At 37.1% G+C, this 121,896-nt stretch overlaps 1 protein-coding gene and 1 long non-coding RNA gene across 2 annotated transcripts; one reads left to right on the top strand and one right to left on the bottom strand.

Annotated features, from left to right (window-relative positions):
• The first annotated feature begins 5,342 nt into the window (after positions 1–5,342).
• On the top strand, positions 5,343–63,062 carry LOC149806638 (uncharacterized). Its single transcript, XM_089955962.1, has 15 exons — positions 5,343–5,418; positions 5,569–5,618; positions 10,786–10,920; positions 22,907–23,008; positions 23,853–23,986; positions 28,067–28,199; positions 28,840–28,952; positions 29,213–29,374; positions 40,735–40,809; positions 41,340–41,464; positions 44,816–44,917; positions 49,731–49,808; positions 50,273–50,321; positions 51,065–51,241; positions 62,647–63,062. Exons 3-15 carry the CDS (start codon positions 10,794–10,796, stop codon positions 62,791–62,793), a joined length of 1,524 nt encoding a protein of 507 aa, XP_089812088.1. The 5' UTR covers positions 5,343–5,418; positions 5,569–5,618; positions 10,786–10,793; the 3' UTR covers positions 62,794–63,062.
• Positions 63,063–82,118: 19,056 nt separating this feature from the next.
• On the bottom strand, positions 82,119–85,934 carry LOC149806637 (uncharacterized). Its single transcript, XR_016424847.1, has 3 exons — positions 85,030–85,934; positions 84,255–84,394; positions 82,119–82,462 (listed from the first exon to the last, which is right to left on the bottom strand). It is a non-coding gene; the product is annotated as an uncharacterized LOC149806637 (long non-coding RNA).
• Positions 85,935–121,896: the final 35,962 nt, after the last annotated feature.

Genomic DNA, 121,896 nt, shown 5'->3' with positions numbered 1-121,896 from the left:
TCCGTCTGTGTATTCGTCACACCTTATGTTTTGGTAGTGTTACTTGTGTCCGTCTGTGTATCCATAACATCTTATGTTTGGATAGTGTTACCCATGTCCATCTGTGTATCCATCACACCTTATGTTTAGGTAGTGTTACTTATGTATGTGTATCCATAACACCTTATGTTTGGATAGTGTTACCCATGTCTGTCTGTGTATCCATCACACCTTATGTTTGGATAGTGTTACCCATATCCATCTGTGTATTCATCACACCTTATGTTTGGATAGTGTTACCCATGTCTGTCTGTGTATCCATAACACCTTATGTTTGGATAGTGTTACCCATGTCTGTCAGTGTATCCATCACACCTTATGTTTGGATAGTGTTACCCATGTCTGTCTGTATCCATCACACCTTATGTTTGGATAGTGTTACCCATGTCCGTCTGTGTATTCATCACACCTTATGTTTGGATAGTGTTACCCATGTCTGTCTGTGTATCCATCACACCTTATGTTTGGATAGTTTTACCCATGTCTGTCTGTTTATCCATCACATCTTATGTTTGGATAGTGTTACCTATGTCTGTCTGTGTATCCATAACACCTTAAGTTTGGCAAGTGTTACCCATGTCTGTCTGTGTATCCATAACACCTTATGTTTGGATAGTGTTACCTATGTCTGTCTGTTTATCCATAACACCTTATGTTTGGATAGTGTTACCCATGTCTGTCTGTGTATCCATAACACCTTATGTTTGGATAGTGTTACCCATGTCTGTCTGTTTATCCATAACACCTTATGTTTGGATAGTGTTACCCATGTCTGTCTGTGTATCCATAACACCTTAAGTTTGGATAGTGTTACCTATGTCTGTCTGTTTATCCATCACATCTTATGTTTGGATAGTGTTACCCATGTCTGTCTGTGTATCCATCACACCTTATGTTTGGATAGTGTTATTCATGTCTGTCATTGTATCCATCACACCCTATGTTTGGCTCAGAGTTCAGGCCCTTTGGTGAGACCACTTTTTTATGAACATATTTCTACTCTTCATTAAAACATGGTGGCCAAGTGACCTAAGGTGCATACCTTTACAGATCATTCACACATCTCACCTTTGTCCACATGAGTTTGAATCAAGGCAAACTTCACAAGTTCCAGTGTTTTTTTTTTATCACTTCTAATTAGACATTGTGCGATTGCAAACTACAAGCAAGATTTACTTAACTCTGAAGTTGAAGAGCAAATTGCTCACGATTCCTCCAATTCTACTACAACAGAGTTGCATGTGGTGTTGCAGCAATCAGAAATCGACTTGCTTTCAATTTTACTTGTCAACATCCATAAAATTTGGTTTGCTTTGTCCTCTTGGTATGTTTATTTCAGCAACTACAGTAAATGACGACTTACTGTCAATAAGCAGTGCCTGGTGGAGTCTTAATTTCATAGGACTGGCAGGTGACAGACATTCATTCCCATGGGTTATTCATTGTTATATCAGTACCATGTTTAAACATTACCAGTTTAACTCCTGACTATAATGGGAAGATTTCATGACAATTGGTACAAAAATAGAGATTTTCCTTTATATATTTAGGAAATTGTTCCATTTCTTTAATCAATAGATCTAGCTCTCATCAAAATAAAACTATCATGCAAATTATATAAAGAAAATCTAAATTTATCAAAAGATGTGAATGCAAGAAAACTAATTAGTAATTGTGATTTATTCAAATATTGAAAATGGATGGCAAGTGATTGGTAGTCACTGCTATTAGTATGAGAGAGAATGTGTATTCAAGTAACCTTTCATTCAGTTTATTGGTCAACAACTTCCCTTTCATGTAAACTGTACACTTTTCCCCACTCTAATGGCATTGTTTTATCCTTTCATGTAAACTGTGCACTTTTCCCCACTCTAATGGCATTGTTTTATCCTTTCATGTAAACTGTGCACTTTTCCCCACTAATAGCATTGTTTTATCCTTTCATGTAAACTGTGCACTTTTCCCCACTCTGATGGCATTGTTTTATCCTTTCATGTAAACTGTGCACCTTTCCCCACTCTGATGACATTGTTTTATCCTTTCATGTAAACTGTGCACCTTTCCCCACTTTAATGGCATTGTTTTATCCTTAATTCTGAATGTAATGAAATACAAGCAACTCCAAAATTAACCAGTATCCTTTTTTGAGGTATTATCCAAGACAGATGGACTACAATACATTGGCAACAATCACAGAATCAAGACAATCCCAACTATACTGTTATGACTCTGTCTTAAAATAAGTAACAGAAAGAAAGTGAAGCCATCAATTTAAGTAAAACCAACAATCTATTTCCCTACAATACAAAATGAAAATCCAAAAGACACTATTGCTAATTAAATCCCAAATAATCCTAAATGACCTATAAAAAGTCCAAAACTATACAATGATCTGAATGAATTAAATAGTTTTGAATGGCCTGATGTACCACAATGATGCAATCCAGAATGTCTTTGAATGAGTTCACAATAATTTCAACTGTGTTCGTCCAGTCAATGAGCACTTGGTAATTCCAATGAACAATTAAATAAACAATTTCTCTCAAATTACAAGACCACTATAGAGAACTCAAAAAGACTGGTCTTAAAATAAATGAATTATTTGTTTATCAAGTTTGTATTAATACACATTTTCACCTGACTAAACATGAGCCAGTCTAATGGAAATTCCAATCAAATTGTAAATTAAAATGTTTGTAGAACATTCTAAACTCAAAAGCTATGTCAACATGTTATTTACAACTTACAGTCATGAGCAAATGTTAGATATGCAAACATGTTATTTAAAAATGACAATTTTCTTACATTACATTAACCCATTAACTTAATTTACAATCAACAATCATGGACAAAATTGAAGCACACAATATAGATATACATAATAATATTATAACTTTAAATAAAAATTCTTCTGGTTCAATGTTTCATGATGGTATCTTTAAATTTCATTGACGTATTGTGTAATAATATTAGTATTTTCTTGTGATTGTCTACATGCCATTCTGTCCTCTTTAACAAACTTAGTTTTGTTCCGAGTTGAATGAGAATCACTCCAAGTTTGTGTGCCTCCAGTGCAGTAAAGTATCACATACATTATTACCTTATGGTGTTCAGGTTTCATTTTACTGAACTGTTTCTAAAATATTAAATACAGCTTTAAATGTTGTGGTATATCTTTGTTTCATTTTTTTCTTATTCCTATAATAAATAGCATAATTATTATTATATAGAATAAAAAGATGATTCGGTAAGTTATAAAAACAAAAACAAAAAAAATGTACCCTTGTTCATGTGGCACTCTATGTCTTTGCAAGCTCAGGTACCCTGTGCCACATGACCTCTGGTCCAATATGTATTAAGAGTTGGTTAATAATTTATACATGCAAGATGAATTTATGTATGCTATATAGCAACTTAATTCCATTTTGTCATGCAAAATGCTATGATACAACTGAGTCAGCCATGACTTGTTTGGACCATTTCGGTATAGGCTATGTTTGTTTTGTGCGTTTAATGCCATTTTTCAGCACATGATACTATGCTATGCATGGTGGCCATTATATTTGGTGAAGGAAGAACCAGAAAGATCCACCGACCCACAGGAAGCTACTGGCAAGCTTTCTCACATATCCACATTGGTGACATTGATTATAATAGTTATTGTTAGACAACCAGATATAATTCTTATTCCTTCTGGCCTGCCAAGATCCAGGACAGTTTTAATCCTACTCTTTGGCTTCTTTATCATTATACAAATATTTCATTAGCTTCCCAGAAACTATATGACTCCATAGCAACATGTTTGAATATATGACTTCCACAGCAACATGATTGAATATGTAGTTCAGTCCCTATACAATATCAGATCTTGTATATTCAATTTGAGCACACTAGTACAATCTGTAATACACATACATACCATATAAAGTATCAACAAAACTTAAATGGTTTAGCTGTGTGCTGGGCTCCCAACAATTAATCTTCAAAACTCCGGTGCTTTGGTGTGCTGTGATGGAGGTTCTTGGAACAATGATCAGATGCCCAGCTGTGTCTCAAGCCTTCAAACGGAATTGCTTGTTCCTGCTATTGTGTACTTTATGGCAAATATTTACATCATACAATTGCAACAATTAATTTGTTTCCAGCATCAATAGTGTATGGATTTCTCAATCAGAAACTATGACTATATGCATTACATCACACCAATAATAATGGAATTATTTGTTTTGTCTGCCAGTTTATCAAGTAAGTTTTGTTCTTGCCATGATTTCAAAGAATTTAGTTTTGCAAAGAAACTTCCTAGACTAAAAAGGTGAGAGAATTCACGAAAGCATGTTGACCTCATTAGTCATGTGAGAGGTGTCACATGACTGAGGGAATTCGGAATAGGTTAGATTTTACGTGAATGAGAGGGGTGACCGGGTTCGATACTATTTGTAACTAAGCAAACTATAATGAATGCAGATACAAGTATGTTTTTTAAAATAAAATAGCGTTCTATATCTAACATTTCATTAGAACACAAGAATCCTTGTGCTAAATTTTTTTCAAAAATGAAGGTATATCAACTTCATATTTGTATGGAATTTCTGTATTTGAAAAACTATATAAAATTCTGTAAATAATCAATTAATTGATCAAATGTAGCCCCTCTTTACTCAAGATCGTATAGGAAACCAATTTTTGAAATATAATACTCAAATAGTTATGCATGAATTCAAAACAAAAATCAACATTTTGAATGTTAGTCCATACATACCAAGCTATCAATGGTTTATAACTTTTAAAAATAATTCTTAAAGAAAATGAAGTTTGCAGAGCAAAACCCATTCTAATGCCAATTTGTAAAAATCATCATTAAGAATCAAAATCCTAACAATATTATTATATAGATACAGTTCCTAATATTACTACATTTTCATAATTACTTATATAAACTGCTAACAACTAGAACAATAAGTGACACTCCGTGTTTTACAATTTCACACACACAAAAGTGAATTGCAATTTTTGAAAATTTGGCAAATATAAAATTGAAACAATGGCCACACTGCTTTCTGACACATAATTATTTTGCTGACAAAAAGAATTTAAACTCCACTATAAAGAATGTGGTAAAACCTATATAGAACTTATACAGAAAGAGATAAGTTCATACCAAATACCGAAGGCTCTGGATTACAAATACAGTTATGGATATCTGCTTCCCGAAAGCCGATTATTTTGTTATTTGTCCGGAACTTAAAATAGGAGTCGGGGAAGGGGCGACCAACGTAACAGACACATTCCTAAGTCTACCGGTAGGAAAATTGCACGCAGTCACTTCCCCAACGTTAACGAGACATTCAGCTAATATATAAATTCTACTTAATGAGAAATGTAAGCAAATTCAATCGAAACAAAACTGTTGTGCCGTTAACCGACAATGATCAATTTAGGTTGACATTGAAATTTAAATAGCATCCAATACAAGTTCCAATATTGACCTGTTTTTGATGCTTGTGTTTCTTTTTCTACCAAAACCCTCAGATGCGCAAACTGCGAACATGTCTATGAGGGGTATAGCAGGATAGCTAGAGGTAAATATAAATAGGGCAAACTTGGTTCTTTCCCTTGTTTACTTAATCTTTTGTTGTTGTTGTTGTTGATTTACAACCTGATTTGATTGCTTGTTCCAACATTGTTATTGTCATTATCGGGAACCAGTCCAGAAAGTTTCCAACGCGGAATCTGTGAAATTTAATGCAGGCTGCAGACAGTTTTAACTTCGTAACACTGTTGAAAACTAACAAGTGCAATTAAAAGCTAACCGGTATACAGATCAACTAAGCATACACGTAACTTTACTTTCTGTGTATTGTTGTTAGAGATCTCTGATTCATACTTGCATAGTGTTCTGTTCGTTGTAATATTTATACGGTAGGGGTGGGGGACCTTAGAATTTATATGGTGTGCTGATCTTTCTTGCATTTACGCGGGGGTGGGTGGGGGTGCGGACCGCAGTATTTTGTTTTGATATCGATTTCTTAAAGTATTTTTTCTGTTCTTATCTTTCATTTCTCGTGTGTTTAGTGCTAATAAAATCGCACACAATATTTTATAATTTCCCGATAATGTACCGACCATTTAATTAATTGACTTTGTCGGGGGCCAGGGGAGTTTGGATTTGTTTTTTCTTCTCTAACCAAGATAATTTGTTTGCTTTCTTTGTTTTTACATTCCAAACATCATATCAATAGTATTTTTTCTTTTTCCAAGGTATTAGAGTGCTGTACTTGTTATGGTTAAATGAAACACCCCTAAAATTAAATTGTTGGTCTCAAAATGTGTAATACTTCCTAACTTAGTATAGATAAAGTCTCTCTTGCTGTTTAACTAGAAATACATACAGGAGGCCAACTAAATATTTTACATGAACTCAAAGAAGGAGAAACAAGTTTAGAGTCAGCCTGGCTATGTGCTTCACTTGTACATTCGATCACATCATATCATAAAGAGTTCTTGGACTAAATATTTACCATATATTTACCATCACAGACCTCTCCTGAGTACATATTTTGGCCAGCTGTCACTGCATCAATTTGCCATATTCATATATATTACCAGGGGTCAAGCTAGACTTGAATTTTAGGGAGAAGTGACTTCTCCTTTTGGACATAAAACAGGGAGAAGTAGGAGCAAAGCAATGCACACACAATATATATATATATATATATATATATATATATATATATATATATATATATATATATATATATAATGTCCCAGGATGCATATTTGCATTTGACATTGTTCTATCTACATTAAAAACAGGGGGCCCTGAGTGGCCAAGTGGCCTAAAGCACTCACCGTTACGGATCACTGCCATCTCACCTCTGTCTGCGTGGGTTCGAGTCTCGGGGCTCTTCCAATGTGGGTATGTGAGAAAGCTTGCTGGTAGCTTCTAGTGGGTTGGTGGTTCTTTCCAGAGTTTTCCTGGGTTCTTCCTCCACCATTAATACTGGCCGCCATGTATAGCCTATCTTGTGCTGAAAAATGGCGTTAAACACTACAACAACAACAACATTATAAACACTTGGTGCATGTCTAAAAACTATCAAAATCATATGCAATGTATTTTGGCGTTATGACTTAAAAAGAGAACAGACGCTAAACATTGTAATGAATTTTAACTGTGTAGCTAGATTACAGTATTGTAATTGAAAGTTTGTACAAATGCTTAATCAAGAATTTTTCTTTTTACTTTATGAAAGTTTACTATAAAATGTCAGTTGAAAAGATTTCCAAACTTGTTTGAAACAACCCCTGCACTATGTACATGAAAGCAAATGCACACATCTTTCCGATCATACTCTTCATCCTAATTCCTTTGTTGCCGATAAAACTTGACCATAACTGTTCATAGACAACACACTGAAGAATTAAATCAGTATAAGAATGAACTAAATCCTTTTTTTTCTCAACTTGATCGACACAGCTAACATGCAAGCATGTCTATTTTTAGAAAGAGTGTTTTTTCTTAATGTAACCACTCGATAGCTTCGTTACAATGCTCCATTGATAGGATTGCAAATATAACTTTTCATTATTTGTCTACGTACTTGGTGTTACGTTAGGCATTGGTTAAACAGTATTTGCTTTGCTGTTTCTGTTTCTTCGTATTTTCACAACAATGAGTGAATCTCAGCATACAACGTTGACCTTACAACATCTCTCAAATTCCACAACATGGCATTGTGCTGTATGTTTCTGACCTACATAATTGCATTTTAAAGCTAAATCTTCAAAAACATAATATTTAGACTCTGCTTTCTATGAATTGTATATTTTCCTGAACATATTTGCCCAATGGTTTACAAAAAAAGATATAAAATGGTATTTCCCAGATTCAGCAATGTCTGCCATTATATCCTCATGACAGGTTCACTTACGGCTCCAAACTGATTTTAATTAGGAAGAAAATAATATAAACGCGGCAGTTGAAATATTCTTGTTACCGGTTCTATTCTTAAAACACAAATTGCCATTTACATAAGTTTAAGTTTTGAAACACAAGTTTGTATGTTTTTATCATAAGGGATAACTTGTGGAAATTGGGCAGTAATAGTTGCTAACTTACTTGAGGGAAAAGGCTAATGGTCAATCAGCTATCAAAACGCATGCCTGTGGATGTGCAAGAGCTTGTCGGTGCAGTTGATATCAACACCAAGTACTTGATGGCTTGAAGCCTACATTGTGCCTTGAGGTATAGGGGGTTTCACGGTTACAACAGAGTTAATGATCGTAGCGCCTAAAATTAGCTCCAGTGCGCATGCCCACATAAATTTTCCAGTTCCGGATAGTTCACCGTTCTACACTTGGTTAGCAAAACATAAAGTCAGCAAAGGAAGGAATCTTAGCTGTACTACAGATCATTATGGTTAAACCAATCAATAAATTATAATATGTCAAACATCTTTTGTTCATACTTGGAGAATAATTATAGACATTAAATCAGATAATTAGATTATGTGTCCATACTTACATTATATCAGATAATTAAATAATATTTACTTTCCATACTTAAATGATAATAAATAATTAAATTAAATACACTGTCCATACCTGATAATATAAATTCATTATCCATAATTTCAGATACATTTGTAGGAACATTTTAATCTGCTCTCCGATTTTAAACATTTATTGCACATTTTTGGTTATATAACCTTAACGAAAACAATCTCAACAATTTGCATTTTTCATATGTTGATATATCCTTCTTTCTCAGTTATTTTCGCAAGGCTAATAGTTCGCTTATAATATGAGTTAAGAAAGTTATAACACAAGTTTGATAAGAAAATTATAACATGAATTTGATACGTCAGCTGATTTGTAATGCTGAATATTTTAAACCAGAAATTTTTTTTTAAAAAGATGAACATAGTATTTTAATGTATTCAGAGGAACTTAACAAAGCAATAATTACATTAGCTATCATAACGATAAATGAGTGTAATTAATGCAGACGGAATATTTATCCATATTTGGGTGTAAATATCGTACAGTATTCAGATTAAATAACATGCCCAATGACGTTTTTTTGTTGTTGTTTCATTTTCATTTTGACTTCTGAAACATCAAATATCAGATGGTACATACAATAACTTTCAGCATGATTTTTTTTTGCTGATGCTGACACGTAATAACTCTCAAATTTGCTGGGGTCTTTAGACAATATTTCTGATTGCCACCAGCAAATTCATCTAGAACAGCCTTCTTAAAATTAGTTTAATTCTGTTTAACTTTCCTTGCATCAAATATGTAAGTTTTAAAGATCCAATTATTTCACAGATTCCATCATATTACTTTGGTTCACCTTTTAAATCAATATTGATCCACATGACGTCACTCTTTCTAACTTAGCATCATTTTATACTCATTTTTAACCAGAAGTATGTTTATGTAATATACGTGTGCGAACACACATTCATTCAAGGATATACATACCCATGCACCAGATGAAAGAAGACAGACATACAGACAGACAAACAGATGGGTGAGAGCCACAAATGTCCTATCATGCATAGTGTGTCTAACATCAATATTTCTCCAAATTGTATACTCTAAAATTTCCAACCGTTAAAGGAAATAAAATTAAAATAATCATCAAGGAGACTCGTACGTGCGCCTGTCTGTTCAAGTGTGGTTGACATTTGTGCATTTTGAAAAAACTCAAGTTATTTTATGAAAAATATAATGAACTTTAATAGAAAAGCAACCATCTAAATCAATAATAAAAAAACCTTAAGAAGTTAGAATTTTTTTCTCGTCGTTCAACCTCCATTAACTGCTATGATTGAATCTGTACAAAAAAAACATTTTCATTATTCTTCAAGCAAGATAAATTGCAAGAACTTTTTACGCAGCGATACACTTTCGCACAATCAGATAATACAAACTAGAGCATAAGGTAGTAATGGAAAGATGATGAAGTTCTGAAATGGGCAGATAATATTTATTTGAAAGCTGGGAGCAGCGCAAGTTAGTGAGAAAAAAATAAAAGATGTAAAAATAATTGATCAAATATTGATAGAATTTCTTTTTAAGATAGTGAGATATCAATCCTGCTTGCATAATGTGAGCGGTCTGTCACATTTTCTTGATCTACATATGCCATCTTAGTTGATTGAACTATCCAGAAGTGAGTTGCACTGATATGCCCTTTGGTGTTTTCAAGGGGAGATACTAACCATGAAACCCCTATAACATAACACTGGAACTAATCTGGCCAAGGTGAGGGGGCATCTCAAAACAGATGGCCATTCAATGTTCCTCTAAGAAATGACAAGGTGAAGTCGTTTTCAAACAGAAGAAGGTGAAGTTTACATTTTTAGGTGACTTAATTGCCCACTTCGCCTGGTAGCATGACCCCTGTATTACTTATTACTCCATTATACAGATGCAACAAAAATCCCAGTGCGAAACAGTAAACTGGCTTAAAACAAAACAATTAAAATATGACAGAATAATTGTGAGAACCATAAGACTATTCTGGATATTATAAATGATTGCTAATACAAGATTATTTAGCATTTTCTTATTTCTTTCTTATTTTTTGCTGTTGTTTTCAAAATTGTACATACTAATATAAATGAAAGAGTCAACTGAGTTGCAAATTAATATGTTAATGTGTAGGAATAACATATATTGGAATTGTATGCATCGTAAGATAAAAAAAACCCAAAAAACTTTCATTTGTTTCAGACCAGGATATGTTTGTAGTGTTTCTGATAACAGTCCTGGTGACATGTGTTTGTTGTCATCGTGTTGGGTTGGTTACAACTTTAGAGGGCTACCATTGTGGGAATATTTCCATCCCGGACAATGGAACAATGTTAGGTGAGTAGATGGAATGTTTTTTTTCTTCTAACTATTTTTATTTTTACATTTTAATAAGATTTCTATTTTCATTTGCAATGTGCAATTTCTCTTTTCTTTTGCAATAATGCACATTTTATATTTCATTGGTAACAGCAAATGGAATTAGGCATGTTTCTTCATCCAATCTGCAAAGATGAACTACCTATAATAACAAATAAAAATGGTTATTTTTTAGCAGTTGTTTTGCTAAGAAAATAAAATAGGTAGATGCATTCATGAAGTACAATTCATTAGAGAAACTAAACCAATATAGCCAAGAGCCACATACAGATCATTTCACCGTGACATCAAAATCAATATCTGACATTACTACTCTCAATAACCTCCACTCTGTTCTTCCACTAACCAAATAACTTGGATCTATACTCTACATAGTATGCAACTGCCTCCTTCCTCCTGGTCAGGTGGAAGAACTGGAGTGTTAATCCCCACAAGAAGTGCTTGAAGGGGAAGACAACCTTGATCAGAATCATGAAAGAGTTTTGAGAGGAGTAATGGAATAAGATGTGGAGAGGATCAAGGAGGTGTGGCTGGAGAAAAGAGGCTCAAGGAACAGGTGAGGCAATTCATGCTTCTCAACCAGAATTGGATCAATATCCAGAACAAATGCAACAGATCGGGCCATCCAGACTGGATCCCGGAGGAGAAGAAGCAAGATTGGGGGAAGGAGACCAACGAGTTTAAAGATCGTGGTCTTCACCAAGACAAATTGGATGAAATGATGCATGCTCTGTGCTGCCCGATCCAATAGGTGCAGTGGCCTGGCACTACTCGATGTGTAATGGCAGTAGAACACAACTGATGCACTACTTGATGTGTAATGGCAGTAGAACACAACTGATGCACTACTTGATGTGTAATGGCAGTAGAACACAACTGATGCACTACTTGATGTGTAATGGCAGTAGAACACAACTCTTTTCAGAGCTGCATGGATCTCTGGAAAATATAAAAATTAATCATGTTTGCCAAAAATGTGCTTGTGTATATTTTTGTATATGTTTGTGTATATTTTTGTCTTTCCCCATAAAGACTTAAACTCACAACCCCTTACCCCTTCTCTTGTGATAGTATGTTAGAGAGGGTACAGTAGTGTGTTTATTACACTTCCTACCTTGTGTGTGATCACATGTGTGCGTGTATCTGTAAATAAAGGGTGTGTGTATAAACATTCATACCCTTTTCATTAGATTGAAATAAAAAAGCAGGTGCTGAAGTGTAGAGGGAGTGGGGTATTTGGATAATAATCAACAAGCAGTTGCTGGTTTATAGGTTATGCGTTTAGATTGTAATAATAAATGAATGGGTGCTGGATAGTATATGTGGTGTGTCTGGATGTAATAAAAAAAATGCCGGTGCTAGATAGTAGGGTGTGTGCTTGGATTGCAATAAAGAAGCTGGTGGTGGATTGTAGGGCACAGTGCAACCCTGCTATAACACAGTAGTTGGGAGCCATAGAACCCAATCGTGTTATAGACCTAACCGTGTTATAAGGAACCAGGTCAGTTAGCTGTAGAAAATGATGCATGTATCCCCCCAAAAATGTAGGGTGGTTGGTAATAAATGCGGGCTGTAAAATATGTGCTTCATTGGCACAGTTACCATCTTTAATCGATGCATATTAAATGAGAAATACACCTGTAGAAAAAACAGAGAAGACATATGTAATAGTTTATTTAGAGAACCACGAATTGGTATATATACGTGAATACTGTTGATTTATACATGTCTAATGTACATCATGAATAGAGTATCAACACCACATACTCACCCACAAATCTCATTGAATCCACAATACAGGTGATTCCATCGAAAATATGCACACACACAGATTTAAAATATTCAATAATTTTGTCACAAGTCATATTGGTCTGAATTCAGTGGGGAAAAAAATAGCACAATCACGTACCAAATGACGAAGCACATTACTTTTCAGCACGTCCCAAGTTGGTAACAGTTAGTTTGCATTTTAAGCTGCTGTTGGTAGCGTTCATAAGCATAAACTTTTTCCCTGCAAAAAGGAAACTCACGGCACAGTTAATGTGTTCCAGTCACATTGGAAAATGCAAAAATCCATCAGATTCCATTACTTTTATTTAAATTTGGTACTGACTTCCTTTGAAGGAAAGTTCTTTGTTTTTATTGAAGATTGTAGTTTCTTTGATGAAGGGTGCATGCGTTATTGAAGTCACCACTAAAGGACAGCTTTGGAGAACCAAACAAATGCCCATTTCTTATTGTGGCGGCAACATCAAATAATTGTATTGCATGATTGAGACTGATTTTTTTTCTCCATTTGCTGAGTACGTTTTCATAACAATCAGTGCTTCAAAGGTAATCTGTTTTCTTTGAAATTTCAGCAAACTATTTTATCTGGGTACTTTTTTAAAAAGGAATTGACTCATTTGAACATGAATTTATTACCAGGATGACAACGTTGTGGAATCAAACTTTTTTCCAATGATAAGGCATTGTCATTTTGCCATTGATGGACAATTCATTTTTTAGCTACAGAAAAGATATAATGACAATGTTCACAAAGCCATCTTTATATTTTTTCATCAAATTCTGGAGTACTCATGATCAGAACGAGTCACTAAACTTTCTAAGGTATTATGTATATTTAATTTGCACTGTTTTTTGTTTGTATTTTTAAAAAATTATTTCATTATATGCTATTGATAATGTAACGTTGTATGTTGGACTTGACCTTGTCACAGTCAAGTTCATTTTCTACTTGACCTGACTCATTGATTTATTTTTAATTCTGTAAACACTTATACATAGCTAAAATATTCTCAATATTTGTAGGTATGATATTACAGTCATTATTATGTTATGTATATGTAATTTAATTATTTGTTTGTTAGTTCTAAATTTTTTAAAATTCCATTACATGCTATTATAAGGTAACTTTGTCTACTGGATTTGATTTTTTTTATATAGAAATTCAGTTCAGTTCTGTTTGACCTGACTGTTATAATATAGAAACATTGTGTCTAATGCTGACCTAGTTCCTGACCTTGATTCAGAACCAGTAAGGGTTCTGGTAAACAATTTTTGTATTTTTTTGTATATTATTCTTTCCCAGAGTAAGAAACATTGATTTCAGTTAAGGCCATACTGGGAGTACATGATGTTAGACATGTAAAAAGCTTGTTCAGGAAGGATGACCATATGACTCTTATATGGGAATCTGTTTTGCATCTTAAATTAGTGTATAACTGTTTTCTAAATAGAATTTGGGCATTCAGGCTCTAAACCATTGACACTTAAAGATGTTTTGTTGTGACCAGTTTAAGTTGAAATTTTATTTTTTGGGATATAAGTGATTTTTTTCCCTGGAAATATATAAGTGCTCATACAGAATTTGTGGACAAAAATATTCATTGAAATTTATTCGGAATACAAAACTGGATTTTTTGTGTGTGATTCAACAAGGAACTGTTGACACAACAGCACTTTGAAGCTTGTAACAGATGTCATCACCTTCTATTTTGGATTTCATCTGGGCTTGAACTCAGATTTATTTAGGACTTTTTAATAAAAGGACTTCAATTTTTTAATTCTTGGATTAATTTTGGATTTGATTTGTAAAAACTGTAAGTTCTTTTTCTCATTTTTACCTTATTTTTCTCAGGAAATAAATTATTTGCAAAATTTTACAAAGCTTGTTGTTTTCACTCTTTTCTGTTATGTTTTGTAAGAGCCTACACACGTAACAATTAATAGAAGTCAACATATTTGTTTGGGTCTGGGTTTAGGTTATTGGAATTGCCCTGTAAATATACCTGATATATTCTACATTCTATATTATAATTTTAGCAGCAGACCTAGTTGTAAATAAGATTTTATTTTGTAAACATTAGGAAGCTTCTTGAAGGTTATCGTATATTCCAATAGGTGATTTTTTTAATATAGAAAATGCTAATTGTGACCAGGGGTCAAGTAGAGGACTGTATATTCTTGTTTTTCTAGAAATTATTCATTTTGTGCTATAAGATCTTAGCAGAATCAATTGCATCATTGTTGTGTCAAGTAATTTATTTATTCAAAATATTTAATTAAAGCGATTCTTCTCTGGAAATGCAATGTGCTCAAAAATAATATTCTTGGAAATAGAGACTTGAATTTGTAGTGAAATTTCAAATAATGATATATTCTTGGATTATATTATTGTGATCCAACAAAAGACTGTTGGCATGTAATCACAGCATGGGCCACCACGGACACATCAACACTTCCAGCATTGGATTTAATTTTGATTTCCACTAAATTTTATTCAGAACTTTAATCTTTAGGACTTGTGTCTGCAATTCTAGAATTATTTGGGATTTAATTTGCAATACCTTACGTTTTTTTTTTTTACATTTTCATTTTGTATTCTTAGGAAATAAATTATTTGTTGTTTTTGCAAAGCTTGTTGCTTCTCACTTTTTTCTATTACCTATTTTTAGACAGTAGGGTCATAATAAAGGGAAATCAAAGACTGCATTGATGAAGAAAACACACAATATTGTCCACACATTATGGAATATGAGCATTGTAATCTCACATTATTGAATTTTCAATACAGTATTTCTTTTCATAAAGTCAATGATGCCATCCTCGAGATGATGCAGTCCTTATCAATCGTTCACACTACTGTGATTGTTGGGAAAGTAGACTAGCAAGTCATTTCTGGACAATGACTGTCATCCGTGTTGATGACAAAGGCTTAAACATCTTTAGGTTTTCCATTGGGACATTCATCATTAGCACACACCACAGCATTCAAAGAAAGTGTATAAACTGTGAGTCAGCAGGCAATGAAGTTCCCAGCTTTCCATTTCTGCTTTTTGTCTTTTCCTAATTCTGAATCAAAAACATCATCACCTATTTAAATAGGTTCTGTCTAAATAGGATCTATTCTCTCAAACTTTTCTTTTCCAGAGTATTGTCAAACTTTGCATACAAGACGACGTTAACTGTGTCTACGAGAGCCAACATGATGTTCTGCTTTGTTAATGTGGAAATGTCCTATATCACTGCCTTGGTCTGAAGTCAGATCCCTACAAAATATGTCCTCCTGCATAATGATCTTACAAAATGATGTTGTTGGTACCTAAATGTCATGTGGCATCAAATATAGTCAAGTAAGTCATTTTTTGGTGTAAAGATTGGGTCAAAAAGTCTGGTACACAACGTTTGGCAGTCTCAAGTGACTTCTATCATAGACATGTTGAAATTTTGGAACTCAAAAGAATTTTATCAATGGCTTCATTAAAGGCTGCAATATGGACAATGTCAGTGAACAAACGTTTTGGTAGCTGTCCTTGGTATTCATGTTCTTCTCTCATGGATCGTAGTCCAGAGGCAATGGTGAAGTTTTTCACTACCACTATTTATAGAGAATACTTGGCTGTTTTTCATGCACTTAAGGTAAGACTTCCACATGTTGCACATAGTCTGGCTTCTTCAATGATGGTCTTGTACTCCTTAGCATTGACCATCAAACGGAACACTGGGCTATGCTAATTTAGTCTCAGATGTACGTCCACCCCATTTAACAAATAAATGTCTTGCCACTACATGTCCAGATTCAAACAATCCATCATTTCTAAACTGCATCTTTGTTTGATTTTCTTTTGACAGTCATTCAATCCAAATTGTGTGAATAGTTACGTTCTGTCAACTCTCTTTTCATTGAAGACATTCAGTGTTTCATGTTTCCATACAACAGAAACGTGTGTTCTTGGATTCTTTTACTGTACATTAAGAGATTTTTCCAGGTAAGCTAGGTAACGGTAATTATCAATACTGATTTAAATTAGTTTGTTATTGAAGTACAAATCCACTTTGCTGAACAACAAATGCATGAAATTGTTGATGGGAGCTACTCTGGCATCACCCCTTGAATTGCTAATGTCCACTTTGAGAATTTTGACATTCAGGTACAAGTGACTCATTCATATCCATGTGATTTTTTCCTTTGATTTATAATTTAATTGGGGCTGAGGTATTTAAAGACAACACAGGATGGAATTCTACCAGTTGGTATTCTTGCATCATCATTATCATTAGTGACATGACGAACGGATCACTTTCTGACCTGGAACTTTTTGCAATGCTTCATTTTTTTACTTTAGTTTTTCAGTTACCAGTGTAAAACATCAAAATTCTCTGACTGCTCCTGTTCATTTATTCTTATTTTTGTTATGAACGTGTTAGTATTTATTATATATGAAGGTGTTTTTTTTACCTCTCTTTCTGTCTCATCCTTACTGTGGCTTAATGGAGGAAATAATGCATTAGTTGGAAGTGTGAAGCAAATTTTTAGGGATGTCTTGGCATCCCAGATGTTATTTTCTAGTTTGAAGCAACACATTTTCTCCTGCACTCATGAAGGCTTTTGTCTTTACTTTGTCAATAAGGCTATTTTGAAGAAAACTGTTCTCATTACGACAAAGCTGCATCTTTTAAAACATGTAAACATCGAGTCACAACCAATTTTAAGATGGATGCTACCATACAAAAAAGCTGATTTTAACATATCTCCTAAATCATATCCTCGTTGTGTAGCAATGCCTTGGTATACAGGATTCGTCTTGGTGTACAATTCACTGGATACTTGTTTTCAAAAATGATATTTCACCGTGACTTTTCCTTTCGAGAATAGAATAATTTGTGCAAACTATATTTGTATAATATTATAGACAGTACCAAACTACAATTTACCCACAGAAAGATAATGAGTATGTACAAATTCTTGATGAACATGATACTTGTTCCAGAATCCACTTTAGAAGGAATTATTCTTGGTAACAGAGCAGCTTTGCTTTCCACCACATTGTAATTGACCACTTTTGAGTATACAAACAGTATTCAAGATGGTAGAGGAGCTAGAGTAGTGTATCAGCTTAGAATAGTAAATAAACCATAACAAAACAGTCCAGCAAAACACACCAAGACTACCCGAAAACAAACCAAGACTGTCTCAAAACAATCTCACTTACCCATAACACATACAATAAAAAACCTTTTATGAGAGACCGCCCCTTCTACCTAGAAAACAAGACAGATGGTCTCTCATAGCAGATTGTACAAAAAGACCAGTTTCCAAGGTCCAGTTTCAAAACTTGTTTGAAAAGTGATTTATTTAATTTTCTGTTTTCTTATTGTTTCTGCCTAATTTAGATTTTTGTATAATTTGATCGAATGATGACAAGAATTTAGCAATCGTGAGTTGCTGTAACACTACCTCTCCCTTTTGACTCGATTATTTTTTGTTTGTGCATTATTGCATTGGACATTTTATATCAGTCCACCAGTAAATATGTTTTAACTTTGCTTTGAAATTGTAAATACCTAGCTCATTAAAATGTACTCCCAGTATGACAACACAACGAACGAACAATACGGTTCGATTCAACGCTCACAATTAGGCTACTGAACCTATTTACATAATGGCATCACTGCATGTACATTCAAGGTTTCATTACTTGCTGAATCAAGTACATTCCTTGGAGTTGAATCATGGGCACCATTGCACTAAACTTTAATGATATCTCCAAAATACAATAATAAAGTTTCAGAAATAATGCTTCGAAAATTATGTAATACTCTAAAAGCTGAGGTGTGGTTTATTTTGATGTAAGCAACCTTATACCATGCCTGTCAACTTTCATGCCAGGAGGAAAAAAATTCCCAATTTTTGGGGTCGCTCCATGCCTACCTCCCAATTTCATATCTTCTGATTTTTGCGGAGAACTCTAAATTATAACATTATGTCTTTGATTTTCATTTCTTCTAAACAAGATAAGTCCTACATGTTCTTTTGTATCACCTGTGAATTATATTTGTGACACTTCACTAAATGGAATGTTAAGTTTACCTCTACAATAATACAAAAATAAAAAAATAAACCAGAACAAAAAAGTAAACCAAAACAGTATAATCATCCACAATTAATTTCAATCCCAAGAATGATCAATACAATTGCTTTAACTCCATATGCTATAAGTGCCATTTTCATGAAAGAAACTTACACGAATGAACACCTGGCATTTTTATACCGTATATACCAATGTTAATCACCATCGTTAAATTAAAAGAAGGAAAATACATACCACACAGAAAATGTGTCCTCAAAAAAACTAATTCAGAATACATGTTTTATAATAAACAATACCAAACACTTTAGAGTTGACAATAAGGGAATAAGGTCAGATATACAATGAGAGGAAAATAGTTGCTGCATGTAAGGTACCATGAGGCTGGTGATTTTGGTACCTTTAGTTCAACAAAATTGGGAATCTTTTGCTGGTGCTTGCGTAACACACAATAGTGTATGTAGATCATGGTTTCTTTGAATTACGATGTAGGGGCAATCATTTTCACAAAATAGTTGCATGGATAAAGATTAGTTTTTAATTAGTCGCACTGGCTTTCTTGCTTGTTTACTTAAGACTAATCTTTAGCTATTGTGCAGTTTGATCACAGCTGACCAGAATATGAAAATAGGGCACGTCCTGGGGGAAAATAGGGCATGTCATAGGGAGAAACGGCGAGTCTTTTTTCACGCATATTGGACCAGGAATATCGATCAATATTTAGTGAAAACAAGGCTTAAAAATGCCACGAAAAGCCTCCCGATTTTAGGTCCCAATCTCTATTTTTTAAAATTCAATCAACCTACTTGGCTTTTGAAATGTTCATAGGTGTGCCTTACATCCCGTTTTACAGAACTACGGTAATCATGCTAATATTATGGAATAAAAGGCAGCTAAACATCAATGTATTGATATAGTTACCAGTCAAAATTCCCTCTTATCACAAGCCAGTTTCAGGGTTTTAATAATTAACTGGCCTGTGCTGCTGTCGCAAAACAAAAGACAAATTCACAGACTATCATCATAGGAGATGCCGAAACATCAAGCTTTCCATTGTGTGGAAAGTTAGGATGTTTGTTCAGCTAAAACACAAAACTAAAATTGATTGATGTTGATCTTAGTTGATATATATGAGAATTATAGTCTTTATTATTACCACATGTAAGTTATGATGGTTATTTGCCTGGTACAATTAAACGTGCGTACCTTTTTAAAAATATTACCTCACTTTGTACGATCGCTTATATCCATGAAAATGAGTAACTCGTGAGCGCATGGTTCATCATAAATGAAACACCTATTAAGGACTAGCTGAAATGTTATCTGGAAGAATGCAATTTGGTCGAAACAATGAATAAAGCAAAATCTGCATCTGATATGTTTGGGAAAAAGTAAGGATTTAAGTGACACTATGCACGCGTTGCACTGTGTAAGTACTGTACATTATAGTTCAGCATGGTCTCCATGGTAAACTCAACTGGCCCGTGAATTATGAAGTCTGTATGTACCTTTATTTAATTTTTTGTTGGAGAAATCAGAAAATATTCACATGCAAAATAATAACAAAATCAATCATAGTACTTTATAACAGTTTAATAATTGTTGGGTCACTTTTTTACATGCATATGTCTTAGGACATGGAAAAAATTATTGTTTCGGGTCCCAAGATTTACAGCCATTAAAGTAGTCAACAAAAAGACCTAACAACTGTAAAGTTTAAATATTGGCTCGTGGATAAACTGACCCCCCTTCTTCCAGGCCTTTATTTTTTCCTGAATTGTTTGGCTTATACTCGAGTATATATGGTAACCGAGTCATTATCAGTGATTGATTGTACTATAGTATACATTGATCTGTGGTAACATTTTACGGATTTACAATGCAATTATTGTCTATTGCGAAACTGTTTATTGTCTCTGATAATGTCTTTGGTGACGCTGACTTCTCGGTTCTGGTAATTTTATAAAATCCTTCTCCGTGTTTTCCATTACTAATATTAATAAAATTTTTGCTTATTGTCTATGAAATGTCTCAGAATTAGTTTAGTTGTTTCATCTTAAAATTTCTGGTGAAACAATTGATGACATTGCAATAACTGCCCATACCGTTGTGATTTTTCTGTTTCTGACATATTGGTTCAATACATCAACGGTTGTAATTCTTTATCTCAGTGAAATTAGGATTATAAGTCAAATGAGGTATCAGTATTTTGTACTAACGATGGAGTTCCATCCATTGTTTGTATGGAACTCAAGAGAATTTTTGTCTTTCCATAGGTACTAAGGTGTGATGACATTCCACTAAAAGGTGCTCTTTGTATCTTCTTCCATCACATCTCATGACTCCTCCTAACACTTTTAACTTCAGTCCTATCAGCATAGAAATAAATTTCAATGCTCACTGAACTAACATTTTATTCCATTGACTAATGGGTATTTTCTTTTTCACATTTGCTGAAGAATAATCCAATGTTTTCCTAATAGCTGTTTCTGTATCTTTTCAACATGCTGAAACAACATTCACACACAGTTTTTGAATGATAACTTTCACATTACATGGATTTGATCAGCGCTGATAAAACATCCCAATGTTTACCTAGATGAGGAGGGAGTCCCTTTCTTTGCCCTTTCTTGGAAGTAGGTTGTCTCTTGGGATGACAAGGATGTTAGTGGTGTGCACTTCTTGTAGACATCTTTTGTCTCAGGATCAAAACCACTGAAGTGAATCTTATCACACACTTCTTTTTTATATTGCAATTCATCTTTACGGACTGTCAGAACATGGTATCTACTTCACTATAAGCACCATTTGATGATGAGCGATGAGGTGTTTTGTCATGCTGAATAACGTTAAGAAGAAAATAAGTATTAAGGTGATATGTAAATGATGCGACTTACTTGTTGGTACTAATGGCGAAACAAATTAGTCCGATACATTCAGATAATCAGGAGTGGTTAGGTTTTAAATCTATGAATAGATATGCGTTCAGTATTTGAGTGGCTCCATCTGAGGCATAATTCAGTCAAGGTGTTCCTAAATGTTTGGCTTAAACTTGCACTTGAGATTTTTCTCTTGGAGTTTTATCACATTATGGACATTGTGGCTGCCCCAAAAAACAAAAAATGTAAATATTTAAATATATGCCGAATTGAATAAAATATGACAGAAGCTTAATTTTTGGATTAAAATGGTGAGTACTTGTGTTTGGATCTTACATATGTAAATTAAAGCTTCGCACATATCTCCACTTAGACCACTGTCTTGTAAGGTGAATTGAACTCTGGAGCAAGACACACTAGAGCAAATGCTGATAAACTTCATACTTTGTTAAAACTGTATACTTCACTGGTTCTCTGTTGATTTTCCCATTTAGTCTCATGGTAATCTATAGGAGTGGCATGGTATAAAGAATATACCTGCTTGGGCTCCCAGCAAATATAGTAATCAAATACACCAAAATATAACTGACAAACTTGACACAAATCATTTAAAATTGATTAATCAAAGAAAAGAGCCATATCAATTAGATTTATTCTCATTACTAAATGCACATACATTAGAAACTCTCCTTTTGACTTGTACTGAAATAAGACTATTAATACTGGATCACTGTCACCAGAGGCATAGCTATGATATTTTGCGCCCGGGGACGAACTTTAAAATTGGCGCCCCAGCCCCCTCCCCGTTTAATCACATTTTTGAATATTACCCTTGTTTACTTATTATAATGTAACATTGTAAGCCTCATTTTGGCGCCCCTGTACCTTGGCGCCCGGGGACATATGTACCCCCCTGCCCCCCCCCCCAGCTACGCCTCTGACTGTCACCAGTTGATAATAAAATAAAACAATACTCTGAAATCATGTTAGTACCAAATTAAGAACACCACCACTTTTCATCAGTCTAAATGATGGTGGTTTTACTTGGTTTTTGAAAAGAGATTGTGAAAGTTACTTTGGAGAATGGAAATTGAAAAGAGTACAATTGGCTCAAAGCAATCTAGGAGAAAAAAATTGATTTCTTAAATGCATATGTTCGCTTTATGTACATGAGCTATTTTTCTTCTTTCCCAGATCACTACCACTGTGCACAGTGCTTCTTTCCTCAGAATTGTCAGACGAACAACTCCTGTGCAGTTGGAACAGAGGGGTATACCTGTGAAAAATGTGTATCTGGTAAGTAATACATGATAAGTAAAAACTGACATCAGAACACGTACTGTGGTTTTGTCTTGTCTTTTGAGATTTTAGAGCACTTGCAGCTTAAAGGAACAATAGATGTGAATCTTAATAAATGTCATATTCTTGCAATGTTTTGCCTAGTAAGAACAAAGAAGGAATGTATACTTGGGAACTTTGCCCTAATATTTGTGTAGTTTTCAACCTTTTATCCATTTAACATATTTGTGCTGCATAAATTTCTTTAATTCATTGTGTATTTCATCATAAAAATGCAAACATATATTTTCGTGTTCTCTGAAAATCAGTCTGTCAAAATGTTATATCCAAGTGCTTTCAGCAGATATGGATTGTGTAAGCCAGATGTTATATTCAGAAAGACTCGATTGAGAAAGGAAAAATGGTTTAACAAACATTATGAAGGTGTGTCATTTTATTTAGTGAAAAGTGGATTCATTGATGCCTAGTGTCTAAATATAGTGGTCTCCATAGATCAGGTCTCACTTACACAAAGACTACTCTTAAAGTTAAGTCTACACTTAAGATATTTGATTGGTCAGCTTTAAGTCAGACTTAAATTGTTGCCAATCATATTGCTGGATTCTGAACTTAAATTTAACACGTAAGTTATGCTGGTGAATCCAGGCCGGGTCACTTGTCATCTACACTTTCTGTCAAATCCTCTGCCAAGCAATTTTTATTTTTCAGATCACTGGATTTTAAACTTAAATTTAAAATTAAATTTAAGTATGCTAATGAAATCCAGGCCTGGTTACTTATCATCAGAGAGATAGAGAGAAAGAGAGAGGCCTTGATTGATAATGAAACATTCTTTCCACAGGTTATCACAGAGTTGGCAATGCATGTGTGCAGTGTACCACTGTGCCTTGGGCTGCCATAGCTTTTGGTGTATACATCCTATTGCTGGCTGCAGCAGCTTTCCAAAGTGGATTTTCAGGATCTGTGGCAACAAAGGCATGATTAATTAGACAAACTGAGCTTATAAACTCTTATCATAAGTATTTGTTTGTTATGATAATTTTCTGACACGTTATAAGTTTAATTCCATTTACAATCTACTTCCGAAACTTAGAATCATGTTAATCAATGGAAATGTTATGAACAGCTGATTGGAAATTCATAGCAATAGTAATGACATTTGTATAAATAATTGTAATCTTTTTTAGCTTGATACAAATATACTCTCGAGACAAAATCCATCTCTGAAAATTTGCAGTTAAAAATATAGACAAATATACTTTATGATAAAAATGTGACACGTTAGATCTTAGATCTGTGTGGGTTTTTTTCTCCAAAGTTTATAAGATCAATGGGAGTTCATTTCAGTCAAGGAAAGATTATACTGAAAGCAAACTTGACAAAGCATGATGCAGCAAGTCACATAAACTGACCAACCTATCAAGATTTAGGGATCCTTTTTTTTCAAGATTGACAACACAAACAAAGAACTGTTGCAAACCTAAAAATGCAAACAAAGTCTGCATTTACATATTGTTTCATTATGATGAAACCAAAGTCACAGAATCTTGTATAAATATACCTGGGGAAAAAGAAAAGAAAACAGGATGCTTTGAGCTATTTACATAGTGACAAATTAGGTATTCCTCTTAGGCAAGAACACTTTGTTTTGACTTTGCAGCAGTTGATCCAGTTTTTAACTTCTTGAAACAAAGAGAGCAAATCAGGCTATGGCAATCATGCCAGTATGTGGCTATTCAAACTTTTATCGCAGATAACATTTATTTTATAGTTATGGAGTGGAGATGAAGTGTATCCAAAATTAAGGTTGAGATTACTGAAACAGGGAAATTGCTTCTAAAAAGTAAAATTCATAGGCTTATAATCTCCTTGGTTAAAGAAGCTTGGCTTGAGAATTCTGAGACAGTGAAACTATTAAGTTTCTTTTCGCTTTTCTGGTTTCAATGTTCAAATTTCCACTGTGGGCTATGCCAGTCAGGATACTGTCAATGAAATGATGGCGGAGGGGGGGAGAAAATATGGTCAGCACTGGAGATTACATCAGATTGTTTACTTTACCAATTGGATCTGTGCAGATTCATCCAACTTTTAGTTTTACAAGTTAATGTTTTTTTGACATTTGGAATTTTGAGTATACTTGTTTTTAGCAGCTTTGGAAATTGTGATAGGGAGATATACCATTAGTAATGATATGTTCCAAATGAAGTGTGTCACTTTAAAAAACTAAAAGTTGTAATTTTATTGTTGAACCACAAGGACAGCAGAACATGATCTTCCTATAGGACTGTCAAGATCTGATTTAAATCCGATTGATAAACCAGGTAATCCCAGTAGGCTGATCATTTCTTGTAGCATCCACTCCACTAAACAAATATCAGAATTTATTGCCCACCTTTTTCAGTAAGTCCTTATATGCAGGCACCACCGACTGTCTCAATAAATCTACAACAGTGTATCCAATAAAGTAACCTTCATCACCATTGATGTGTGTTCCCTTATCACAAACATATCATATGACTAGAGCCTACAAACTTGCAAGGAAGCAAGGGACATCTGCCCCAACCCTTGGCCCTCTCAGCCCTGCTAACACACACACAGAAACACACACACACACACACACACAATGTGCTTAATGTCCAAATTTCAAGTCATTGGAATATCAATAGGCACCAAAATGGTACCTTCTTTTGCAAACCTAAACACATTAGTAGGATAAAACAATCACCGTGAATCAAATTTCCCATACACCAGTAAGCTAGTGCATATTTATTGATAATGTGGAAAGCAAATTGGAAGGAACAGTTTCTAGAATTGGCTAAAAAAATGTCCATTTTACCATCAAATTTAGGTTGGAGTCCTCAGACAAATAAAATATATTTCTGAACCATATTACAAGCTGGAGACAATGACACTGACATATTGCAAACTGACCAACATATTGCAAACTGACCAACTCCCATCGATATCTCTTACATATCAGCAGACATGCTAAACATAGAATAAAGAAAAACATACATTCAGCCCATGTCTTCACCTAAAACGTATATGCTCATGCAAAGAGATGCTCAACAAAAGATTTAGACCACTCATGGGAGGAGATCCAAGGATAAAACTGTAGAGCAGGATATACAAATGCTAAGGTGATGAACCAAAACTGTCTCCTCAAAGACAAAGCCAAGACTGTCAAAAACAACATAGATCATCATTACAACATACCATGCTGATGTCCCAAGCATAGAAGAAATTGCTTGGAGACCTGGCACATTAACTCCATTGCTCATCTAAAGGAGGTTTCCAGACAACCACTAGTGATCGACTATCGGCGAACAAAAAAATGTAAGAGACAACATTGTGCATCTTCATCCGAATTCAAACCATAGTATGATGCAGTAATATACAGATGGAAAAAAAGGCAGAAGTTGTTTGATCTCTAGACATGTCCCGGAGACTACCAATTTAGAGATTTCATCAGAAATATTTACAAGATCAACAAAATATTAGTATGTGTCAGCTAAAGTGTCATTGACATCTGGCGTACACTATCTTGTACCACTCAGTGTGTTGACGAAACAATTAACGTTAAGAAAAAAAAGCAAAACAACAAATGATATTAATAACTACTACCTCAGAAACACTAAACTCACCAACCATTTCAACTCATGCGTACATTTTTTTGTCTGTCAGATTATTCAACCTCTTGTCTAGTGCCGTCAATTTATTATTATTATTACTACTACTACTGCGTCTTTATTTGTATGTCTTTATCATTTTTTAAAAATAAAATGTTACTGCTACTACTACCTCTTTATTTGTACATCTTTATCTTTCATTTTTTTATATTGTAGTACATACTTTGTTTTTACCTTTATTGAAAGGGTTTATGTTTGTAATTCTCTATATTTACATTTATACTCTATTTTGTGATGTAGAATTTGGTGTTTTTGTTTTGATGGAAGGGTTTATCTTCGTAGATTTTCTTTCTTTCTCCAATTTTTGTATTTATACTTGTGTAGCTTTATCTTTAATTGGCCCATTAAGCCATTATTGTACCAGCATGCCATTGAATCCTAGTATATAAGTAAATACATGCTATCCACCACCCTTCCTTATAATGTAAAGACTTAATAACTTGGACTTTTGTAGTGGCAGTTATATCCAGAATATAAGTCAAAAAGCGAATAATAAGGTACAAAAGCTGGTTCCAAATGAAACAATTTCTTTGCAATGACATGGACAACTAGGTCATGGCATTCTACTGTTGTGCAGAAAGCTGTGATTCTAATCTCATTTCAGATTTAATAGATCCCTATCTTGACATGCAGTTATTTTGATTGGTTTGTTATTTTTTAGGTTAGACATTTCCATTATTCTGAATAGATTTTCCTCTCTTTGCCAGTACTGTTTTACATGTACCACATTTTGATGGTGTCTGTGTTTGTATCATTGTCTGCTGAGAAAGATCATGTTGTATAGGTAAAAACGTAGGGAAACCTATTTTGTGTATTCCATTTTTGTAAGCACAAATAATATCCCAGATAATAATATATATAATTTGTGCTTACATAAATTTACATAAAACAATAGATGTTGTTATGGCTCAACGATTTTTAGGTCAATAAAAATATTTTCCAGCATCCGCAGCAAGTTGAAATAAACTATTTGAAACATAATAATTTTAAAGGTTTAATTCCTGTAGAAGCAGCCATGCAAAGTTTTGCAAACACAATGTTTTTTGTGTTTTAGTTGTTTGTTTTGTCTATGTTTTGTATTTGCCTTTGAAAAAGACTCATTAAGAGTCGAAAGTGCTCAGGTTAGTTACATACTAGTTTTGCACAGTTCATTGTCAGTTTATTGCATTTATCTTAATCAATCCCTGACACATTTGATCCCTTCCTGGATCCAGTGCACTTGAAAGGACTCCTATTCGCCATATGATTTGTACTCTTATATATATATATATATATATATATATATATATATATATATATATATATATATATATATATATATATATATATATATATATATATATATATATATTTGGTTCTATTTCAGTTCAAACTTCTGTGCCACTTCCTGCAGCTTTTGGTGCTGAGTAGCCACGTCAAGGTCACGTTGTCAGACTTCATTCTGCAGATTGTCAGCATCCTCAGTTTTGCCAAATTCAACACAGACGTAATTACATTAGGTTTGGTACACCATTTTTGCCTTTGAGAAATCAGTTGATGATATTCGCACAAAATAATTTTGTTTCTTTATGGGTCTAAAATTCGACATTGTGATTATTATGCACAAGCACAGACCACTATTCTGAGCTTTTATGGTGACTCACCCATGTCTAAGTCTTTGTTGTGTATATTCTATATTCCACTTGAAAAATATGTTTTAACTCTTGCTTACTTGATCATAAAAAATTTTGACAAATCTTGCACTTGCATTCAGCTCATGATATCGACAGTGAAATTTATGGGTAATTGCAGTAACTAGAGTGGTTGTATTAACAAAGATTTGACAGATCAGTACAGAATCGAGTGAAGAAAATAAATAAATTAAGTTTTGGTTAGATTTTGGCAGCCTAGTTAGACATCTGTAATTTGGACAAATTCAATCCATAATAAATATCTTTCACTGAGTGTTTCATGAAATGTTTGATATAACTTTCCTAAGTGTATGTTTAGTTGCCTGGGAACCTTTTCCAAATAAACACCGTCATTTATCTACACTATTGTAATAATTATTAGGCCCTGTTTTATTGACTGTATTGTCAATTCCACATCATTTAGTATGGTGGTAGCGACCTTTACACTGTCTTGTTTTTACATTCACAGAGTGCTTATTGTTTAGCTGGCCGGCAATTGATGTTCAATACTTGGAATGGCTGGTCGTTCTTCTGGTCCCACTGACAGCTGCTGTTATTGGCTTTCTCTTTGACCGAAGTCTGGTATCTGTTCTTATTTTTTGTTTGCTTAACATTTTAATAAATGCTTTGGTGTGTATATATACTTCTTAGATGAAATAAATGTACTTTTAAACCTATTTATGTAGTATTTTTGTATCGACATGGTTTTGTTGCCTTGTTTTTAGAAACGTACAGCAATATTTTTATAACCAACATATTTTAATGCTTAAGCGGAGTAACGAAGTTGCTGAAAGTATTTCTTCATTCATTCATTCTTACCTTATTTTCTTTGATTTATACAGGAGCTTGTCCAGTCCAAGGAAAAAGAACCAACGAGGATGACGAGAGTGAAGATGCGCAGACTAGCCATTAGGAGATTTGTATTCATGGTCCTTATCGTCGTGTACATGCCAGTCACACTAACTGCTTTGCGGACATACTCCTGTTCAGACAACATACAGATGGTAAACAGACTTCACTGTTGATAAATGTGTGTCCTTGTTTATATGCTTACAGGAATGTTTGTATGTTAGTATTTGAGCAGCATGAGGGAGAGGTGAATGGATTGAGACGCCCCCATTGCTATACAAATATTTCTTTAATGTACTAGTTAGTTCAGCAACTTAGTAAAATGTCCAACTTGACTGTGTACATCTGAAAAATAAACCTTGGTATGAAATAAAAATAAATCATGTCTACTCAATGCACTAAAGCATCAATGACAATTTGTTACCGCTTCTTGTCAGACCAGAAAAATGTATAAGAGGCTTGTGTTGTGCTTATTTGGCATGCACAGTAATACCAATTAAATGAAGCCACACACAAAGATAAATTTGAATGAATTTGATGAGTTCATTTAGTTTTATGATCTTTATTTGAGATTTGTATAACTTTGCAATGATCGTTTGTGGTTGAGACTGAACTGCAGCGATCATATTTTGTTGTGATGAGATTTCGGTATCATTGCTGATATGATCACATTGATGAAAACTATAAATCAGTTCTTTTGCTTCAAAAAAAATTTGAAAGGTCATTTTTTAATAATAAACAGTATCATATCATATACAAGCCACATTAATTGCATTCAGGAAATTATTGGTAAATTATCTGGTGGTGATCAGTGGTGATAGTAAAAGTTAATGATGCTGCATATAATTGTATTAGCAGTCGTCACGACCACCAGTCATATTGGTCATCATCACAATGTCACTGTGGGGATATTTATTTAGGTTTTTTTTGCAAAAGAGTTATCACTGAATTATAATTATGAACATGATTAAGAAATGTCATTTGTCCTAGCAAGACATTGAAGCGATCTGCGTGTATCGTGGCGTTGAATCATTGGAAACAACTGGGAAGCATTTCCGAAATGTAACTGCTAGATTTGATAAGAATTTATCGGTTATGCCTCATCATCAAGCTGCTGGTGCTGTTAATGTAGCACATATAAATATTGTTGACCAGATAGTGGACCAGTTACATATATGTTTCACTTCGGAGACAATCCTGATCAAGTTAGCGAATATGTGCCAGTTTTCGTTAATAAAGTTTAAAGTTTGATGAAGAGTAGCAGCAGCAAGTGCTGGAAGAAAAAGAGTAGCTGCATAAATAAAAGAGCAAGAGTTTCAACAACTCTCCGCACAAGAACAAATTGATCTAGGGAATCAGCAAGAACAGCATTGACAGCATTGGCTATACAACAGCAAAAGGAATATGAACGACAGCAACAACAGCAGCAACAGCAGCACCAGAGCAGCAACAATGTGAGGATAAACTAGTCATACATCGTTGTGGAGTCAACCTATCTGCAGCATAGCACAACATCTGACACAGCAATAACACCTGCACTGACAGCACATAATCCCTTTGCTGTTATCTCCGGAGAAGCCCTCCTTGATATGCATTCGCAAACAAAATAGCAGAACAGTAATTGATTCAATGATAAATAATTAAAAATAATCATGGACAACAACGACATGCAAATAGTCATCGGGGAGCTGACTGCGAATAACGATTACTATATTATTAAAGACACTTATACTCCTGACAGTATAACAGACAGGTTTGACATTATCTAACAAAAGCATGCTGAAGGCAGCATTATGTTATGTTCTGAATACTGACTATATGAAAGAATTGCAGTCTTTCATGGATTCAGTAGAAATTATTCCACTGTGGTAACTTCATCCATTTATCAACTGCACTTGAACTTATCCAAATGTAACTTGTGAAGCAATTTGATCGACGACATAATAATAATCATCATGAAAAAGGACTATGGCACTTTGTCAGAAACTATGTAGATAATATTCCAGCAAGTGATGCCATCTTGTGACAACAACTTTGGGATGATAATTTGATCAGCGATTTAATAGTATCTTTTATCACATCAGAAACCCACAAAGAACCATACCGGAGCCATCAATAAACAAAAATCATTATGCATGGTGTCATTGTTGATCCGCAATTGTGTTCTTTATTTTTATATTTTTTCTGAAATGTTCAAGGTTGTATTTGATCAATAAGTCATCTAAAATTATCCACCTTAGAAAGTACCATAATTAGCTCCTTCTGTGGTAATGGTGTGATTTTGAATCACACGAGAATTTAACTTGATAATTGGAGTTAAACTGTTTTCAGCCATGGTAAGTATTTCCACGTTGGATCGCATATGCATATGTAAACGTGACAACATGAGATTCCTAGTAGCAGTAGTAACTCCGGTGATGATCAAAATCGCATTAACAGCTATCCTGACTGGGTCAGCCAGGACTGTCACTGTTGTTGCAACACCAGCATCACTAAGACAAACCGTTGCCATGGCAGCCACCATGAAGGCTGCATCGACAAGATTACAATTGCATTTATATCTGTTCATAATTTTGGCCTATTTATTGATTTCGTCGCTTATTTCTGCATTGGTATTGTGGATCGTGATCAAAATCTAGTGCAGACATTTCTAATCTCGGGTATCTTTAATAAGTGGCCCGTAGTTGTTATGGTTGAAAAGCTGATTAGTTTTAAACAATCTGAAAAACTAATGACTTATAGGTTAACAGTGTGTTCATTCATTGTGGAACTCAATTAAATATTTAAGTGTAAAGTTGCATCTTTTACTAAAGTAAAAGATGAACCTGGTTCTTCAGTGAGATATGAAAATGTTTAAAGGTTAACCTCAATTGTGAGGGTGACCTTGAAATTACATATTTGAAGGCGAGTAACATCTTCAAAAGAATTGTTACATGTTGAACAACAGTGTTATCACTCATTAAAAGTATTGTGTTACTGCCAGGTACACTATTTTGCATAACAGTAATCACGGCTACTTCATTTCTCAACTTAACAAGGTCTTTGTTCGGCTTTATTTAAGTTGCCAATGACATCTGCAAACATCTACATAGATGTGTCCCAAAGTATAGGACTAAGCTGAGTATTAATGATGGATATGTCAGTGCATTCTGCAACATCATTAATGCTTCCAGGGTTACCAGGGGCAAAATAACCCTGGGAAAAACATATTCCTTGGTAAAATTACTGTGGACCTTGAACCCTAGTGGATATGCCATATACTATGACATCGACGTTGCACAAACATGGTGGGCACTAAAGGCATCATGGTAGATTTATTTACCATTGCCAATAAAAATTCCATAAGAACGGTGCAGTATTGAAACCCTCAATGATGTTCACCAGACTGATATTTTATTTTTACCACACGATTGTACATGTATATTCAAGTACACGTTGACAGTCATCGATATTGTGAGCAGATATAAACAAACTGAATCGTTGATGTCATAAGATTAAACAAGTGTCGTAGATGCATTTAAATATTAAATTAGCATTTTAATAATTTAACATTAAATTAACATAGTTTAAAGAACGTAACATATTTTGTATTTGCTAATTAGATACTGACAGACAAATGAAACAAAAAAATAAAAAGTTTGAAATCTGAAAGATAATGTTCAATCTTCATTATTTTAACAATTCAAAATGTATTTTAACTACTAAATAATACATATTAAAAAAGTATTATAACTGTTTATCTCTATTTATTCATAAAGTTCTAAACACATTTAAACTGATCAATGTGCAGTCCCAACACAGACGAAACAACATCGTTGCCATGTTAGCATTCATCGAGATCAAGCCACTGTAGAATGATTTAATTATGCTCTCCTGGAATGATTATGTGTACTTCCAGGAAATATTATTGATGGCTTGTGAATGGTAATCGTGGCTTCTTGTGGAGGTGACCGCTTTAAATAAGAAAATTAAACGCTCAACCTTGTTGAAGCCTACTGGTGCAATTTTTAAAAAATCAATAAAACTGCAACTGCATACGTCAGTTAGTAACAGTCAGGTTAAATAAACCTTTACTAGGTCAAAACATGATTGTAAGATATCTGTACTTGGCTGGAGAACTCAAAGGTATAGTTCGAAGAGCTACTGATCCTATTTGGAGCCTAACTAGACATAAAATATCACACATGACAGCAGCACAATATTATCTTGCACGATCCACCAATGGACCGGGGTCTCAATGTGGGTTTGTCCCCGAGGAATCACAGGCATTGCATGCAGACACACAATTACCACCCTGTGAAATGTTTACCACCCTGTGAAATACTATCAAAGTAATTTTTAGCACCTCAACCACGATTGCTTTCAAGGCATGTTGGCACGACACTGCCACATTGAAGATGTTGTTGAATATCAGGACTGTCCACTGTCAATTCCTAGAATCACCGCCAGTATAACTCCATGCAAGCTGAACATTAGATTTGTGACAATGAGTGCTGTGCATACGTTAGTTCATGAATGTCATTGAGGGTTATGTTGAGTTTCATGTTAATGTTTTTGATCGACTCAACCATGGGCACTGCATTTGTAACATTTTGCAAACTGGATACAGATTTGTTGCAGAGATAATTAAGCAACGTTTTACTTGTGAACAACGAAGTTGTTGGGGAGAGGGGCCTTTCAGTCAAAAAACAGCTCTGTTCAGTTGAGATATGTGTTGAAAAAGAGGCACATCATGTTGTGCTATTGACCATTTTGTATATTGTTAATACTTGTGTACTTTGTAACATAAATGCATAACCTAGACACTAACTGCTAGACTACATTGCAGGGTTGACCTCATCTAAGCCGATGTCTCTGATGTTGTTTAACACAAGAATCTATGTCTGGGTTGTACCTGGAATCACCACAGATATGTTTTGACAATGACTATTATCGTGATGATACCACAGTGGGACTGGCATGGTTGGAAGTTTTCCTTGCTGAGTCTAAATAATTCTTGCTGAAAATCGTAGCGGTTTTATGGTCATTAAATAAGTAGATTGTCCAGGGTCCATGTTGATAAAAACGACTTCTATGGTGGTTTCTGCAATATATTTAAGCATTTGATCAGACTGAATGTGTCTAACAGCAGTTGCATGCATGTTTTTAATTATCATAGCTTCTCATCTTTGGCTCAATAGGCATCATGGATTTCTTCATAGTGATCAGCGTGTGCACATAACTAATCATGAGGTGATTCTCCTGCGATTGGCAGTGGTTTTCTTTATTATCGCATGCAATCATATGAACGTTACTGTGTAGGAACCATCAGAGAAAATGTTCTTGAGTACTTTTAGGAACAGTACACATTTCATCCCAGAAGATCATCAGGAGGGTATATGTTTGTACCAATGCGGGCTGGGATCCATGTGCCATTGCTGTTTCATCAAAAGAAACTGATATGTCTGTACACATGCAGAAACTGATATGTCGTTTCCACAGCGAGCATGTATGTTAGAGTATACACTGCTACGACACAGCAACAAAACAAATTTATCACTCTAATGGTTATAAGAGATGCTCTGCCATTAAGATAGCAAAGTTTGTGATTTGCAAGTGGATCTAACACCCCCGTTTGTGCAGTTGCCATAGGCGCCACATCATTCACTGTCATATTCTGGCGGTGCTCTGTATGCAGCTCTGTCATCTGATGCACATAATGATTCTTGTTTGTTTCTCCAGTTGCTGTTTAGTGTAGCTGGTGTTGATATTATTTTATCATGAGGAACAAATGGTGTTGTCTTGGCGAAGCAACATAATTTAACCAGCATGGAGAACATCATGATTCCAGTGTTGGGGCCTCGAGTGGCTGAGTGGTCTAAAGCACTCACCATTACAGATCATTGCCATCTCGCCTCTATCTGTGTAAGTTTGTTTCTTGGGCTTGACCAATGTGGGTATGTGAGAAAGCTTGCCAGTTGCTTCTTGTGGGTCAGTGGTTCTTTCTGGGGGTTTTCTGGGTTCTTCCTCCACCATTGATACTGGCTGCCATAGTCTATCTTGTGCTGAAATATGATGTTAAACCCTACAAAAACAACAACTTTCCAGTGTTATGTATATTTAATTTGCATCATTTGTTAGGTAGGTTTTTTTAAAAAAAATTAGTCCAGTTTCTGTATAATTTTAGTAACAGACCTTCTAATTATAACTAACATTTTATCTTGTAAACATTTAGAACCTTCCAGATTGAAATTTTCGATTAGACATTTGTTTTTATTAGAAAATGCTAAATGTAAGCTGAGGTCAAGTAGATTACTATATAATCTTTTTACTGGAAAAATTATTCATAAGTATTTTAAGATCTAGCAGAATCAGTTATATTATTGTTTTGTCCAGTAGTTCATTTAGGCTGGAATTTTTTTCTTCAAATTATTCAATTCAAGTGATTTTTCTCTGGAAACAGTACTTATAAAAAAAAACAACAACAGGCACCTCAGCACCATCAATGTTGCGCTTAATTTGGGTTTCCACTAAAGTTTTGTTTAGAACTTTATGTATTATGTACTTGTGTCTGTAATTGTAGGATTGTTTGGGATTTAGTTAGCAATACCGTATGTTCGTTTTTTCATTTTAACATATTCTAGGGAAATACATTTTTTGTTGAATTTTACACTTGTTTTCTTTTCACTCTCTTCAGTTACTTACTTTAAGAGCATAGTCTCATAACACCATACAGTGAATATAACTTCTTTCAATCACAGGAGAATCTGTTGATTTGAGAGCAAATTTATGCTGATGTACACGAGCATCTAAGACCTAAAATTAGTGTATTAAGGATTAAAACCATTTTGATAGCTAGTGATATGTCCATGTGTAAGTGTATAGTCAAGAAAATCTGTTAAAACTTCCCAATACACAAATGTACTTCCCAATACACAAATGTACCCATGTGCGTGCAGTCTCAGATGAGAAATTCAGTTTGAGTTTGATGACAAGTCATTTTTATACACTCGTGCATTTTGCACTTGTTCACCATTGTGTGGGATAATCAGATGACAATCTGGTAAAAATTTGAGAAAAACCAGTAAGGTCTATGTCAGCTAGAGGTCCATTGATTATGGCCCTGACAAGGTCTTGTGTGTTGGATGTCGAAACCTTGTAACGTACAGTGGTCATTCGCCTTATCAAAGAAAACGTGGGACAACATGCAACCATGTCAACACCTTATAATTAGTATTCTAGAGTCCACTGTGATCATATTCTATGCAAGACCATTGAATGTTATTCAGGCAAGATTTTGGAGCTGCTACGATTGCAACTATGGATACAGCTGTAAAAAATTTGTTCGTGATGATTTTGCATTGCTGTTTGTCATGTTGTAACCATCTACGTACAACAGAGAGTTATTCATCAAGGACACATTCTGGTCTGAAGCATCTTCCCAAGGGCTTTACAGACTGGTCATTTCGCCCTTCGAGAAACATTTGCTCACAAACAGCGATGCCACCATTGGATTGACCATATTGGAGTTCTTGATAGCACGATAAATATCACTGTGGTAAAACTGGATTGTACACTTCAGCAGGAATGCCACCTTTGGATCCCAAGCATTTGATGACGTTGATAATTCATTGCAGATTCTAATACATTTTTGAATTGTAAAAATTGAATTGCTTTTCAACAGTGATTGTGACAATAACATTTGGGCCCTTAATGGCCTGTTCAAAGGCTGTAATGTCTGACAAAGTTGCACCACATTCACTAACATCAGCTTCCATGGTAGAATTTTATTTCGTCAATGCTCTGTTAAAAGTGTCTGCTAAATGCATTGTTTAAAATGCTGTATAACACAGTCAGCGACACAGTTTAGTTTTCCATTTCATGAAGGTGCAAAGTTTACGAGTTTGGTTTACACAGCTCATATGTTCCATACACGACGGTGGTAACTGGATAAGCATTTTGGTAATAGACATAATCACTACTAAATAATGTTTGGGGGGGGAGGGGGTCAATGATGACAGGACATCAGTGTGTTGACCTAGACAATGCTGCTCGCAAAATATCAGCTCCTTTGTGGTTGTCGTACATGATGAATTTAATCCTGATAAAATATTATTTGTCAGGTTCCAATAACTGTATGATTCATTGTGTCGTGTATGTACAAAGTCATAAATTATGCTGTGTTGTCATATTCTGTGATCAGGACGTCGTTGTGGATCTGGTTGTTCGGTCTTCCACGTAATAAAGACATAGGGCAGCATCTTGGGTGTCCCTAAAATGTTCATGTAAATCACATGGAAGATTTCGTGGGAGCACTACTCCAGCATAAACTGCTTTGTCAAGATTAAACATAGGTCTGGCAGTTTCTATCTCGGCCTGCCTCCATAATTCATTCTGGTGCATGAGTTGAATGATCGCATCAGGAAGCTCAATCATCGCAACTTACAAATGTAGATATGGTTGGTTTCCCCCAGTGAGCAATTTTAATAATAATAATGAGGACTTTGTATAGTGCCTAATCTTTAGAAGCTCTAAGCGTTTTACAACATTAGACAGCACCTATAAGATAAAAAGCGTATAATGATATGATTACAAAATCAAACACCATGAAATTAGAAAACATAAAAAAACATGCTGAGAATATTTAAGGTAGGAAACATTATTAGGTCTTTAAGTTTGTTCTTGCAGTTGAAATAAGTGAGTTTTGAGAGCACTCTTGTGTCTTTGTGTCTAAGTTCAATGGGCAATTCATTCCACGTTGCTGGGCGCTGGTATGCAGAAGAACGCTGTCCATATGACTTTGTTTTCATAGTGGGAATAATGAGTATACAATTGTCAGGAGAGGAGAGTAAGTATCTTGCTGGTGTGTACACATGGGTGAGGTCGGATAGGTATGTTGGACTAGAGTCCGACAGTGAAACATAGCACAGAGAACAAATTTTGTGTTTGATTCTGGATCGAATGGATAGCCAGTATAGGGTACAGAGCAGCAGGGAGGTGTGCTCTGATCGTGGTACTCTAAGTATGATCTGAGCAGCTGTGTTTTGAACTTTTTGAAGTTTCTGGAGCAGATATTGAGATGAACCAGACAGAATTGAGTTACAATAGTCCAGTCTTGAAAGTACTAATGAACACACAAGTGTTTTAGTGGCATCAACTGAAAGATATTTGGGAATTGAGCTGATGCATCTCAGCTCAAGATATGCAGCCTTGGATATGTTCATGACATGTTGGTGCAATGTGAGAGTACTGTCCAGAGTAACACCTAGGTTTCATACTGATTGTGTGAATTTAATGTTAGTGTTGCTGATATTTATTGTTTGAGGTAAAGGATGTGAATGAGAAGGTCTTTGTGTTGTGATCAGAATGGCCTCAATTTTATCATCATTCATCTGCAGCTTGTTACATGTCATCCATGATTTCACATCAGAAATGCATGTCTCTACACTTTGGATGGTAGCATCAACTTCAGTTGGGTGGCTAGATTTGTATATTTGGGTGTCATCAGCATACAATTGGTGAGACACTGGATGATGAACTATGACACTTGAGAGCAACTGAGTGTATAGAAAGAAGAGAACAGGTCTAAGACCCCTGTGGAACACCACAACATAGATCAACTGGGCTGGGGTGTATTCCATTTGCAGATACAATTTGTGTCCTGTTGACCAAGTAGGACTTGAACCACAGTAAGGCTGTATCATGAATGCCAAATACATGGTGGAGACGGTGAAGTAATATATCATGGTCTATTGTGTCAAATGCTGCAGAGTAAAATTATATTACTATGGAATATATGTTAAATTTTAAATGCAAAATAATTTGTCCAATTGTTATGAATTAATTTATGTTTATCACAGAATCTTTGCTGGCATCATTCCAGATTTTCTAGAGAACACTATCAGCTTCACATTTATTACATTTTTGCATATTTACACCAATCCTGCATCCTGTATACAAAATTGGACTTCTGCACTTATGAATATGAGATGCATGTGTCCAGCAGTGTCAGTTTACACATCGTCGACCACACCAGGATATTTTTCCAATGACAAGCCTACTGCATTGATTTCTTCCAGTTGTTATATAACAAATTTTGTAGTTTTAATTCATATTTTTTTGGTTATTACTGTAACAAGTGATGACCACAGATCCCCCAAGTAGCATAGTATACGTCCAAGAGAAATAGTCCCTGGTACAAAAAAGAGGATTCTGACTGCAGCTAGTCAGAGAAAATATGTAAGTAGCATAGTATACATACATATTTTCTCTGACTAGCTGCAGTCAGAATCCTCTTTTTACGTAGAAGGGACTATTTTTTTTGGACATACAGTGTTGGACATTTTACTGCGTCATAGACCTAATTTATATTATTTCACATTTTTTTAATAAGAATCTTCGGGGGTGGGGGGAGGGGTCCACTAATGCTCCTAACAGTTTGCGTCTGTGCACAAGTGCCCAAATGAGAGCTATATCTAAACTGATCATAGATGTTTACTTCCATGTCCCGACTTGACCATACAAAATTGTAAATAGGAATGAAGTGGGAATAAGTAGAATCGTTAGTTTAATTTGAAGTTATATAAGATGAATACATTACATGTATTCTACTGAGCAAATCAGTACTCTCCAAATAATTTCATTCTCTGACTGGACTATTCGTCATTGCATAGAGAAATTTTTTATTTTGTTTTTGGTCATTGTAACTTACATAGAATCGGCCCTAACAAAAAAAATCTCATGATTACAGGATTTCAAGGCAAATGATAGACATTTTGAAGTCATTTTCTCCCCAGCTAGCACTTTTGATTTGGTTCTAATGCCACCACCTACTCAGACTTTTTACATGACTCTTGAAAAACTGATTTTCTTTAATTGAACTAATTTTCATTGTATTTGAAAACTATACAGCAAATATAAGTGATTGCAAATTTGAATTGTAAATTTGACAGCAAACGAGGAAGCAGTAATATCATTTCTTACAAGTCCATACAAAAGTTGAAGCCAGTAACCTTCTTTATGTCTCGGCAATGTTGTCAGACTGGGAAAATAGGGTATATGCAATTTTTATTTACTTATCCGTTTAAAGTTTTGTTAGGTCTGAGTGATTATTTGTTTGATAGTGTGGAGTCAGTGTTGGAAAGATTGTACAGTAAAGTACCTAATTACGTGGAGCAGACGTCATAATGTACATGATTCCTGACACTATATACAAGAAAGTTTTTAGTTTCGTAGATCATACACACACGCATACATACACACACACACACACACACACACACACACTTTCTAAACATAAGGAACTCTCAGGATACTCTCACGTATAAGTGTTTGGTCATTTGAGATAGCAATAATTCTGTGTATTCATGGTTTTAGGGGTTTGATTCATGTTGTGCAGCACATGGTGTGACAAGTAAATGCAGAACCTGAAGATGTCATTTGTGTCACATTGAGAAATTGTAGAAAATATAAAAAAACACTTTTGAAGTAGGCCTCAAACACAGCTTGAAAATTCCTTATAATTTACCCCAAGCAGGAACTGGTGTTGGACCTTACAAAGGATGTATACTTATTGGACAATGGACGCGCCTGTGCTGAATTCATCTTTCAGGTACCCTCTGTGTTATAGATCATCTTCTTTTGCATGAAACTTTATTATTACAATAAGCTTGAAGCTGTTTTCTTAATAGTTACATGTATTTTATATATTGATATGTGTACAGAAGTAACACTTTCAGAAAGCAATGATCGTTCTAGAGGTGACTAAAACATTTTGTCTAATTTCAAGGCCTTAATGACAGCCAACATCTGTGAACTACTAACTGATCTTAAAGCTGTATTGCTGTTTAAAAAAAAGTACATTCTTTTCAATTTTTTTTCCTACCAATAATTGTCATAATTATTTTTTAAAAATTATATTCTTTTTTTAAATTCCTTGCTTCTCAGACATTGTAATTCTTACTTGTTTGGTCTAAAACTCAGGTTTATGAGTACAAATTTAACACTTTGGAAACCACAAATATTCAAGACCTTTAGTTTTCTTCTCTTATTATATGCGATTGTGCCAACTATTAGATAATATGTTTTAACCGCACATATATCTGTAATATTGTAGTTAGCCATATACACTTCTTCTTCCAGACTCTACAATTCATTTCCATCATCTACTTGGTGGTATTCTCACTCCTCTTTCCCTTTCTGTTGGTCTTCTTCACCCTACGACAGCGGAAATGGAACCTACTGGACACAGACAGGATGAAATATGGGTAGAAACCCATTTATTATCAAATCAGTATTTCCTTTACATAAATTTTGCTGCATAGAGATATTATAATTTATTTCAAATACTTAATACTTAAGGTGTCGGATCATCCAAATTTTCAAATTTAGTTTAGTCAGAACTAACACTCAATGAAGAATGCAAATGATTTGAGACTTAATGTGAAAATTTGACAGGTTAGACTAAAAAGTTCACATAAATAGATGTTTAACTCAGTGACTAATTTGTTTCTTGAACATTTATATTTGATATATTCTAGAAAACTTTGATTGTTCTCTTAGACTCAAGAAAATGTATTGCCCATAATACTATATTTCTTTGTCATTCGTCAACGTTAGTATGATAAATAATACTTTTTCATTGATCTTGCTCTTACCTCCATTAAGAAATCATTCAGAACTTTAGGAAAGAGGTTATTTCGTACAGGTGAGAAAACCTTTAAGACTGTTATTTTTGTCTATCTTAAAGATTACATTGTCCCAAGAGGTGTCATGAAATGATAAAATTTTTCGATATTTATGCTATTGATTGCTCATTTTTGCGTTGAAGGAATAGTTTTTTTTAATGATAGAACACTCCTTTAAGACTAAAAAAGGCAATCCTGGCATTAGGGCAAGGTGAACAAGGCAACTGCCTTGGGCCTCATGCTTTCAGGAAATCAGCTCCACAATGCAATATTTTTTGCTTGGGGCCCTGCATGCTGCCTTACAGCTCCACACATCCTAGGGCCGGGCCCTGCATGCTGCCTTACAGCACCACACATCCTAGGGCCGGGCCCTGCATGCTGCCTTACAGTCCCACACATCCTAGGGCCGGGCCCTGCATGCTGCCTTACAGCCCCACACATCCTAGGGCTGGGCCCTATATGCTGCCTTACAGCCCCACACATCCTAGGGCCGGGCCTGAAGAAATGGGTAAAGCAGAGCGTAAGTAACATTTTTTTTTAACCTTGAAAACATTTCTGTCATAATAAAACTGACTTAGAACATAACCCATATAATTATCCTGTCGCATCTAAAAACCATCATGATAATTGATGCTTCTTTCGTTGTTCAGAATTTTATGTAACAGATTTAAATAATTGAAAAGGAAACTGATTAAAGGTAATTGGTGCATGAATATGGTGTTACAGTTCCACATGTAGTGACGTAGTCGTCATAAAATTGATTTTGTCCATCTAGAGCTTTTTGTTGCCATGAGTATCATGCACAGTACTGTTGGCAGTGTGTGTGTGTCCCAGCTCTTAAAATTCCAACTCAAACTTTGTAAAGTGTTGCTCCAACATATCGATTTGTCGCTCTGGTTTCTCGTTGCAGAGATGAAATGGTATTGTGCCGATCACCTATCTGACACACACATTGGATTAATGCATGTTTTCTGTAGGGTGAACCTCGCCCAAAGTCATGCCAGTGTCCACTGATAGTGAAACACATTCTTCTCGACAGTGTAATATAAACACAAGGAAGAATTTTTTTTGATGTACCGTCAGAAAAAATATTTGACATTTTGATGGAATGTGATTTATATTATACATTTTGACCATGCTTTGAGGACTTTGTTTTTAGAGAGAGAGTCTTATGTTACATGTTTAGGCTTGAATAAACAGCAACATAAGGAAGAGTGAAAACAACAAGCTTTAAAAAAAACTAAACAAAAAATTTATTTCCCTGGAAAAATATTGTAAAAATAAAAAATATGAACTTTTAAGAGTCAAATCCAAAAATAATCCAAGATTAATCCACAAATAAAATTTTGGAAGTCCTCATAATGAAATGTTTTAATGAATTCAAGTTCGAGTCCTGACGAAGAATCCAAGATGGGAGGTGATGTATGCTGTATCCTGTACAGTGTTGTTGTCTACAGTTCCTTGTAGAAACACAAGAAATAACACTCCGATGTTGGAAATCCGAATAAAAATTTTAAGAAATGTCTTGGTTCAAGAATTCTGTATGAGCACACAAATATTTCCAGAGAAACGAATTAATCTTTTAGATTCCAAATAGTCTGAAGAAAAATTAACATATAACTTGAAAACTGGTTACAACAGAACAAAACAACTTGATATCAAGTGTTTTAAGCCCAGACTGAGATTATGTCTCTAAAACAATGGTTACACAGTAATTTTGAGATGCAGAATGGGTACCCGTATGAGGGTCACGTCATCATATTTACATCACATACTCTCAACATGTCCCTGACAAAAACCAGGGGGCCCTGAGCGGCCGAGTGGTCTAAAGCGCTCTCCATTACAGATCACTGCCATCTCACCTCTGTCTGCCTGGATTCAAGTCTAGGATTCGGCCAATGTGGATATGTGAGAAAGCTTGCCAGTAGCTTCTCATGGGTTGGTGGTTCTTCCTGGGGTTTTCCCGGGTTCTTCCTCCACCATTAATACTGTCCGCCATGCATAGCCTTTCATGTGCTGAAAAATGGTGTTAAACCCCACAACAACAACAACAACAACAACCAATCATTTTACTCTAAGAACAACAAGAAAAGTTGTTTACTTCGCAAAAACTATTTACAAGCCTAGGGTCACGTATCCAATACAGCCTCAATCTCACCCTTATTATTCCGGGGCCCCGAGTGGCCGAGTGGTCTAAAGCGCTCTTCGTTACGGATCACTGCCATCTCACCTCTGTCTGCGGCGGTTCGAGTCTAAGATTCAGCCAATGTGGGCATGTGAGAAAGCTTGCCAGTAGCTTCTCGTGGGTCGGTGGTTCTTTCCGGGGTTTTCCGGGTGCTTCCTCCACCATTAATACTGGCTGCCATGTATAGCCTATCGTGCTGAAAAATGGCGTTAAACCCCACAACAACAACAACAACAACCCTTATTATTCCCACAATAACAAACAAAAATTTTTAAAAATTGTTCACGTGGATATTATTAATTTTGAATTAAGGTTGGGAACTAGGTCAGCTTTAAGTCAAACTATTTTCTGGGAAAATTTTCCAAATCACATAAACAAGATTATGTTATAATAGCATGTAATAGAATACAAAAATTTAAAGCTGGCAAACAAACAATAAAATCAGAATAAATATAAATTAAATTGGATTTACATAACAGAGAGATTTTGTTTAAACAAGGCCATCCACACTTCAGAATTGCCCATTTGAAAACAAGAAAGGCCAAAATTAGGCCTTCATAAAAATATGCTGACAATAAAGGAAATTTGTCAAGCTTATATATGTGTCTATTTTTTGCCTCCTAACATTAATTGCTTGTCGGTTTTAGTCTTGCATAGTAAGTCCACCAGTCTTTCATATTATACATTAATTTGATAGATAAGTATACTATAGTATGTCTCTCACCTATGTTTACTGTTTGTTTTAGACCTGTGTATGATGCATACAACAACCGATACTGCTTTTGGGAGGCGATTGTTTTGCTGAGAATTCTGATAAGCCTTTTCTTGACAGACAGCTATCCCATCAGGTACGGGTTTGTTTTCCTCTGTAGAGGCTGGAGTATATAACAATCCTAGCAGCAGAGGGGGTGAACAGACCACTTTTTAGAGCAGTCTGTTTTTGAAAATAAAACTTCCTATGAAAATGAACAGACAAGCATTGATAACGTTGAACTAAACTGAGGCCTCTACAGGGTTAGCGTATTTTTTCTCTTTGATGTTTTTGTGTCAAATTTGTATGCATCCTCGTTTACTGACCTATCAATAATAATGAGCGATTCTACACTAACCATGAAATCTCGTGCAGCTAAACTAGCTCGACAGCGACTAGATGCAGTTAAGAAATATCTCCCCGTCCGTGATTCTGTCAAGCAACAGCTACAAGTGCATCAGGAGTCTCGGGTGGAATTTACAGAAGGTACAAAACAGTTATTTGTACCAATTATCGAACCAACCAAGAAAATTGTTACAGCAAGTGAGGCAGCACAAAAAGCTCTTGAGACATTGCCTGTTGATATTGTTGTCTGTTTTCGAGCAGCTCAACCACCGCCCGGGCAACCCCCTCAACCACAACCTGAAGATGAGCCATCACCGCTGCTAAAAATTAGAACTAATATTATAAATAAATTTATGCTGGAAGGTGTTGCCGCTATTAAGAAACCAGACCAAAGTACTTTATACTGCCGTGTATGGACATCATCATAGAGATAGTTATGTAACACCCAAATATGTTAAAACTCTGAGATCTGCTGATTTGGTTAAGGATGTATATCACATTGCTGCTGATATTCAGCAGATCATATCAGAGGAAGATATTAATCAGTTTAACATTTTTAACCAGGTAGTACGTGAGTATATTGAACGAGCAAGGCAAGAAAGAGAACAAAGATGCGAAAGAATGAAGCATCAACTTGAAAAAGCAAGAGCAGAAAGGAAATCATCCTTAAGAGCAGGGAAGACAAAAGCAGATAAAGCCTCAAGAGAGGAGGAAAAAGGAGCAACTGGACTTGTTATTGCTACTCGAGGAAGTGACCTTATTAGATCATGCCCCAATAATCTCCTTGCTGATGTTGATCGACTAGAAATTTTAATCTGTGGAGGATGAGCCGGCAATAATTCCCCAGAAATCATTAGTGAAGCAGCTGCTATTTGTCAAAGATTATTTACAGGAGGTTTCATGAACATTAATGTTTATCCATCCCTCATTGATGAAACCGTTGATGATTACTGCAGTGATTGATGCAATTAGATCAGTAACAAGAAAATAAGATGATCAGAGATAATGCTGAACATGGACCTGTAATGGTCAGGGTGATAAATTCTTGATTACCATCATATAAAGTTACCTACAGAGATGGACTCGGCGATGTTGTTCAGGGTCTATTCAGAAAGATAGACCCAAAAGCAATACAGATTGCAAAGCAACTAGGAATGAAAGTGATTGACATTGTTCGTGATAAAGGTATTGGTACTGTTGGTGATGTTGCTAGTAAAGCATTCCCAGCAATCAAAGATAGACTAACACAATTAATATGCAGACCACCAGCGGTCCGACCGCAGCCATTAAATTACCCAGCACTGAAGTGATGGCAGCAAATGTCAATAAAATAATAAATCAGACTACAAATGAACTGTTGAAAGAATTTGTTGATGACAAAGCTCAGAATTTTACTGCAAGTCTAATAGCAGGAAGTGGTCTTTGTGTTAGATGATAGCAGATGTAATAAAATGTTCAAGCTTGTATCTGATCCAGCATTTGACATGGACACACCAGTCCTTAAGGATGAATCAGTGTGTGATTATCAGTATTATTTATATGATGCGTGTGTACCCGACTCATGTGGAAGAATCGAATTACAAGTTCAGGATACAGGTAGATATTCCTTACCCACTGAGGCATTCATTGAGATCGAAGGTACACTTTTGAAAGCAGATAATACAGCATATGGAATTAGTGATTGAATTGGTTTTGTTAATAATGGCATTGTGAAGTTCTATATGACCCACTGTTATGCGTTGGGGTGGGATGCTCCCAATATTTATTTGAATTACTGTGGAATTCCCACCCTGGCTCGTTTTGTAGGAAGTGAAATTAGTGATAGAGAGAGGTGAAGCTCCTAGCCCACAGTCAGCAATACCGACAATTAAATTATTAAGAACACAAAGGTGAAATTCAAAGAATAACAATTTAATACAAATTAAACGATATTAATTTCTCAACCAATCTTCTTCCTCTCGACCATGTAACAACATATTTCATCATGTGATTATAGTGTGAGATGGGTTTCCCCTGTACTTGGTTTCCACTCATCTGTGTTTATTCTGCCAATTCCTTTCCTCCTTCCGGCGTTCTCCATACTCCGATTCTTCCTATCCTCTTCCCCTTTTGTCTCCTTTTCTCCTCCTCCTTCTCTCTCTTTTTCTCCAGCAACTAAGCTTGTTCTCGGCCTACTGCCTTGTTCTATCCTGTCTCTCTGAGGCTCGGGACTTGACTACCCGGTGGTTCTGCCCCCAAAAGCTTCCTACGAAAAACACAAGGACTTTAGCATGTTTTGTTAGCCATCTCGCTCACACTAAATCAACACTCAATCATCAGATAAAGGCTATCTACATCTTTGGTCACGCATTCGTGCACATTGAAAACCACACATGTTCTTATAGAAAACAACACTGCAATAAAGAGCGGTAACCTACTTAACATACAGACATCACTAAATTTTCTGCCACCTGGTGTTCGCATTGTCTTCCTCATCTTTAAGAAGCTCTTGTAGCACTTGGTACTTGTTAAGCGTCAGTCTGTATTCTTCTTTAGTTCAACAGGCTGATGTTATACTTTGTTTCTTCTCTTTTATGCCCATCCATTTCTTCTTCAGCTTAAGTTTCAGCCTTGTGACAACTAAATGGTGGTCAGATGCCACATCGCTCCCATCTTCACCCTCACATCTTGCAGGGATCTTCTGAACTTCTTGGCTATGCAGATGTGGTCAATCTGATTTGCTGTCACATGGTCTGGTGATATATATGTGTTCTTGTGGGCAAAGATGGTACCCCCAATGACCAGGCTGTTCAGTGCACAAACGTCTGCAAATTTCTCTCCATTTTCATTCCTCTAACCCAGGTCATGGATCCCCATGGCTTGTTCTTATCCTGTGTTGTCTGACCCAACTTTGGCATTGAAATCACCCATGTTGATGTCTTTGTTTGGGAAGTTCACTACTATGTTTTGTAGTCTGTTATAAAACTGGTCCTAATTATCTGTTTCTTTGCCATCATTTGTTGGAGCATAGCAACTGTATGATGTTCATCTTTATTTTCTCCTTCTTAGTCCTAAACATTGCCATGAGGATTCTGGGCCTGTGTGGTTGCCATCACATCATGTTGTACATACTGTATATTACTGTACACAACAGCTAGAAGGCCTCAAGGTAGATTAGTTCTGTAACTAATTGAGTTTCCTTCTCTAAATAAAGTCTTTATTATTATTATTGTTATTATTAAAAACAGGTCACACATTTAAAACAATAAAATTTGGAAAATACATTGTCTTTAGGCATTATAAACAAGCCATTTTTAAAAATCCTTTCAAATGTATTAATAAGTTCATATTGCATCTTAATTTTCATTCTAATTGTGTATTCAAACACAGCTGTTTTAAATCATGCATCCCCAGTTGCTGTTTTAATCAAACTTTCTTTTGAGATAGTCTTTGCAGATTGTCTATATTACATTTACAATATATTTGAGTCGTACTGTAAATTTAGCCACATACAAAATTGTTTTGTTATCAATATTGAAACATTTTAATTCCTTTTTGACATTGTACTGTTTTAACCATCTTGCTACCAGGATTGATGATGCTTATGTTGGTGCTGCCTGTGAGAGTAATCTGTAAACCCTCATCTTTTGTATAACATTGCAGGACATCTTTATTGATGTCTGAAATTGACAAATAACTTTACATTATATATTCTTTAATGTTATTTTGTAACTTTGACCAAATATTTATCCCATCCAAACTTGTTCTTTTATGATAAACTCGCGAAATGTATGCATCATCTGTCTGAAAACTGCTAAATCTAACACAATATAGCCTGGTGCCTTTTGTGTCAAATGTTTAAAACTAGTCTACGTTCTACTCAATGCTCAATCAGTAAATTAGTATTTGAGTCTAAGTAATTTGTGCATTTTTAGTTGGGTTTTTTTAATTATGAGTGTTTCAGAAAGTGATATTTTGGAGTATTGAATAATTAAAGAATGCTATCATTTTAACTTCTGTCATTAACAGTGCTTCAGAAGATGGTACTATTTGAAATTTAAATGTTCCAAGAACTGTCAGTTATTCATTGCCAAGATGCATATTTCTGCTGCATATTATCCTTTACAATGACATTGTAATTTCCAAATTTAAACCTATTTTACCTGGAATATGTCAAAAGATTTTTTAAATGATTGGTTTCTTGAAAACTGAATTTTTCAGTGCATGGAAATTTGCATGTAAGATTATAAAGATAATTATGATAACAAAATACACAAAGTATAGCATTATATTTCATATCCTTTAAACGAATGCATGATCTTTCCAACGACAGGTTCATTACAATGAAAGAATGGTTGGACATGGGTTAGCAGTTGTAACAAGAGTTTATTGTGCCTTTGTATTGGTGGAGATTATATATTTGTCGCTTATGCTGCATTCTGTCTGGATGTTTCACTTAAAAGATTGAAGAATCAGAAGCACAGGGTACTCACCCAATTACGGATGGAAAAATCAGGAACATACCATGCGATTTTGGCATGGTGATGTCACATATAATAGCTGATATAATGTCTTTTTATTTTCAGCCCATTTATACAGGTCTATGGCCAGCTTACACTTACTGGCCTTTATCTTCTCTTGGTCATCGTATTCCGTCCATACAGGTAATAAAAACACACGCACATACTCTTTCTCTCTCTCTCTCTCTCTCTGCTTGTAGATACATATATAAATAAATTTCAAAAGTTCACCAACAGTCCATACAGAATGGAATCATTAAAGTATGTGGAAAGAACTCTGACATAAAGGAAGCAACGCACTTCACACCATAGCATAAGGTTATGGAGCTTGTATATAATGTTTTGGAACTGGAATAAAGAAACATACTAATTATATTAAAAGGAAATGGTATGTAAACAGACAAACTACTGAGAAGCAATGTATCGACTCTGCATTTTAAATTGTAAACAATTATAGCAGTTGATAAAGCTTTATATTTGACCATTTGTAGCATGCATTCATCTTTTCATTGATGTCCTTTTAAATGTAGGACACATGCAATATATAAGTTTCAAAGTAAAAAAAATTATGATTGTTTTTCTTCAGACATGTTATAATTCCATTTCAGGATGATGGCATGGACATTTTGTAATGCAAATAACCACGTTATATTTGAGGTATCTGGTATATATACACGTACTTCTGAAATTGTTTTTTTTTTAAATTTTACATCGATTATAATGTAGATGTTAACGTTAGATTTGTAAAAAACAGGAATGTATTTTGATACAGTTTATAATGTACTGGAATATATTAGATCAATAAACCAATGACATAATTCTTAGACATTAGGATCTCATCAACAAACAAATGCTTCCCCCACTTCTGTTTCTCTCTCTCACTTTCTCTCTCACTCACTCACACACACCAATTAAAGATGCACAATTTAAAGTAATTTTAATAGAGAAAATTTTAAATTTTAAAGAGACTTTACAATTAAAATAACTTTTTGGACAATATTCATGCAGAAGGCTTTGATTTTGAAAGCAATGTTTTCACGTATTTGTTTTTCTAAATGATAAATTCTTTAATTAGTTGGGGCACAGTCATTTTGAAAAATCGTTTAAAAAGTTTTGTTGCTCTTGTCTCATTTTATTTTTTTGTTTCAATTTCAATTTAGTTTTCTTATTTTATTGCTTTTTTTAATTGAAATTTAGTTTTTTCCATTTTTAGTTTGATTCTTTTCAATTTAAGTTTTTTCCATTATTCATTTTTAATCATTCTTTTCAATTTCTCTTTTATTTGCTATTATTATTACTATTATTATTATTATTATTACTTCTTTGCATCTTTTAAATTCCAATTCTGTTTTGTTTTCAATATAATTTTTTCAACTTGTGTCTCTTTTTATTTTCTATAGGTTCTGTCCAACCTATGCCTAGGTTTTGTGCAGACTGTATCACACCCTGTATTCCGGAAATATTGGAGCATTGTGGAGATAATATCACTTGTCTTCATTTGTTTAGTGATTTTACTTTGGGTTGTGCTGTTGTTTGGAATTTGCTGTGAAATTAAAGAGGATCAGTCGGTCTTTCAGGTAATACACTTTCTTGTAGTGGTTCAGTTTTAGTTCAGTGTTTAATTTATGCACCTTAAATCCTAGTTTGTCATTCAACTGGTTGGGATAATAATGATATGAATCATATTTCACACGCACTGCTATTAACCAGATAAATGGAGCTTAGACATTGAAGCAAATCAAGGCAAGTAATTCAACCCTCTGCTATAATTTGTTGACCTTTTGGTGTAGGAGTCTTTTTTTAAAATTTTTTTTGTCTTCTCTACAGTAAATTGAAATTGATAGGTGATATGTGTACATGAAATGTCAGGCTTTACCTAACAACCACTGTGTCGGGTAGCTACCAAAGTCTAATAAGCCATTCATGTCTAGGGTTGTATTTCGGTGATGTTCTTGCCAGAGTACAGTAACCAATCCCTCTCATGCATCACAGAATGAGGTGAAGAGAAAAATGAGAGTGGACATTTCAGTTATGCAGAACTAGGATCTATAATGCAGTTACTTAATCATCTAACTGAAATGATCACCTCTTCTTATAGGAATGCAGTTGGGAAAATCTTAGAACCTAATTGGACCTATTTTGGAGCTATTTTGTTTCCAAATAAAATGCTAAATAGGTACATTTGGCACTAATGTTTCTTTTGAAATAAATGTATATTTAATGGAGTATGCATGAGTGTTTAGATATTATGTATACAAGTTTATCACTTCACTAGCATGCCATTTCATGTATGATTTTACTTCACAAGAAATTTTTGCCCTGTTTGCATGCGAAGAACGTGTGTACATCTGACCAACTTGGTCCAAATTGACTATTTTGGTCAGTCTCAAAATATATGCCAGAGCATTTTGAAATATTTAACCTTTTAGAAAGAGCTTAAATAAATCTGTCCCTCATTTGGTTGTGTCTAAGGACACAGTGTAAATATCCTGTGTATTCATGTACATACAAGAATGTCATTCATGGCCACTCCAGGGATGAACAGGAATTAACATTATCCCATAGGTTTACATTAGGAGGCACTTTGGGTACAAATGGGAATTTAACAGGATCATGCAGTCAGTGGACAAAAGGGAGCTTAACATTGGATTTATTTTATTCCCAGTCAACCCTAGAGATTTAGGGTCAGATGAAGCAGTCTGGGGACAAGAGAACATGTAATTTAATATTTTTATCTACAATCCAAAATACGAAATATACTATCCAGTGGCCACATTTTTTATTACCATCCAAACACCCACACACTATCCAGCATCCACTTTTTGTAGTACAACCAATCACACACACTATTACCCATCAACCCGCTCTTTGATTACAATCCAGAACACACCCCACTATCCAGCACCTGCTTTGTTAACAATCAAAACACCCCCCCAATCTCCAGTGCCCTCTATTTGATTACAATCCAAACACACACTCCGCTATCCCGCAACCGTTTTCTATTAATATCCAAACATAATAAATAGGATCAAAAAGACACATGTTCACACAAATATATAAATGTCAGGACAAGAAGTATTTATAGACACACTTTCATATGCTCTCAAACATACTATCACACAGAAGACAAAAGGATAAAGGTTTTAAGTTTTAGTATTTTTCTGAAAGTCATAGACATACATAAAACACACACAGAATGAAGTACAAAAATTGGAAAATGATTTGTATTGCTCTTTGGTAGAGATCTTGGTGGCCATGAAAAGGGCCAGTGGAGTTTGTTAAGAAAAGTCGGTTAAGACAAGTGACATAGTTGCACTGGTCTTCTTCTCTTCAAACTTTGTATCACAGCAAGTCCGTAGATTAAGATCCGCTTCAGGCAGCCTTGACTCGCCACATAAATTCTTCTTTTCCATATCGCGGTGTGTTTCATCCTGGTAATGGCCAAAGATGGTTTCACATACATGGCGTAGTCCGGATGGAATTGCGTTCCCAAAACAATGGTTGAGGACTCAATGCTTTAAAAGGAAGACAGTATATTGGGCTGCATATTCATCATATACTCAGAGTGATAGTACTATGACTGCGAGTGCTACTGCAGCCCTAAACAGTATTCTTCTTCAGAAGAGGATGACTTCAATTTAACTTTGGCTAATTTTCTATCATCTCTGCAAGAATTTCTACCTCTGACAGTAGTACTACCTTCATTTCCTTCTCCATTATTACCATTGCTATATGATTTCAGAATGAAACAGAAGGAAGAATTGGAGAATTTTAAACAACATCAGGAAAAATTCAGAAGAAGCATTTGTTCAACAACAATAACAAAAGGAGGATAAAAGAAATCTAGAAAGAGAGGAGAAGATGAAAACTTTGAATTGTGAATGGCTGAAGGAAGGGAGTAAAAACTAAATGGCGAGCCTGTTACTTAAATTTTTTATAGAGTTAAAGTACTTAGGAGAAATGCACCCGACTTATTTATCTCAACCCAAAGGAATGAGACTTTCATGTGCCAAAATGTCTAAATCTTTATTCATTACATCCACTTTCACCACAATAGCAGCAGCAGTTACTGCCAAACCAAATACAACAGCAGTGGATAGAACCGGATTTGGTATTGCATAAGGATTACGACAGTAAAAGTGATGCTGTAAAGTACTAAATTTTTGTTGTTAATCAAAATAAATGCCAGTGCTCCTTCCAGTGCCACTTGTATCTCATAGACTACACAGTGATTGCCAAATCAGGTAAAACTTTAATCTCGTCCCGATGTTCAGTTGCTTGTATGTGTGTTTTGTTGTTGTTGTTGTTGTTGTTGTAGGGTTTAATGCCATTTTTCAGCACGCAATAGGCTATACATGGCGGCCAGTATTAATGGTGGAGGAAGAAACTGGGAAATCCCCGGAAAGAACCACCGACCCTCGAGAAGCTACTGGCAAGCTTTCTCACATATCCACATTGGCCAAATCCGAGACTCGAACCCACGCAGACAGAGGTGAGATGGCAGTGATCCGTAACGGTGAGCGCTTTAGACCACACGGCCACTCGGGGCCCTGTATGTGTGTTTAGGTATCTTATTCACACAAGCAGAACAAATCAAGACAGATATATATTTACATTTTTTTCCTTGGTATATTCTCTTTGATGTAGAATCACAATGAAATTTCGTAACATATCACAAAAGTACATTTCCTTCTTTCTTTCTTTATTTCTTTCTTTCACTGTCTGTCTTATCTTTTGAATTTTTTTACCAGCGAAGGTTCTTCCTCTGCAGTGTCTTCCACTGGTCTTGCCTTCTTGAATTTCTTGATGATTATGGGTTCTTCAGTTCCTGAGGAACCCTTCTCCTCCTGTTTTTTTTTTTTTTTGGGACACACTGAAGACAAATGCCCTTTTTTCAGACACTGATAACAGTTATCTTTACTTTTGTCTCTCTTTTCTCTGGTCTTTATTTTCTTGAACATTGTGAACATTCCAGAGCCCTTTCTCTTAACAGACATATCAAGTATCTTGACTTTTATCTGGAGTGGAATAATCCCTAGTCTTATTGGAAGTATACTTTTTGCATGACTTGGTGTAAGTCTCTGATGAGAAGGACGACTCTTCCATCATCTCCACAGCCTAAAAGATGACTGAATATATACTTTTAAAGTGAGCAAGCATGTAAACTTAAGTCAAATCAGATTTTGGAATAAAGATAAAATGATCAAACTGTGCTGAGAATAAACCAGAAGAAGAAATAGGAAATCTGGACACCACGATGAAATTATTTTTACATTAATGAGAAAAGTGACTTCTAGAAAAAGTTTAAAGAGTTCATACATCAAACGCCACCAGAGAAAGCAGCAGTTTTCATTATGTATATGTGGATTTCATTGATGACCATTTGAGAGTACATCGGCAGAATTAACAGCATCCAAATCATTGAAAAAGTTCAGCATGACCAAGAATCCAACGACAAGTTTAACGTGACTCATGCAGCAGTGAACAATGCAAAATGTTATTGATGGATGCACAACCAAAACAAGTATTGTCCAAAATTGACAACTCAAAAGAGCTTTGTGCTATCGTCGTGGGCTGAACGTATGCCGGCTGTATGCCGAGAAGAACAAGACGGTAGAATGGAAACAACCATGGTGAAACAACAGGGAAAAGCAGAACTTTGGCAGCAAGCAGGCATTTCCAAAAATATGGTGTGTAGTATTCCTGAAATGCAGAAACTTTAAGACATATTTTTACTTTGTATACTTGTTTTGAGGAACAGATTTCCCCAATGGAAAATACATTCATTGTATCAGCATCAACAGCATTTCGATGCCATTATTAAATCACATGAGTTTTTGGGTGAACTTATTATTCTGAGAAATGTGACCAGAGATTTGCAGTTTGGGGTAATACATTCATGGTGGTGAATGATGCCATGGGTGTTCATCTTTCAGATCTTGCATTCCAGAAGGAAAAGAATCTATTCATTTCTCTACTTACAAAAGAACCTTGTCAGTCCTAATTTTTACTAACAAAATCACATGAACAAATTTAATGCGAGCCAGGCATTGTGCAAAAGAGGCAAACTCAACACCCTCAGGTCATGGGGTTTATTTTCCATCAAGCATAACAGAAAAAAAGAAAGAAGCCCCTACAATGAAATAGAATAAATACCTAATATACAATACTAAAACAGAACAGAACTAATACTTAAAATATACAATACTACAAACAAGACAAATATGAAACAAAACCTGCACGCCGGTATTTCAATATATAGCAACACAATAACATTAATGACAATTTACCAGACATGAAGATCCTAAACATTCACATGCTACAATTCTCGTGAATTGTATTTGTCACCATTGTCCTAGAGAAAATTAATAAGATGTCGTTCATCCAGAGACGATACAACAAGCACCTAGGGCTTATATTAGGTGCAGGTGCTCGACATTATTGTCCCCTTCATGCGCCTTGTGCACTGATCAATCACTCACACACTCACTCATGACAAACACACCTGGGTCATTAAAAACAGAAACACATGCTTGACAATTATTGAAATTGTGCTACACTTGGATTTGGATTTGGATTAATTTTTTTATGTAGCTTTAACAATTTTTCAGTTATATTGCTACGATGTCTGCAGTGTGGCAATTTATAGTGATGTCTAGCACTGGGGCATCATGCTGCAGACATGTATCATCATGTCCCACCCAGTCACATTATCCTGACACCAGGCCGACCAGTCCTAACAATAATCTCTTGACGCTGAGCGCCAAGTGAGGCAGCTGTTAGTACCATTTTTGTAATTCTTTGGTATGACTCGGCCATGGATCGAACCCACAACCTCCCACATCCGAGGCAAACACTCAAACCACTAGACCACCAGAGCGGTTATGTGCTCCACTTGTAGAAATCTTATTCGAACAAATAATCCAAAGGTGCACATTTGCCCAGGAAAGAAAAGATGCCGGTGTTGTGAGCAATTCATATACTTTGAGTATCAGTCTACATTTTGAAATATAGGAATGCACTCGACGAAGCATAAAGAAAAACCAGAACAAGAACAAAACAAAACATGTTCAACTTCGAATTCAAGAAGAAACTATTTTAGTTGCAGAAGGCAAACACATGTTGTCATCTTCATCAATCGAGGAACATATAATAAGGGGCAAATGCCAAAATCAGGAAGTGAAAGTGAGTTGCAAAGGATATCCAGCTAGTTTTGATTCTTGGAATGCCACTTCAGAAGTCGTCAGCTACAAAAGGAAGTGACCAGCTATCTCTCCTTCACAGAGTACCTTTCTTTGAGAACTACAAAACCATCATCTGTAGGTGTGGTGTGAAGAACATGCTCCTAAAAAGCAAATCATCTCTATCTGCCAAATCTTTGCGATGTATTGTGTCATTGGAGCAGCGATTGTAAATTTTGCATTAAGGAAACAAACAATTATGATAATTCTATAGATGTCTTTCTCAGCAATACCTTATTTTTTCCACAAATTACTCAAGCCATAAATTTGGATCACAAAACTATTTGAGACATCACTTTGTTAAAAATCATATAAACTACTAAAGCCTTCAATATCAACGAAGGTCAAAAGAATTGGATAAATATGATCATGACTTCAGCAAATCCACAAAAAGCCAACACCCCAGTTTACCACCTATGCCATGAGAATTCCTGTAAGTTATTATTTTAGTGCTCCAAAGGTATTTTTAATGATGAGTTTGGCAAAACGCTGGAGAATGCTTGCAAAAGTGTACTCACAGAGTATCATAACATTGCTAATTGTCTTAAAATGCATTTTTTATGACAGCAGAATAATGTCTATTATGTTTATTCCTGGTTTGTTTTTATTCTTGCCGGATACACTTCTCTCGCTTATATGAAATACAGTCAACAATAACAGTCGATTCTACAAGTATCTTCACTACTCTGTTGAACTAAACAAAGGACTAAATTATTGTTTGCATGATCGGATATGGTCAAGCACAACATGGTAGAGAACACAACCTACCCATTACTCAGGCCTTTAAAAGTGGATTCTGCCATCACTGCTTACGAGGAAGGTGGAAACAAATGTCATGTTTTCTGTGAATTTGTACATCTTAATTATCTTTCTGCTAGTAAATCATATTTGCACAGTGACAATTATATATTTATGTATGTATGTATGTATGTATGTATGTATGTATGTATGTATGTATGTATATACACGTACATACATCTTGCCCAAAATATTCTTTTCTCGAAAAGAAAAGTCAAGGTGAAGCTACGTTTTTGAAAACCAGTTTTCTCTGAGTTAAAGCAGATGTATCCTGTGAACCAAGGAGTCTCTCAGTAACAAGGACATACTTTAGGAGATATGTTAAAATCAGCTTTTCCTAAGGTACCACCCATCTGAAAACCAGTTATGACTCAAGCATTGCACTCGTTAAAAGACGGAGCTTTGACGCAAGGAAATGATTTCTTCAAAGCTTTCTCATTGGGAAACAATGTCCATTAGAAGCCGTCATGAAAGAAGGATAAAAGGTGTCGCTTCAAACTGGAAAAGGCCAATTGATGTGCCAAGACATCCCTATAAATTTGCTTCACACTTCTGGGCCAAGGCAATACTTCTTCCTGTATGCTGCTGCAAGACGAGATAGAAAGAGACGTAGAAATGCCTTCAATCTCCACAAACATGTTCAGGAAAAGAAGAAGTAAAAGAAGAATATCAAAGAATTAGATTATATTTATTACCAATCAAGAAAGAAAAGGAAAAACATATGCACGGAGTTTCATGTGAATGTTTCAAGTCAAATCTTGATTATGTTTGTCATACCCACACATTGCACCAACATGTCATGAACATATGCAAGGCTGCATTTCTTGAGCTGAGACGCATCAGCTCAATTCGCAAATATCTTTCAGTTGATGCCACTAAAACACTTGTGTGTTCATTAGTACTTTCAAGACTGGACTACTGTAACTCAGTTCTGTCTGGTTCATCGCAATATCTGCTTCAGAAACTTCAAAAAGTTCAAAACACAGCTGCTCAGATCATACTTAGAGTACCACGATCAGAGCACACCTCCCCGCTGCTCACTACCCTACACTGGCTATCCATTCAATCCAGGATCAAACACAAAATTTGTTCTCCGTGCTACGTTTCACTGTCGAACTCTAGTCCAACATACCTATCAGACCTCACCCATGTGTACACACTAGCAAGATACTTAAGCTCCTCTTCTGACAATGGTATACTCATTATTCCCACTATGAAAACAAAGTCATATGGACAGCGTTCTTTTGCATACCAGGGCCCAGCAATGTGGAATGAATTGCCCACTGAACTTAGACACAAAGACACAGTGATCACATTCAAGAGGGCTCTCAAAACTCACTTATTTTGACTGCAAGAACAAACTTAAAGACCTAATAATGTTTCCTACCTTAAATATTCTCAGCATGTTTTTTTTTTGTTTTTTTTTAAATGTATTCTCATTTCATGGTGTTTGTTTTTATAATCATATTATATGTTTTTTATCTTATAGGTGTTGTCTAATGTTGCAAAGCGCTTAGAGCTTCTAAAGATTAGGCGCTATGCAAAGTCCTCATTATTATTATTATTATACTACCAATTGGTAGAATTTCACCTGCAGACTACCTAAGCTCTACCGAATTTGAAATCAAAGGACAAACCAATGATTACATCGGTCTATACCCTAAAGTCAGATTTCTTAATATGAACAACAGCAATCCAGTGGAAGAAGCCAGAGTAGCTCTCGTCAACAGTTTCTTGCATTCATTGTTCCTCATAGCTGATTTATTACTTGAATAACAGACTACCGGTAGTCAGAATCAGTATGGATATGTACCTCTACCAAGCATACCTGAAAAATTCTGGACTTAGGGAAAGGAAGCCAAGAATGCACATCTGGATGTATTTGTGGTATGGAAAGCTGATACATTGAATGTCTTCAATGATACAACATTGACAGAACCTGACAATCCTCACAATACTGGATTTAACGAGTGTCAAAAGAAAATCATAGAAGGATGCAGTTGAAAAATGATGGTTCATCAGGACATATAGACAAGTATCTGTTGAACACATCGATCATATTACAAGGCAGTGACTAGGGACAATTTCACCCTATGTGGTCGGGCCAACTTTGAATGGAACTTCAGTTTACAAAAGCTCTAGCATACACAGTGTGCATCATCTTGTTTGCCAAATGTGAAAACATTCTGGAAACCATCAGTTCAAGAAGTGATCCTAGACTATCAGAAAAGATGGAACATGAAAAACCTATGGAGAGAGGTGATATATAGATAGATATATATCTCTCCATACCGCCAAATATATAGATGCTCTCGAGAAACAGTGCAGAGACTTCCTCAACTTACTTGATGGAACATTTGTTATAGGAAAAAGTCATTTGTAAATTGATGAATTTTCATTACTTGTGAAGAAAAGCAGAGAAAATGAGTGCATAGCTCAGAACTTCATTACATGCTATCTCACAGTTTGTACACATTCACTTGGAATCCTGTGATGTGTGCTAAAGATGAAGTTCCCCATCGAAAACTTAAAAATATTAAAGCACATATTGTCAACACAGAGGACAGTTATCATCCAGGATCCATTGGGTAGCCATCTTTATTCCCAATGAACAAAGTGTGAAATATTTATACTCTTATCTATTACCTCCTCTCCATTATGGATCACTGCCATCTCATCTCTGCCTGCGTGGGTTCGAGTCTCTGATTCGGCCAATGTGGGTACGTGAGAAAGCTTGCCAGTAGCTTCTTGAGGGTCCGTGGTTGTTTCCGGTGATTTCCCGGGTTCTTCCTCTACCATTACTGGCCGCCATGTATAGCCTATCATGTGCTGAAAAATGGTGTTAAACCCTACAACAACAACAAAAATCCTCTGGAAGACGACATCATTGACTTTATGAGAAGAAATGCTGTATCGACCTGATTCAGTAATCTGTAATTACAAGGATTAAATTCCAGAATGTGTGGACAATATTATCTTCATCAAGACAATCTTGGTTTTTCCTCAGTGACTTGTTTTGATCGTGAGTATTCCAGAAGTAATGATAAAATAGGAAGATGGTTTTGTGACATCACTTTTCTTTAGCTTAGAAACAAAGTGTTTGTCGATGGCAAAATGAATGCTTTAAATCATTGGAAGTGTAGTCTGACTCCACAACATTGCCAGTTTGTATTGTTATGTGTTAGAGAAGATTCTTATTGTTACTAAACATGTTAATTTTTTTTGTGGGTGGGGGTTCTTGTTTTTTATTTGTTCTTTCACATTCTTCCAATCAATCTTAGAATTATTTTCTTTCACATCCAGGTACCGAACTTAATATTTCGTGTGGTTTATATGTTTTTGTGATTACATCTTTAGTCGTTTACATTGTAACTCTTTTGTTGGATCGTAGCTGAGGGTATTTATACACTATACAAGGTGTTTTGGACTGTATGTAGGGGTGTTTGGTAGTACTCAGAAAGTGAGTGCAGGATAGTAATCCAGAAAAGGTGATGGATAGTAGGGTATTTGTTGGATTGTAATTATTCAAAAAGTGGGTTTGGGATAGTAATCAGAACTTAACTTGGTTGTTGGATAGTATGCGTGATTCATTCACACTCTTTTACCTCATACCCTGTTCACTGGATAGTGGTTGTGGGGCCTTTATGCACTATTCACGTCATTGGTGATAGTATGTTTGTATGTAAGTATATTACATGTGCATACAAAAAACAGCACAAACACAGATAGTGCATTAATGTGACCACAGCTCAAGGCGAATCAGGAATTTATGGTTTATGTGCCCTTCTTGGTCATTACACCACGTATTTTGGCCATATGACTTCCAATGAGAATAGCAGAAACTATATATCATAGTACACTTTAACTTATAGGAGATTCAGGACTAGAATATTCTCAATAGAAATAAGTAAAAATATTAATCAACTGCTGCTTAAACAATGCGATTTAGTTTTTGTTAGTTTTTAAATGTTCAACAGATAATGACACTCCAAATAATTTCAAAACAATTTTTTACACAATCCTTTCAAACATACATGCACGTAAAACAGAAGTGTCTTCACACCATAGTGTCACCTACTCAAACCATGTTGATCACTGAAAGTATGGGAAAGAGTAACCTCAACTTGAAAACTATTTACTGAGGGGGATATGTCTATATATATATATATATATATATATATATATATATATATATATATATATATATATATATATATATATATATATATAAAACTGGATCTTTTGCATTTGTGTTGGTGAAGTGTGTGTGTGTGTGTGTATATATATATATATATATATATACATATATATATATATATATATATATATATATATATATATATATATATTCTGCTGTGGTTTTTGGGAGAGTGTAATGACCAAAAAGGGCATATTTAAATTTAAGATACTTAAAATCCCAGGAGACGAACTAACATTTTTACACTAATGTACCCAAGTATGCCAGCTACACCTTTTGTGAGAAAGCTTTCCTGACTGCCTAAGCAAGCCCCCTATTGGTACCAGAGGAGGTGTTAGTCCCTCATGCAACAATTAGTAGACCCACTTTTCTACATCACTTCATCTCTCCTAATGCACACTAAGTGGGGTTGAATGTTGGCATGAGCCAGCTGAGTTCCATGATTCATAGATCAAATTAATCCAGTGGATTTACACCATCTTCAACGTGAGTGGCTCTAAAAAAAAGCTCATTCTTTGCTTTGTTGACTACATGTAACTGCTGGGTATCCTGTAAGTTAATTATATTTAAAACTTCGATGGGACTTTTGCTTTAAACAAACTGTATTATAGTTTACATTTCTGTCTTCTTTATGTTCTGATTACTGCTACTTTGTTTGTTGATACATTCCAATGCTAACATTTGTTGTCTTATTGCTACGATTATTACCTTTCTTATCCTTATTATTGCTATTATTTCAATCAAGGGGACAAAGGAGGAATCTTTGATGAGCGGCAATCAAACAAGACATGAGAAAAAGGCAAAATTTCTCTGTTGTAGAAGTAATGCAGTCGGCCAAGATCCCACGTACACTGCAGAATTACAGGAGAAGAGAGAAAACCTTGACTTTTAACCTTTCACTCAATATGAATAGAGCAGCAGAAAAAGTTTGTTTCATTTGTACGATGACGCACTTTTCCAGCATTAGACAGTGTCTGATAATCTGCTTCAGAAAATTAAATAGTCCATCGGTTAGCTTAACTCGATACTGTTGCTGAGTAATTTACTTGAAAGTTCGATGATTTCCAAATAGTGTATTCACATCCTCGTATTAGTTTTGTTCATGTGGCTGCTTTTTGCGTTTTAGTTGAATATTGAAAATACATTTTTATAAGATTCTTAGATTGCATTTGAGTTCATTATTATTATTATTATTATTATTATTATTGCTTTAAAGGTAGCAAGTATTAAATCAAGGTAAACTGCAGTTATGACCAAAAATTACATGGAAATAAAGAAAACAGAAAGGATAAGTATGAACTGTAATCATAGTACAAGAGAAAAACATATTATGACATATTTTACATCTCATAATCATAACGGAAAGTGAGAAGTACAGATTACATCTGACACAAGTTGATTGATACATTCTTGAAAATATAACTGCGAACAGTGTTATTCATTACAAAGTGAATAGAGACAGCCTCCAAAGCAGTTCAGTGGTAACTGGTGTGAAATTAATTCTTTGCCATTTTTGTTTATGATTATTTTATAGCTGAGGAACTAAAATATTCAGCAAGACGTACACAGAGTCCACAATATCAACTTTTATTAAAATTTCATGCTTAGACTTAAATGAACAAATTTAAATTCCTGTATGTAAAAGAAAACCCTGTAAATATTTTATTTGGGTATATACATACATTTATAGTGGAAAAAACTTGAAGTACATTGAGCAGATTTTGTAAACTTTACAATTTCAAACTGCAGTCATCTGACAAAAGCAGAAATTGTTGTTGTTGTGGGGTTTAACGCCATTTTTCAGCACACAATAGACTATACATGGCGGCCAGTATTAATGGTGGGGGAAGAACCCGGGAAAACCCAAGAGAGAAGCTACTAGCAAGCTTTCTCACATACCCACATTGGCTGAATCCGAGACTTGAAACAGCGCAGACAGAGGTGAGATGGCAGTGATCCATAATGGAAAGCGCTTTAGACCACTCGGCCACTCAGGGCCCCCACAAAACCAGAAATAGCATTTAGGCATAACAGAGTTTGATTAAAACAAGACATAGTCGATGAGCAAATGAAATAGCTGTTTTATATTCAGCCAGATGAAATGGCAATATTTGATAAATTTAAATTCATAAATAAATTAAAAAGAAGAAAGGTTGCAAATTGTTCAAAATAGACATATCAGATGTAGAGTTGTTCTGTTGGCTTGTTATGAAACGTAGCATAACATATTTTTTTAATGCTTTTATTTCGTTTGTATTGATTACAAGCCTGAAAATTGAGTTGCCTACAAAAAAAATCAATTCATTTTGGAAGAAAATTAAACGAGACAAAAAATGAAATATATTGAACAAAAGAATAGTTGACTGACACTAGCAAGCAGTCAAAAGATATTTCTACAGAAGGGTCTATGTAAGTCACGAGGATGACAAGTTACATGCATGCATATTTTTGACAGGCAGGCATATAAAAAAATACATCTGACACAAATATTGTTTAACAGTGATATATCAAAATGCTCTTGGGCTGAGAAAGCTAAAACGAGAAAATGGAGATGATATATACAATACTTTAACACATTAACCCCTGGAGGTTTTTGTCATTTTCGCCTGAAATTCGAGTAAGAAACAACATCGTATTTAATTGGCTATTTGGCTCACACATTAGCAGAATGGTAAAAGTTTTTTCATTTATTATTTTATTATTTATTTTTTTGCGTAACAGACCCATTATTTTCGTATCGAGACCACTCTTTATTCCAAATGCCCATCTTATCCTACTTTTTGCAAAGATTCATCTGTCTGTTTGCAGTTCATACCAGTCTGCCTTTGATCTGAGACCAAAAGGTCTAAAATCCGGACATAAAATTGAATTCGGACCACAGGCAAATTTTAGGTGGAAAAAAATCGGGTCCAAATAATGAGGTTTTTCCCTCTGTATTTTGTAGTGCAACTAGAACTTCCAGATTATTTGGTATCATTGTAGAGCTAGATCTGTCTTCCTTTCTATAAAATTCCACCCACTTTGGTGTATCTTACATGACCTTGATGGTACAGAGCTCGGCTGTAGGCTACTACCTGCTGCCACACAAACTCGTCACCAGGGTGTTAAGGAAGGGGTCTCAAACACATGGCCTGCCAAGCTGTATCCTGGGCCCACGAAATGATTGGCTTCACAAAGTGTCATAAGAAATAACAAAGTCAGTGAGGCTCCTGGGTCATCAAAAATGCCTTCATGTGGTCCTCGGGGTGGTTTGAGTTTGAGACCCCAGCTTTAAGAGCGAAAGCCTGAGGAGACTCAGTTTAATAAAGGAAAATAGTTATACTACCGAAATGGTAAGGGTTTTCTGGAAATCAAAAACACTGAATACTTTTCAACTTACTCAGACAAACAAGCGGGTGTAGGTGTAACAGAGTAAAGATTAGAATGTAGGAGAATTTCAATAAAAACAAAAACAAATCATAGATTTACATTTCATAAGAGCTTATTACGTGATACAGTAATGGTCCTCACATATCAATTGACATCATCCCGATTGGTAAAGACAGGAAGAAACCTCAAAAGTATGAATAACCTGATTCGGTTACCTGAAAACAGGTACATTAAGATTTTTTTTTCAATTTTAGTTTAAATTTGCAAATGGGAATTTTATAATAGGTTATTTATAAAGGTCTACCTTCCTAACTTTACCCTGAAAACATTTGAAACCAGGCAGGTACTTGTGAAATGAAAATGATATGGTGAATTGTTTAACAGTTGGAAATCATTTGAAAACATTAGGCCATAAAAAAGTCTGAAAAGGAGTATATAGGATAACACCATTAAGGAGCATTAAAACTTTAAGCGTTTGAAAAAAATGATTTTCTAAAACGTGACTGTTGTCGAAAAATGCAGTGAAAAGCAGCTGAAAGAGTTAAAACTATGTATCATACCAGAGAAGAAAAGAAAGTTGATCCAAACTCATCTGAGGCAAAAAGCAAAATTGTACATAAAATTATTATTCACTTACATCAGTCACAAGGATGCAACAAGGGTTGTGTGCTAATATCCTGTCTTTTGTTTTACAACCATGAAATGTACATAAAAATGGATAAACAAGGAAACAACTCCCAGATGGTGAGAACTTAGAAAGTGTAGACACTGATATAGAAATGGAAACTTAAAATCACTTTTGAGTAACAATTAGTCAGTGAATATCTGCAACTACAACTATATATTATAAGGCTTCAGTAGCCTGATATCGATACAGATGTTTACCGAGTCTAATAAATCTTGTGTGTCTTTGAAACTCCAAGTCACTTTGACTCTATTTATAGACACAAAAATATTTTAATAACTGTTATTTGTGTTTTTTAAAGTCTTTAAATGTTTTAAAAGCTTTCATAGTGACTTTGTTTCATAAAATGTTAATGGTCACTAGAAACCACTACAGAGGGGTTAAATAACATATTTAATGTCATCATCAGAGATGAAGATGAAAAAGTAAAGGCTTCCACGGTAAGCCTGTAACATATTGTCATGTTATGTATGTAATAAAGTGATAACACAGAAAGATACTGAAAGGTTCTAGTGAGTTTAGTTTATCTTTTAAACTTGGGATGAAAAGAGGGCAAATAATGTCACACTGGATCAATTAACTAGCCATATAACTTATCAAACAGATCCGGATAAAAAAAATTCATGCCACTAACATAAATTTTAAAAACAAGCTTTTACTTAGATACATAAACCTTTGAATGAAGATAATTTGCAAGATTTCAACCAATGGAGGAAATAAGTTGGTCCTAAATTAAATGCCTTTGAACTAAGGGGTGTTGAGACAAAATGTAAGAACTACAACATATTGATGGCAGGAGAATATTTTTGAAGATTCACATAAATTGTTCAGACAGAGATTAAATACATTATCTACTGATATACAGTAACTACAACAGGGCTTCTTTTTCCGTATTTATTATCATCATTGGGTTTCGCTAAGGCATAAGAAACCATATTTCTTTTGCTTATGTCTTAAAACAAATATTTGTTGATAGTTTGGTACACAATTTAAAATGAAATTGATGGGCAAATCCAACAACTCCTCATGAACATTTGAAAATGCAAACTTTGTAATGATTTGGAAAATGAAATTCATTGTATGTTTTTGGCCAATTGTTTATACAACATTAAAGGACAGAATACATACTGAGTAAATTCTGGATATGCCCTAATAAATGCAGATTCATAGAAGTGTGAAAAGACCTGGTACTTATATCTTCAGAGTATTCATAAATTGAAAATATAATGCATTTCAACAGACACAGTATTACCTTATTTAGTAAATATTTATTTATCCCCTACACTGTCTTGTATGTAAGAATTTTTTGTCCTAATGTGACTTGTCTTTCACTGAGAAACCCAGATTTTATATTGAAGCCAATGCTAATAACTGTCAGAAAGAATTAAGGTAAGTTTTGTTAATCGGAAATATTTTCTTTGTTTTAACTAACTGTTACCTTTAATTATTTTTTGTACAGACAGCATTTGTAATTAATTTGTATATGAACATGCAAGGGCTAGTAGCCTTATGCTAACAATTCTTCTTATATTAGAAACAGCAGTAGAATAAACGGCATCACAAAAAGATAAATGGAAACAACTTTTGATTAATTTATTACGGATTTGAATTTAAATGCCATAAGAGATGGACAGTCACCAAATTTTGCAAATTACTGCCAGGCTTGAACAATCTTAAACAGGTATATAAATATATAAATATGCAGATAGACAACTATTGAATAACACCAATTTGGTACATGCTAGTATTGACACATTAGATTAAAAAAAATGGAAAAGATTTAACTAAAATAGGTGTATTAAAAATTGAAATGTGTAAAAGGGCGCTTACATAATTGATATTAAGAACTTAACTGAACACAAAAATAGACATAAAGAGCTTTGAATTGTGTGTCAGAATTGACAAATGAAAACAATTGTAATCAACTGTAACAACAAGGTGCTCAACAAAAAGTGCTCAAAAAAACAATAAACTACTATATATATATATACTATACAGTGCTATTCACATTAATAAATCACTCTTGCCAGCAATGCTACTGAAATTAAACGTAACTTTTGTGTACAGAAGGATGAATATGTAGTTTTTTTTATATAGAGCATGAAGAAAGCAAACCCTAAGTTGTTTTTGCAACAGGTGAGAATAAAGCTTGCAGCAATATTAAAGTCTGTCATGCATCAATAGATTGGAAGGCAGTAGAAGGACTCATCGGAGGAGGAATATTCCCATAGTATAATAAGACTGATTATAGGGAAAAACTATGAGAAACATAAACTCCACTTGTGTGTTCTCTATGGCTGTCGCAGAAATGTCAAAACGCTCTCAAATTATGGGCTGCAACCTCCATTGTCAAAGTGATTAACGAAAAGTTGGTAAGCGATGTACCTTTGCCATGTTGATTTCCAAACCGAGCGGATCTGGCAAAAATGAATTTGTCAGATGTTTGATCAAACACAAATAACTTTAGTTCGAGAGTCCTCCACAAAGTGTCATGGTGGCAGTCTCTTTATGCATTATAGAAAAAATATCAATGAAAATGATTTCATTTGTAGATGTTATTTCTCGCAAAGATGATGAAATCGTGTCCGAGTCTACACAAACACATCTCATTTTTGACCACATGTTTGGAAACAATGTAGAAAAAATTAAACTTTGGCAACAATGAAAAGGACAGCAGAATGTTTGTATTATTCACAACTGTAAAACTTTATTTCGACCATGTTGCACAACCAGTCTCAGTACTCATGTGGTCTTGTTTAAAAGTTCTTGACGCAAATCTTGTGTTCAAGTCTTGATTAAACAATTTGGAACACCCTGGCTGAATGATGCTGATGACAATGCCACTCGGTTGCTATATGCGAATTTACTAATCGATTTAAAACATCGCTACAAATTGTTTTATGATTGGTGTAAAGAAAAAATATGCAAAACATATTTACTTTCTTTCTTTCTAATAATATTTAACTTAACTTTAACTTTCTTTTAATTTCAACCTTGTGCTAAATTAATCTATGCTCTCTGTGCCACCAGTCGCCAAAAAGAAATATGTATAAGTGAATTCACATTTATTAGAATCTAGTCTCAAAGGAGTGTTGCGATGATTTACTGTCACAGCATGTCATTTGCTACATTTAATTATTCGTATTCTCTTTGAAGTACAACGCTTTTTTGTTGCTGAAAAACATAAAGTAGCTTTTAACACAGTTAACTGATTAAAGAATAGATACTGAAACAGAAGAAAAAAGAACTTATTTTTTCTTAAACCCTGGTGGATGTGCCATTTTAGAAGCTGTGTTTTCTTCCCATTTATAATGGGATTGTAATACTGTCGCCAAGTCTAAAATCACCATATCTCCAAAAATCAAAATCCAAGAAAAAAGATGAAGATGTGTCAGGATGTTCACACCCCAAAATTTACCTCTTCCAAAAAGAAAACAATTAAACAAAATTAAAAAATGACAACTGCATCCTCGAGAAAGAAATGTACTGTGGACATTTGCTCCATTTACCCCTTCTTATGCTCTTTTAGTAATAATGCCAGGGAAAGCTGATTTAAGTGAAGTGTTTTCTAATCTGATGGAAAAATCTGAAATCCATCTGTAAAGGAACTATGTTTCTCCATCTTCTTCTTCTGCGCGGGCTGTGGCCCAAACGGCTACATCCACTAAGGAAATGTGCAACACAGAACTGAGAATGTGTATTGGATCTGTCCAGGCAATTACTGGTGTGATTTAGTTCGTTGACAAAACCTCATCGTAAAGGGGTGGCCAAAGTCAGGTTAGTTTGACCACAGGAGTTTGACGTTTTATCAATAAAGTACGGCAAAATCTCTGACAACATGAAATCACCTTATCGGTAAAATAAATGAACACTTACATTATCGATAAGGTGGTTTCATGTTGTCAGAGATTTCGCCATACTTTATTGATAAAACGTCAGACTCCTGTGGTATGACTTACCGACAAGTATTAGAGACGGGATCCAGGAGAAAAAAGTGTTAGATACAACTTAATTATATTACTCCTTAATAGATGTCTTCCTCTAAGAGTTCAAGGCACATTACCATCATCTACATCCAAAAATGTCTAAAATAAGTAAACAGGTCATTCCTCCTTATTTAGCCAGACATTCGGATATCTTGTTTGTACTTACAAAAACCAGTCGACCGATGCGATAACAGATCATTAAAAAAAGCACTTGAAGCAATGATCGATAAGGTCTTTGAATGTCATTTGAATGCATTGGAAAACATGGGCTTCTTTAACCAAAACACATAAACTGTCATTAGGACGACATCGTCAGCTACTTCGACAAGTGGTGGAAAAATAGTTCAAAAAAAAACAAAACTTGACAAGCCATAGTTAAAAGTTGCTGCTCCATTGTTAGGATCGGTTGCTGGACCAGTTTTAGGAGGAGTATTGAGGGGAACATATAAAAAGGACAGTCCTTTCTGGAAGGACAGCGCATCTATATACGAAATCTTTTGTTCCTAACAAGCCATGAATGGAATTCCACTGTTGGTACAAACAAAGGAAACCTCACTGCCAACTCCAAATCTCACAGAGATGTCACACTTATAACAAGAGTAATAATAACAGTGGTCAGAAGTGGAACAATCTCAAAAGCAACTTATTCCACTGTTTCACCAGAAAATTCTAGATGAAACTGCCAAACATACTCTGAGACATTTCATGAATGTCATGAAAACCAAGAAAACAAAAAAAAACAGCGACAAAGATGACAGATATGACCACTGTGATGGAAGAGAAGGAAACAAGAGAAGGCTTTGCAGAGTTTAAAACAAAACCTGCTAAAACACCCATCTTCAAACCTACTTCATAGATTGGTTGGATCAAAAAGACACCTGCCACCTCCCCAGAAGAAAACAGAAATGAAGAAAAAACTAAAGCCGAAAACCCTGTTCATGCATCGTCATTGTCTACTCCTGTTGCTGTGATAGAAAAGCAAAACACGAAGAATAAAGCATGGTTACCTGGTTGATTTATCGAATCACATCATGGATATGCATTTAACCAGCATTTATTGCATTCTGGTCTATATGGCTGACTATGGATGAAATCAAACATTCTGTTGTGCAGTAAAACCCAAATTTATACCAATACATTTGTAAGATGTATGACAACAGTTACAAGAACAATCGACATCCACGTTGCACAAACATATTCTAAGCCAATATCCCCTATGTTAAACGAAAAGAGCAGGAATGATCACCAACGATAAGCTGATTTAGCGTATTTCTCTCATTTAGCCTCATATACATCTGGTGTAAACTTAAAATTAACCATACCATCGCTGTATCAGATTTGTTACTGAAGAAGTGACGTCTCAGAATGAAGTGGCTATGTTGATCAATAGTTTTAAACGTCTTCCAAGAAAAAGTAAAATATTGTAAACAATGAAGAGTGAATTTGCATTGGAAAAAATGAAATGCTATTTTGACGGGCAATTTACAAGACTGGACAACATAATTAATGGGTGCCACAGGACAGATGCGTAGAAGTTAACCACCTGTCAGTACATTGAAAGATATGAACAGAGAAGTATTAAAGGAACTTTTATTTACTGGTTATAATCAGTCACTGCAGCAGCTATTGGAAACTACATTTTGCAACAAGTGGATATGCGGATTGTTTTACAAAGCATTTGTATTGGCTATCTTCCTATGAATCCCACGTTTAAATATACTTAAAGAACCAACAAAGGTAGCCACGCCAACCACCTCAGTCAAGGCATTTCTTTGTAACCATTGCATAGTAATCCTTTGACATATAGTGACTCTGTGGTCACGAGAATGATAGAATTATGAATACTCAGATTTTATTTGATACTACCTAGTGATGGGTCTATGCATGTGTTTTCCAACAACATAATTTGTTGTTTCACAGTTACATTTCATCAATCCATACAAATGAGCCGAAAGCTCAGTGGGAAGTGACTTTGGTAGAAATCATTTGTCCCAGTCAAGTTTTTGAATATTGGGGAGGAGTGAACCACTTTTGTAGTAGAAATACTAAACAAACCAAGTATAAAAACACTTGAACAAAAATTATCCTCACTTTTGCAAAGAAATCAAATAAGTAGCACCAGCTAATCAATAATAGAATATCTCAGGACGTAATAATTCCCGTGGGATATTATATTAATCCTCGACATAGCGTCGATACGGTTTCAGCTTTTTTCAATGATCAGTTCTGTAAAGCATCTGACAAAACTCCACAAAGTGTGCAGATTGCCTACCATCCACCATCTGATCATCTTAAATGGATTTTCTGTCAACAAATCTCTCTCGATCACATTTTTTTCTTTTCTTGCTAATCTGTGTAAACACAGGTCTCACATCCACTACCTATCCTCGTCTTTCACCTACTTTGTCATCGTTTATTCTCCTGCTTGATATACCTTGGCTAAATGCTAATATTTTGTCAAGAGACTCTTCACTTTGACTAGTAAAATAAAAGTGTTTTGCCATTGAAACTTAAAATCGTACTTGTATCGTTAAAAGAGAAGAACATTATAAGGCATTGGTTCTCGTTCAAATCCTTTACCTTCTGTATTGTACCTTTTGTAATCTCCAATTAAAAGTTATGAAATAAAATATGTTCAAACTAAAAAACTTCCTGAGACTCTGCAACGCCATTAAAAATTCAAATTATGTTCTAGCCGAAACCATCAATTCATCCTCACACAGTAACATGGACATGGCAGAAAAGGGGGTCAAGAAGCATTCAAACCTTACAGAAACGAAAATAGAAATAACAAGCGGAGAATAACTGGGGGGTGGATGGGGGTGTTCATTTTATTAGTTAAAAAAAACCAAACAACTGATGTACTGAGAACCGTTTGTATGTTCCAAGTCAGAAATCGATCTATTTGTCATTCCACCTATTATGATGGTGATACAAGAACCCCGGTGGGTAAAATTTCACCCCGTTATGTGTCTATCCACCTCAGCTCCTATCGTATTTGAAACCAAAGAGAAAACCAGAAATAACATTGATTTGAATAACAGTTACTTGTTTTGGAAAGTCGAAGACCACAAGACAATGCTCACACCAACCCAAAGGCCGATAGGGGAGTGGCTTCTGTCAACAATTTCATGCATTCGTTGTTCAGCGAAGTGGATTTATAATTGTACCACAAACTTGGCAGAATCAGAATAGACTCTTACCATTACCGACTTAAAGCACAATAACCATTATGTCAATGCAGGGAAGAAGAGAAAGAAAACAGTAGTGTTGTTATGATAACCAGAACATGAACAACACATAGTTTCCTGACTTACTCACCATTTGGCTGAAAGAATCACACTCCTGAACAGAGAAGAGAACACTAATATGGTTGTCAAACCGATCATCTTAGTCTAAAGCCAAAAACCCATGCTATAATGCATACTGGAATGGATGTTGTCAGTCGTTTTAATTCCCGAATGAGCATGCCGTCTTTGTCTAGTAGGGATAGCTCGCTGGGTGATGGCTTTGTTCCCACCCATCGAGAAATTAATTAGTGTGCAGGGTGCACATCTTTTAATTAAATGGCATGCAGTGTATGCATAAATGCATAGCATGGATCTCTTTCTTTCCAGTAAAATAAATTGAGAAACCAGTGATGCTGGAATTGATGACACGAACAAGGCCTAATGGCCATACTTGAGTATAATCCATGTTCGGATTCTTGTCATGAGCTACTGCTGTAAAACCAACCCCTGCATTGTCATGAGCTACCACTGTAAAACCAATCCCTGCACTATGGGCCCTCAAAGCCCCAAGTACAGATTTAGAAACCAGCTGGAGCCTGAGGACAGGTGGAAAAGGAGCAACCTAATTATTGGTGTGGGATTGGGATACAGCAATAGAGAAAGATGCAGGACAAGAAGTGACAGGACTAGGAGTATTAGGAAGAAAGCGAAGAGGAGGCAAGAGGTTCAGTGACGAGTCACTGACCACGCGTAGCCTAGCCGATAAATTCCAATTCCCCTGCACAGACTCGCATCCAGTCAACAACCTGGTGATATGATGAGTAAAACTTCCACCCCCACCACTATGATGCAGCATACCATAACCGTCAACCTTGAGATGCAGAGGGAGGAACCAGAATGCTGAATTGAACCCAATTTCGACAACTGCGAGTCTTCCCATGAACAAGAAATAAAAGAAAAGATAGATGAGGTGGTTGGTTATTCCTCCCTCTCACGGGACGATTAATTAATTAAAAAGCATACAGTGCATGTAGTAGGGCGTATGGAAGTTTGGGTCTGTACCACCCATACACCCCAATTAATTAAGAAGCATGAAGTGCAGGCATTAACCCTTCACACAAGGCTGAATGACCATATGCGAGGTTAATTCATGATCTGTCTCTGTCTTGTCATTCATCACCCACTTCAGGAAACAGCAAGAATAAGCATGCAAGTACAAGTGAAACACTAAACTGTGGCATTGGCACTATCAGAAAGAGCAGAACACCTCCTGGAAAGGATTAAGCAGCTGGAGTGTTTTCCAAAGAGGCTCCACCTCAAGAAAGAAATGTTTGTCTTTAGAACAGCGAAGAGACTGATCAGTGACGTAGACGAGACTAAAATAAAATGAACAGATCAGAAATGACTAAAGAAAGAATAGTAACAGTGGTGGCGATCTCAACAGTGGAAAAGGGAGCGAGGAAGAATACTAAGAAAATGAGATGGAACAGCGGGAATAACATTATCAACAGCCAGAACAGACACAGATTCCACAGTCAAGGACAGATGGGAGGTTGCATTTTTAATGGTTCTTAATATTTTAGTATAACTGTTTTGTGTCTTTCATCCTTGTCAGTTCATTTGATACATATCTTTAGTCAAACTAACGTTTATAAAAATCTTAGGGAACACACTAATTAATGTCATGGCCAACTTGATTAATTCTCTGTCCTGTACCACAGTTTTAAAATGTTTTCATCGTTTTAAAGATGGTTACGAATACATTGAAGAACATCCAAGATGACTGTCATAATTAACATAAATAATATTATTATCATTAATGCTATCACTAATACCACCATGACTATCACCATCACTAATGTTCGAACGATTAGTAGTAGTAGTGCCATTAATTTAAGTAGTATCAGCAACAGTAGTCAAGAATGGAGGGGGGGGGGGCAGTGATATAGTCACCACTTTCTACTGCTCCGAAATCAAAAAAAAAATTGAGCACAATAAATCCAGAAGGTTACAATTACAAGGTTAAAAGTATGCCCTGAAAATGGTTAGGAAAAGAGTTGGGGACCTCACCCCAGGGCCACAGCCCTCTTTCCTGCTAGTTTATGCTACCCCTAAAAACGATAGTGCTAGATCCGCCCTAGTGGTAACAGTAATAGCAGTAGTATTAAAACCAATGATGATAAACACACTATTATGTATATTTAATTTGCTTTGTTTTTTACTTTTTTTTATCATAATTTATTTCATAACATGCTGTTGTAATGCAGCATTGTATGTTGGACATAACCTTGTCCAGAATGAAGTTTATTTTTTACTTTACCTGAACTTTTAATTTTTTATTTTATTATTATACATAGCTAAAAATGTACTGATGTGTATGGGTTTATTATCAAGATCATTATCAATAGAAGTAAATATGTTTATTTTAGTTTGAGACTATAGGTTTTTGGGATTCCCTTATAATTTACCTGTTGTACCTGAAATTGTCTAGGTTTTATACCATAATTTTAGTAACAAACATTCTAATAACAAGTAACATTTTTTTTTAAACATTCCGAATTTTCATGAAGGTTATTTTCTATTAGCTAATTTTTTTTGTGTTGAAAATGTTAATTGTGATCTGAGGTCAAGCAGAAAACTACATAATCTTGTCACTGGAAAGATTATTCATTCGTGCTTAAGATATAGCAAAATCAATTTGTACTATTGTTGTGTTCAGTGTTCATTTGGGCTGGAATTTATTTCTTCATATTATTTATTTCATTGATTATTTTCTTTGGGATTACAGAATGCTCAAAAAGAAATAATATTCTTGGACCAAGATATTTACTGGGATTTATTGCAAATTCAAACCTGGAATTATATTACTTTGTTTCTATAAAAGACTGTTGATACATAAAAACAACATAGGCCGCCACGGGCACATCAACTTCTTTTGCGTTGGACTCAGTTTGGATCTCTACTAAAGTTTATTCAGAACTTTTTATTATTAGGACTTGTGTCTGTAATTCTATGATTATTTTGAGATTGAATTCATAATACCTTGAGTCTGTTTTTTATATTTTCACCTTGCATTCTAAGGAAATAAATAATTTGTTAAGTTTTACAAGGCTTGTTGCTTTTCACTCTGTATCGCATCAATTAGATAAATGAGTGTATAAGCCGGAAAAGTATTTCCTACCAGTTGGAAGATTTGACAAGTAACTCTAAGAGCTGATCTCCTTGAACTTGTAACATTCGTCTTTGGGAGGTGGTCCATTATCCAAGATCTATATGTATATATTATGACATCTGCATTATAAGTTACATTAATGAGTGAGTGAAAAGAAATATCAAACATAGGATTAAATAAACATTAACTAACTGATTGCATGGCAAAAGAGTGACAATATCAGCAAGGAAATATTTTATCGCATACCTGCATAACGTGTGCATCACTTACACCTGAGTGAAGCCTCCGAGCACAAATACGTACAATTTTATTAATATACCTCATTAGCATGTTTCAGTGTTTTACATTATGCGTTTATTAATCACGCGCTGCGAAACTGTATTCGCACCGAGCAGTAGTGTCACAAAGGTTTCAGTCCTTTACCCGCCAATCGTAATGCATATTTGCTTTGATAAATACCAGTGTTCAACTAAACACGAGGTCAGACCTGGAGTCCTTCATGATTCTCACGGTGGCCAAGTTATAATGCAATGAGTCACATTTGCCTCAAATGCAACAATAAGTGCCATTCCCAACAACATGGAAAAATGCACGATGATCCGGCTTGGTCACCTGCAATTTGTTTACTACTTGCAGTTTCTACATTAAAGTCTTGACAAACTCGTTAGTAACCTTGCGGTAAGATCCAACGATCGATTTAAAATTAATCACCAATAAAATGGTGCTGAAAATAAAGCGTTTGGTCTGCTCACTCACAAAGGAAAGTATCCATATGAGTATTTGAGCAACGAGAAGTTTGCCGAAACTCAGTTGTCATGGATTGGAGTCTTCTATTCGTCCCTGTCTTGCGAAGGTATTTCTGCCAACGACTAATAGCACATGAACAATGTTTGGTTCTGTTTCAGTTGTAAAAATCGTGTCAACTATCACATTCTGTATCTGAGAACGGATATGTTGCTGCGCATGTATGTCTTTGAGAAATTTTGTGATACAATCAAACACGTGTACAGTATTGATCAGCGGGAGTAGCTTGGGATGCACTGCTGTCGAAACCAAAAGTAGAGTTCAAACTCTTCAATGATATCCATTTGCATCTGATTGTAAATACATAGATGGAGCATACAGTGTCAGTAGGATAATGTTGACTGCCTTCGACCCAATCCCTCCAGGGCATGCTGATATCGAACCTGATTGTCTTCAGCCAATTCAAATTCAGATGGCCACGACAGTTTTCTGTCGAATCGCATCAGCAGGTTTGAAGCCGATCATGCATGTGGTTTTATTATTCAACACTATTATTACTGATTCATAACCAACTCATCATTATCCAATAATTATTGCACATACTGGATCATTCTGCAAGTGTAAGGTGGAATTGTTCCAAATACAAACCAGCACATGTTTCGTCAGGAATGGCTCCAAGAATATGTTTGCCTGGCTCCACCTACAGAAGCCTCATCCATTTTAGTGGTGAACATGCATAGATACACTTGAACGTGCTTGTGGAACTTGTTGAATCTCTAGACATCAACAGCTCTATTTCTTGGTATATGCTAGCAACCTCTATAACAGTTAACTCATATTTGTATGTACATGCAAGTACCCGATCATATGCGAGAAACAAAAGATTAGCCTTGGTGTTTTCACATCAAACAACACAACGGGGAAGTTTTCTTGAGGTGGGTAGGTAAATCTTTCACAGCACTTGTTTAGACAGCGACACTCAAGAGACCCAATTCGTAACTTTTACCATGCTCTCTATCTTTTCAATGGCTGCTTTGTCCTTCCAATACCTGTGGAGACTGTAGTATATGGTGACCAGTTTCTCATCCTTGTTTGTTACATCCATGTGTATGCCTCTGGTGAGAGACTTGCTAGGGACCAACAAGTGCAATCTTAGCCTTCATGCTTTATTTGATGATCAATCTGGAGATTATTTCTATGAGTGTAGAATTGATTGCATTCAAGTCATGGATTAGATTTACGTCAGACCGAAGATTATTTGATATTTTATAAGTGAGATTATGTCAGTAACATGCAGCATGAACACAGTTTACAGGGTTCTTCTCTGGCGCTGGTAAATTATTGGAATCAAGTTGTATATCCAACCATGTGCTAGACCCATTGTAATTGTTTCCAGGAATATGCTTTTCACTGGGATATTGGCTCCATGGTACCCAACATAGATTTGTTAACCCAGCAACATTATCACAGCTGCCACGTTCTACTTTTAGACTTGGACCTGAAACGTCTTTGCTCGACACCTGGGGATTCAGGCTCTACAATTACGCACTACAACACAATTTGGATTAATAGTACGTGTTCTTCTGCTGCATTGCCCACAACTTGAAGGCATGCTCCAGTTATACAACAATTGTCATTCAATACTGCATCATGAAGGGGAAGAGATTCCACTGTGATCGACTTGTATGCGTCGGTGAAGCCTCGGGTGCTCAAGCATGGTTATATGTGTCCAAATTTGATTCGAGCACTGATCGCTGGCTCAGTTGGATCTGTGAAAATTCAGCTATTTTTAAATCTGATCGTGCGATGGTTAACATTAGATTGACTGTACGTTAATGCACCAACCCTGGTCGATCAACCATGTTATGATGTACTTAAGGATTAAACGGAAGTGCTTTGTTCGTCAAAGACATAGTCGCTGTTCACCATGGAGTCCTTTTCCAAAGTCAATGAAGCTCCTGCTATTGATGACCTTGATCAGGAGTATAATATTGTTGTGTACGAGATGTATCGTCGTGATCCTATGCGACAGGCAAGACAACAAGGCAAGAATATTTTCACGTTGCCAGCACAAAAACACGTACATTATCAATGTAACACAATGATACACACACATACTTTAGGTAAAATGGGGCAACTGCAACATATTGATGATACTTTTTAAGGTTGGCGCACATGGTCCTGCAAATATTCATTGGACTTGGTGTACCGCCGATGTTTCATAGGGTGAATTTTTGAATATGTTCGCGAAGGTCACCTGGCATCCAAATAGTTTCCTCACAATTGACCTGACTGATTGTCAGTGCAAGTATCGCACGGATTTTAAAAAATCAGTTTAACAACCATGATAAATGCATTCTATGTCAAATATAGAGAAATCTGCCAGCAATGTCACTGCAGAATAAGGTGACTGGTGTTGCAAAATTGCTCAGGATCAACTGGAACATCCTTGCAGTTACTTAGGTGTCAGTGAACATGTCATATATTTGTGTAGCGAGTAGCCACACGGGAAGACCTCACAGTGGGATTCAAGTAAATTTTTGCACCGCTGATCAAACCCACGCCTGAACCATGAAACAATCAAAGACAATCACTGAAACAACTACGAAGCTGATGGGAAAATGAGATAAAGCAGGTCCGATTGTCAGGACAATCCAAGTCATGGAACAATTGCCAGAGAGAGTCAAATCAATTAAACAGTTGCCAGTGAGAGCCCAACAAGGTGTCTAGAAGACAATGGCACATCCTAGACAACCACCTGAAGGCAAATCAAAGAAACCGCCTTCTTAAATATCTAACGGGCTAGGTCACCAAAGATTATGGAGGATGAAGCATTTGTTACTTCTTAGCCACAAAACTGGCTAAATTATGTAGCAGATTCATACAAACACAACTGCAAAAATAAAGCATCTGCAAATTGGGCTAGTGGGAATTTCAGGTATGTATGTAACACCAATAATGAGTTCTAAGGATACACCCATGATGCAGAGTATCATTACAAAAACAGCACCTTTTGTCACCACGCTAATTGCAATCTCTTTTATGAAACAGGAATTTTACCTTGTTTTCCCAAGATCAGTTCACGCAAAGCAGACCTACACATCTAGTTGTTGGGCATTTATTTTAATTGGCCTAATATCCAATCACAACGTTTTGGAGCTTTGACGCAAATAACTCGCTTGTGCTTTCATCTGTCTCTGGCATCGCCTGGAATGCAGTTGGACTTTCATTCACGCGCATACAATTGAATAAAAAAAACTGACGAGACCAGATAGAGGATCACATTGGTGACCAAGCGCAATTCCAAAATGTAGCCTATACTCAACTCTGCCTTCTCAGTCGATCTCCACAATACAGGGTGGACATCGCAGTCTTTGCTGAAAATTCTGCATTCAGGACACGACAGTACCAGTGTCACAATATCATGCCTGACATTGTCAGGATCACCACCACATTTCAAGTCATTTCAGATGTGGCGCCATCAGTGCCAGTTACCATGCCTCAGCATCAACAAAGTAAACATTGCAAGGTTACATATTATTCGGCTTCACACCGAATGTGGCCCCAGGTTATGTGATATTGATTGCTTCCACAAAGCCTGTATATTTTCCACATAGCAATCCCTAGTTGACGAACCATCATTTCACCCTTGTGGACAAAGATGCTGACACATTAAACATCTGCATAAAGACTATACAATTGTACATCAGAGATCGGCCTGATATTTAATAGAATGACAATAGTATGTGGATATGTGACATCCTTGCATGCTTTCAACTCAGGAAAACCATTATGCAAGACATATTATGGAAATGGTCTTGGCGATGTCATCCAGGTATTTTTTACAGGAGTCACAAAGGTTCTCATGTGCTTGACCTCGCATGCTGAGCTGATCGCTAAACAAGGTGCAATACAAATCATTGATCCCATCAAAAGCACTGCTATGGATTGGTTATAATATTTAGGATTGCAGGTGTTTTAATCAATTCGAGATCGATTATAACAATTAACGACTCGACATGCAATGGCAGATACACTTCCATTGACTGCAAAAATGACAGCTCCAGTTACTAAAATTATCAATCAAATCGAGCTTCTCAACAGCTTTGAGTACAATCCAATTATCAATTCGATCAACAGAGATCTGGTAATATGGATCAGAGTCGGAACACAGAGGTATTATAATGCAACTGATAGTGTATAAATGATGACTCGATTGAAATATGTATCCGATTCTGCATTGGACATTGATGTGCGTGTGTTACACAATAGAAGAGTTTAAAATTACTAACATTATGTGCGTGAAGCTAGGGAACTAGGCAAGTAAGGGCCAATAGAATTTCATGTACATGACACATTTGGGTATTTTCTTTCTTTCAGGGGATTGTCCAAGGAAGCTTGTACAAGCCAACAGTTCTGCAAATGGTGCATACGACAAAGTTGGATTTGTCAACAATGGCATCATAGCCTTGCTAAACAGCTTAGGTTATCTCAACACTATTCTCGACAACTTTTTTATCACTACGACAATTTTTGGACATGCAAGTTACAGTAATCATTCCCACACCAAAACTGCCTACCCTTCTGCACATGAGATTCTCACGCGAGATCTAACTCAGGTTAGTCTCATGTGCAATTTAACATGCAAATTAGGTAGAACTCACGTGAGCAAATAGATTCTAATAAGAAAATCACTTGTGCAGAAATTGTTAACAAGAGCAATATCTTGCTCACGTGAGCCACACTTTGCTCATGTGAGCCACACCTCGCTCACATGAGCGAGGTGTGGCTCACGTGAGCAAGATTTTTCTCATGTGAGCCACACCTCGCTCATGTGAGGAAGACCTGCTCACGTGAGCAACATCTTGCTCACGTGAGCGGTCTCTTGCTAACATGAGCAAAAACAACAAAATACAATTATAGTATTTAGTTTTTATTGAATATATACATCTTTTACAAGAATTAAACAGAGTAAGATCAATATTCAAATCAAGTAATCATAATCATATAATTTTAGTTCGATTAGTGATCTTCTATTAAGGTAAGACAACTAGAGTATGGATGGATGGATGTATGTATGTATGTATGTATGTATGTACCTGTTATATTAATACATCACATTTATTCTAAAAACTTTAAGGTCATAATGAAAGATACTGCTGGAAATTTGCTTCACATGAAGACCATTCTTCACTGTTCCAGAAAATTCAAAGCAAACAAAACGTGTAATTGACATTCCTGCTTCTGAATTTCATTATTTGCCAGTCTGCAACAATATTTTCACTTGGAGATTGTTCTCTTTGAATCAATGCACTTCCTGTTGACCATTGAATTTAAGTTAGCAGGCTCAGTTTTGAACTGTTGAAAAATGGAACCTGAAATGGAAATGAAAAAGTTGGTAGAAATTTTTTTTCTGATCACAGCATTTGAGACATTCTGTAAGGTGGATTTTTGAAGATTTGTTTTACAAGGTAAAGGCAAAATACATAATTGTAGTTTGGATTAGATGGCACTTTATCACACTGTGAAAATAGGAGCCAACTGTTTTCCCAAGGACACACTTACGCAGCCAACCCAGTCTGAAAATTCATCCTTTGGACTATGAGCCAAATTGCTCTACCAATAGAATTACCATAGTTCAGTAGCAAACATATAAACTGCACTGTTGATGAGATACCTGCAAGTCACGTTGCATATTCCAAATTTGACTACTTCTGGATAAAGATGCCAATGTGTACCCGGGTATTCTCCCATTGATAATAACCTGGGTAATAAAACGAACAATTGGGTACCCGTTAAAAAAAAAAGTGTTCACAGGGGCTCATATGGTTGCTTACAATTTACTTGTCATATGTGGTCTGTATAATAATACAATCCTTTCTCAAGTGACCTATTTAAGAATCAATGCTAATATTTCAAGCCTGACCATCCTAATGTCATGACTGTCCATGGTTCATGTGCCAATTTTCTCATGACTTAAAACACTCTTGTTTTCAGATCCTAGTGACATTATCTGGGTCAAATAAAATTAAGCACAATATGAATGTCTGGTTTAACTTGGCTACTGTAACATGCACTTCTTATACCACCATGTTAGGACAAAAAAATGAATGAAATGGACAACTAAACAGACTGAAATACTGTATAAAGATCAAAAAAAGTTTGCTACTTAATAACAGTTTTGAAAAAATCAAATAAAACATATTGTATTGGTAACTTCTGCATGAATTTTACATTAAACAGTTCCAAGAAAACAGACAGGTTCTTGAATGTGAAACCATTTGCCCTAGATTCATTCTATTATGATACTACACACATAGCAGTCCAGCTTAAATAGAAAATAAATGGCACCAGATATCATTTTTAAAAAAAGAAGAAAAAACAACAATAAAAATAACCCGGGATGTATCAATGCAACTGATGGATGTTATGTAACTGAAAAATGTTAGAGAAAAGATATTTTGTTAAACTTAAAAACATGTTGCACTGGACCGTCGTTATGGGATGAACCATGGCAGGTTGAGGATAATACAACAATGAACATTTATGGACTTTATGACGATTCGCGAAAGTTACTGTAGACATGTACACTAGTCGAAATGACTTACGCACCAATAATTTATCAATTTCTTTTGTGTCTATTCTCATCCATACTACTAATCCACACAAGTTCAGCTGATTTGTGACAAAAATTATAACTGCATATACAATATTTTTCATAGTTTTTGTAATAATGGCATGTAATTTATACTCGTTGTGCTCAGATTATGATTTTTGCCCACTTATTTTAGTAATAATTATGCTTACAGCTCTTTTTGGGGATGGAACATGTGAACCTACAACGAAGCAGTTCAGCTTCACATTTAATACAATTTCGTTTTGATGGTATACTCTGGTAACCAATCGTTAGGAATGATGGGTACACATTAGAAATTTCAAACAAATTGACATCTCTACTTCTGGAACAGTCCTCTGGAAGATTTCTCCAAAACTTTTAGGATACATTTTTCCAAAATATGTACATTTGCAATATATAAAGAAATTCAAAATCTGGTTTCCAATTTTTATATTATAAAAAAAAATGTATTGGGGGTCAAATTTTAGAGTCTGAAATGCGTATGTTATCATGTGTATTACATCAAAAGATTTGAAGTGTCTTATACATACCCTTTAATGGAATCAGAATTTCCTCTAGCATGGCAACGGGGTTTTGTCTGACATCCTCCTGTTGCTGTCAATGTTTTGCACTTCTTTCAAATGATTGCTTGTTGTGTTGATTAAATTTTGTGACCTTCATGAAGTTTATTCTGTAAAAAGATAAAAATTAGTATAACTGATCTTTTTTTTTAATCTATGCAGAACAGAAAGAATGCACGGAAATGAGAAAACGATTTGGTTGGCAAACGAGTCCTAGTGTATATAAGCATTAAGAAAAGCTGTAATCCTTATCCAATTAAATCTCTGTTTTAAATTTACCAATCAAAATATTTGACAGACAGGGCAACTGTCTTTTAGGAATAAAATCATGAATTAAGCTACTGCATTTGGTTCTCAATCGTGTATGCTTATCTTGATCCACCCAATCAGCAATAAAATAATACGAAGAATATTTATGTTTGTACAAATTGTTTCAATCGGTAACGCAAGTGCTCCTCACTGAAGTGCCCGCATTATTATTGGGGGTGGGGGTAAGAGCCAGACATGGTTGCACAGTTAAATTGTGGAAGGCTTAAATATTCGATGATAGTGTGGTGTAGATATCATTTTTAGAAACAGGAGGTTGAATTATTATCTTTAAGTAAAATCTGAAACAAACCCTTGACTCAATTTGAAACGACCATGTGAATGTATGCTTATACTTATGATGTCGATGATTCAGGCTATCCACTTTGATCATTCTATATGCGAAAATTGTAAAAAGAAATGAGTAAAAGTAACTTACTTCTTTCTCGGCAAAGAACCAGTCTTTCATAATCCTTGAATCTTCCCTAAACAGCACGTCGACGTCTTCTGTTTCGTACTGGCCATTAACATCAGTACCGACGTGGACATCTTTAGATGTTGGTGTTGGTTTCTATATTTTAATAGTGTTCACACTCTTGCTGTCAGAATGTTTTAAGAGCAAACATGTTGCAGGAGAATATTAAATAACTTTCTTCATAAACAGCGTGGCCCTTGCTAAGAGAACATGGCTCGCGCGTAAATTTCTGTCTGTTCGGTTTAAAAGTGCTATTCTACATGTACACTGTAGGTCAACATCCAGCATCTGTTGAGTTCATCTGAGGCGCCATAAAGGGCAAATTATTAGTAAACATGTTGTTGTACGCATAGGGGCTTGTATCATTGATTACAATATAAAAGTCAGTCATACATATTGTTTAAAAATAATACTTTTATTATTTTATACTGCTGTATGACTGACATTTAAATTGTAAGCAACGATGCGAGCCCTTCTGGTTTTACACTCCTTTGTACATATGTACTCGGGTATTTCTTAATATTATATTTTATATATCAAATAAATGCTATTTTATTATATGATGTTTCATAAAAACTGAGCTATAAGTGAATTCATATCATTAATAAGTTAATTAATATAGACCTAGTTAATTTTGATGTTTTTACAGTAGCTTGTGCCGAGCCATGCCCCATAGGACACTCTAATGATTCTAACAAGCCGATTCTTCCACCGTGTACTCTGATAACCTGGGTCACAGAAAAGTTAACGGAAACGTCAGTGATTTTTTTTGTGATTATTTCAATAGGGAACTTCTTTTATAAACTTTGAAATGACACGATCAGAACATTTAAAAGGCTGCAAATAAGCAAAATTTTCCATTGCCCAGAATATACACGTGTAAAACAGTGCGAAACAGCTATACAACCAAACACGACCGGATTAGTCAGTTTCTTACGGATTTATTAAATTTGATGTACAGTACATGTTTTTTTTTTTTGTTTTTTTTTTAACTGATAATGTACACATGCATAGGAAACGGGGTTGGGGTGAAACCTCAATAATAATTTGTCTAATACGTAACCTGTTCGACTGTTCAGTCGGCGTTTGAATTTTAGCGGACACTAGACAAAATGTTTAATGTTACCCCGCGTATTTCTTTGATGCCAGACATTCAACGTCGGTGGACAATATTTTATTAAACAAGTTAATATTATTAATCCTTTATGGTTTCTGCGTGGATTAAACATAAGCCGTTTTATAGAATATGGGGAGGGGGGTGTCAAGCGTACGTACGCAAGGGGGGGTGGGGGGCGTAAAAAGTATGCATGCGTACGGGGGGGGGGGGGGTCAAGCTTTGCCAGATTTTTGCATACGTGCTAAATGGATGACCCCTAAGCCGAATTACACAATTCAGTAAGTATAAGATTGTATTGACTTTTTTGCGAACGTTAGGCATGGAAGAAAACGACGTAGTTTATGTAATTCTCCAATTTTTCTGGAAAATGACTTCAGAGTTTATTAGGCCAAAAGGACTGTGCATCAGTGTTTATTTTTTTCCAGATGTGTGGCTATGTATTGTATTTGTTTTACAATTTTATAGTGGGGTTTTAGAAGTTTGTGAATAAAGGAGTTGCTTCATATGTTTATGATTCATTTTAGGGCAAAAGTTTTATTTCCTTTTTATATTTGTAAACTGTATTTTGGGGAGAGAAACATTTCACCTTTTTACGGATTACTTTATTAAACATCAACCACGAATAGTATGCAATTTATTAACTCTATTCTTTGACAGCTGTTAAAGTTTAATGGGTAGTCTGGTTATACGAGACATTAATTCTGAATTGTTTCGTTTTATGAACAGTGAAATGAACCTTAATATGTTCAAATAAAGTAGCCTGTTGGGTCAAAATAAGATTAAAACTCACTGTGAGAAAATAAGTTGAAGATGTTTTAAAATGTAAAAAATCCAATAAAGCAACAGCAAGTGCAAAATAGAAATGATGTCTGTGTGACAATAATGGAGAAACTTGACATTCAATATTTACACAAAATATTTAAGTCCAAATTGCTCATGTGATAACTCACATGAGAAAATCCAACTTTGAATAAATTTGAAATAAGTGTTTAATCAGAATCAAAGTCCAAGTTTCTCACGTGATAACTCACGTGAGAAATTAGAACTCTGCCTTATTTTCAAACATGGTTGTATGTAATGGAAAAGAATGTTTTCTAAGTTCTACTTTCTCATGTGAAAAGTTAGATTCTCACGTGAGCAAAATCTGCTCACGTGAGAATCAGGTTAGTTTTTCCTTGGCTCACAAGATCTAACAAACTGCACACATGAGCCTGCAAAATCTACCCTATTTGCATACATTTCTAACAAGGTTCTCATGTGCAGCTTATGAGCAGCTCATGTGAACTGGTGAGATTTTTCTGTACGGGTTATGCAAGGTCTGCTGACCCATCTATGATGTTTATCAAGCAGCTATCCAGATAATTTGCCAAGCATCTTTAGTCTGCTTAAACAGGATGCTGATGTAGACCCACAGCCAGTAAAGCTGCAAAATTTGGTCCTAACGCAAACCCTATACTGCTTGGCGCCAACCAGAAGTTCAACCTTTGCTTCGATCCCATTCCTTGCAGTGACCACAGACTCACACCAAAACTGTGCCTGAGTACAATTCTCATGGCAAATTAGTGCCCAAAAGATATCACTGCACTGCCTCAAGTGTTTTTAAGATTTCAAGTTGTAGGGAATGTAAATAGCCAACTGGGAAGTTCTATGATATTTTTATGACTGGCAGTGACTGAGGACTCCCCGAGGTTAAACGGTCATCAAGAGATGACCGATAATATCTTGCTTAACTCTGACTTGAATATGTATCACTTGCTGTTCAAATGAATGGGCCCGGACAAAAACTTTGACACAGGTTTGCAGATTTCCCATCATGACTTCACTATGTTGTACCCAAATAATTCCTTTTCTCTTGAGCGTCTTTATCTGGTTAAGAAATGATTTTGGATATGTACTTCAAAGACAGTGTAGGAGACACCAGTAGTAGTGAATGGGGTCGGATTAGCGACAATGGGAATTAGCATTACAGAGACCCTTGGGTCCGATTAGCGACAAGGGAAATTTAACATGGAGAAAAATCGTGGGTCCGATTAGCGACAAGGGAAATTAACATTAAAAAATATCGTGGGTCTGTCTAGCGACAAGGGAAATTTAACATGGAGAAAAAAAAATAATCGTGGGTCCGATTAGCGACAAGGGAAATTTAACATGGACAAAAAAAAAAAAAATCTTGGGTCTGATTAGTGTCAAGGGAAATGGAACATGGGATTTTTTTTTTTAAAAAAAAAGGGTAGGCAATTATAAAGGCTATCTCTTTTCGAGATATATGGCTGGCCCTGAAAAGGGCCTTTGGGTTTTCTTCTTCTTCTGCTTCTAATTTCTTCTTTTCCTCCACCAACTTCTTATTTTCTCACCTACACTCTTTTTCTTCTTTTTTTTCTCCTCCTCTTCTTTCTTCTCTTCCTCCTCTTCTTTCTTCCTCTTCTCATTTTCTTCTTCTTTTTCAATTTTTTCGTTCCATGTTCTTATTCTTATCTTTTCCTCTTCATCCTCCTTCTCCTCCTTTATTTCCTTCATCACACCACTAATCTTCTCCTTTGCTTTTTTTAAGTTGTTAATTTCCATCTTTACACGATGGGGACTATAGGAATAATGGTCTTCAACGAGTCTTATTAGCATCTGTTCCATTATTCCTAAGTTGTCTAAAACGTCTTGTAAGGTTTGTATTTTGTCCATTTGGTTTGACGCCATCTTCTTTTTATTCTTTGCAGAATGGTTTGAACAACGAACACTGTGGGTTCTTATAGTGAAAGCGCGAACGTGAAGGAAAACATCCCCCTAAAAACATGAAATGGATCTTACCTAGATCATGACCCAACATCGCGCGTACGTGAAGGAAAACATCCCCCTACTTTCTCATTTCATATAATATAACCCTAACTATACTCTCTACATACGCTAAGAATCAATAAATAAACCCATAATCTACTATTCACGCAAACTTACTTCATCATTTACAAACACTAACACACAAACTTACTTCATCATTTACAAACACAAACGCATACATTTCCACTATTAATAAAGAGTTAGTGTTTATATTCACACTACTCTACCTACACACATTGGCAAATCGATCGTTATTTCTTTTCTAGAGTATTGGGTAGCCCTGAAAAGGGCTGTTTTGTTTGGAACTTCATGGACACCTGGTTAATGGTGGCACCTTCCAGGCCTGGCACCACATACACATCTTATCCCCCAGTTACTTTTTACCTTTTGGGGGGAGAGAGCAGAGGCAGGATATGTCGCTTCAGAATCCCAATTTTCGCTCTCTGGGATTCTGAAATTTTTTCTTCTCTCCTTTTCCTCCTCCTCTTCTTTGTATCTTCTCTCCTCCTCTTTGTATCTTCTTTCCTCTTCTTCTTCTTTATATCTTCTCTCCTCCTCTTCTTTGTTTCTTCTTTCCTCCTCTCTTATCCTTCCCTCCTCGACAATGGCTTCCGCGGCCAGTTCATTTAATATGCGCCTGGCATATTCCAGATGCACATGAAGTTCCAACAGTTTCTCCAGTCTCGTGTTCATTTTTGGTGTTGATCAATCAGCAAGGGTAACTAGACTGCCCAGTGAGTTTCAATTTATAGTGAAAGCGCGGACGTGATGGAAAACATCCCCCTAAAAGCATAAAATTGATCTTACCTAGATCGTGACCAAAAAAAAAAAACAGCAATGCGCGGACCTAAAAGAAACACTCACTCACTTTTTTATGCTACTCATCACTATTGTAAAATTTTTTATAAATCACTTCAATAGACTATCCACATAAGCAAAGCAATCTAACCCCAAATATACACCTCAAACAGCCCAAAAAAACAAACATCATTTTAATCTACTATCCACACTAACCTACTTTATCACTTACTAACAAACACACTAACACATACCCTCACATTTTTTAAGAAAGAGTTAGTGTTTATTTTCACACTACTCTACCTACACACATTGGCAAATCGATCGTTATTTCTTTTCTAGAGTATTGGGTAGCCCTGAAAAGGGCTGTTTTTTTGTTTTGCTATGGCATTCTTTTTTTAGTTTCTAAGAATGCGATGTCCTCTGAGGATAGACTTTCTGGCGATAGGTCTGCTTCTTCGGAAAGAGAAGAAGAACTCTTTGGTGTCGATACGGCAATCAACAAAGCCTCTGTCAGGTTCAGGTTGCTGTTGTTGTTGTTGTTGTTGTTGTTGTTGCTGCTGTTGCTGCTGTTGTTGCTGTCTCTGAAGTCTGTACTTCTCTGTCCATTCTTCTTTCTCCCTGTTCACTTCTTCTCTGAAGAGCTCTTCTATCAGGTCTTCAGTGATTTTTAGCATTCTCACATTCTCTATTTCTTCTGGCTTCGGTATCAGACTGTGTCTGACCCTATGCAAATTCACGTAGGCTTCGTTGAGCTTAGCTAGTTTGGAGCACATCTTCGTAGGAGGATGAGTCGACAATGGATGGTTAGACTTGAAACAACCCCCGGTTCTTAAAGTCAAAGCGCGGACGTGAAGGAAAACATCCCCACACGGTTTTCGAGCCGCAACGTTTAGTGAGTGTCATGAGAGGGATAGTAAGAAATGAAAGAGCATCAATCCAATATTCTTATAGCTAAACAAAAGACAAAGGCATTTTTTCCAAACACAACATTTTTTTTATTCAAAAATCACTTAACACAAAACAACAACATTTCTAACATTTTTAACAATAATCCAACACTATAACATCAAACAATTTTTTTCAAATCACAAACATTTTTTTCTCAATCTACAATTTACTTTGAACAGGGCTGACAACGTTGTGAATGAAATTGTGATTTCCACTGTTGGAAATCATTAGGCCATTGATGGACACTACGTTTCCTAGCTTGAGACAAAAGATAAGCATAATGGTCACAAAACCATCGATCTACTTTCACATCGTTTCTAGCAGAAGAACGAGGATCGAAATGAGTTACTAAATGTTCTAAGGAATAGCCCAGGCTGCGATGATGCAGAAAATACACACAGTACTGTCCACACACCAAGGAATCTGTGCCTTGTAATTTCACATTATTGAATCGGGTGGTTTGAGCATTTCTTCTCATAAAGTCGATGATATCGTCTTCCAAAGGGGGCAATCCGTACGAATCGAAATATTCCACACATCCTTCTTGAGGAAAGTAGACGGCTACCCAGTGGGTTCCTGGGAGATGACTGTCGTCCGTGTTGATCACGTAAGCTTGATGGTCTTTAGGTTTGCGATGAGGGAGTTCATCTTTAGCACAGACGACAGGATTCCAAGAAGCCGTATACGAACTGTGGTTCAAAAGGTAATAAAGTTCCCAGGTATCCATTTGTGTTTGTTTTCTTCTTCACAGGTAATAATACGTCGTCAATTCGATCCTGACTTTTTGCTTGAAAATGTCTGACGAATAAACGGTTATTCGTTCTGTTTCCTCACTCTGATTCAGGAGAGTTTCGATGCGATGTATCTCTTGAGTGGTTAATGGTGGACAAGAATGTTCACGCAAGTCTTTATACCACTGGTGCAACACGTCTTTGTTCGAGATGAGACTCCAAGCTTCGTCCAGATACTCGTCCAATTTTTCTTCTTGACTTAACATCAGGCATTTATCGTGTTGAATTTGACTGGGATGATCGTTTTGACATCCATAACAATTTTTCTTGATCAATTCCGTCATTTTGTCGACCAAGTGTTTGGCAAAACAGGAGACTAAATGGGCTTCTTGTTCTGGCCATCTCGACTTCATCATGATCACTTCTTCTTTTTCCACAGTCTCCTCATATTTCATGTCCAAAGTTTCTCCACTAGGTAAAGAGGGATAACAGTCTTCCATGGTTTCTAGTAATCTAGAATGACTTCTCTCAAACTGTTGATTTCTATGGTATTGTCAAATTCTGCATACAGGATGACGTTCACCGTTACATCAGGGGTTCGGTTTGCAAACTGAATTTCCACACGAATCTGGCCAGATTTTATAGGGTGGAAATGTCCCTCGTCGCTGCCTTGGTCTGGAGTGAAATCGAAAGCCCACAAAGCATAGCCTCCTGCATAATCTTTGTACGTAATACCGTGACTGGTGTTGGTTCCTAACTGACCCGTGGCTTCGTACAGGGACAAGTACGATCTCAAGTAATTCATTTTTTTGGGATCAAAGTCGGGTTCGAAAGGTCGGGTACACAAGGTCTTGCCATCGCGACTGACTTCGATCTTGGACACGCCAAAGTGATGAAAGTTAAAAGGATTTTTACCTAAATCTCCGTTGAAGGCTGTATTCTCGACCATACCAACAATCAAACGTTTGGGTAACTGTCCTTGGAACAGATGATCTTGGATCATGGATCGCTGTCCCTTGGGAATGGTGAAGGTTTTCACTTCCACGCGTCGGATCGGATACTTGGCGGTTGTTCTGCTCAATGTTTGACTGATGTCGTTACCCACTTTAGGTAACACGTCTACGCGTCGTACGTAGAGCCTGGCTTCCTCGATGACAGTTTTGCAAGCGTCAGTACCTATCAAATGGAAAGCGGCACTGCTACGATTCAGTCTCAGGCGAACATCCACCCCGTTCAGCAAATATTTCTCTTGTAACCACATGTCCAAATGCAAACGATCCATCAGTTCTAAACTTTTGTTTTCTATGATTCTGTTTCTTCGTTCTGTAAATCCCTCATTGTATGATTTAGTTTTATCCTTTGTATCAGTTTCGGTTGTTTCAAACTCGTTAGCATCGTCAGCTTCCCATACCACACAGGCATCGAGATGAGTGTTCTTGGCGTCTATTCCGTACGTCAAGAGATTTTCCAGGTACGCTCGATAAGGGTAAGTATCCATGCTGCTGCTGACCAGTTTGTTATTCAAGTACAAGTCCACTCCGCTAAACAAGGAATGCATGAAATTGTTGACGGGAGCTATTACATCAGTACTTTCTAGGGGCGAATTGTCATCTTCGATAACTTTGACTTTCAAGTACAAGTAACTGCTATTCAGATCGATGTAATCTTCGGGCTGTCCTTTGATTTCAAACTCGATGGGAGCTGAGGCTGTCAATGAGGAGACGGGATGAAATTCCACCCACTGGGATTCTTGCATCGTCATCATGGTGGGGGGCATGGCAAACAGATCCAGTTCCGTCTTGGAACAAGCGCAAGACTCTCGGTGCATCATTTTTTGTTCTGTTCTTTCTCAATAATCGAAAACGTCTAAGTCTCGAACGGTTCTTCTTTTCTTGGCCTTTCTCGCTTGAAGTCTGGTGAAAGGGTGTTTTCTTCGTCGTCTCTTTCTGCCTTGTCCTTGCTGAATGCCTGACTCGGTAGCGTGCAGGGCATTTATAGGTGTGTCTCGTCGGCCTAAAATGTCTTTGCCCGTTTGCAGCAAGACATTTTTGCCTGCCCTCATGAAGGCTTCTTTAGGGTTTTGTTTGTCGATGATGACATTTTGGAGAAATTCTTTACCTTGCGTCAGTGCCGCATCTTTCAAGGCGTGCAATCCGCGTGTCACCATCGGTTTCAACACCGGGGCCACCGAACGAAAGGCCGATTTTAACATGTCTCCTAAACCGTGTCCTCGCTGCTGAGCCACCCCTCGGTACACTGGATACATGACTTACTTACGAGTCGTGAGAGAACCGTTTTCGAAAATGGAGTTTCACCGTGACTTTTCCTTTGGTGAATGGAATATTTTGTCCCAAATCTCCTTTTATAGTAATGTTGACCGTGTCCAAATACGACTTGCTGACCGGTAAATAGTGAGGATGGACAAATTCGCGGTGGACGTGGTAAGTGTTTCCACCTTCCTGGTCACTGGTTGTGGTACTATCCACTTTGAAAGGAATGACACGCAGTAACGGCACAGAGGTGTGTCCCACTACGTTGTACTCCACCACATCGGAGTACACAAACATTAAATTCAGTCCTTGGTTCAGTTCTACCGGTTTTCCAAAAGCTTTGTAAAAATCCATATTACTGTTGATCCTGGGGCTCCAATTGTTTGCGACCATTGTTGAATATCCACCCAAAATTTCAAACAAACTACCATTGAACCTGAAGGACACCAGTTGAGTATCCTGAAATTTCATCAGTAAGCGACGAGCCACTTTATGGTACTCCAGGGTGACACGTTTAGTAGGTTTGTTCAGGGCTTTGCCAAAGGCGAACTCGAACCTGTCCACAATAGTGTCCACCAAATGTTGGCCACTAAAATAAAACCCTGCCGGAATTTTGAAGGTGTAGATTTTGAAGGGTGGATTGCTGGCTGGTCTTGTGTCCCCTGAAAACTCGATGTCATTCATGGTCTTTTGTAATTGTTCGTTCAGGATTTCCACCTCAAAAGTGTTTTGCTTTTCGGTGATGTTTTGGATTTGTGTAGGGTGAATCATTTCTACCAAAGCCACTTCCCAATGGGCTTCGTGATCTAACTGGATGGCTTGAGGTAATTTGGCCGTGTAACAGCACAACGTGTTATTGGGAAACACCTCCATGGAACTGTCACTGGGTAAGGTTAAGTAAAATTGGTTTTCGTGACTCATAATTCCAGAGTTCTGTGGCTGTCCGAGGGGATATTACTGGACGTCAGAGGCGTGTCTCCGCCCAAAATGGGGTTCTGGTTGTGGTTGTTGGAGTGGTGACTGGCACTGGCACTGGACACAACGTTCCCGTTCGAGGAGAATTTCAGGGAGGGATTGGGAAGCAGGTAACCGATGCAACTGCTCAATAAAATGGTCCACAATTGTTTGTCTCCTTGTTGCAAACTCAAATTGGCAATGGCTGCCCCGATGACACAATACACCACGAAGATTTGGCAGAAAAAGACGATTTGCGTTTTAGGCACACGTTCTCCACACCACACCCACAAGGGTTGTTTTTGTAAATCTTGCACAGAAGAACTAGGGGAAGAAGGAGTGGTCGACGTAGCTGCGTCTGCTGAGTGAAAGGGCATGATGGTCACTTCTTCTTTTTATAGTCGATGACTTGCGAAGCGTCGATCCAAGAATCGAAACTGGGTGGATATCCTTTCCAACGTACTTTGACTTCTTTGACACGTCGTTTGCCCACTTTACGGGTTCTGCTTTCGAGAATGCTTTCGATGTCGTACACGTCGTCTTCTTTTTTGGTGACACGTTGTAACTCGGGCAAATAAAACGTTCCTTTGAGTACTTCTCCGTTCATGTCTTCCAATTTATAGACGGCAGGATGACGGCCATGCACTCGTCCAGTGACGCGAAACAATTCGGTGGTCCAGTTAGGTAAGTAACCTTTGTCGAAAGTGCGTTTGGTTTTGCCAATGCGCACCCAATCTCCTACGACCAACTCTCCACTTTTCTTGGGGACAGCCCTCGTCGGGGACGTACCGAACAGGCGCTCAAACACCAGCACTTCGTTGTCGGGAGTCACGTCTTGCGGGGCACGTCCGATGCTTCGATGGTAAGATTGGTTGTACGCTTGCACCAGGTGCGGTAAGATGTCGATGTACTTCAGAGTGTGGTGATGCGTAAAATATTTCCACATGCGTTCTTTCAAAGTACGTTGAAAACGTTCCACGATGCTGGCTTTGGTTTCGGGATTCTCGGTGGTTAAAAAATGAATGTCACGTTTCTTTAATTCTTTTTGGAAAGCTTGGTTTAGAAATTCGGTGCCTTTGTCCGTTTGCCATCGAAGAGGGTGACGACCGCTTTGTTTCAGCACCCGTTGTAAGGCTCGCACTAACTCGCTGCTCGATTTGGAAGTCAAGGGCACGACCCAGGCAAATTTGGAAAAGACGTCGATGACACAAAACAAATATTTGTAGCCACGATTGTAGCTGGCCAAATGAGAGACATCGGCTAAATCGGCTTGCCATTGATGATCGATGCCTTCCACTCGGGTGCGACTTCTGGCAAACTTGCGCCGAATGGGTTTGTGTAAAGTGTAGGTAGCTTGTTCTTGTAACCATCGTTGCACTTGAGGTAAACGGAGACTTTTCAGTCGCGTTTTGGCAGCACGATACAATTTTTGAACTCCTGCGTAACCTGCAGGATGCGAGGGATCGTAGTAAATGCTGGCTAACACTTTTTCCATTTTTTGTGTTGGTTGGTGTGTTAATAAGACACCCACTCTTGGAGGATGCTACTCTTTTTCTCTTGGGGTATTTTCTTGGATTGCAATGCTTTGCGTGTGCGACCGGCAATAGGTGTCGAAGAGGAGGATGTCTGAGCGGGGGATATCGGTTCTTGTTTCACTTCTGTCTTCACTTCTGTCTTCACTTTATTTTTCTCTTGTGATGAAGAAGGGGTGGTCATCATCTTTTTAATCCATCCAATTCTGGAGGTAGGTGGTGTTGTTAACTTGCGTACTTTTTCTGGTGGAGTTTGAAACCCTTCTTCTTCTTTTCCTTTTTTTGTCTTGACCACTGGTACTGGTACTGGTACTGGTGATGGTGCTGGACTTTTCATCAAGGTCTTAAAATCTTTCAGAGTGGGTACAGCTGTTTCGTCTAAAGCTTTCTGGTGAAAGAGTTGCAGTCGTTGCAAGAGTTGACCGTACTTTTGCGATTTTTCTGTTTCGGACAAATCTTGGCGATCCATCAAGGATTGCAATTCGTGTTGTAACTGGGACATCTCGCTCAAATTGGGATTGGGAGGTAAATGCGGGGTGTGTTGTTCTTGCCACCGATGGTATTCCATCCATCGTTTGTAAGGCACTAAAGCTAGTTTTCGTCCTTCCATGGGGTTGTCAGGGGTGAATTCTGAGATCTTGGGACTTTCGAGGGCCTTTTTATCTTGCTCCCACCAGTCCTCCCAACATGGTTCCCAAGACTCCTTTCAGTATGGGGCCTAACAAGAGAGGTAAAATGCCTCCACGTTGGACCAACATCTTCTTTTTCTGACGAATGGGAACTTTCTTTTGAACCATTTTCCGAAGAACGTGACGATGTTTGCCTAAGCATTGTTTCTGGTGTTTGGACAAAGGGATCGTGCCTTTCAAAACGTTAAAACAACATTCGCACACGGTATCGATGACCTCTTTGGAGGCCGTTTGAATGAGTTTTTTTCGTAGGGGTGGAGAAGCTTTGGACAGGACAGATAACAGGTCCCCATGTTTGGCTAAACGTGGTGGCAGTCCTTTCCTTTTCTTTCCTTGGGGTTTTCTGGAGGGTGACATCTTTGAGTCTTTAGGAGCACCTAAAAACACTGATACCCTACTCGGTCACAGGCCTTTTTTATACTGGAACGCGTCGCCACTGATTGTCTTTACGGCGTATCAGTTTGAGGACAGGCATGACACGTCGTGCAGGGGTACGTAACGGACTAAATCGAGCCAGTTCTTGCTTGGACAAATCCAGTAAACTTTGTAACATGCCCGATCTTTCATGGACTTTGATTTTGGGAGAAGGTACTTTGTGAGCAGCAGCCACTGCCGCTAAATGGGAAGGTCCTGCCACTGGGGAAGTTCTTTTGGGGGTCATCAACGGAGAAGTTCTTGGTGTAATCAACGTCTCCAAGTACTCTTCAGTTCCTGGTGACATCAACGGAGAAGTGGACAAACGTGAGGCTGCCGGAGACGCTGTGGCAGGTCGTGGTTTGCGAGTGTAAGGTTGTGTCCTGGCCGAAGTGCCTCTCTTGCGACTAGTTTTCTTCTTCTGTGGACTTTTCTTTTTCTGAGGACTTTTTCTCTGTTTCTTTTTCTGGGGGCTTCTTTTCTTTTTCCGGGGTGGTGGTGTCTGGTAAGAGGAGGGTCCTGCCACTGGAGAAGTTATTTTTCTTGGGGACCTGGTCTTTTTCTTTTTCTTCTTGGGGCTTCGTTGGACGTTTGTCTTGGGGATAACTTTGGGGGCATTAGGATCCCATCTTAAGAGTGAGCGAATGATGACCCCTCCTAGAGTACCCCTCCCTCCAGGTTTCAAAATGATTTGTTTTTTGGTTTGAGTGTCAATGCGGGGATCGGCCAGTTGGACCAAAGCGACTTTGTTTCGATCGAAAAAGCGTTTGGTTTGATGAGGAATCTGAATGATTCCTTGGAGTAATTGACGTGCCGTCACCGTGAACCATCGTAAGACTTCTTTGAGACTAGCTTCTAAGACACGAGCTCGTGTTTGTGGATCTTTTTCTCGACTGATGCCATACAAGGCACGAATCAATTTGACGGGAAGATGCGACTGAAGGGACGTCATGTTCACACTGTGTGAGACAGACGAAAAAGGGTCTGAGGTTTTTATAGAGTTTTTTCATGGGGAGTGAAATGAAGTCGAGGACGGAGACGTGTACAGGACAGGCCCTCCGTCTTGGCACCAGTGGTGAAACAAGTGGGTACGAAATCGCAAATCCTCGGGAGTCGTAGGTTTCAAATCGACGAGTAAATAGGCGTGTGGCGTTTGAGTGGCATCGTCGTACGCCTGAGTCAGCCAAGGCGTTCCTAACTGTTTGGCTAAGACTTGCACTTGCGATTTATCTCGAGGGCTTTTAAACAAGACCACGTAATGCGCATTGAGACTGATGGTGCGATGGGCTTTACTTTGTTGAAACAAATTTTGGGTGATGTAAATGACACTGGCATTACGGTGATGCCCTTTGCGCGTGAACCACAATTTAATTTCTTCTTCGTCTTCTCCTAACATGTCGTCGAAAATGACCAAATGGGTTTGACGGGAGTCAGAGACGATGCCGTCGTCTTCTTTAGGAATGCCTTCCACAAACACGATGGAATCGCCTTGACTTTCTCGCAAGAGGCTGTACGCCGATTGCCACTCTTTGTAACACCACACGATCCGTTGAGGGGGCCGATCGATCAAATGATGTTTATGTTCGATCAAACGTTTGACGAATTCGGTTTTGCCTGAACCGCTAGGTCCAGCAATGAGCATGTTAAAGGGATGGCGAAGATACAAAGCCTCCCAACTGGCACGATCTAAGTGTTCGTCGATGACTTTGACAGTAGAGGAAGAGGGAGCAGAGACAGCAGAGGTAGCCATGGTATGAGAAATGTCACTTGTGACACGAAAAAACAAACAAGACAAGAGTTTATATACTTTTTCAGAACACGTTTATTGAATGTTTCAAATATGAACACGAAAGACAAAAATACATACAACCCAAATAGTGATGTACAGGAATATAAAACACAGCAAAGCGATCAAAGTGGAATATAAACAAGTGTCTGTACAACATGTTTTGGGTAACCAAGATGTCCTAGGGACGGTGTGTAATGTTCTTACAGTCTCTACATGAGGTATTGTCACACAAGTGTCCTCCCGGAATGACCTTTCAGGAATGTCCATGACAGTCCTGTCCTGAAGCGAGTGGTTGTTCTCGGTGACGGGTTCTTCTGGCTCCGTCACTAACACAGGTTGAAAAGTAACTTTTTTCCTTGAACAACTCTTGTGCATACTGGGCCACTTCTTGGGTCCAAGCCTCAAAACCCCCCTTTTTCCAGTCACGAACATCTGTCCAATGAGGGTGTAAGTCACAAGCTACACACACATCGTCATACACGTCTTGGGTAGCTAAAAGTTGACGAATCTTTTTTTCCTGTTGAGGTCGAGAAGTATCCAGATGAAAACGCAAGGCTTTGAGCAAAAGGAGTTTTTCGTGACCATTTAAGGCCATGGAGGTGGTAAGTACTGATCGTAAAGAGTCCACAAAGAATCGGCTGGTAAACGAAATCCCAGAAAACAAGTCACTAAGACACACACCACTTGTCGTCCCAAATTGAATGGATAAAGTTCTTGTAATAATCGATGGTAATGATCCACGGTTTGAATATGGTCATTGAGTTCCTTCCACGGAATTACATACGACATAAGTCGTGGCATAGCTGCCTGTTTTTATAGTCTCTTTGTTTCGAAAAGAATACACGTACTTTCTAGCCAGTGATCTTCGTTCTCCAGTTGGGAATGTAAATCTTGCATACTGTAACCGAAACGTCAGAGTTCGATTAGAAGTTTCCTCTTCCGCTAAGTAGATTCCACGTAACAAATGTTGGTAATCCTTTACCTCGTCTTCCTCAATGGGTTGCTCTAGGTGAATCTCGAAGTAACCAAAATGATCAACACGTGAATCATCGGGGGCCTGGAAGTATTGAACAAGGTCTGACCACTGAAACAATTTCTGACGAATCAGTTCTCTTATACCCTTCAGGTACCAGTGGTTAAAGATCTGGTGACGTAACGGATGCAATTGTTCTTTACGTTTGACTTGTATTTTCACCAGCTCTCGGTAAATGCGTTCTCTCAACTCCACAGGCAAAGCACGAATGTTCTCTAGCAAAGTATCCATGAATAGGTCATACTAAATCCTCTTTGGTCTGACACAAGAAATGTACTCTTTGCACAAACATGGTTTCACTTCAGTGTCGAATTTAAATCGTTGAGTCACTAATCTACACATTACAATTCGTTCAGAAGTTTCCTCTTTCACTAAGTTGACATTGTGTTCAAGATGTTGGTAATTCGTTAACTCTTCCTCTGGAATTCGATGCAGTACGTTTACAATGATGTAACTACAATCGTCCATACCAAACCAATCCTTTTTAAAACTAGAGGATCGTTGATCAATGTCTGTCCGATGGAACACTTTCAATTGAATCAATCCTTGTATAGCCTTCAGGTACCAGTGGTTCAAACACCGGTGACGTAACGGATGCAATTGTTCTTTACGTTTCACTTGTATTTTGACCAGTTCTCGATAAATGTGTTCTCTCAACTCCACAGGCAAAGCACAAATGTTCTCTTGTAAAGTATCCATGAACAGATTATTATGGTAAGAAGTTACTTCAATGTCTCGGTCCCACTAAGGGTAAGTAATGACAATTCGGTGACCATCGAGCATGTTCTACGTAGGCCGAATCTTGCGGTTCCCAGTGGTGAAGTGACACACCGCAACTGAAGCACTTGACTTTATCTCCTTCGCCCAAGTAGAAAAATCCGGCTCTGGCTAATTCTTCGGGGGTCGGTCCTCCCAGATACTTAGGCCATTTTCCTTTGAACGATTGAAGACGATTTTCAAAGTCGCAGTATTCCGACAAACGCACAGGGAACGAATATTCGTCTTTCACAGGTTCGTTTCGATGAGGGTTGAGTGACATGGGTATGAGTTTGCTCAGGGCTGGATGACATCCGTAGGGGGGTAGACGTGAAGGTGAACATTCCCCTTTAAAACGAAACCCAGTAAAATGTCCAAGAGGACGAGCGGCATCACTTTCGCATCCGACAGGTTTGACACGCACAGCATCACTTTCCATGATAGGGGTAGGGGCACTAAAGTTCCCATGATGCTTTACGGCATCGCTCAGGTCACAAGGTACAGCATCGTACCCATCGCAAGGCTCACAATCGCATTCCACTTCCGAAGCCTCACACTTGAATTGTGCCCTTCTAAACAACTTGTTCTGTGTTTCTCTGAAAGTATTCATCTTGTTCGCTCGGTCTTGGTAGTCACAATGAACTATCGATCTTGCCTAGGGTTCCTTTTTTTATATACAGACCAATACCGACGTGACCGTACGGTAAGGTGAAATGATTGGGAAGTCTCACTCGCTTCTGGTACACGATTTGATAAATTTTTTCCAGGGGTCGACTGACGATGTGGTGAGTGGGTAAACGTACAATCTTGTTCGGTTGGTGAGTGGTCACTTTAAAGTTTCCATCCTCTCCCGATTGCAAGGCTTCTTTCATTACCCCAAAGTTGACCACACGACTGGTACGATAATTCAGAGTCAGTCCTTTCACTTTGCACGTCGTGTGCACTTCTCCTTGTTTGTCCCGGTATTCGTAGCCGTAATTTTTGGGACCGCCACTGACGAAACTTAGAATCTTGTCGTCGGGATGCTCGTCTGTCCAGGCTCCTAAACGGTCTCCTTCGATGTTAGGGTGATGTTGAATCGGGTGATGGATGTAAATGCAACTGTCCGTGTCAAAGTACAGGACGCGTTCCCCTAACAGTTCTAAAGCTTCGTACAATTTTAAGCGAGCATGGGCTGTCACGTAAGCCGCAATGATGACATTTCCAAAAGGGTCGTCTTGTACAAAGTCCAGATCTTCTTCGTAATTGACCAAGATCAAATCCTCACGAACGACGTCCACGTGTTTCATGTATTTGGTTTTGTCGTGAATCATCTGGAAGTAGCGGGAAGGTTCTGTCAAATATTCCGTCTTGGGTAAACACGGGCGTTGTGCCATTTTACCCCACAAGCAATTTAACATCACTTTGGCAAACGACCGCCTGCCTTCGTTTTTCTCGATGTGGTCTAAAGAGATGCCTTCTTGTTCGTAGTATTTCTCTTTGAATTGTATTTGGTCTTCGGGAGTGTGACACCAGGAAGGATAGCCGCTGGCTTCTTGCTTCAGTTTCAAAAAGGCATCCACGTAGTCGGCGAAAATGCCTTTCTGAGTGGGGTCACCCTTGCGGTATTGTTGTGTCTTGGGAAAGTGGCAAATTTCGTACACTTCTAACAGTTGGTATCCCATGTCCAGAGCTTTGAACAATTCTACGCTGACCCAGGTTCCCGTCAAGGCCCGTTCTTCCTGGCTGTGCTGACAAGGTTGGTCTTGGTTGCACGTTTCGGCACAAGTACGGCACAAGGGAAACATCAGTTTGCCTTGACAATGGTGAGGTAAGACGGGATGGTATAGGTTCGTGGGAGGCAAAACTTTGCACTTGATCAAGCCTTCGTATTGTCGAATGTTTTTCAGGTCGATGTGTTCCGTCAGCAATTGCGGGTGCCCTACAGGAAAGCGACAATATTTGCACACGTAGGGATACAGCGAACACACGTCCAAGTATTTGATTTCTTCTCCTTTCTCTTCGTCGGCTTGGTACAGCAAACAGGTGGCATTGGTCCTTCCTCCGTACAAACTATCCCTCGGGTTCAGCGGGTCCATGAACTGGTAACTTTCCACGAGGCGTTTAAACTCGGGATCGGTTTTCATACGGTGATCGTACTCGTGTTCCCACATTTCCACCACTTGGTATCCTTGCTGTTCTAACTTTAGGCGTCGCTGACAAGTGTCCTGGTACAAGTCTTCCATGGTTCGTTGCAAAAACTGATTTTTAGTGCTACGGTCAGGGTAACAGACGGGACATCCGTGAAATAAGCAACCGTTAAACTCGTACACGATCTTGGGGTTTTCTAAGTCCCAACCATCGACCGAATACGTTCCGATGGTCTTTTCGCCTCCTCCGTTGCGGGCATGCTGAATCCACTTGTCTTCCTTGTCGCACAAGTAATGTAACCAACGTAGGGCTTTGACCGAGTACTGACGTTTGACAAAGTGGGTCGTTTGAGGACTGATGACAGCCACGGTGTTTTCAGGCATGAATCGTTGTCGATACACTAAGGAACACGCTTTGGCAATGGTGCAAGCTTCTTTCAAAGGATCGACCCCTCCGTGTTCCATGAACAGTTCTCGAAATTTTCCACAGCAACGTCGTAAAATGTCCACGTCGGAACGACAATACTTTAACATTTCTTCCTGAAAGTCGAAAGGGTCCGAGGCGTGAATCTGGTACCAAGCGTAGAAAGCTTCTCGTTGTTCGGTACGCATGTTGTCGGGGTCGTAATAGTGAGCCTCAGGTAAATGGGGTAGAACGGCATGTTGATTCGCTTCCGTATTGAAAAAGTGTGGAAAGTACCCTTTAGCCATTTCTGTCATTCCAAACGTTTTAGGCATTCGACTCAAAGGCATGGCCAAATAGCTCATCGAATCTTTAAACTGTACTTGTCCCACTTGCATGAAAATGATTTTGGCTCCGTTCAAAGTCACTTTAGGACGCTCGGTGCCTTGTTCCGTATAGTATCTGAGAAGAAACTGTCCATCGTATCCGGAGAAATTGTGAGCCATCACCGTGGCATGCCGATGACAATCTCCGTAACGTTTGATGTCCTCTTGGCTCCACGTCTTGTCGACGGGGTCTAAGACCCATTGGGCAAAATCGGCTAGCGTGTTCGGTCCCCGAAAGATTTTTTCACGCCCTCCAGGAATCTTGCTGCAGTGAGGGCAATAACTGAAGATAGGTTCTTGAATGCACTTCTCGCACGCTCGATGAGCCACGCAGAAATTAGGAATGTGAATGCCAGTCTCTTGCATGCATTCGAAATCGAAAAAGATGAAATTGCTTTTCTTCTTGTGACCATCCTCTTTCTCTGGTGGGGGTTGGTATTTTTGCACGTAGCATTGGTGTTTCAAGTCCACGATGTGATGACAAATGTGACATTTTTTCTTTCCTGAACATATGTGTGCCTTGGTACTATTGGTACGTATGCCTTGTCTACACGTAGGGCACAATCTCAGGAGTTGACAAGCACATTTCTGCTGTGAACCTTGCGTTTTCAGATGTTGTTGGTAACAGGTAGGGCTGACAAACGTGCGCAGACAAGTTGAACAAGGCACTGGTTCTTCGCTCAGACAGGGTGAAGAAGCCAAACATCCTGAGCATTTCGATCCACAATGTTTGTGTTGCTCTCGATTATTATAACCATAGTCACATTTCTCACAATAATAAACATATCCCAGGAATCCAGTGATACTGGTAATGGTATCGAAATGTTCATCGTGATAATAGACATGAATGTATTTTCCGTCCTTAAAGTTTTGACCTCGAAACAACAGAGGTCCGCGCACTTCTTGAGGGTGCACTTTCAAGGTGTATCGTGGAGCTAGGGCATCTTGCAATTTTTGCATCTCAGGAATGCCACAGGGTGTGTCTTTGGGCAGTCCAGCTTGTTGCAACAGGAGTTCTGCTTCGTTTCGTTGTTTGGCTCGATCGGATCGTTGAATAGTTTTCCAGGTTCTTTTCCATTCTACCGTGTCGTTCTTGTTGGCATAGGTTCGTCCCACCACGATGGCACGGGCTAAACACATCTGGTCTTGAGGGTTGTGAATTTGGACGAGGCTCTTTTTGGTACTGCGAAGTTCGTTCACCAATAACACCTTATTGCGTTGTCCAGTCCCTTGAGGAAGAGAGACGTGAGCCATTTTCAGTGTGGCTTTACCATCGGTGATGTCAAACTGGTCATTAGATTGTTGTACGTGTTGAATCTTGTCCATGATTTTGGAAGGGGTTAGTTCTGCGGGTCTGCTAAACTCGATCCAAACAGGGGATTTCAAACCGTCGTGATCGATGGATAGTGTCAAGCGATCGTCTTCTTTGGGTTGACATTGTCGCTTGAGTGAAGTGAGCAAAGAATCCCACATCTCGGTGATGAACCCTTCTGCTTTCTCCAACGGTACGTCGGACTTGAAATCTTTAAACTTCACCGTGTAGGTGTAAGCCGTGGTTCTAAATTTTCTAGAGGAGCGCTTTTCCGTCTCTCGAATGGAATAGTATTTTTCAGGGTTGAGTAAGGGTGACGAACTTGGTTTAGAGGGTTCGGATTCTGGTTCACTCATGTCCTCTTCAAAATCACTGGCATGAATTTGTGCCAAGACTTCAGCCCTGGTACGAGGCGATAGATCACGTTTCTGCCTCTTACTTTCTTTTTCTTTCCTCTCGAATGAATGGGCTCGTTTCATCTTGAGTGAAAAACGTCAAATGACTCAAGTTCAAACACCATAGACTAATTTATAGTCATGGCAGACCAGCGTATATAAAAGGGTGTGTGTCTTGTTCTTTCACTATTCATTTCACTCTCAAGCCGAGCACAACGATGGAAGAGACTAACCAAATTGAACGTTTCGTCAGAGCTTTGCGAGGGGTTATTAGAAAATTCTCTTCAGACCACCCTACGGACTACTCTCCTTCCTTTCGAGATAAAAGTCAGGATACTTGCTATATCTGTCAGAAGAAAGGGCATTGGTCTTCAGAATGTCCAGACCGTCAAAAAAGAACAAAAACAGGGGCTAAAAAGGACAAAAGTCAAGATACCTGTTATTATTGTAAAGAAAAAGGACATTGGTCTCCAGATTGCCCCAAAAAGAAACAAGAGGAGTCAGAAGAAAAGAGGAATTCTTCAGAAGAAAAAGAGAGGGATTCTTTAGAGGAAGAGAGGGATTCTTCTGAGGAAGAAAGAAGACAGGTGAAGGAAAAAAAACAGGAGAAAAAAAGAAGAAGGGAAGAAAGCGAGGAGGAAGAAGAAGAGGAAAAGAGTGTGACGGTGAAGAAATTAAAAAACAGAGAGACTAAATAAGGAGAAAGAAGAAGTCAATGAACTTTTAATTAAAGTGTTGGTGAATTGTGAATTGGATTGTAAAAAAAAATGGAGAAAAGAATAAATTAGGTATAAAAAGGTAAGTGTCTTTGAGTTATGATTTTAAAATAAGAACGTACACTCACGCACTCATACACAAACACGTACTATAAGGGTAAAATGGGTGGGGTTTTTTTTTTTTTGAGTTATTGGCAATTTGAAGTTGTATATCTTTTCGAGAAATGTGGCTGGCCCTGAAAAGGGCCTTTTATTATTTAGGTGCAGGGGTGAGTTCAACCAATCAACTTTAACTGCCTTATGCCTTTGCCACGGCCAAGGCCTACTTCTGAACTGCGTAATGTTGATGATGATTGGGTTGAAATCACTAAGGGTGGTACGGTAGGCTTAGTCACAGGGTTGACGTGTTTAGCTCGGGAAGGTCGTATTCTCTTCGGTCGTGATAAAGAAGTCTGATACATTTGTTTCAGACTTCTTAACTCCGCTAAAATGTCCAACAGTACCGTGACCGTTTGATTTTCACCCTCTTGTTTCTTTGCTGCTGCTACTTCTTCTTGCTGTTGCTGCTGTTGTTTTTTTCTTACCTCTTCTTCTTGCTGCTGTTGCTGTAGGAGAAAAACTTGTTCGGCTTCCTTTTGTCGTTGTATAAATTTCTCCAGTTCTTCTTTCTGTCTCTGTCTAAAATTTTCCACTTGCGGTAATGAAGAAGGTAACACAGGTTCCGGAACAAATTCTTGCGAGGAGAGAAAATCCACAAAATCCCAATTCACCTCTTCTGAAAGTAAGTCCGGGTTCCCTTGGGTGGTCTCCCCTGCTGGTGCACCCCATTGAATCGTTTTCTGAGTTTCCGTCATGTTGAATCACTGTCGCATAGATTGACTGCACACAAGCGCTAGCGAATCTATATTGACTACGTGACGTCACAGACTGCTCTCTTCGGATTGGATGCGGGCTGACTGAATTCTGTAACGCGTGTTCGGATTGGTGAATGAACTCAATCCGTTTCAATCCTTTCTGTCCCTATAAATAAGCGCAGTTCACTGCATTGATTCACCAATTCTCGGAGCCTCAACATGTGGACCGACGTTGAATCTTCAACCCTTGTGTCAACAATGATGTTCAGGACGGACATGCTCATGTATGTCCGATCCAAGTGGACCGTTGTCCACAGGACCAACAGCAGCCTGTGGATAAGAAGAGTCTATATAGAGAGACAAGGTTGCCTCAAGAGGACTCTGATGTATGGCCCTGCTGTAAGACGAAGTTTGAGGACAAGAAGATGTCGCAAATGCCCTTTATGTTAAGGGCATATTAACATAAACCAAAGGCCCTTTTCAGGGCCAGCCATATATCTCGAAAAGAGATAGCCTTTATAATTGCCTACCCTTTTTTTTAAAAAAAAAAATCCCATGTTCCATTTCCCTTGACACTAATCAGACCCAAGATTTTTTTTTTTTTTTTGTCCATGTTAAATTTCCCTTGTCGCTAATCGGACCCACGATTATTTTTTTTTCTCCATGTTAAATTTCCCTTGTCGCTAGACAGACCCACGATATTTTTTAATGTTAATTTCCCTTGTCGCTAATCGGACCCACGATTTTTCTCCATGTTAAATTTCCCTTGTCGCTAATCGGACCCAAGGGTCTCTGTAATGCTAATTCCCATTGTCGCTAATCCGACCCCATTCACTACTACCAGTGGTCTAGGTTACAGATATATCACCATGATCCTATCCGACAAGTCTCTGTTTTAGCAGAACTTAAGTGACCGAATGAGAGTCATGAATGCGCCAATAGTTGTAAATGAACCTGTCATGCTTTTTAAAGACAATGTCACATCCGCATAAATCTGTCACAATGAGCTGAGGCCAGTTTGAAAAGAGTTCATTTGAAACTTTCCCGTAACAAGTTATCCGGGTCCAAAGCCACTGATAGTGACACCGACGCAGGCGCAACAGGTTAAAACAATAAACATCAACATAGTGGGATAACTTTCAGCGGCCAGGATCACTGCAATGAAACAAGTCAGTGGAATATTTCCATTCTTTGTGGCTATTACAGCGTTTTTAGCACGGTTATAAAAGCTACCAATTTATAAGCTATCATAACTACCTTTGGGATGGCTCTGAAAAAGGAGGTTGGAGGAAAAGTTCTTACATTATCCAGTCCATGCTTATGGTTCCCAAGCAGAAGCAGACATACCGGTAACTGCCATGGAAGCGCGTCCATTGACTAATTTTGATTTGCTCGCGATGATAAATTCAGTCAAACATTTCCGATGTGTCATTATGCAGGATGAACTTGCTTAAGTAATTTTACACACGTTGAAAACTGGCATTGTTAACCTCGATTCAACAACAGGACCTGGAATGCACAGGGTCGGATACATGGTAATGCCTCGACATCTATTTATTTTTACTCTTACTGTCTTGCACTGCCAAGTAAAATTGTTGATTTTCTTTACCTAGACAATAGCGTTAACTACTGTTTCATTCAACCCTGGCATTGCAAACACGAACAGACAGACCAATATTTGGAAATTGTATCGTTGAAGCGTTGCATGCACTCGTGGGAAGCATGACCACAAAGTACTTATTAATTTTGCATTGTCACTTAGAAGATGCACTTGAAACATATACAAAACGTCTATAGTCATTTAACGATGCACAGTGACCTGACGAAACACTATTCTGAATCTGACCAAGTTTTCTCCCAAAGCGAATTTTACTGAGTTGAGCAACCGATTTACAGGTCACAGGCAGACTTGTGAGTTTTCAGGATCTAACTGGAACACTGTGAACATCCAACATGGATGTTTTAAAGCGGTGAGGGGCCATTGCAACAAAATTGGTCAAAATCACTGAGAAACAGGGAATTGGAGACGTTGGCGTGTCTGTTGCCTTTATCAAAGACTATGTATACATGCTGATGCTGTATCGAAACGAGCACACGGATGCAAAGGCCGCCCAAGTTTTATAAACCAAAGCCTTGCCAATACGTGTAGTAAGTTCATAGGGTGTGTTTAGGCTAATATTAGCTAGCTGAGGAGAAGAAAACATATTAATGTAGCAAATGGTTGGGTTGCTTTCACTGATGCCAGGGTAAGTTTCATAAACCCAATCTCAAATCCTATAAAGCTGCTACTCACCTAGTTACCTATGAGTGAAAAACATTACAGTCAAATAATTCTGGAAGCCTCATCGTATTAAAGACAAATAATTACATAATGAATATATATATATATATATATATATATATATATATATATATATATATATATATATATATATATATATATATATATATATTCATATATAATTACACAATGATTACAAATAATATTATCATGAACACTTGCCTCGCCATATTAAGTACAAATAATTACATATTAAATATAAATAATATTATTGAGCACATGTCTCATCATATTAGGTACAAATATAATTTCTTTAAATGTAAGAAAAGTTTGTATAGGGAGAGAGAGAGAGAGAGATAAGATAATCATTCAATCTTCCTGCTGTTCACGAAAGTAAAAACTTAAATATCATAAGTTACATCACCAAGTCTGTTTACTTCCCTTTTTTAAACCTAAGGGTAACATATGGGTACTCATTCAGGAGTACTTATGTGATTTCCTTCCGCTTCTCTAGGGGTATCGCTTTCTGATTGTTTGACGAATGAAATCAGTAACACAAATCTTAAGAAGTTTTACACTGATAACAGATGCATCTGGCCTGATTTAATCCATGATAACAGACTCCATGGGACAGGTCAAAAACTGACTGGTTTGATTGAATATGTGATAACAGACTCCAATGAACTAGTTATAAATCCACAGGCCTGATTTAATACATGATAAGAGACTCCACTGGACTGGTCATAAATTGACTGGATTAATTTAATACATGATAACAGACTCCATTGAACTAGTTATAAATTGACTGGCTTTATTTAATATATGGTAAGAGACTCCTTTGGACAGTCAATAAATTGGCTGGCTTTATCTAATACATGGTAAGAGACTCCATTGGACAGGTAATACATTGGCTGGCTTGATTTAATACATGAGAACAGACTCCATTGGACAGGTAATAAATTGGCTGGCTTGATTTAATACATGGGAACAGACTCCATTGGACAGGTAATAAATTTGGCTGGCTTGATTTAATACATGACTACATTGAACAGGTAATAAATTGATTAATGTGCAACAAGAGATCGGCCTGCACACGGAGAGAAATGAAATGTGAATACTCACAAATTGTGTATACATGTATATATTTTATCAGATGCCACAGTGAGCATAAAAACAAATAATTTCACCAGTAAATGTACTTGAAATTACCTCAAAACATGACAAATTTGTGAGGTGATTAATTGTTGAAAAAGATGTTTGCACTAAATATAATAAGCAATGGTTAAGAAAAATATTGAGATAGATTCCGAGAGTAAATTACATAAAGGGCTAGAGTAACTGTTTGATGTCCAGCAAGGAACTGATAATTTGCTTCTGATTAATAATTGTGGCAATCTTAACAATGTAACAGAAAAATAACGTAACAAACTAAAATTCTAGTGGTACACATTTGGAATAGTAGTATTGTTGACTGTACAAAATTACAAATCTGTAATCAAAGATTTCAGGGTGAACACTAGCATTTGCTTTTGATTTACAGCCACTGGAATCATGTTAATAGACAAGGTAAAAGTAGAAATTGTAGATACTTTGAAAAAGATGCAAAGAAAGAAACTATTTCCTTTTCATCATAAAGTTTATTTGCCTTCAGTACACATCGCCTCTGGCATGTTTGCAATTTTGTAAGGTAATATGTTTATCCTGGCAACAAAATAACAGTTGCTATCATATGCAGACTAATTTCTCATTTTGATGATATACATCTCATTATAGTGTTACAACTCTGAATTCTTAAATAAGTATAAGAAAAGAGCGAAAACCAACAAGTGTTGTAAAATTTAATGAATAATTTATTTCCCTCGAATACAAAGTGAAAATATAAAAAGAACTTACAGTATTGTGAATTAAATCCCAGGTAGTCTGCAAAGTTCTATCATAAGTCCAAATGTATAAAGTTCCAATTCAATTCCAGTGGTATTACAAATAAATTCAAAAGTAGAGTATTTCGAATGAATTCCAGTTGTGTTCTGAATGAATTTTCCAATGTTAAATGTGCTGCTGTATCAGTAGCCTGGAATAGTGTTAACACGCTAATAGTATTGATGTATTACAATAATATAATCCAAAATGTCTCCAACTGAATTCACAATAAGCCCAAAATAGTGATTTAGTCTGAAATTATTAATAAACACTTTTTAATTCCAATGAATAATTTAAATAAATAAATCCTCTCAAATTAAAACGGAACACAACTTAAGACCGATTCCACTTCAGATGATTAGGTAGGAATGAAGAATTTTTGTTTATTTCTACCTTGTATAAAGCCTAAACCACATTATTTCGATCAGGATGAGGGTAATTTAACCATCAAATTGATAAAGATGACTACTTCTATAAACTTTCAAGGCCAAAAGGGTCCAAGTAATAATTATCTTAATATGTAATCATAGGCAAAGTTTAGCTACGTAATATATAGTCATGTAGACCAAACTCCTACCCTCAATTACTGACAAAGGTCAATGACACAATACAGATTAAATAGACATAACAATAGCATGATTTAACTAAATAGACATAAAAATTGTCATGATCTGAGTATATTTGTATTTTGGATATTTTTGTCATTAAATAAATAATGCCAGTTCATACATATTTTAAATTGTTTTTGATCATAGATTTGAAAAGAATACAAAAACTGTTCTTGACAGACAGGACTGGTGTGAATGAATAAGGCCTTATCCTTACCCCTCAAAACACTAACTTGAATGCCATTTAACTTATCCTTACAAGGTCCATGTATTTTATGTAGTATTCCAAATTCTGTCATAAAGCGAGTTACAAATATCATAGAACTTTTACATTAAATGACTAAAAGCCTCAATACATGTACATATTCGATCAGAATCAGTTAATAGTAGTCTCACTCTGTTACCCAAATTGGATCTCAGCTTGTACAGAAGCTATTCAAAAAATTGACCAACCGTAAATTGGATTGGTTTACTTTATAAATTTGTTCGTTGCTTTTCGACTGTGGCAGAATTATGTATCTTCTGAATTTACAATATAATTTTGTTTGAATGGTTTGAGACTATGAAGTTATATTTTATATCCCGCAATTCAACAGTTAGTACTACCATAAAATAGATATATTTCGTCGTAATATTTTCATTCATGACAAGATCGATCTAAGTGATATCAACAACTAAGCAGGTCAGAATGACACGTGTATGAACGTGATTCGCGTAAACAAGCGTGAGAATTCAGTGTGCAGTTGCCCTAAAATGCGTGCTTAAGCATTTGATTGGTTAAATGATATTTGAAGGTCAGACTATGATTGTTTATGTTTACGACAATTGAGTCATACTGAAGTATTAAGATTTAATTGATGATAAATTTTTATTGAATCAGATTTTTTTTATTTGAAACGCAAAAGGACATTTATAATGAAGATACTCTCATCAACTTTATTCTTTCAGTTAAGAAGTAAGTAAGATTCAGAGAGAACTTTTGGATATAGCAGATAACCTTTGATTTAAAGTCAGTACTTTGTGGAGTATGTCATTATATTCAAGGACTTGTACATCTAATTTCATCGGCAATGTGAAACCTTTCAAGGACTTTAGGGATATTCTTTTTCCCGAGACCACAGGGAAGTAATAACATTTGGATTAATAATCCTTTTGAAGTCAGTGGAAACTTGAATACTTGTTGGTTTTACCTTGTCCTGTTACAAAAGTTTAAACCCCTAAGCGTAACAAGACTAACGAACATCAGTCATTCTGGCACGGTTGTGTACCCTTGTGAAGATTTGTCATATTTTTAAAATTCTAATAAATCATTTTGAGCTAGAATTTTGTGTCTCCGACGTTTCTAATTTGCGGTTTGTGCATTTTTAATATAGAAAAAATTTTAAAAAATTTTGCGCGTCTGTTTGTGTGTGTTGTTTTTTTTTTTTTTATCGATATACTTTACCAGAGTCCTGGAAGTTTGTTCATTGTCTTTCAGGATCCCCACATTTCCACCTGTCCCGGAATACAGAGCCCTTAGATACATTCATGGTAGTACATTTAGAAACAAAATACACAAAAATGACAGATCGTAGACATTATTCGGAAGGTGCATATACATTGCTTGCAATTTCAAAACGTATGCCATCACATGACTCATTTCTTTAGTAACTTTTCATCTCTGGTGTATCAACGTTCGCTTTTCTAACTTCTAATTATTGGAGAATATCAAATTCATAATGGAATTCCGGAAACTTTCAAGGATTTTAAATTTCTAAATACTGTGTTTTTCCATTAACACTAAATAATTTACAAGCACGTATTTTCTTATGATCTCCCAAATCCACATCTCAACATTTCTTCTCATGCGTTTCAAGCTCTATTCCAAGTTTTAACCTGCCAAATTTCAATTAAATTCCAGAATCGTTTGACAAAGACGTTGGATGTGATTCATTATCATCAAAAGGAAGACGTCTCATTTTAAAGAGAAGTTGGAAGAATATTTTATTTATTTTTAACTTCCGAGACATTAACTTTGTACCTAGACTATTGTATATGGAATTCTGTATACTTATGTCCGCTTGTTGTGGTCTTTGATTAACTTGTGATATCTCACGAGAGAGTGAGATAGTTTTATGATTGGTAGTACTGTTACTAAAGCAGAATAATGACTTAGTTCAACTGTAAATATATTCAAATATTATAACTACCTCTTGTTGGTTCGTCATTTGGCTTAGTTTCTATTCCACATTAATTTAATTGCGCCGGTGCATGAATGTCTTAGCATTCATGTGAATGGCGTAGCTAAACAAGTGTTTTAGTGCTCTACTTTCTTCATTAAAACCATCTTTCACGTATAAATCGTGCGTGTGTATTATATTGATTTAATCAATGTGAAGAAAAATATGAATTAAAAAAAGAAAACAATCAACTTATTAATATGCAAAGGGGATTGTGAATAGATTGACGTCAAGTTGGTTACTTATTCCTTATTCCTTATTCCCGATTCAATAAGGAATAAGTAACTAGTTACCGATTGAATAAGGAATAAGTAACCAGTTACTTATTCCCGATTCAACTATTTATAAATACATTCATTGTTTTTTTTATAGTTCCATAACTGATTGGATATAACTTCTTGAAGATTAAAAGCCCTTCAGGCATGCATTAGTGTTATTCTAACCCAGTTAGAGAAATAAGAGTGTTCTTTGGTGCCAGCTATATATAGCTGACTAGAGACAAATCACGGACTATGTGGAGGAAGGGGTTAAGATATTGATAGGTATACATAAGTACTAATTTGAAATAGGATTAATTAGTTGTTTTAGATGTTGGGGTCGCGTCCTGTTTTGCATGGCGCGAAATATTAGTATTTGTGTTCGAAAGCTTACTAATGGCTCAAGTAAACGTGAAACTACAAAAAACCATACAAGTGTGAAATTGGAGATTTCTCTTATGTGGTCATAATGTGCTTAGAGACGAATTATTTCAAGTATCTACGGGATTAGGAAGCCCTCAGTTGACATCAAATGTTATCTTGAAGTCCTTAGAAATGGGTAAACAAGCATACGGGTAGGTGTATGGAACACGCTCTGTGTGAGGCAAATCTAATAATACTTAGTGCGAATTAAACCCGTACCTAAACGATTTCGATTGCAACTTTTGGTGAACAGTTTCTATTCAGGAATCTGTTCCAACATAAGTCAAAGTCATTGAAAGAATTTGTTTAACCGATTTCCAGAAATTGGAGCTACATAAAGGGGGTGGGTGGGTACAGCATAGGGTCGTCTATTAATTATGTCAACAAAATAGGGGGGAGGGGTTTTGAAGAAGTTTGACAATTGTTGACATGGGGGAGGGGGGAATTCAAGATAAATTGACGTCAACAATGTTATTTTTTACAAAAAATCAGCCACTATGCCCATTATAACAATTGAGGAACATTTGGCTTTCCTATTGGAAGATGATAGAAGCTAGAATATAAACTCTCGATTTTTTCATGAATTCAAAGTGTTATAGTCAATTTGAAATCTGTTAAACAAGTAAAAAAAATGTATTAAAATTTATTTGTAGACCTTTAAATTTCCATAATTCTATTTTTAGCATAAAAGCCAGTCGTATAAAATATTGTTAGTTTGTGGGGGGTTGGGTTGGGTTAGACTTTTATTAGGGGGGTCACTGAAAGTTTGACAGTTGTTGACAAGGGGGGGGGGAGGGGGGTAAAAAATTGCCTAAAAATTGTGGACATAATTAATGGACGTCCCATATGCGGCAAGCATATACTATCTTAATTGTACAAGTGGACCAATACGTCTCCTCTTGAAAGAGTTTTGACATGGACTTTTCACTGACATTTTGTCCAGCCACGAAATAAGTCCTGATGAATCTAATCGAGAGGAATCAGCAAAAAAAGGAGACAACCTATGGGCACCGGGTATGAAAAAGACGCTCAATCTGGATCGATTGAAAAGATTGTTATTATTGAACCCCTAACTAGAATATATCGATTTCAACGCCTCTCTGAGAATATCTAGTTAGGGATCTCTTCCAACTGTATGAAAAGTTTAAAGAAAATTCGTCGACCCGATTTTTGGAATCCGGAGATGAATATATGATAGTTGTAACATAGTCCATTAGCAGATTACCTTTTCAGTCCATATCTGGTTCCTACAGTACACCAATAAAACGACATTGACATTTATTATTGTACAATAGATTCTAAAGAAAATTAGTCGAGACGATTTCAACGAATTCATGGTTAAATAAAAGAGATCGAGGACAACACATGCGAGTAGTATATAGGGATACCCTACGGACAATGGGAATTAGCATTACAGAACCCCTTGGGACAATCTACGGACAATGGAAATTTAACATGGCGAAAAATCGTGGGACAATCTACGGACAAGGGGAATTTAACATGGGAATAAATCGTGGGACAATCTACGGACAAGGGAAATTTAACATGGGAATAAATCGTGGGACAATCTACGGACAAGGGAAATTTAACATGGGAATAAATCGTGGGACAATCTACGGACAAGGGGAATTTAACATGGGATTTTTTTTAAAAATTTTTTTAAAAAAGGGGTAGGCAAATCAAAGACTATCTCTTTTCGAGAAATATGGCTGGCCCTGAAAAGGGCCTTTGGGTTTATGTTAATGTATTCATAAACATAAACATAAATGGCACCGCATTGGTCTTCTTCTTCTCCTTAGGCTGCGTCTTACTGTTGGTCCGTACATCAGCACTCTTTTCAGGCATCCTTGTCTTTCGACGTAGATCCTACGTATCCACAGGCTGGTGTTGGTCCTGTGGACAACGGTCCACTTCGATCGGACATACATAAGCAAGTCTGTCCGAAACATCATGGAAGACACAAGGGTGGATGACTCAACTGTAGTCCACATCTTGAAGCGACGAGAATAGGTGAATCAATGCAGTGAACGGCGCTTATTTATAGGGACAGGAGGGATTGAAACGGATTGAGTTCATTCACCAATCCGAACACGCGTTACAGAATTCAGTCAGCCCGCATCCAATCCGAAGAGAGCAGTCTGTGACGTCACGTAGTCAATATAGATTCGCTAACGCTTGTGTGCAGTCAATCTATGCGACAGTGATTCAACATGACGGAAACTCAGAAAACGATCCATTGGGCTGCACCAGCAGGGGAGACTGCCCAAGGGAACTCGGACTTACTTTCAGAAGAAGTGAATTGGGATTTTGTGGATTTTCTCTCCTCGCAAGAATTTGTTCCGGAACCTTCGTTAGCTTCTTCATTACCACAAGTGGAGAATTTTAGACAGAGACAGAAAGAAGAATTGGAGAAATTTATGCAACGACAAAAGGAAGCGGAACAAGCTTTTCTCCTACAGCAACAGCAACAAGAAGAAGAGGTAAGAAAAAAACAACAGCAGCAACAGCAAGAAGAAGAAGTAGCAGCAAAGAAACAAGAGGGTGAAAATCAAACGGCCACGGTACTGTTGGACATTTTAGCGGAGTTAAGAAGTCTGAAACAAATGTATCAGACTTCATTATCACGACCGAAGAGAATACGACCTTCCCGAGCTAAACACGTCAACCCTGTGACTAAGCCTACCGTACCACCCTTAGTGATTTCAACCCAATCATTATCATCATCATCAACATTACGCAGTCCAGAAGTAGGCCTTGGCCGTGGCAAAGGCATAAGGCAGTTAAAGTTGATTGCTTAAACTCACCCCTGCACCATAAAGAAAAAAAGGCCCTTTTCAGGGCCACCCACATATCTCGAAAAGAAATACAATTTCAATTTGCCAATAACTCAAAAAAAAAAAATAAATAACCCACCCATTTTACCCTATAGTACGTGTCTTTGTATGAGTGCGTGAGTGTAGCTTCTTATTTTAAAATCAAAACTCAAAGACACTTACCTTATATCATTCATTTATTCTTTTCTCCATTTTTTACAATCCAATTCACAATTCACATCATAACACTTTAATTTAAAGTTCATTGACTTCTTCTGTCTCCTTGTTTAGTCTCTCTGTTTTTTGAATTTCTTCACTGTCACACTCTTTTCCTCTTCTTCCTCCTCACTGTCTTCCCTTCCTCTTTTCTTCTCCTGTTTCTTTTTCTTCACCTGTCTGCTTTCTTCCTCTGAAGAATTCCTCTCTTCTTCTGAAGAATCCCTCTCTTCTTCTGAAGAATCCTTCTTTTCTTCTGACTCCTCTTGTTTCTTTTTTGGGCAATCTGGAGACCAATGTCCTTTTTCTTTACAATAATAACAGGTATCTTGACTTTTGTCTTTTTTATCCCCTGTTTTTGTTCTCTTTTGACGGTCTGGACACTCTGAAGACCAATGCCCTTTCTTCTGACAGATATAGCAAGTATCTTGACTTTTATCTCTAAAGGAAGGAGAGTAGTCCGTAGGCTGGTCTGAAGAGAATTTTCTAATGACCCCTCGCAAAGCTCTGACGAAACGTTCCATCTGGTCAGTCTCTTCCATCGTTGTGTTCGGCTTGAGAGTGAAATGAATAGTGAAAGGACAAGACACACATCCTTTTATATACGCTGGTCTGCTATGACTATAAAGTAGTTTATGGTGTTTGAACTTGAGTCATTTGACTTTTTGCTTTCAAGATGAAACGATCCCATTCATTCGAGAAGAAAGAAGAAGAAAGTAAGAGGCAGAAACGTGATCTATCGCCTCGTACCAGGGCTGAAATCTTGGCACAAATTCATGCCAGTGATTTTGAAGAGGACATGAGTGAACCAGAATCCGAACCCTCTAAACCAAGTTCACCACCCTTTGTCAACCCTGAAAAGTACTATTCCATTCGAGAGACGGAAAAGCGCTCCTCTAGAAAATTTAGAACCACGGCTTACAAATACACGGTGAAGTTTAAAGATTTCAAGGCTGAAGTGCCGTTAGAGAAAGCAGAAGTGTTCATCACCGAGGTGTGGGATTCTTTGCTCACTGCACTCAAGCAGCAATGTCAACCCAAAGAAGACGATCGCTTGAGACTTTCCATACAACACGACGGTTTGAAATCCCCTGTTTGGATCGAGTTTAGCACCCCTGCAGAATTGACTGCTTCCAAAGTCATGGACAAGATTCAACACGTGCAACAATCTAATGACCAGTTTGACATCACCGATGGAAAAGCCACACTGGACATGACCCACGTTTCTCCTCCTCAAGGGACTGGACGCAAAAAGATGTTATTGGTAGACGACCTTCGCAACACCAAAACAAGTCTCGTCCGAATTAACAACCCTCAAGACCAGATGTGTTTAGCCCGTGCCATCGTGGTGGGACGAACCTATGCCAACAAGAACGACACGGTAGAATGGAAAAGAACCTGGGACACTATTCAACGTTCCGACCGAGCCAAACAACGAAACGAAGCAGAACTCTTGTTACAACAAGCCGGATTGCCCAAAGACACACCCTGCGGCATTCCTGAGATGCAAAAATTGCAAGATGTCCTAGCTCCACGATACACCTTGAAAGTGCACCCTCAAGAAATGCGCGGACCTCTATTGTTTCGAGGCCAAGATTTTAAGGACGGAAAATACATTCATGTTTATCATCACGATGACCATTTCGATACGATTACCAGTATCACCGGATTTCTGGGATACGGTTATTACTGTGAGAAATGTGACCATGGTTATAATAATCGAGAGCAACACAAGCATTGTGGATTGAAATGCTCAGGATGTTTGGCCTCTTCACCCTGTCTGAGCGAAGAACCAGTGCCTTGTTCCACTTGTCTGCGCACGTTTGTCAGCCCTACCTGTTACCAACAACATCTGAAAACGCAAGGTTCACAGAAGAAATGTGCTTGTCAACTCCTGAGATTGTGCCCTACGTGTGAACAAGTCATATGTACCAATGCTGCCAAGGCACACGTATGTCGAGGAAAGAAAAAATGTCACATTTGTCACCACATCGTGGACTTGGAACACCAATGCTACGTGCAAAAATACCAACCCCCACCAGAGAAAGAAGACGGTCACAAGAAGAAAGGCAATTTCATCTTTTTCGATTTCGAATGCATGCAAGAGACCGGCATTCACATTCCTAATTTCTGCGTGGCTCATCGAGCGTGCGAGAAGTGCATTCAAGAACCTATCTTCAGTCATTGCCCTCACTGCAGCAAGATACCCGGAGGGCGTGAAAAAATCTTTCGGGGACCAAACACGTTAGCCGATTTTGCCCAATGGGTCTTAGACCCCGTCGACAAGACGTGGAGCCAAGAGGACATCGAACGTTACGGAGATTGTCATCGTCATGCCACGGTGATGGCTCACAATTTCTCCGGATACGATGGACAGTTTCTTTTGAGGTACTATACGGAACAAGGCACCGAGCGTCCTAAAGTGACTTTGAACGGAGCCAAAATCATTTTCATGCAAGTGGGACAAGTACAGTTTAAAGATTCGATGAGCTATTTGGCCATGCCTTTGAGTCGAATGCCTAAAACGTTTGGAATGACAGAAATGGCTAAAGGGTACTTTCCACACTTTTTCAATACGGAAGCCAATCAACATGCCGTTCTACCCCATTTGCCTGAGGCTCACTATTATGACCCCGACAACATGCGTACCGAACAACGAGAAGCTTTCTACGCTTGGTACCAGATTCACGCCTCGGACCCTTTCGACTTTCAGGAAGAAATGCTAAAGTATTGTCGTTCCGACGTGGACATTTTACGGCGTTGCTGTGGAAAATTTCGAGAACTGTTCATGGAACACGGAGGGGTCGATCCTTTGAAAGAAGCTTGCACCATTGCCAAAGCGTGTTCCTTAGTGTACCGCCAACGATTCATGCCTGAAAACACCGTGGCTGTCATCAGTCCTCAAACGACCCACTATGTCAAGCGTCAATACTCGGTCAAAGCCCTACGTTGGTTACATTACTTGTGCGACAAGGAAGACAAATGGATTCAGCATGCCCGCAACGGAGGAGGCGAAAAGACCATTGGAACGTATTCGGTTGATGGCTGGGACTTAGAAAACCCCAAGATCGTGTACGAGTTTAACGGTTGCTTATTTCACGGATGTCCCGTCTGTTACCCTGACCGTGGCACTAAAAATCAGTTTTTGCAACGAACCATGGAAGACTTGTACCAGGACACTTGTCAGCGACGCCTAAAGTTAGAACAGCAAGGATACCAAGTGGTGGAAATGTGGGAACACGAGTACGATCACCGTATGAAAACCGATCCCGAGTTTAAACACCTCGTGGAAAGTTACCAGTTCATGGACCCGCTGAACCCGAGGGATAGTTTGTACGGAGGAAGGACCAATGCCACCTGTTTGCTGTACCAAGCCGACGAAAAGAAAGGAGAAGAAATCAAATACTTGGATGTGTGTTCGCTGTATCCCTACGTGTGTAAATATTGTCGCTTTCCTGTAGGGCACCCGCAATTGCTGACGGAACACATCGACCTGAAAAACATTCGACAATACGAAGGCTTGATCAAGTGCAAAGTTTTGCCTCCCACGAACCTCTACCATCCCGTCTTACCTCACCATTGTCAAGGCAAACTGATGTTTCCCTTGTGCCGTACTTGTGCCGAAACGTGCAACCAAGACCAGCCTTGTCATCACAGCCAGGAAGAACGGGCCTTGACGGGAACCTGGGTCAGCGTAGAATTGTTCAAAGCTCTGGACATGGGATACGAACTGTTTGAAGTATACGAGATTTGCCACTTTCCCAAGACACAACAGTACCGCAAGGGTGATCCCAGTCAGAAAGGCATTTTCGCCGACTACGTGGATGCCTTTTTGAAACTGAAGCAAGAAGCCAGCGGCTATCCTTCCTGGTGTCACACTCCCGAAGACCAAATACAATTCAAAGAGAAATACTACGAACAAGAAGGCATCAATTTAGACCACATCGAGAAAAACGAAGGCAGGCGATCGTTTGCCAAAGTGATGTTAAATTGCTTGTGGGGTAAAATGGCACAACGCCCGTGTTTACCCAAGACG

This window comes from Sinohyriopsis cumingii, chromosome 1 (assembly GCF_028554795.1).
Source record: "Sinohyriopsis cumingii isolate HCF-2022 chromosome 1, ASM2855479v2, whole genome shotgun sequence".
In the NCBI taxonomy this organism is placed as follows: Eukaryota; Metazoa; Mollusca; class Bivalvia; order Unionida; family Unionidae; genus Sinohyriopsis; species Sinohyriopsis cumingii.
The sequence above is the reverse complement of the archived record's forward strand: the minus strand, read 5'-3'. Positions and strand labels throughout refer to the sequence as shown.

Coding starts and splice junctions, on each gene's coding strand:
- LOC149806638 (XM_089955962.1), top strand. CDS start 10,794: ATGTTTGTAGTGTTTCTGATAACAGTCCTGGTGACATGTGTTTGTTGT. Junction 28,953..29,212: donor TTCTCTTTGACCGAAGTCTG/GTATCTGTTCTT, acceptor TGATTTATACAG/GAGCTTGTCCAGTCCAAGGA. Junction 40,810..41,339: donor GTGCTGAATTCATCTTTCAG/GTACCCTCTGTG, acceptor TTCTTCTTCCAG/ACTCTACAATTCATTTCCAT.